This window comes from Hyperolius riggenbachi, chromosome 5, assembly GCF_040937935.1.
Source record: "Hyperolius riggenbachi isolate aHypRig1 chromosome 5, aHypRig1.pri, whole genome shotgun sequence".
Lineage (NCBI taxonomy): Eukaryota > Metazoa > Chordata > Amphibia > Anura > Hyperoliidae > Hyperolius > Hyperolius riggenbachi.
The window spans coordinates 19,431,595-19,546,308 of record NC_090650.1 but is presented as its reverse complement, the minus strand read 5'-3'; the positions used below and the strand labels follow the sequence as shown (position 1 = coordinate 19,546,308).

Sequence of the window (114,714 nt, the reverse complement as noted above, 5' to 3'; positions counted from 1 at the left end):
CACCTCTGCTTACAAATTCACAACAGTGTGGCCAAGTCTATGGGTGCAATCTATTTACCCCTGCCCTGGAGTTCTATAGCCTAGAAACTGCCCTGCCACCAAGTGTCAGCCTGTTCTTGTTCTCAGATCCCCAGCTTTCTGAATGTCACTGTCCAGTCCTTGAAGCGTCGGTGCATTGGAAATATTGAGGAACTTCAGCCTAAACAAACATACTGTCATTAAGTTACATTAGTTATGTTAATTAAAATAGATAGGTAATATAATCTCGTACCCACCTTGTTTTAAAAGGACAGGCAAATGTTTGTGATTGCATGGGGGCAGCCATCTTTTTGGTTGAAAGGAGGTGAAAAGAAGCATGAGACAGTTCCAACTGTCCTGTGTACTGATCACCACTCCCAGTTGCTAGGCAACGTGAACAACAACATAGGAAATCCCATCATGCTTTGCACAGCATCAGGGAAAAAAAGCCCGGGCAGTTTTCTTTGATGGGTGGAGCTTAGCTAAAAATGATGCTTTGGTAAGAAAAACAAAGTTCTGATGCTGTGAAACTGTTAAAGAAACACCAAGTCTTTTCAGTGCTGCTGAGTAGATTTTTAGTACGGAGGTTCACTTTAAGCTACATACACATGCAAGATTAAAATCAGCTGAGGAGGCCAATAACAACCACCTCAGCGGATAATCGGGAATGCGTACAGTAGCTCCCAACCCACAATCGATCTGCCAGTCGGATCAACTTGGCCAATGCCATTGTGTCATACACTCAACTCCCTCCCATAGCAACAAGGACAGTGTATGTAACTGCGGCACAAGCTTGTCTGGGGAATAAGAAACTCTGCCAAGAAGGATCATATTCTGATCCCTAAGCAGGGGCCAAACATCACAGCCATGAGGGGGTGACATTTATCAGGGCTCTGCGGGCAGCTGTGTGCAGATATCCCTGTAAACCCACCCTGTGCGGATACAGATCAGGCATGGACAGAGAGAACCAGACAAAACCTGTAAAATAGGCAGGAAATTCTGTCCCCGCCAACAGAACAAGCATTGCTCTGCTCAGTCCAGCCAATAACACATGCAGTACAGCTAATAAGGTATCTCCTGCTTAAGAGTACCTGTCTCTTATTACAATCACATACTGTACAGCATGATCAGCTGCACAGATATATGGGTATCAGAGGGGGTCACCTCTAGATTTCTGTGTTATGGACATCGCCATGACAGAGACATTTACTGAGGTGACACTGGGGTCCATCTGTATCAGGTTTAGGCAAGATAGCAAGTGTGGCTCCTCCTACTCATCACCGGGCTTTTCTGGTAAGGTGAGATGGTAAAAGGGATCGGAGGAGGGGGCAGCTAGGCAGGCCCTCAGACACCAACCGGGCCCTAGGCACTTCCCTAGCTTGCCTTGTAGGTGACCCATCCTGATCTGTATACCACATCCAAGTCTGGAACCCGGCAGCCTCCAGATAAACATACTCTCACAATCCTATTGCAATAAACTACAAGCTCCAATGCAGAGACTTCCATTGTTGAGGCCTGTGCTTTGGTATCATCGATGATTGAATTCGATTTCAAAGCGATACGCTTGCAAAAAACAGAGAAGCGATTGGCCAATCATAATTGAAAGTGTGTACCAGGTTTTATTTCTGGCAGGAACACTTAGAAGAAATTGCAGACTGCCTGTGACTGATGGCAACAATTAGGGACCATCAGAGAAAAGCACAATATAAAATTTAAAGGACCACTATTACAAAAAATGTAAGCAGCTAAAACCAGTCATAACCGACAGGTTCTGGACTAGTCCAACTCCTCATGGGGGATTCTTCGGGATTTATTTGTTTTCAAAAGCATTTTCTGAACGTCAGTTGCTAAGTCTAACTGACAAATTAGTAAGACAACAGCCAGCCTCCATACTTACTATTTTGGTACTTAGACTTAGCAACCGCCGTTCAGGAAATACTTTTGAAAACAAAGAAAACCCTGAGAAATCACCCATGAGATGATGGACCTGTTGGTTCAGTCAGATTTTAACTGCTTACTTTTTTTGCTGTAGAGGTGGCGAAAGGTGACCAATGGGAGCAGTTTGTAGGGAGAAGAAGGGGCGGCCACAACTTCCACCTCGGTTAGTGACAAGACTATAAGGTCCCCTGCACACTGCATGCAATTCCGATTTTTAATCGCGATTTACATCCGATTCCGATTTTTAATCGTTACTGCATGCTGCATTTTTTTCCTCCGTTATTCTGTTGATTGCATTCAGGGAAAATCAGAATTGAAAATCGGAAACAGAACCGCAAAACGGAATTTGCAGTGTGCAGGGAGCCTAAGGATGTCGGCACTATATAATAATTTGTGAACTAGCAGCATGAGTCACTTGCTTATCACTTTCAGATAAAATAATCAGGAAACAGAGGAATGAAGAGCAAAAGTCTCTTTTGCTGTTGGGTTCCAAACTCTAAGCTATGAATATTTTTAGTTTCGGTACACTTCGATAAATAAACCAGATTTCTAAAATGTCAGATTCACCACATGAAGCATATTAAAGCGGACCTGAACTCAGAGCACCCTCTCTGCTGTAAACGATAAGCAACAACATAATAACCTTTAAAGAGAAACATTAATTTGTTATAGCTGGTATAAATCCTGCAATAAATCTGAGTGTGTATACTTCCTGCTTTCATGGAAGCAGACATAGGGTTAAAATCCTGTGTTTACAAATCAGCTGCTCTGTCGAGGCAGTCCGCTGACACAGCTGAGAAATCAAATTACAGTTGTGATTAGTCACAGGTGGAATTAGGCTAAACTCTCTAAATACATACAAGGTGCATTTCTCTCTGTTTCCTTTCTGTCCTGTGCAAGAGTTCAGGTCCACTTAAAGGGAACCAGAGACGAAGTACCCTCATGTATTTTACCATATATATCAGTGGGAACATTAGAGAAAACACCTACCATGCTTTCTGTTTCATCCTTCACTGCACAGCCTGCTTGTTATCAGCCCTGATAAAATCCCCGACTGAGCATTCAGTCTGGCTTTGCTCAGGAATATTTATAGCTCATGTCTTTTCAAGTCCAAGCCTGCCCCCTGCTGGCTCTGCTCAGTAATCATTATAGCGGAGTCATTATAGCAAAGCCAGACTGAATGCTCAGTCGCTGATTAGAAACAAGCTGTGCAGTGCAGAATGAAACAGAACGCATGGTAGGTGTTTTCTCTAATGTTCCCACTGATCTATATGGTAAAATACATGAGGGTGCTTTAACCATATCAATAAAAACAACCACAGCACATGCTCAAATGTACTTTTTTTATTTTCTCAAAGAATTTTTTTTATAGCTATTTAAAAAGGAGAGAACATTTTTTTTTTTTTTCAAGATTGGCAATAGGCAAGTGTCGTAGTCCGGAATCCTTACACAAGTCTCTTTGTCTACATTGTGCTCTGGACGAAAGATTAGCTTACTAAGAAACTGCTACTGCTATGCGGTTTTCTTCGACCGCGTCTAACGTTATTGTCTTTCCACTCGATAGCACTACAAGACATGGAAACCGCAATGTCCGATAAGTGAGCCAGCAGGAAGCTGCAGACGTAGGCTTACGATATAGTGTGAGAAAAAAAGTCTTCATACAATTGGGAGATATTGACAAAAAGTCTCTTATTTAACAAGTTCTAGTGTTGCCGAGAGTTAACTATCTACAAAAGAAAGAGAGAGGGAGGGAGTGGCATTCCAACCGCCTCCCAGAATGCTTTGCATTCACTTACGTCAAGCGTCCTGGGACCAGCTTTGAAAAGAAAAGATTGCATGGGGAAGTAAAATGTTCTGAAACGTTCTTAGATTGAATCGGCTTTGGATGACTCTTCCATGATCTGAAGACAATTAAGCTGTATAATGACTTCTCAAGTTGGGCGACAAGTGACGGTCAAGTCAGCCCGCAACAGACTTTGAACCAAACAGTCCATGAAGACTCGTCGTGAGTTGATGTACACTGCAATGAGCAGGCCGGATTAATCATGTTGAACAATGTCCATTGTGAGGACCTCCGGTGAAGTGAGAAGAGCAGATTTATTGACCCATACTACCACACAACGTTGGAGGTTATTTTGTGTGTGGCTTGGAAATATTGGGGAAAAACTGGAAATAGAAGATCTCAACCTTCAAACAAAGCTGTGGTACCATTACTGCACAAGCACACACATCCAAGATACAATATTTACATAGGAAATACCAGCATTTCCTCCGAGAAACCCAACTCGGGACACACACATAAAGACACAAAAAGGAGAAATAATATAAAGTTTTTTAAAAAAAAGTTTAAGGCAGTCTCAGTCTCTCCCCCAATAGCTGATAAACCTCCAATAATGGGCAACTTCTAGAAGACAACCACAGTGGACAGGGAAGCATAGGATCAATTCGAGAGCTGAAGAAAATTGATACCAGGATCTGTTCTCTTTTTTTTGTAGCGCTCAACAGGGATAGTCATTGAGATGCCAATTAATTCCAAGATGTGCAAATTTTATGGTCATTTTTTCAAAAATGAGGTGGCTTGAAAATGGATCATCTGCAGCAATCGTTGAATTTACCATTTTCCAGTTGCTTACATTTGCATAAAATTACCACAAACGTAAGAATTACGCTACCAAAAGCTAAGAATTTTATTTCCAGCAGCTAGAGCGTTCCACGGGGTAAACTCCAAGGGAACCCGAGGTGAGAGGGCTATGGAGGCTGACATGTTTATTTTAAACAATGCCAGTTTCCTGGCTGTCCTGCTGATCCACTGTAATACTTTCAGCCATAGACACTGAACAAGCATGCAGCATGTCTATGACAAATCTGACAAGATTGGCTGCATGCTTGTTTCAGGTGAGTGATTTAGACCCTACTGGCCAGAAAGATCAGCAAGACCGCCGGGCAACTGGTATTGTTTAAAAGGAAATAAATATGGCAGCCTCCATAGGCCTCTCACCTGAGGTTCCTTTTAAAATCCTGAGGGGGTCAGTAGATATAGGCCTATTACAATGTTTTTCTAGTCACTAGTGTTAATCGAAAAGTTCTAGCAATGAGCAATTTCTATTTTGACTGGAACTAAAAAAGTGAATGGTATGAGAACTTTTGCTAATTTGGGAAAAGTCGTTTGCCAATTATGACTCGTGCAAAACCGTTCACACTTATGCAAATTCTACATCCAGACAGATGGCCAAGATTTCTACACTCTGGCCATTGCTTTGACCATTACGTCTCACTGCTACTGTATAGGCATGGTCAATGAGATTATGATAATACATAGTTCATGCTAAATTGACAATCATTTTAGGCAAATTCATGTACCTTGGAAATGTTTCCATTCTATTATCCTCACATTCACCATGCCCCTTCTGATGAGGAGCAACTGGGCAGTTGACCATGCCAAATGACATCATTGGCTTACTTTCTGGATGACTGGTCATGATCATCTGTGGAATTCTCCAAAAAGTTGGCTGCAAAGGGAAGACTGAAGGTGGCCACACACAATGAAATAAAATTATCCAATCGATAAATTTTATCAATAAAAATCGAAAGCTTTTTTCTATTCTTTCGAGAAATCTGATCGAATTTCCCATTTTTTTTTCCAGAAAAAGAAGATCGGGAGTGATGGGTTTTTCTGATCAATTTTTTTTTTAATGAAAATTGAATGGTGTAGGATAGATTGTCAATTTCTTGATTTATTGATCTAAGTATTTTTTTCAGTTTTCCATTATTTCTTTTCATAATTAGGCAAAAAAATGAGTACATGTTTAATACATTGGCCAGATTTTTAAAATGTTACAACCAATCAGAATAATTTCTTTGTAATTCTTGAATAGTAAATAAACAAACATTTGTATAGTGTTTGTCCACCTTAAAGGGATACTGTAGTGGGTTCAGAGGAAATGAGTTGAAGTTACTAGGGGCTTCTAATGGTCCCCCTCAGACACCCTGTGCCCGCGCAGCCACTCACCGATGCTCCGGCCCCGCCTCCGGTTCACTTCTGGAATTTCAGACTTTAAAGTCTGAAAATCACTGCGCCTGCGTTGCCGTGTCCTCGCTGCCGCTGATGTCACCAGAAGCATACTGCACAGGCCCAGTATGGTCTGTGTCTGCGCAGTACGCTCCTGGTGACATCAGTGGGATCGAGGACACGGCAACGCAGGCGCAGTGGTTTTCAGACTTTAAAAAGTCTGAAATTCCAGAAGTGAACCGGAGGCGGGGCCGGAGCATCGGTGAGTGGCTGCGCGGGCACAGGATGTCTGCGGGGGACCATTAGAAGCCCTGGGTAAGTTCAACTCATTTTCCCCCGACCCCCCTACAGTATCCCTTTAAGTATTAGAGATTTGTATTAGAGTATTAGAGATCTTACCGGGTGAGACTTGAAGCTGCTTTAAAGTTTTTTGTTGAGAGCTGGGCTGATCAGTAATAAAAAGTAGAAATTTAAAAAAAAATAATAAAAATGTTCTAACCCAAATGGTCTCTTCAAATACAATAGTGCAACTGAGACTAGTGATCATCAACGGAGTGGGATACATCACAACCGAAACCTGATCATTTAGATTTAAAACAAATAAAAATTTAACTATCTTTTGGAGACTACACAGGAAGCTTTCCTATCGCAGTGTGTCTCAGCTCCTCCCACAAGACCACAATGAAGGCGTCAACCAACATACAGGATTCCACGGAAACAGTGGCCCTGATTGCCTATACCAGGGAATATGCAGGTGCCCAAACCTTGGTCGGATTGCTCACACAACCTCTGTGAATACCAGAAAGAAAAAAAGAGGCGAGGCACCACTGGCTGCAAAGATGCGTTGTATTGTGGAACAGATATGTGGCATGTTGCGGACCGAAGTGGTCCTACCTCAGGTATTCGCAACATGTGCTTGCCGCCTCTTCTCTCTACATGGTACACAATGAAGGTGTTACCCTCCCACCAGGACTCCCCACAAACTTTATTCCTGCAGAATAGAGAATTCATTGGGGAGGGAGACCTCCTCGCTTTGCTTTCTGATGGGCACAGCTAAACCTAATGCGGTGGTCAGTGGAGTACAAAGGAGAAAACATCAGCAAGATCATTTGCACCTAAGAAAATCTAAAAAGAATGCATTTTTTCTTATGTAGGCGTGGCTTTTCTTCCAAAACAGAAGAAAATACTTCAATAAAACAAGATGCTATATACCATGAATGCTACATAAACTGGTCAGTAATTTATGAAAAAATGAACTTACCATGTCAGTTTGCAGCTCATTAAAAATTACGGGTAAATTTAAAATGTAACCCCTCTGCAACCATGGCGACAATGCCTGGTCTACAGAACTTCCCAAAATTCCCACCTTCCTGTACCCGGACATTAAGCCGAGATTGGATAAAGATCTGCTTGTGTAAGATTAGTGCAATACGCAGAGGTTGTGGCAAAAATATCTCTGTCGCTTAGCATAGCTTATTTACACTGTCAGTGAAAAAATGTGGGGGCAACCATAGCGGACTTCCTTCCAGAGACCTATGAGTGGTCTGGCTGTCCTGCTGGCTTCCTGCCTGTCACAGAGCTGGAACAGGCGTGCAGATTGGGTGCGCTGATGTTTTACGCAGTCCATGAATATGTAATGATCTTAGTCTAGGAATGGCACATGGGTAACCTGCATTCCCGGGAGAAAGCCATCAATGGCAGCTTCCTTAAAGTGGACCTAAAGGTCTCAATTCACTAAGCAGTTTAGACTAGTCTACAGATGGTTTTTAGTCTACTGATGGTTTGGTGTAATGTTTTAGATCCGTTTTTAGACCTGGTCTGACATTCAGTAATTAATTACACAATTCACAAAAGCAAACAAGGAGTAACCACGCCCACTTTTTCTGACAGATTAGACCAGCTGATTTCCGTAGGTAAAGTAATTCTGTGAGGTATTTTAGATGTGAGGATGGAACCTTTTGAATTAATTATGCAGGAGATTAATTGTATGCAGAGGGGAGCTCATCAGAGAAGGATGTCAGTCATAGCTACTTGTTTGTGAATTGCATTTTTTGATTATTTCCCCTGCTTTACCCACCTAATTACCAAATGGTTTAGACCAGGTCTAAAAACAGGTCTAAAAAATTTGGTAATAGTGAATTCCCCTTTGATGCAACTGACCAAACCATCAGTAGACTAAAAACCATCAGTAGTCTAGTCTAAACTGCTTAGTGAATTGAGGCCAAAGTAGAGACTGTAATACCAATTACGTAAAACGTGTGATAAATATTAGTATTAAGCATAAAAGGTATAATTTTACTTTTCAGATGGCATCATTTTTATGTCTGCTGCCTGGGGGAGTGTACCTCCATATGCTGGTTGGCATGTGTCAGTTGCCAGCCAGCTCCTCCTCCAGCTCCTCCCTCCTGAATATGATTATTAGCTGTGAGTGTGTTCAGCTACATAAGTGTTTGTCTCCCGGTAACCCTGAGCATTAGTATCTTTTATAAGAAAAAAAAGGATCCAGGAGGGGGGCTCCAGGGGGGTGTGTGACTGCCACTGTGAGCTGGAGGTAGAGGCTTATCAGCTCCCAGCATAACTAGCACTGCACTCGGTGCCTTGCCTGGGCAGCATGTAACAGGGGAGGGGCTAAATACATAAGTAAAGGAAAAAGATGCCTTATTACAATTTTTTACATAACTTAATGGACAATTGAAGTGAGAGGGATATGGAGGCTGCCATATTTACTTCCTTTAAATCAATGCACATTGCCCGGCTGTCCTGCTGATCCTCTGCCTCTGATACTTTTAGCCATAGCCCCTGAACAAGCATGCAGCAGATCAGGTGTTTCTGACATTATTGTCAGATCTGACGAGATTAGCTGCATGCTTGTTTCTGGCGTGATTCAGACACTACAACAGCCAAATAGATAAGCAGGGCTGCCAGGCAACTGGTATTAACAGGAAATAAATATGGCAGCCTCCATAGTCTTCATAATTCAGTTGTCCTTTAACACATGGAACAAGTCCAGGGTCTGCTATGGACAGATCAGGAGCTTATGAAAAAGATCTCCCAATTCAGGTGCAGACGGTATACTGCAGGCTTGTTCCAGGGTGATCAGACACGACTGAAGCCAGCAATCAGCATGAAAGTCAAGTGAGAATGGGATACAGATGGCTGCTTCCATATTTGCCTCAGTTGTAAATTCAAAGGACAAAAAAAGGCTCTTACGTCATTCTACCCTAAAAGCTGCTTCAGAAATGTAAACAAAATATGAACCTGGGAGATCAGCTGGTGACATTTAAGGGAGGGTTCCACTTTTGTAAAAGAAATAAAACCCAAAACTGCTATAAAACCTGCAGTGGGTTAATGCACAAGTCTGGTTTTTTTTGTAATTTAGGTTACTGAGGATGAGCTTTCCTATGCGGCTTGCATCCAGCTATGAATTTCCACAGCGGATATGAAGATCAAACTGCACATGCTTGCAACCATGGCAACCATACTGTGTGCTACAGACTGGCCAGAAGCATCCATCTTTACTTACTGCAGCGGACAGCAACCTTAGTTACTCTCTTTGCACACTGGGACTAATCCAATGACTATACTGACACTCCCATCTGCTAGGAACACTGTGTAATGGCTGTACATATTAAAAAAAAACCCAAACAGCAAAAAATAAAAACCTGCAGGACCCGCAATTGCCTTTCATTAGCCTATCGCTTTTGGAATCGCCGGCGATGCCATAACATGGCTGAAAGTGCTCTTGTTAGTCCCAGCCCTTAGTCTGTAACCCGTTGGGATACGCAGGCAAAAGAAAGCTTACTATTCTATTGAAATTATCTGAACGCAGGTAAAAATTAAACTTCATATTGCTGTCCATGAATTTCTGGGACCAGCAACACCCAGTTTCCTTGTAAAAAAACAAACAGGCTGTCTACTGCACTGGTAAAGCACACAGTTTAAAGTGTACTTGCCACATAAAATGAACAATAAAAGGGGATTCTGCATCTAGATTTACTAGCAGTGGCTCAGGAGCTTTCCTTCGAGAATGATTAAAAATAGAAAAAAAATGCTTCATAAAACAATTAGCTGCCAGACACATCAACCTGAAACCTGCTAACCCAGAACCATCTGATACAGCCGCCCTAACTTATACACCATAAACCACTTCACTGACCCCACTAAAAGTACTCAGAGGTCTTCACTGTATTTAAAGGGGAATATAAATTATCATTTAAAATTTGATACAATATATCACAGGCACTTTCACATGATTTCAGTCTTCTTAAAAATGACCAGTTTGGTCTGCAGATTTTCTAGACAAACTGAAATGATTCAAAGTAGCTTCCTTGTAACTATAGCAACAGTACAGAGTCTGCTTCAAAGTAGGCTTCCTTGTAACTATGGCAACAGTACAGAGTTTGTTTCAAAGTAGGCTTCCTTGTAACTATGGCAACAGTACAGTTTGCTTCAAAGTAGGCTTCCTTGTAACTATGGCAACAGTACAGAGTTTGCTTAACATTAGGCCCCCAATTTTTAGTTCACACCTCTAAGCCCCCTTTCGCTCTGGGAGCTGAACTGTGTGATTGTCTGAACAGTTCAGCCTCCGGGCTGCCATTAGGCGGCATTTGTAACCCCCCCCCCCCATGTCATTGTTAGACACGCAGCGTTCCGTATAAATATGGCAGCCTCCATATCTCTCTCGCTTTAGTTGTCCTATAAAGGGAACCCAAGGTGAAGGACATATGGTGGCTGATATATTTGTTTCATTTTAAACAATGCAGATTGCCTGGCTGTCCTGCTGGTCCTCTGCCTCTAATACTATCAGCCATAGACCCTGAACAAGCATGCAGCAGATTAGATGGTTCTGACTGAAGTCCGACTGGATAAGCTGCATTAAATAAATATGGCAGCCTCCATGTCTCTCCTGCTTCAGTTGCCCTTTAAAGAGACTCCGTAACAAAAATTGCATCCTGTTTTTTATCATCCTACAAGTTCCAAAAGCTATTCTAATGTGTTCTGGCTTACTGCAGCACGTTCTACTATCACCATCTCTGTAATAAATAAACTTATCTCTCTCTTGTCAGACTTGTCAGCCTGTGTCTGGAAGGCTGCCAAGTTCTTCAGTGTTGTGGTTCTGTGATGCATCTCCCCCCTCCAGGCCCCTCTCTGCACACTGCCTGTGTATTATTTAGATTAGGACAGCTTCTCTCTTCTCTTTTACAAGCTGGATAAATCCTCCTCTGAGCTGGCTGGGCTTTCACATACTGAGGAATTACATACAGGCAGAGCTGTCTGCACTCTGCAGGAAGAAACAGCCTGACACTTCAGTGGATGATAGCTGCAGAGGGAAAGAAACACACAAATGATCTCTTGAGATTCAAAAGAAAGGCTGTATACAGCCTGCTTGTGTATGAATGTATTTTCTATGTGTGGACATACTGTACATCAACCTACTTCCTGTTTTGGTGGCCATTTTGTTTGTTTATAAACAAACTTTTTAAAACTGTTTTTAACCACTTTTAATGCGGCGAGGAGCGGCGAAATTGTGACAGAGGGTAATAGGAGATGTCCCCTAACGCACTGGTATGTTTACTTTTGTGCGATTTTAACAATACAGATTCTATTTAAGAGGTAAATTCCACTTTCAATTTACCATACTTGAAGATGGGTGCTGCATTGCTGTCTCTTATTGTAACTCATTGTAGTTAAAAATGGCCTTTCCATTTCGATCTGTAACCAGCTAAGAATTTCTAAGCAGGTGGTACAATCGGATTTCAATCGGGTTTGGAGTACTGTTGCCATGAGACTGTCCAGAAACTTCCACTTGGCTGCACTGCAGAAGCAGTTATCTGCACAGAGCAGGAGCCTATGTAACTTGTTTTACCACGGGGACTAACACACTGGCCAGCAGCTAACTTTAATGCTCCTGTTTGCCAGTTTCAGCTAGGAACACCATGGAATGGATGTGTATTAGGTATATTATGTTTGCCATTAACCTAAACTGCAACAATGAGCTTTCTTCAGCAAAAGTGGAGCGTCCCTTTAAACGTGCACAGCTCTTTCCGGCAGAGCCCGCCGAGGCCGATTATACAAGAGGCAAAGAAAACCAAAGCGGTTTCCCACAGCGTCCAAACAGCATTCGCCTGCTGCTTGACGCGAGGGCTACAATTATTTGCATGAGGCCAAGGGATGGAGTTTTTTTCTTTTGCACCCCTTTTGATGGACCAGCTAAATTTAGCCACTCCCACGTAGTGACAACATATACAGGCTCGATACAGTAACACAATAAAAAAAAAAACAACAAAAAAGAACAAACAAAGATGTAACAAAAGCAAAAAGCATATGAAATGTGTAAAAGAAAACAGAGAATGCTGAACCATCTTCGCCACATTCAGACAGACGTCAGGCATATTATGCGTAACGAGAGACTGGAGAGATTCCTTCTATTGTAACCGTAATGAAATGATGAGGACAGACATGAAAAGATGGGGGGGGGGGAACTCTGGTTCAGTAAAGCAGCGCAGATCACTACGCAGAGCTCCGGGAGGTGGGGTAACACTCTGTATACTGTCACTCATTGCCACACAAGTAACATCCTGGACTGTAAATATTTCCTGTTCCTGGTTGTCCACTAGGTGACCCCGATGGTCATGATTTCCTCTGGGCACAGGTGATGGGAGATCTCCAGTCACCCGTGGGGCGGGGCCTCTGATTCCTATAACAAGGCATCCACTAGGGATGGATAGGGAGAGGTTTTTAGTTTTGTATACAGTTTGGGATTTGGCCAATACAAACCGGCAGGAAGGGCATTTGATTGGGCCAAACCCAAGCTGCGTGCGATTGGCATACAAACTAGAAAGATGAGCGTCTCGCTGGCCCCCTCGAGCCTCCGCTGGGCTTCACAGAAACATGCGACATCAGGCCCAGCGTGGGAATGTGTTCACTTATTGCTGCACTGGCGAGACACACAGGCTCGGAAGCCTTCATGCCCTGTCCACAATATTATATATTATATTTCTGCTAATCTAAATGAGGCCAAATCTGCATCGCTTGGGTGTCAAACTTTTCACATACCAACATGCCCAACCGCCCAGCCGACCTTTGCAAATCCCATTTGAGGCACAAGAGTTGCTGGGAGATTTTTTTCTATTAAAACCAAATTTTATTTTAGTTCAGATAAGTGAAAAGGGTTAAAATACCGCCTGTGTGCCCACTAGAAAGCAGTGAGGCTTTAACAAAAAAAACTGGTAATCTTACAGACAGGAAATAGTATTTTAATTCATATCCTGCTCTACACAAGGTTTTGTTGATGCCTCTGTCGCTACTGGAAACATCTCCCCACTTCCTGTGTGTCACTCTTGGAGAGCTTTCCCCACTTCCTGTGTGTCAGTTTTTGGGAGAGATTTTCCTACTTCCTCTCTGTCGCTACTGGAGACATTTCCCCGATTTCTGTCTGTGACTAATTTCCACACTTCCTGTCTGTAACTATTGGAGAGATTGCCCCACTTCCTGTCTATCTCTACTGGAGAGATTTCCCCAATTCCTGCCCGCCACTACTAGAGATATTGCCCTACTTCCTGCCCGTCACTACTAGAGATTTCCCCACTTCCTGCCCATCACTACTAGAGAGATTTCCCCACTTCCTGTCTGTCACTACTGGAGTCATAAGGTCACCATGACAGCCTCCATATCATTGACTATAAGCTCCTTTTAACAACCTCTCTTGAGTTTTTAATGCTGGTGGTTCCCATTGTGGAGACTTCTTCCTCTTCCTCCTCCATGACAGGTGCTCATAGGGACAGGAAGTAAAGGGAATTCTCCCCCACATCTACAAAGACAGCCATAAAGTTTTAACTCTTTCCCATTCTATCTGGGATGAGAAGATGGCTGGAATTTTTTTCTTTTTTTTAAAGGAAATGTATAGAATTTTTTAATTTTAATTTTATTTTTTCAGTCCACTATTAAAAAGGATTTTTCTTTGAAGAAAAATATGAAAGATGAGAAATGTTCTGCCTTTGATGCTCCGCCTGCTAGTTAGGCTGAATGGCTGCATGCAAAAAAAGTTCTTCATTGGTTCATCGCAGCAATTTATCAATACACTGATCCGGGTGCAGTTTTAGCCTTAAGGGCCCATTCACCTAAAATCGCTAACCACTAGCAATTTGCGGTAGCGGTTTCCGTGGGTGATTTTTCTGCGATTTAACGTGGAAAAATCACGGTACAATTCTGCGTTTTTGGAGTGATCGCGATTAGCGTTTCTATATATGCTAATGGCGATCACTCAAAAATCATCGAAAAATGCTGCATGCAACACGTTTTACGATTAGCGATAATTGCGGAACGCCCGCGATTATCGCTAATGTGTGAACACTGTCATAGACTGATATAGCACTAGCGTTTTAAAAAACCGCTAGCGCTTTAGCGATTAGCAGGAATCACACGATTCCCGCATAGGTGTGAAAGGGCCCTTAGGTGGCCACAAACGATACAATAAAATGATCCAATTTTATGGCAATTTGCTAAAAATGATCGGTTGTACGGAACGATTGAAAGCTTTTTTTTCTATTTGTTAAGGTTCCTGTGTATAGTACAATCAAATAGCTTTATCTTCCTGTTTATCTGAACAAAACGATTGACTAGAAAATAATCTTTTTTTGATCGACAAAGCACAATCGATTATTTCGTTTTTTCAATAAAAATCTGAGGCCACCTTTAGGCTGTCCATACACTTATCAATTCTTTGGTCTGATCCCCTGTCGATTTGATCACTTTTATCAAATCTGCCAATCATCTATTGCCCCAATATACTCGATCAATTCCCTTTTATTTGATTCTAAGCAGTTTATTGCTCAAACATGTTGGGTCTATCTCCAAGCAGGACAGAGCAGCCTAGGATTGATTTCCCATAGTGTTGCAATCCATTGAGCTGTACAATGCCGACAGATCAATCGGTGTTGATCGAGAATGCGTTCACCGCATAGGGAGGGAATCAATCGCTATCCGATCAAATTCTAATCAGACCAAATCAATCAGTTTGGCCTGTCGGTTCATAATTGACGTGTATGGCCAGATATAAAGACTTGATGGCTGTGATAGTAAAAAGAGACCCTTTTCAGCTCACCAGACTTTACCATCCTGACCAGCAGGGGGAGCACCAAAACTTATTTTTAATAATTATTGGGAAAGTTCCTAATGAAAAACAAAAAAATATATTTGTTTTGCATTCAATGCCATAAATATAACATTGCTAGAAAAAATTAAATTAAGAAAAAAAATCTATACACTCCCTTTAAAGAGACACTCAAGCGAAAAAAAAAATGATATAATGATTTGTATGTGTAGTACAGCTAAGAAATAAAACATTAGGAGCAGAGACACAAGTCTAATATTGTTTCCAGTACAGGAAGAGTTACGAAACTCCAGTTGTTATCTATGCAAAAGAGTCATTGAGCTCCACAACTTTCAAAGTCGCAGAGAGCTCTGTCTTCTGAAGCTTGTTATCTCAACTGTTAGTCATTGTATTTTCTTTTTCTCTGCAGCGGAGAGGTCAATAGTTCACTGGCCTGCTCTGTAAAATCATTTAGAGTGCTGAGTAGTGTGTAAACTGCAAATATTAGAAAATGATGCAATGTTATAAAAAAACACTATAACTGAAAATAAAAATATGAGAATATTTTCTTTGCTGCTAATGTTCTAGTAATTATTCATAGTACACAACTAATTCATTATATCATCATTTTTTTTTCGCTTCAGTGTCTCTTTAAGGCGCTTACAGCAAAGCAGTGATATACAGTCCACACTCACACAATTCCTCATCAGAGTTGATGGTTTAAAGGAGAACTGTAGTGAAAGGTATATGATGGCTGCCATATTTATTTCCTTTTAAGCAATACCAGTTGCCTGGCTGTCCTGCTGATCCTCTGCCTCTAATACTTTTAGCCATAGCCCCTGAACAAGCATGCAGCAGATCAGGTGTTTCTGACATTTCTGCATGCTAGTTTCTGGTGTGATTCACACTACTGCAGGCAAGTAGCTCAGCAGGGCTGCCAGGCAACTGATATTGCTTAAAAGGAAGTCAATATGGCAGCCTCCATATACCTCTCATTATAAATGAAGGGATTTGGAATGATTTTTCCTCCTAAACATTGATTTTTGGAGGTTTATAATCCTGGATATGTCTTCTATTATCTTTTACTGGGTTGTGTGGAGTTCCCCTTTAAGTGAAATGGGGGAGGGGGTTGTCTGGTATTCTCGTCTGCACATTCTTCTCGCTGCATTAACAAGGTGACTCGGTCAGAGCACAGAGATTAGCAGTGGTTGCTTAGCAACGGTCTCGCAGGATACTCCGACCGCTTCCATCGCCGTGCATCTCCCTGTCTGCGCACATTCCTCAGGTCTACCGCCACCAGGGCTGACTGACCCCGTCATGTCTCATCTGGATGACCGCTACGGGAGGCCTGGGCAATGGAAGCGAAACCGGTGGAGCGACACTTAACACGATCCTTTTCGTGAAGAACACAAAGATGAGGGACGATAGGTGAAAAGGAAGGTTTAACCGTAATAAAAATAGGTGTAAAAAATAAAACATAAGAGCACAGTAAGACAGGCTTGTCCACGCCTTCCTATTCCAACGGTGTGTGCAAATAAGGGTGTCGTCACAAAATGGCCGCCCTTCCGCCTTCCTGCTCGGGCTCCGTGTGACGGGAGGAAGAAGCAGAACGGAACAAGACCTCCATGAAGTGCCACAGTAGTGCCTTGAGGAGAACTTCCATTTGGTCAAGAAAGTCCTGGCTTGGTCTAGTTGTTGTTGATGCGTCCTGCGGGGAAGAGGGGGGGTGGAGGTGGGAGGTGGTGTGGCGGTGGAGGCATGCTAGTAAGCGAGTGTAGGAGGGGCAGAGAGAGGGGATGCTGCGGCAAGGTCGGGGACAGGCCGGGGCTGGATTGGCCCGGAGAGTTGCCGCTTTGCGAAGAGGCAGACAGGCTGGCCATTGTTCCGGGACTGCCGGGAGTAAGGGGGTTGCCTCCCTGGAAGCACTTCTCTCGGTGGGCCTTTAGCATGTTGGAGAAGCGGAAGCGCTGGCCGCAAACGTTGCAGGGGTACGGCTTCTCGCCCGTGTGGGTGCGGCGATGGCGTTTCATGTTAGGCCGACTGGTGAAGCTTTTACCGCAGATCTCACAGATGAAAGGCTTCTCTCCTGCAAAGGTAAGGAATAGATAGGTCATTGGCAAGACTTCAGATACTGCTGTCTTATAAAACAGGTCACGCTAAGGAAAACTTGTAGAGCGAGGATTATGGGAATGGACGCTTTATCTCCTATTACAAAAAATACTTGGTGGTCGGCTAGGCAAGCCGTGGAGGTGCTAGGCCAATTTCTCAAGACTTTACTAGGGCTGTCACCACTCTCTGGAACTCGCTCCCACCAGCCACCAGACACACCCCCACATTTAATACCTTCAAACAAGTCCTCAAGACTCACCTTTTCATGCTCGCATACCCCCCTACACCAGCACCATAATATGTTTTGCTGGGGGACACCCTCTCAACAGATGCACCTATTGTCTCCACCCCCACCCTTTAGATTGTAAGCCTCTGGCAGGGGCCTCCCCCCTACTGTTTCCAGCTTGATTATGCAATCTTACTGCCCTTCCCCCTTCTTGTGGACTAGAAAAGTCTCTATTTTGACCAAAGACACTGAACTACTGTTATCAGAAATTAGCATGGTCTTGTTTTGTTGTGAGCTCCTTGTGTGCCCTTCCTGCGTAATATATTGGTGCTTTATAAATACAATAAATAATAACAAAAGTTAAAATCTATAGGAAATCTGTTTATAGTGTATGGGCAAGTAACAGAACCCTTAAGGGGGCCATACACTGGCTCGATTCGCGGCCGTTTCGACAGCAGATTCGATCCTGGGATCGAATCTGCTGCCAATCGTTCGCGGTAAACGCAGCCGCCAATCCGATTTCCTCCCGAAATCGGATCGGTCCGTCGATCGCGCCGTGCGGGAAATTACCCTCGATCACCCGCAGGTAAAGTGCGCATCGCTAGCGGCGGCCGATCCGATCAAGTATACATTACCTGAGGCTGGCTCCCGGGCGTCTTCTCCACGCTGCACAGCTCTGTTCCGGCTCCATCCATCCCGGCGCTTCCTGTGTCTCTGCAGTGACCAGGAAGTTCAAATAGAGGGCGCTCTATTTGAACTTCCTGGTCACGGAGTAACACAGGAAGCGCCGGGATGGAGCCGGAACAGAGCCGTGCAATGCGGAGAAGATGCCCGGGAGCCAGCCTCAGGTAATGTATACGGGGGGGGGGGACAGGCGGCAGGAGCAGCTCAGCAGATGGTGAATCGGTTTCAGGCTGAAATCGATTCACAATCTGTTTGCAGTAAAGGCAGCCATACGATCCCTCTCTGATCAGATTCGATCAGATAGGGATCTGTCAGCTGGTCGATCTAATGGCACATCGACCAGTGTATGGCCACCTTAAGGCCTGGTTTCCACTCGTGCGTTTTGTGTCAGATTTTTCTCTCAGAAAATTTGCATTGATTTTGCAACAAATGGTAGTGAATGGGGCTTTTTCCATTCAATGCAAATTTTCTTACGCGTGAAAAAAATCTGCGGTCCTGTACCATTTTTTCAGACATCGCGTACGATTCGCGTACAATACTTTGTATGGGCAATGCGAATTTTCGCGTTATTTGCCAGAAAATTCGCATTGGATCCATGGTTACAGGAAGTTGTCAGCAGTCATGACTAAGCTGTTACTAGGCAGATTATGTTATATTTAACTAATGCGAATTTTCACGTACGAAAATCTGCATAAAAACGCCTAAAAATGTAAATGCAAATTTTCACCAATCGGAAAAATCTTATACGATTTTTTGCAGGCGAAAATGTCACGCTACAGTGGAAACGTAGCCTAAGGGCCCATTCACACTAGAAATCGCTAAACGCAAACATTTAGTGATTTTCTGGCATATTCCAGCATTTTTTCCTATCGATTTCACAAGCGATTTTTCACTGTATAGAAAGCGTTTTTCCAGCGTTTTTTTCAACGATTAGCATTTTGCGACTTCTAGTTCAATTAGCCTTCTGTGGGTAATCTGCAAAGATGGCTGGGTAAAATCGCTGGGAAAACGCGATTTTCCAGCGTTCCTATACTTAACATTGAAATGCTAATCGCTCAGTATCGCTCAGAAAACGCTGCAGGCAGCGCGTTTGCGTTTCAGCAAATCGCTTAGAGGAGAACACTTCCATATACTTTCATTGTACACGCGTTTTTCAAACCGCTAGCAATTTTCAGCTGAAATCACTATGAAAACGCACAAGTGTGAATGGGCCCTTAAAGAGACTCTGTAACAAAATTTTCATCCATATTTCTTCTATCCTATAAGTTCCTATACCTGTTCTAATGTGGTCTGGCTAACTGCAGCCTTTCCTACTTGCACAGTGGCTGTTATCTCTGTTATATGATCTAATCTTCTCTCCTCTGTCGGGCTGAGGCAGTCAGGCTGAAATGTGCTGTGCTGCTTGTGATTGGATAGAAGCTATACACACCCTCTCCATGCCCCCTGCAAGCTCTGTGTGACTCACACACTCTGCTTACTTGAGCCTATCACAAGCTTTTAGCAGCCACGTCTTTTGTTTGTAAACACTGCCTAAAACTGGTAATTACAAGCCAGGATTGCAGCAGGGAGTGGCAGAAACAGCACAGAGGGGCCCAGGAGAACATAATGAATAGAATGGTATGCTTTTTTTTGTAAGAATTTTACAGTACAGATTCTCTTTAAAAGGCAGCAGGTGGCCACGAAAAGTAATCAGAGAGATTCTAATAATTCTAGCTGGCATGGAAATATCATGCAAATTGGAATTGGGCCAATTGATATCAGAGGGAAGAATATTTGATTGGCCTAATTCCAGGCTGCAGACAATGACAACTGCAGGCAAGTCAGCCTGGGATAGCCGAGGAGCCGGCAGGCGAATTTCATACTGAAATCTATTGAAAATCTGTGTACAGTGTATGGCCAGCTTTACATGCATACTGAAAATGCTGTCTAAATCCAAACCTTAAAGAGAAACTCCAACCAAGAATTAAACTTTATCCCAATCAGTAGCTGATACCCCCTTTTACATGAGAAATAGAATGATTTTCACAAACAGACCATAAGGGGGCGCTGTGTGACTGATTTTGTGCTGAAACCCCTCCCACAAGAAGCTCTGAGTACCGCGGTACTCCTGGCAAACTGCCACAATGTAACAATGTTCACAGACAGGAAATGGCTGTTTACAGCTGTCTGTTAAAGCCAGAACAGCTAGAAACAGCTAAATCTGCCCACAGTAACAATGTCACCATGTAATACATGTCAGAATGTAAATCGGGGAGAGGAAAGATTTTACAATGAGCAAACACTGCCTAAATCATTTATACATAATTATGGTAAAAACGAAGCACTTTTTTTATTACATTATTTTCACTGGAGTTCCTCTTTAAAGGTAGCCATACATTTATAGATTTGCAGCAGATTCGACCATCAGATAGATTTCTCTCAGATGCCATTTTCTAGCTGCGTAAAATGTGCATAAAAACTTGCATCAACTCTAAGTTATTTGCATCTATTTGACCATCACGATTACCAATCTGTGTGCAGTGTGTGGATGGTGATAGATCCTTCTCTGATCAGATTTAATCACAAGTTGGGTAACAACCAGATAATGTATTGCCTCCTTTCATTGTATTTTTTGACTAAAGACAGAGTCTCAGCACTTGTCCGAAGTTTTCAATGCTGACCACATGAAAAACTAAAAAAGAAAATGACTAACTAAAAATGACAATTATAATTCTGAGCTAATTCCCCGTCTAGTGACATTTTGTAGTATTCCCCTTTAATTAAAGTGACATTTACCACCGTACACAAAGGCATGTTCATCCAGGGAGACTACAGCATAACTGAATAGAGGCCATTAGGATCATATCGCCACATAAAGGTCACCACAATTTCCCCTCCTCCTGTGACAACTCATAGACCTCATTACACAGATGCCGTCATTATACTCCTCTCTGAACAGCCGCTAGACTAGGCTGCACCATCTCACTGCTGTACGTGAGCCCCACAGTCGATTGTTAGCTCTGCAGACAAGCCCAAAGACTTCAAGCCCTAGTACAGTCTCTAGTCTTTTACATGCATAGGGTAGCAGACTTCCATAACTTAGCAGCATACCATCGTTTGTGTTGTAGGTACAGAGAGAATTGCAGCACTGTAAGATGCATTAGTACCTTTAAATCACTATGTAACAGACATCGGGGTATGCAGCGCGGGTGAAGAGAGTCTGCCAGCCATGGGACGCTAAGTAACGCTTCCTCAGCTGCTAATAAATCTGTTTCATGATTATGTCTCATTAGCCTCTGGGGAAGTGTTCCCTAACGTAAAACGGCTGTCAGGCTCTCTTCATATCCGCTGCATACGCCGATGTCTGTTACACTGAAATCAAAGGTAATAATGCATCCTACAGTGCCCTAATTCTCTCTGCACCTACAACACTGAATCTGCATTTCTTTGGGAGCGAGCAAGTTCAATTACAGATCCAGTGCTGCCTTAAGGGACACACACACCATACAATTTTTTTTTAATTTATTTTCAATTCAAGAATTACAATCACTTTTTCTGATTGATTTTAACATTTAAAAAATCTGACCAATGTACCTCACACGTGTCCAATTTTTCCCAATTATGAAAAAAAAAGGATTGAAATGGCTGAAAAAATTGCTTAACCGGTTCAGCACCGCAGTCCGAAAATCTCATGCATCCGAGCAACGTTCACCTCCCATTCATTCGCCTATAACTTTATTGCTACTTATCACAATGAAGTGATCTAGATCTTGTTTTTTCCGCCACTAATTAGGCTTTCTTTGGGTGCTACATTTTGCTAAAAATTATTTTTTTCTAAATCCATTTTAACAGGAAGATTAAGAAAGAAATGAAAAAAATTCATTATTTCTCAGTTTTAGGCCATTATAGTTTGAAATTAATATACGCTACCGTAATTAAAACTCATGTATTTTATATGCCCATCTGTCCCGGTTATTACACCGTTTAAACGATGTCCCTATCACAATTTATGGTGCCGATATTTCATTTAGAAATAAAGGTGCATTTTTTCAATTTGCGTCCATCACTATTTATAAGCTTATAATTTTAAATAATATAATAACATACTCTCTTGACGTGCATATTTAAAAAGTTCAGACCCTTGGGTAACTATTTATGTTTTTTTTTTTTTTAATTGTATTTTTTTTTTAATAAAAAATGTATGTGGGTAATTTTTGGTGTGGGAGGGAAACTATTTGTTTTACATGTAAAATAATAGTTTTCTTTAATTAAAAATGTATGTGGGTGCAGTTTACTATTTGGCCACAAGATGGCCACAGTGAAAAAATTCCTAGATGCGAACGATTTCGCATCTAGGAACTAAAGATCAGAGGAGTTGTTTCCTGGGGGCAGAAATACCGCGCTCTCTGGAGAGAAAGCGTCGGTATTTCTGCGGGGAGGTTAGATCGGTGAATGGGAATTATATTCCCATTCACTGATCGGGGGGCTAGCGGGGGGCGGCGGGTACGCGCGCGGGCCCGATTGCGCGCACCACGCAGGAGAAGATGCAGTGCCTATCTGGACGAGAAAGCTCGTCCAGATAGGCCGAACTGGTTAAAGTGAACCAGAGAAGAAGCACCCTCATGCATTTTACCATATAGATCAGTGGGAACATTAGAGAAAACACCTACCCTGTTCTCTGTTTCATCCTTCAATGCTCAGCCTGCTTCTAATCAGCCCTGATAAAATCCCCGACTGAGCATTCAGCCTGGCTTTGCTCAGGAATCATTATAGCGGAGTCTGTCTTCTCTGATGTCTTTTTAAGCTCAAGCCTGCCCCCTTCTGGCTCTGCTATAATGACTCAGCTATAATGATTCCTGAGCAAAGCCAGACTAAATGCTCAGTAGGGGATTTTATCAGGGCTGATTAGAAGAAAGCTGTGCAGTGAAGAATGAAAAAGAGAGCAGGGTAGGTGTTTTCTCTAATGTTCCCACTGATATATAGTAAAATACATGAGGGTGCTTTGTCTCTGGTTCACTTTAAGTCTATACATTAACCCTTTCGGGACTGGCAGCCTAACCCTCCTTAAGGACTAGGATATTTTACATGCGGGAGTGGTGGTTGTGGGGGGCATGTTTGAACGGGTCAGACAGCCGGATCCCCAGTGTGGCTTGCTGGGAACGGTGTCCCCCCTGTAGCCAGATGCCCCCCCTGTAGCCAGCAGCCTTTACTCACCTCCCAGGCTCCAGTGATAAGCAGCTGTGGACCCCTCCGGCCGGCATCCCCGCTCGTACTGCCACTAAGTTCTGGGTCGCGGCTTGATGACATCATCAAGCCGGGACCCAGCACTTACACCAGAGCGAGCCGGGATGCCAGCCGGAGCGGAGGGGGAGCGCCGATCGCCGGAGGAACGTCAGAAAGGTGAGTGGATCCTCTTCTTTCCCCTAACTGCCGCAGCTCTTACTAGTAAACACTATGATCCACCGGCGATCGTAGTGATCACATGATCAGGAGCCAATCACGATGGCTCCTGATCACTGAGGGGAGATGTGAGCTGTCATCTGACAGCTTAATCTCCCCTCTCGGGTGCGCACGATCGCATCGGGTGTGGAAACGTGAGGCGGCATAAATCCCACACCGCATCAGGCTAGAACAGCCACAAGTGCGGCGTAGGTTTTACTGCACACGGTGCCCAATAGGGTAATAATAATGACAATCTACCACACACCATTCAATTTTCATTCAAATTGTTTAAAAAAATTCCATCGTGTGTCGCCATCTTGAGTGTTTTCCAGCGGCATCTAGTGCAAGTCTCTTTCTCACAAATTTGTTCATACAATCTTTTGTGCACGGCACTCTTTTTGCACTAAATTTTGTACTTTTTGCAATAAATACATTTAAAGCGTACCTGACAGAACATAAAATAAAGAAAATATTAGATACTTACCATATAAACTTGGCTATAAGTCGAGAAATGTAGGATTGACTCAAAGTATGAAAGTGGAGGGGAGGTCTACTTATCCTTCAGTAGTCCTACATTTGTCGCCTTCCAGCCTGTATGGGATGGGGGACTGGTTGGGGGTTACTTACTATCCACCGTCGGACGCAGTGTCCTCACTTCTCCTATCTTCTCCCTCTCTACCTGCTTTAGAGTAGCCCTGCTTCCCGATGTCACATGACTTCGGGAGCGGGAGTTACAGCGCGAGTGGGAGGAGAAGAGAGTGCGCTGCCTCCGGCGGTGGATGGTAACGGTCGGCTGCATCAGTGGGGGAGAGCGGGCATAGAGGTGAACAACTTGCCTTGCGGGATCCCGCAGCTTCTATCTTCTTCCTCTCCCAGGCTTCCCTCGCATTGGTACCAGCGCCCCCTGTGGCGACGTAACCGCAAGTCATCACAGGTGGCGCTGGTACCAACGCGAGGGAAGCCTGGGAGGGGAAGAGGATTGAAGCTGCTGGGATCCCGAAAGGTGAGTAGTTCACCTCTATGCCCGCTCACCCCCACCACTGCGCCCTGTACTGGGGGCAACTATACTGGCTACCAACCTATACTGGGGCCAACTATACTGGCTACTTACCTATACTGGGGGCAACTATACCTGGCTACATATACTGGAGGCACCTACCTGGCTACTTTATACATAGTCTTATACTTGAGTAGTTTAAAAAACCCACCTTAGGAGGGTAAAATATTGGGAAAGACTTATACATGGGGTAGACTTATATTCGAGAATATAGCTCAGTAGGGGTAAGCCTCTGCATGGTCCAGAGGCTTCCCCCGATATTCCAATCTTCAGAATACTTGGCTGACTGGCTTCTGTAGTCTTATTTACCGTTGAAATGCAATTCTATTGAACAGACAGCTATCTAAACTTCTCCCCATCTAATCATTACCCACATGACATAGTCAGGGGGGAGCTGGGAAGGGGCAGCAGCAGGCAGTCTAGCCCTGTGTGCACTGACCATATGACTCCACCCAACTCCCCCTCCCAATCTCCTGGCAAGAAGAAGTTACAGGACCAAGCCAGTGTGGCATTTTAAAGCAGACCCAAACCAAACATATTTTTTTAATTCAAAATACTTAGTTGTACTACTCTGACACATACAAAGATAAATAAACACTCCTTTAAGCCTATGAGCATTTCAGTGTATGCTTTTCACCCTCCTCTTTGCATAACTAGGGTTATACAGGTGGCAGCCATTAGCAATTCCTCCTTTGCTGGACACCATCTACTCCACCAGTCTGCCGGATTCTGTCCCGGCAATATGAAAGGAAGGAAGGGAGGGGTTCCGCCAATAAATGTAAAATATTTTATATTTGTCATCATGCAGCTGAAAAAAGGCTGCTATTTGTTATAATTTAAGTACATTATTTATTATTATAATTTAGAAAATAGATTTTATTTCTGAAATCTTGTATTTTTAATTTGGGTCCACTTTAAACAATGTGACTGCAAAAATATGCAATGCACAATAAACTCATTGCTAATTAATGCAAATTTACTATTATATAAATAAACGGCAGGGCGACTTGTGTCTTAACTAATACGATTAACCGCTTAGTCTCTTAAAAACACATTAGTCCAAAACTTGTCAGATTGTAATTACCTTCTGCAAGTGATATCAAAATAGGAAAAAAGTAATTTTAGTGCATTTTATTCTGAATTGGACACATATGTTATACGTTAGAATGTAAAAATGTTACAGGATAGTGGTCCTTTAAATAAAAATATTACAATAAAATATTTAACCACTTCACAACGGAGGGGTTTCACCCCTGAAGCACCAGCGCGATTTGTACTTTGCAGCGCTGCGTCTATTGATTTTTTTCAGTGATATGATTGGTTATGGGGACCCCAGTCCCCAATAACCAATCATTGCACAGCAGAGCGGGGGTGTGTGCGTGCGCGCGCGGGTCGCGGGGGCGCGCGATCGCGGGCTGCACGTTTGTTTACATTTCATTGTTATCAATGGAGACTGCTTCTGTTTGAAGCAGTCTCCATTGTGTCCGCAATCGGCGCATCTAATTGGATTTAGGAACGCTTGTTCCTAACATCCAATTAGTCACCTGCTGTGCTGGCTGGCTGGAGTGTGCGCGCGAGGTCCCCGCCCACTCCCAGCCAGTAAACAAACAAGTGCGCCTTTCTCCGTCCCTGGGGGTGAAGCGGTGCGCAGAGGGACGGAGAAATTTAGCACTGGGGGGGGGGTGAAGTGGTTAATATTATTGGGAAAAAAATCTGTGACTAACATACACATTTTTTCCCATTTGAAAAAGCTAATTTTTGAAAGCTCACCACATCTGCGCACTCGGATTATTCCATACATGGCTACCGAACAGCTAGGATAGGTATGCAACAACCGCCAAAGAGCTGTGCAGTGTGGGTAAGTGGGGGCGGGTCAGGAGGCGGAGTTCAGGGACTGGTGTGATGCTGGGAAGGGGAGGTGGACTGAGCGGAGCTCTTGTGGTAGGGGGAAAGACAAGATTAAATGAATGTCCTTACTTTCCTTACCGGTATGGGTCTTCATGTGTTCGTCGAAGTATTGCTTCATGTTGAAGTCCTTTCCGCACCACTGGCACATGAACTGCTTGTGGCCGATGTGAATGCTCATGTGCGACCGCAGCTGGTACTTGTACTGAAATCGCTCATGGCAGTTCTAGAGGGAAGAAGCAAATGAACATTACCCTGAAGAGTTCTGCAACCAATAATCTTGGAAAAACACTCGCCAATAGCAACAAAGGTTCATTGTTCTTGCCAATAAAAATCTGGTTGGTGTATAAACCGTAGTTCAACTAACGTCTAAAAGATGAAATGAACAGAACATCTGGTGCTGGCTGGCTGAGCACTGCCCTGCATGTCTTAGTGCTGACTGGCTGAGCACTGCCCTGCATGTCTTAGTGCTGACTAACTGAACACTGCCCTGCATGTCTTAGCGCTGACTGGCTGAGCACTGCCCTGCATGTCTTAGTGCTGACTGGCTGAGCACTGCCCTGCATGTCTTAGTGCTGACTGGCTGAGCACTGCCCTGCATGTCTTAGTGCTGACTGGGTGAGCACTGCCCTGCGTGTCTTAGTGCTGACTAACTGAGCACTGCCCTGCATGTCGTAGTGCTGACTGGCTGAGCACTGCCCTGCATGTCGTAGTGCTGACTGGCTGAGCACTGCCCTGCATGTCTAAGTGCTGACTGGCTGAGCACCGCCCTGCATGTCTTAGTGCAGACTAACTGAACACTGCCCTGCATGTCTTAGTGCTGACTGGCTGAGCACTGCCCTGCATGTCTTAGTGCTGACTAACCGAGCACTGCCCTGCATGTCTTAGTGCTGATTGGCTGAGCACTGCCCTGCATGTCTTAGTGCTGACTAACCGAGCACTGCCCTGCATGTCTTAGTGCTGATTGGCTGAGCACTGCCCTGCATGTCTTAGTGCTGACTGGCTGAGCACTGCCCTGCATGTCTTAGTGCTGACTGGCTGAGCACTGCCCTGCATGTACTTTCCTGACAGTGTAGGATACTTGCAGCCTCCTGCCTTTCCTTGCTGTAGTTGGGGCATGGACCTGGTTTCTGGATGATCAGATTACAGTTTGAGCTCTGACATGAAAGACACAAACACAAAGGCCAGCGAGGGGACATGGGAAGCTGGAGTGCAGCAGCCATTCTCTGCGCTCTCACCTCACACTTGAAGGGCTTCTCTCCGGAGTGCTGCAGGGAATGGACCTTCAGAGACATGCTGCGCTTGAAGGACTTCCCGCATGTCTCACACGTAAATGGCATGTCCTTCGTGTGAGCTGTGATGAAACAAGTCATTAGAGGGAAATCAGAGAAACTTTAGCATGGCAGTAAGGCTCCACACACACATCCAATTTCAATCTGCAGATGATTGGCCAATTTTATCATGGCCATTTAGTATTAGAGCTGACAGATTTTAAATACTATGAACATATTGTGTAGGTAAGCTCTCATACTGCATGGAGGTGGTAAAATTGGTCAGTCATTTGAAGATAAAAATTGGATGTGTATGGACCTTTAGAAGTACTGATGTACCTCACTACAGCCCCAGACCACCACTCCAGGATTTGTCATTTCTCGTAAAGGGGAATAGGGGACTGTCATTAGTCACACACAACGGTCATATTTAAAGTGGAGGGCCGGTTTTAGCAACAATGGGGCCCCAGGGCAAAATAAACCTGGGGGGCCCCCCAACAGATACCCCGGAACAAAAATCGGCATTAAGGGACCTTTTTTTTGCAGTTTGTATAGTCAGGGTGTGAAGCCCCAATCGGTCGGAGCTCCACATTCTGGCTATCCCAGCCTGCATGGGGGACAAGGGGTTAAAATAAATTGCATCGCTTTTAGACCCTACAATCCGGGAGTAATTATCCCACCAGGGAAATTAAAACATTGCTGAACATAAAAACTTTCATAGATCGTTAAAATAATGCTCCATAAAAAGGGAAGCTGTGTCTTTAAGAAACAATCTGTTGGGCCCACCCATTAGCGCCAGCCTTCCTGGGAACCGCCCATTAGACAGACGCGGATACTCACCGACAAGGTGCTTGCGGACGTGCGCCATGGTGTAGAACTTCTTTTCGCAGATGTCACAGGAGAACTTCTTCTCTGCGTAGCCGTGAACGATCTTATTGTGTTCATGAAGTGACCAGAGCTTCTTAAACGTTTTCCCGCAGGTTAAACACTGCAAGAGAGTGAGTAGATGAAGGTTAGAAGACCGCACCGCAGGCAGCACAAGGACCTCTCCCACCTAAAACAAACGTCACTGACCACTGCAGTCTGGTGACTAAAACAATCCAGCCACAAGATTGGTCCATTTCTAAGCACCATAAATTCAGCATAAGATGTGCATCAACTCAGAAAAATTTGCATCTCACTGACTCCCCCTACACGGCAGCATCAGGAAACATTAGCAGTGTTCTCCCCAAACACTACCAGCCGGGCGCTCCGCCCAGCTAATTTTGGTGAGCGCCCGGCTGTCATCGGCTCACATCCTCACTCTCTTCCTATCAGATCGTCCTGCCAATGCTGCAAACCTGAATCATGAAATTCAGGCAGCATCCTCTAGGGAGCAGCAGACACTTTATAAACTGCTGCTGACACACAATAGGGGAGCTGCCAGCGTGTGCGTTCCGCCCCTTATCCTTATTAATATTCACTGAGGTCCTAGCTGGCTCCGCCTTTTCCACATGCTGCAATACAATTCTTTATCCCATCAGTTTATTTTCACTTTAGTTTTGCTTAGTCTTAAATAATACTACAATGGTCCTTTTTCACTACAAGCATTTTACAATCGGATTCTGAGAATCGCAAAACGTCAGAGAAGCTGATGGAAACTGTGGCAAACGTTTCCATTAGTTTGATTTTTCTGCAATTCATGTTTTTTTACAAATGCGTCGCCCCAGTGGCGTAGCTAAGGAGCTGTGGGCCCCGGTGCAAGTTTTACAATGGGGCCCCCCAAGCACTCTATACATAACAATTGATACGGCGCACCGAAACCTGCCAATGGCAACTACAGTGTCAGAGGTGCAAGAAGGGGATGGGGAGCAGCTTGTTAATGATTACCACTGTTCAAAGTATCTATAGAAGTCATTATTATGAGCACAGGACCAATAGAGAGTTAATACTGCAGTTGAGGGAGGGCCCTTCGCGGCCCCTCTGGCCCAAGGGCCCCGATGCGGTAGCAATCTCTGCAACCCCTATTGCTACGCCCCTGCACTGCACACCCGGCGGGTCGCAGCAGAATTATGGTAGAGAAACAATCACATCACAGCGCGATTGTGGTCGCATTTCAAAGTGATAAAGGGCCCTAATGGACGTAGTATGACTAGTTAAAGAGAAACTCCGACCAAGAATTGAACTTTATCCCAATCAGTAGCTGATACCCCCTTTTACATAAGAAATCTATTCCTTTTCACAGACCATCAGGGGGAGCTGTACGGCTGATTTTGTGGTGAAACCCCTCCTACAAAGAAATTCTGAGTACGTCCTCTTAGTAGTGTCCTGCAGTTCAAATCGGACAGAACCAAAAGGTTTTGGACTAGTCCATCTCCTCATGGGGGATTCTCAGGGTTTTATTTGTTTTCAACAGCATTTCCTGAACAGCAGTTGCAAAGTCTAACTGACAAAATAGTGTGCAAGTGAGTAGGGAAGCTGGCTGGTATCTTACTGTTTGGCAGTTAAACTGTTGTTCAGGAAATGCTGTTGAAAACAAAAAAAACCCTGAGAATCCCCCATAAGACTAGCCCAAAACCTGTTGGTTCTGTCAGATTTTAACTGCCTACTTTTTTAGCGATAGTGGTCCTTTACCTAAGGACTGCCTAACGCCAATTGGCGTCAAGTCCTGGGGCGAGGATTTACAGGATCTCTGCTCCGCCATCAGTCTCCCATTGGCGATCGCCGCTAGGAGACTGTTAGATGGCGAAACCGCCGTCTATTTACTCTGCATATCGTTGCGATCAGCAGCAGCGCTGTACTGGGGACAGCCGTGTGACACAGCTGTCCCCCTGGGGGACTCAGGAGCGATCCGCTGTGATAGGCTGACTAGGGGGAGGGAGGGTTTAAAAAAAAACAGGGAAATTTAAATAATATATATATATATATATATATATATATATATTAAAAATAAACAGACAATCCTGGGGGTGATCTGACCCCACCATCAGAGAGCTCTGTTGGGGGAATCACTTGTGTGGACAGCCCTGCAGCGAGGCCTTAAAGCTGCAGTGGCCCAATTAGAAAAAAATGGGGTGGTCACTAGAGGGGTTTAACATCACGGTCCTCAAATGGTTAAAGGACCTCTGTCACGAAAATCTTAAAATGTAAATGATGTAAATATACACAAATAAGAAGTACGTTTCTTCCAGAGTAAAATGAGCCATAAATTACTATTCTTCTATTTTGCTGTCACTTACAATAAGTAGTTGAAATCTGACATTACTGACAGATTTTCGACTAGCCCGTCTTCTCATAAGGGGGGGGGGGGGGGGGGTTTCTCAGGGTTTTCTTTATTTTTAAAATCATTTAGTGAATGGCCAAAAAAGTGTGCAGCGAGCAGGGAGGTTGGCCAGCATTATTGTATAAATCTTTTTCAGGGAGTGTCTCTATAAATAATAAAGGCCATGCTGAGAATCCCCTATGGAGAGATGGACTAACCCAAAACCTGTCGGTAATGTCAGATTTCTACTACCTACTGTAAAGTGACAGCAACATAGGAGAAAAGCCACGTATGGCTCATTTTACACTGAAAGAAACGTACTTCTTATTTGTATGAGTTTTACACGACTGCCTAACGCCGATAGGCGTCGGCGGGTCGTTAGTGGTATAGCATGGAAACCGCCCCTCGATCGAGCGGCCTTTCCATGCCAGTTCACGGAGGGTGTCTCTGTGAACAGCCGGAGAGCCGCCGATCGCAGCTCGCCGGTGAAATGTAAACACGCAAAGAAATCCCTGCTGTTTACATCATACGGCGCTGCTGCGCAGCAGCGCCGTAAGGCAGATCAGCGATCCCCGGCCTCTAATTGGCCGGGGATCGCCGGCATCTGATAGGCCGAAGCCTATCCTAGGATGCGCATTACAGAGCAAGAGGGAGAGGGAGGTAAGGAGAGGGAGGGTGGAAATGGCAGTGGAGGGGGGCTTTGAGGAGCCCCCCCCCCCCCGCTACTCCGTAATAGCCGGCGGCGATCAGACCCCCCCAGCAGGACATCCCCCTAGAGGGGGAAAAAAGGGGGGAAGTCTGATCGCCAGGCCACAATCCTGATCGGTGCTGCGGGCTGTAGAGCCCACGCAGCACCGATCATTAGAAAACCCCCTGGTCCTTAAGTGGTTAAGATTTTCGTGACAGTTCCTCTTTAAAGAGAAACTTAACTGTATGTAACTAAATGAACAACAGAGTAACCAAGCAGTAGTGACCCAAACCACTAGAAATGTATAGGGGGCTAAAAAAGACCGAAAAGCCCTCCTACTAACAAGCAATGCTTGGTGTGATTTGCCTTCTTAAAACAGAAGGAAACTTGCAATAATTCAGCTAGTTGAGCCTTCAGTCGTTTTTCACCTCCCATTCATTTGCCAATAACTTTATCACTAATTATCACAATGAATTGATCTATATCTTGTTTTTTCTGCCACCAATTAGGCTTTCTTTGGGTGGTACATTTTGCTAAGAATTATTTTTTCTAAATGCATTTTAACGGGAATATTAAGAAAAAATGGAAACAATTAATTATTTCTCAGTTTTCGGCCAGTATAGCTTTAAAATAATACATGCTACCATAATTAAAGTCCACGTATTTTATTTGCCCATTTGTCCCGCTTATTACACCATTTAACCACTTAAAGTGAACCTTAAGCCAGAAAAAAAAAATGAGTTTTACTCACCTGGGGCTTCTACCAGCCCCCTGCAGCATTCCTGTGCCCTCGCAGCCACTCACTAATCCTCTGGTCACCTGCTGCCAGCTAGTTTCGTTTTTTGCCGACAGGCCAGTCAGGACTGGCCACGCGTATCTTTTTCCGCATTCCCGACTGTAATTAGCGCTATTGCGGCCGCAACGCGTACAAAAATACGTGTTGCCGCATACCTATGCGTGCGTAATGCGGCAACGCGTATTTTTGTCCGCAATAGCGCTAATTACAGCCGGGAATGCGGAAAAAGATACGCGTGGCCAGTCCTGACGGGCCTGTCGGCAAAAACGAAACTAGCTGGCAGCGGGGGACCAGAGGATTAGTGAGTGGCTGCGAGGGCACAGGACTGCTGCAGGGGGCTGGTAGAAGCCCCAGGTGAGTAAAACTCATTTTTTTTTCTGGCTTAAGTGTCTCTTTAAGCCCACAGGGTTGAGATTTTTTTTGCATCTGAGCAACATTCACCTCCCATTCATTTGCCAATAACTTTATCACTACTCATCACAATGAATTGATCTACATCTTGTTTTTTCCGCCACCAATTAGGCTTTCTTTGGGTGGTACATTTTGCTGAGAATTAATTTATTCTAAATCCATTTTAACAGGAATATTAAGAAAGAAATGGAAAAAAATCATTATTTCTCAGCTTTTGGCCATTATAGTTTGAAATTTATACATGCTACCATAATTAAAACCCATGTATTGTATTTGCCCATTTGTCCGGCTTATTACACCATTTAAATTATGTCCCTATCACAATGTATGGTGCCGATATTTTATTTGGAAATAAAGGTGCATTTTTTCAATTTGCGTCCATCACTATTTAAAAGCCCATAATTTATTAAATCATATTGATATACTCCTTTGACATGAATATGTCAAAGGAGTTAGGCTGTGCGGGAGTGCGCGCAGCCTAACTGGACTATAATTTTCATCCAGTTAGGCTTAAGTGGTTAAATTATGTCCCTATCACAATGTATGGAGTCAATATTTTATTTGGAAATAAAAGGTGCATTTTTTCAATTTTTGCGTCCATCACTATTTACAAGCTCATAATTTAAAAACATATTAATATACCCTGTTGACATGCATATTTGAAAGTTCAGACCCTTAGGTAACTACCAGTATTTATGTTTTGTTTTTTTAAATTGTAATTTTTTTTTTGTTAAAACTTTTATTTGGGTATTTTTTATAGTGTGGGAGGTAAACAGTTAATTTTAAGTGTAATAGTTTGTGATTTTATTTTAAAAAAATGTATGAAGATGTAGTTTTACTATTTTTTCTTCCTGTAAGTGAGCGCTCTCGCTTCGAGGAAGTGTAAGGACGACGTGAAATTTTCTTTCTTTAGAAACATTGCGGCTTTTAATAGAAGCTGTCGGTCTTTCTAACTGCGTTCCCATTCATTGATCTTAGGGCTAACAGGCGGAATGGCAGCGCGTGATCGGCCGCGGGAGTGCGCAGCGGCGCGGCTGCAGCCTTTTGGACGTATCAGATACGTCCAAAAGGCTAAAGTAGTTAAGTGAACATTTGTGGCTACCCACAATGCACCACTACTGAATATGCAAATTATTCAAATCAAACCAAGCATAACTTAAAGTGAACCAGAGACGAAGCACCCTCATGTATTTTACCATATATATCAGTGGGAACATTAAAGAAAACACCTACCCTGCTCTCTGTTTCATCCTTCACTGCTCAGCCTGCTTGTTAACAGCCCTGATAAAATCCCTGACTGAGCATTCAGTCTGGCTTTGCTCAGGAATCATTATAGCAATCTATATAGATACAGGAAGTTTTTCTGGCACTGAAACCAGGAAAATTAAGGACCCTTAATAATTTATGACATCATACTAATGTCACTTTAGTGCTTCTTTGAATCATTAAAAAAAAAAACCAAAACACACATCTCTTCCTGTGGGAGTTTGTACACAACCGCTATATCACAAGCCTTTCTACCAGTCTTACTACGGTATGAAGTAGCCCAGATGAGGGCTGCAGCCTCTTTTTATCCCTGTTTTTTTTTAATGGAGGCTGCCATATTTATTTCTAGTTTTAAAGGGACTCCGAGCAGTGCAGAAACTATGGAAAGATGCATATCATTTTGAAGCTCTCTTTCTCCTCTTTCCAACAACACATAAACCGTCGCCCTACAGTTTTCGATATTTTCGTGAGCAAAATCGCGTTTGCATCGATTTCGATCACGAAAATAGCGAAAACTAAAAGGCGTAGGGCGGCGGTTTATGTGTTGTTGGAAAGAGGAGAAAGAGAGCTTCAAAATGGTATGCATCTTTCCATAGTTTCTGCACTGCTCGGAGTGCCTTTAAGCAATACCAGGATCCTGCTAATACTGTAGCCTTAGCCATAGCCCCTGAACAAGCATGCAGCAGATCAGATGTTTCTGACTGAAGTTTGACAGCATTTGCCACACGCTTGTTTCAGGTGTGTGATTCAGACACTACTGCAGCCAAAGAGATCAGCAGGACTGCCAGGCAACTGGTATTGTTTACAAGACAGCTTTATGGAGAAGTATATGGAGGCTGCCATATTTATTTCTTTAAACTATACTAGTTGCCTGGCAGCCCTGCTGATCTATTTGGCTACAGTAGTGCCTGAATGACACCAGAAACAAGCATGCAGTTAATCTTGTCTGACAATAATATCAGATATCAGAAACACCTAATTTTCTGCATGCTTGTCTATCTATCTAAGCTCACTGCTCATACAATTCTATGGGCCTGATCACAGTACTGCGTTGTAACTGATCACATTATTCTAACTCACTGCATGCAGCCGTTGTATAAAAGTCTATGTCCCACCTCCATTGCAGTCCACAGTCAATATACAATACAATACCATTTCTATAATGCTTTTCTCCCATAGGACTCAAAGCGCTTAGGCTCTCTCAGATTCAGTAATTAGTAGGATGAAGTATTCACACAGCAAAAGTTATATTTCTGCAAATGCCAAACTAAACAGGTGGGTTTTCAGTCTGGATTTAAACATGTCCAGGGATGGAGCTGTCCTGATCTGTTGAGGTAAGGAGTTCCAAAACGTAGGGGCAGCATGACAGAAGGCTCTGGGACCAAAAGTTTCCAAGTGGACTCTGGGTATGACTAGATTATTAGAACCTGTGGATCTGAGAATGCGGGGATTGCTACGCAGCTGTAACATATCTTTCATGTATCCAGGGCCCAGATTATTCAGGGATTTAAATGTCAGTAGGCCGATCTTGAATAGGACCCTCCATTCTATAGGTAGTCAGTGAAGGGAGTGCAGGACTGGCGTTATGTGGCAGTGACGGGGTTGGTTGGTTAGCAGTCTGGCAGCAGTATTCTGTATCAGCTGTAGGCGGTACAAGACCTTTTTTGGAAGGCCAGTGTAGAGAGCATTGCAGTAGTCCAGTCGGGATGTGATGAAGGCGTGGACTTAGGTTGGCAGATCTTCTGGGGGGATGAGGTGCTTGATTTATAATGCATTACAATGTGTGCCTTATGCAATAGACCACTGTAACTGACAACTGTTTAAATATGTATGTCATGAGGGTATATTACTGTTATTTTTTTTGCAAATAACGGCTTGTAATTAGTGACAAATGCAAAACCGTATACACGTTTATTTCCAAATAAAATATTGTCGCCATACATCGTACTAGGGACATATATTAAACGTTGTAATAACCAGGACAAGTGGGCAAATTAAATGTGTGGTTTTTATCCATAATAGCAGGTTTAATTTTAGAACTGACCAAAACTGAGAAATATTGATTTTTTTCCAATATTTTTCTTATTATTCCCATTAAAATGCATTTAGAATAAAATAATACTTAGCAAAATGTAGCACCATCAGGGGAGAGACCCCTCAATGGTGGAGCTGAGCAAAAACAGGAGACAAGCAATCAACAGACATGGTCAATGAGATGCTGAAAAGTTCCAACTTTTGTGCAAATGAAATGCAAATTGTATGCAGGCTGGAATATGGCCAATCAAAATCAACAGAAAGTGGATACAATTTGTATTGCAAGTCAGAATTACTTACGTTGAATTGACCATGACAAATTATTGTATCTGTCTGCTGAAATCCTGCCCAATATCCAATGCCTCCTAGACACTGAGATGCAAATCATTCTGAATGGATGCAGCCAGGATTATGCAAATATATGCAGCTTCAAAATGGACCAATCAAATCGCACCATGGTGGCATTCGATAGAAACCTTTTCAAGCTGCATACAGAATTTGCATGAACTTAGAAATGATTTGCATCTCGTTGACAATTGATACTAGACACACCAGACTCAGCCGAGAAGGATCATGCTGGGCCCCTTCAGCCAAGAATCCTGTCTCTACAGCTGCCCCAGGAGTTCTCTGAATGATACACAAGACCATTGTTTCCTCCCCCCCCCCTCCCCCAAGTCGTAGGACACAGCTCATTCGCTCACCATCCCTCTTATGGCCCATACTCACGGGCTACTTTTGTGGCCTGTCGCTAGCACACGGGAGCGTGTGCGCGACAGGCCGGCGACAGCTCGTCGCCAGGTCCCTCCGCGTACAAACGCGGAAGAGGGATTAGTGCAGCGACGGAAGCTGTGGCCGACGTTCCTCCCCCTCGCCGGAAGCGCCGTGGATTGCCTATTGGTTGCTGTCGCTAGTCCGCAAACACACGCGGACTAGCGACAGTTGCGGCGGCAACTGTCGCCATGTGATTGACAGCAGCGACGAGCGACGGTTCGGGGTGCGCGCCTCATACTCATGGGCGACCTGTCGCCGCAACACGTGCGTGCCACGTGGTTGCGGCGACAATTGTAGCCCGTGAGTATGGGCCATAAGTCTCTACATTAGGCAGAACGTTCTGCACGGCCATAGCCAAACAACGTGTCTGTACAGTGCTTGTTTCCTAGAATGTAATCCTAACGATCGATCAAGGATTGTTAAAGGGCCCCCAATTATCAAAAACTGTCAGGTTTAAAATAGACATATACCGGTACATTTTTCCCCAAGGCCACAATCACCTAAAGTAGAGACTGACAGGTTTTGGACTAATCTATCCCCTGATGGGGGGATTCTCACTATTCCCTTTTTTTTTTTCAAAAGCACTCCCTGGAAATAATCTAAACAAAGATGTCAGGCAGCCTTCCTACTCATTTGCACACAATCGTGGAAGTTGGACTGAGCCTTTCAGTAAGTGGTTCTGAAAAGGAGAGAAAAAATAGAGCATTCCCCATGAGGAGATGGGCTAGTCCAAAACCTGTTAGATTTTTACTATCTAATGTACATGACTGCAGCATAGGGAAAAAGTAATTCATGGTGCATCTTATGTGTGTGTATTTCAGTTTTACAATTTTTCAGTATAGTGGTCCTTGAGGCCTCATTCACACATAAAAATGAAAACGCAAGCGTTTTGCGTGCATTTTCCCCCCTCCCCGCGCTCCACTGCGCACTGCGTTTCTGGTAAAAGCGCTTTTCTAAGCACTTTCCCAGAGCGGTTTTGTAATTCACTCCCTGACTCAAGTCAGGAAGTGAACTCTTTGACCCGGAAAAGAATAAATACAATGTATTTATTCTTAAAAACATGAACGCAATCACTGCACAAAGCGATTTTGTGAGCGTTCGCGTTTTTCCTATACCTTCCATTGCGCAAATTCACCCCAAAAATGGTCCATGCAGCGCTTTTCTGAACTCACAGCGCACTACCCGCACAGATATGAACCTTCTCATAGACTTTCATTGAACAAGCGTTTAGTTGGCGACTTTACAAAATGCCCCAAGTGTGAATAAGCTCTTAGGCCTTGTTCACATTGCGTTCGGCTCGTGTGTCTGTCCACGGTGGGCTTTTTCTCCCATGTTTTTTTAAGCGTTTTCCGGCGATTTTCTTTGCGTTCGCTCATTTTCGTGGGAGTTTTTATAAGCGCTTTTGCAGAGCGCTTCTGTTTTTTGATGCGGGAAAAAATAAATACAATGTATTTTTTTTTTTAAAAAAAACGCTCATGCAGTCGCTTGCCAAATCGATTTTGTGAGCGTTTTGCGTTTTTCCTATACCTTCCATTGAGGCGAATCGCCTCAAAAATGGCCCAAGCACCACTTTTCAAAGCGAATCGCAAACGAACCGCTCAGATATGAACTCTCTCATAGAGAATCATTGCACAAGCCCTTTCAGGGCACCCATGCTTAAAAATTTTACAAAAATGCCAATAAATGTGAACAAGGCCTCTAAGAGTACTTTGTGTGTCTAGAGGTGCGTACACACATGCGACTATAGTCGTTTGTAACGATCGTTCCCCGATCTTTACCAACGACGATCGTTACAAAAAACGAACCACCGACTATTAAGGCAAATGACGAACGAGGCAAATCGCTACAAAAGAAAGTTCTGTCTCGGCGGATTTTAACCAACGACGATCGTTTGCAAAAGTAGTACATCGTTGGAAACGATCGTTCGTACCAGGCTTGACATGCGCATTTCAATATTTCTCCATGGAACTTCTCATTTTTATGCGCAGGCGCAATAGTTGCTTTCTGTGATGTAACGTTCGTTCTAACGATCAGATCGTTACACACATTTTAAAACTACCTTTACTTAGGTCGTTCTTTCATCAATTAAAAGTTCGTTCGTCGTTCTTAATGAACGATCGTTCTCTACAGATTGACAGCCGTCAGCCACGGCAACGCAGACAGGGGTGGCTGAAGAGCTTCCGAAGAATGGCTGCAACTGTCTTCCTGAGGAAGGGCGGGGCTTCACTTGTGTCATAAATTACAGGAGTTATTAAAGTGGACCTGAACTCTTGCCCAGGACAGAAGGAAAACAGAGAAATGCACCCTGTATGTATTTAGAGAGTTTAGCTTGTCTAATTCCCCCTCATCTGCGACTAATCACAAGTTATAATTTGATCTCTCCCCTGTGTCAGCTGAATGCCTCAGCAAAGCAGCTAATTTGTAAACACGGGATGTTAACCCTATGTCTGCTTTTATTTTTGAAGGAAAGAAGAAATGATTTTTTGTAAAAGGCTATCATGCTGTTGCTTATACTTTAGAGCAGAGAGGAAGTTCTGAGTTCAGGTCTAACCCTGAGAGCCCCCAGATCCTGCAGCATTAAGACTGCCTTCCACTGGAAGTACTCTTTAACCTGCCTGGCGCTATGATGATTTCCGGATTTTAGGGTCTAAAATCGGTGCATTTTTTTCTTACCCTTTTAGACCTTAAAAGCAGAAATAAAATCATACCTCCTGAGAACCTGAAGCAGCCCTGCACATTACTCACCTCCCAGGATCCAGCGCTGTAGTTCTCCCTCCGTCCCCCAGGTGGCGCTCAACCCCTATAGTGAGATTGCCATCTGTCGTCATGTGACAAACGGCGATCTCCCCTGAAGGATCGAGAGCCTCCGAGGACTTAAGCCGCATCTACACGTGTAGATGCGGCCGCGATGTGGCTTATCAATCGAGCCGCTGATGCGGCTCGATTAATAAGATCCGACAGGACGGATCTCCTCACCGCTGATTCCCTGCTCGCTCCCCACGAGGGGACAATGGCAGGGAATCGGGCGGAAGATAAGCGGAGCGGAGACGAGCGGGTATCGAATCCGGCGCACGCGCGGGCGAGCGGGGACGCGGAAGAGGCGATCCGGCGGCTAATCTCGCCGCCGGATCGTCGCCTCATCTACCCGTGTAGATGAGGCATAAAAGAAGACTACTGAAGATTACTGCTAACAGCATCTAGCCCTCGAGGCAGGCCCAGGATTACTGCTAACAGCATCTAGCCCCCCGAGGCAAGCTCGGGATTACTGCTAACAGCATCTAGCCCCCGAGGCAGGCACAGGATTACTGCTAACAGCATCTAGCCCCCCGAGGCAGGCATAGGATTACTGCTAACAGCATCTAGCCCCGATTACTGCTAACAACATCTAGCCCTCGAGGCAGGCCCAGGATTACTGCTAACAGCATCTAGCCCCCCGAGGCAAGCTCGGGATTACTGCTAACAGCATCTAGCCCCCGAGGCAGGCACAGGATTACTGCTAACAGCATCTAGCCCCCCGAGGCAAGCTCGGGATTACTGCTAACAGCATCTAGCCCCCGAGGCAGGCACAGGATTACTGCTAACAGCATCTAGCCCCCCGAGGCAGGCATAGGATTACTGCTAACAGCATCTAGCCCCCCGAGGCAGGCATAGGATTACTGCTAACAGCATCTAGCCCCCGAGGCAAGCTCGGGATTACTGCTAACAACATCTAGCCCTCGAGGCAGGCCCAGGATTACTGCTAACAGCATCTAGCCCCCCGAGGCAAGCTCGGGATTACTGCTAACAGCATCTAGCCCCCGAGGCAGGCACAGGATTACTGCTAACAGCATCTAGCCCCCCGAGGCAGGCACAGGATTACTGCTAACAGCATCTAGCCCCTCGAGGCAAGCTCGGGATTACTGCTAACAGCATCTAGCCCCCCGAGGCAGGCTCGGGATTACTGCTAACAGCATCTAGCCCCCGAGGCAGGCTCGGGATTACTGCTAACAGCATCTAGCCCCCGAGGCAGGCACAGGATTACTGCTAACAGCATCTAGCCCCCCGAGGCAAGCTCGGGATTACTGCTAACAGCATCTAGCCCCCGAGGCAGGCACAGGATTACTGCTAACAGCATCTAGCCCCCCAAGGCAGGCTCTGGATTACTGCTAACAGCATCTAGCCCTCGAGGCAGGCACAGGATTACTGCTAACAGCATCTAGCCCCCCGAGGCAAGCTCGGGATTACTGCTAACAACATCTAGCCCCCGAGGCAGGCACAGGATTACTGCTAACAACATCTAGCCCCCCGAGGCAGGCTCTGGATTACTGCTAACAGCATCTAGCCCCCCGAGGCAGGCTCGGGATTACTGCTAACAGCATCTAGCCCCCGAGGCAGGCTCTGGATTACTGCTAACAGCATCTAGCCCCCGAGGCAGGCTTGGGATTACTGCTAACAGGATCTAGCCCCCGGAGGCAGGCTCGGGATTAATGCTAACAGCATCTAGCACCCCGAGGCAGGCTCGGGATTACTGCTAACAGCATCTATCACCCCGAGGCAAGCTCGGGATTACTGCTAACAGCATCTAGCCCTCGAGGCAGGCCCAGGATTACTGCTAACAGCATCTAGCCCCCGAGGCAGGCACAGCATTAGTGCTAACAGCATCTAGCCCCAGAGGCAGGCTCGGGATTACTGCTAACAGAATCTAGCCCCCGAGGCAGGCTCTGGATTACTGCTGACAGCATCTAGCCCCAAGGCAGGCTCGGGATTAATGCTAACAGCATCTAGCCCCCGAGGCAGGCATGGGATTACTGCTAACAGCATCTAGCCCCCGAGGCAGGCTCGGGATTACTGCTAACAGCATCTTGCCCCCCGAGGCAGGCACAGGATTACTGCTAACAGCATCTAGCCCCCCGAGGCAGGCTCTGGATTACTGCTAACAGCATCTTGCCCCCGAGGCAGGCTTGGGATTACCGCTGACAGCTTCCTTCCACCCCGTGCCTGGTTCGGTATTCTGGCCAGGGTGGTTAAGGTTGGCATGAATTTAACACATCTTTAAGGCTTAACGGTGTAAAGCAGCAGAACGGGTAAAGGATCAGGAATAGTGATCATTTATCTGATTTCTCAGCCATACTGTTATCAGCAACATCTAGTGCTATTATTATAAGCAGCAGGGTGAACGGCCTCCAGCTGTATGTGAACAATGTTAAACTGCTGTACCGCATCAGTGAAATGTCTCTGTTTATCTGCAGCGCCTGTCTCTGGCGAGGTCACTGGCAGAGCTTGTGCTGGGAGGACGAGGACGGCCGCCGGAGTACCAGGAGACATACGGAGACAGATGGGGCAGAGCGGACGGCCGCCGGAGCACCAGGAGACATACGGAAACAGATGGGGTAGAGCGGACGGCCGCCGGAGCACCAGGAGACATACGGAGACAGATGGGGCAGAGCGGACGGCCGCCGGAGTACCAGGAGATATACGGAGACAGATGGGGCAGAGCGGACGGCCGCCGGAGTACCAGGAGACATATGGAGACAGATGGGGCAGAGCGGATGGCCGCCGGAGTACCATTAGACATACGGAGACAGATGGGGCAGAGCGGACGGCCGCCGGAGTACCATTAGACATACGGAGACAGATGGGGCAGAGCGGATGGCCGCCGGAGTACCAGGAGACATACGAAGACAGATGGGGCAGAGCGGACGGCCGCCGGAGCACCAGGAGACATACGGAAACAGATGAGGCAGAGCGGACGGCCGCCGGAGCACCAGGAGACATACGGAGACAGATGGGGCAGAGCGGACGGCCGCCGGAGTACCAGGAGATATACGGAGACAGATGGGGCAGAGCGGACGGCCGCCGGAGCACCAGGAGACATACGGAGACAGATGGGGCAGAGCGGACGGCCGCCGGAGTACCAGGAGACAGATGGGGCAGAGCGGACGGCCGCCGGAGTACCAGGAGATATACGGAGACAGATGGGGCAGAGCGGACGGCCGCCGGAGTACCAGGAGATATACGGAGACAGATGGGGCAGAGCGGACGGCCGCCGGAGCACCAGGAGACATATGGAAACAGATGGGGCAGAGCGGACGGCCGCCGGAGTACCAGGAGATATACGGAGACAGATGGGGCAGAGCGGACGGCCGCCGGAGTACCAGGAGACATATGGAAACAGATGGGGCAGAGCGGACGGCCGCCAGAGCACCAGGAGACATACGGAGACAGATGGGGCAGAGCGGACGGCCGCCGGAGTACCAGGAGACATACGGAAACAGATGGGGCAGAGCGGACGGCCGCCGGAGTACCAGGAGACATACGGAAACAGATGGGGCAGAGCGGACTCTTCATGGGACATTACACATCCCTCAGCAGGACGACGCTGCTCAATGAGGCAGGAAAGACGGGCGGCAGATTGACACCCGAAACAGAACGCTGTCCCTGCATACCGCTCACGTCCTTGCAGGCCGCAGCAACTGACAGATCAAAGAACAACAGACCTGAGAGGGATATGGAGGCTGCTATATTTATTTCCTTATAAAAAATACCGGTTGCCTGGCAGTCCTGCTGCTATTCCCTGCATCGATAGTGTCTGAATTACATACCTGAAAAAAGCATGCAGCTAATCCAGTCAGCCTTCAGTCAGCTCTGACATGCATGCTTGCTTAGGGTCTATGGCTAAAAGTATTAAAGGCAGGGGCTCAGCAGGACAGCCAGGCAATCTGCATTGTTAATGAATATGGCAGCGTCCATATCCCTCTCACTACAGATGGGCTTTGAAGTTAGGCTATGGTTACTCTGCATAGGGGGGCCACGCACATATTATAGCCCCTGCGGAGCTTGCCTGCACTGGGCATATGCAGAAAGCTCCCCCTCGAGCTTGTTGGAAGAAGCTGCGTTTGTTCGCCTTTGTACTAGTGTAGGCGAGTTCTGACAACAAGCCCTTGCGGGGGTCTCAGCGCTGCAACAGCGATAAGGAGGGTGATGGGAAAAGCCGCTGGAGGATCCAGAGACTTCCCTTTCTCGCGGTTAGTACCGACACTGGGCACTTTTTCTCCTTAACTTAAAGACCGCTCCATGCCAATTGGCGTGGATGCGGCGGCAGCCCCAGGACCACCTAACGCCAATAGGCGTGAAGTCCTGGGGCCGTGTTTTGCAGGCGATCGCACGTACCGTTGCGCGCGCATCTCAGCTTGAATTCAGTCCCCCAGCGGCGATGGCCGCCAGGTGACTGTTAGATAGCGATACGCCATCTATTTACACTGTACAGCGCTGCGATCTATGGCAGCGATGTACTGGGACAGCCGTGTCACTCGCCTGTCCCCCTGGGAGACACAAGAGCGATAGGCTGATCACTGTGATTGGCTGGTGGGGGGAGGGCTGAATATAAAATGAAAATAAAATAGCGAAATGTATCCTAAAAATAAAAACATAAATAAAGAAACAAACAGGCGAAAGAAATCACTTGCGTGCTGAGTTGTACGGCCTGCAGCGAAGCCTTAAAGGGAAGGTTCAAGCAAAATTAAAAAATGAGTTTCACTTACCTGGGGCTTCTACCAGCCCCATGCAGCCATCCTGTGCCCTCGTAGTCACTCACTGCTGCTCCAGTCCCCCGCCACCAGCTAGTTCTGCTTCTACCAGCCCCATGCAGCCATCCTCTGCCCACGTAGTCACTCACTGCTGCTCCAGTCCCCCGCTGGCAGCTTGCCGACCTCGGAGGTCGGCAGGACGCATTGCGTACATTTTTACGCATTCCCGCTAGTGCAGGAACATTAACGAATACATTTTTACGCATTACTGGTTCAATGCGTAAATTTTTACGCATTGAACCAGTAATGCGTAAAAATGTATGTGTTAATGTTCCTGCACTAGCGGAAATGCGTAAAAATGTACGCAATGAGTCCCGCCGACCTCCGAGGTCGGCAAGCTGCCAGCGGGGGACTGGAGCAGCAGTGAGTGACTACGAGGGCACAGGATGGCTGCATGGGGCTGGTAGAAGCAGAACTAGCTGGTGGCGGGGGACTGGAGCAGCAGTGAGTGACTACGAGGGCACAGGGTGGCTGCATGGGGCTGGTAGAAGCAGAACTAGCTGGTGGCGGGGGACTGGAGCAGCAGTGAGTGACTACGAGGGCACAGGATGGCTGCATGGGGCTGGTAGAAGCAGAACTAGCTGGTGGCGGGGGACTGGAGCAGCAGTGAGTGACTACGAGGGCACAGGATGGCTGCATGGGGCTGGTAGAAGCCCCAGGTAAGTGAAACTCATTTTTTAATTTTGCTTGAACCTTCCCTTTAAGGCTGCAGTGGCCTATTTTGCAAAAAATAGCCTCATCACTCGGGGGGGGGGGGGGGGGGGGGGGGGGGTGGAGTAAGCCTGTGGTCTTTAAGTGGTTAAAGGACACCCGAGGTGAATATAAACTGACGAGATAAACAATAGTCTCTATCCTCCTCCTCCTAAATATGTAATTTTTAGATATCCCAAAGTTTTATTTTATATTTAAATCTACTTCTTTAAGTTTTTACTGCTTCATTGTCTCTGCTTAATGACACCTTCATTTACGTATTCCAGACCTCAAATCTATGAACAATGGACCCTTTTATCCCTTTCCTGCTCTCAGAAGCCATTTTCTACAAGGAAAGTGTTTTATGGCAGTAATTCCTTATCAGTGAGGGTTATGCTATAGTCTGGCCCAGTCCGACCAGGACAGAAACTGTCACTTGCATACCTGATTTTTACCTTTTTCAGGCAGATAAAGAAAAAAGGAGCACAGCATAGTTATTTGTGTGCTTGGCACTGTACATACACATGTCTATCTCATCATGTCACATGTCACCTCGGTTGTCCTTTAAGGTTTACTTTAAAAAAAAAACAAGAAAAACCCCAAAACATATTTCCAATGTTAAAGCGGACCTGAACTCAGAACTTCCTCTCTGCTCTAAAAGACACGTAACAGCAAAATACCCTTTAGGGCTCTTACACAGTGGGACGTTGCGTTGCAGGGGACGTTAAGGTCGCTTAACGTTCCCCTAACGCAACGCATGGTGGTGCTAAAGGTGGACGCTACATAGAGCCACAGTATGCAGCGCTTGGTGCACAGTATTCGTTTGATAGAACCGAGAATGATTCATATGAATCATTGCTTGCAGGCAGAGAAAGATGATTCATATGAATCATTGCTAGCAGGCAGAGAACCGAGAATGATTCATATGAATCATTGCTAGCAGACAGAGAACCGAGAATGATTCATATGAATCATTGCTAGCAGGCAGAGAATGATGATTCATATGAATCATTGCTAGCAGGCAGAGAACCGAGAATGATTCATATGAATCATTGCTAGCAGGCAGAGAATGATGATTCATATGAATCATTGCTAGCAAGCACAGAACCGAGAATGATTCATATGAATCATTGCTAGCAGGCAGAGAACCGAGAATGATTCATATGAATCATTGCTAGCAGGCAGATAACCAAGAATGATTCATATGAATCATTGCTAGCAGGCAGAGAATGATGATTCATATGAATCATTGCTAGCAAGCAGAGAACCGAGAATGATTCATATGAATCATTGCTAGCAGGCAGAGAACCGAGAATGATTCATATGAATCATTGCTAGCAGGCAGAGAACCGAGAATGATTCATATGAATCAGTGCTAGCAGGCAGAGAACCGAGAATGATTCATATGAATCAGTGCTAGCAGGCTGAGAATGATTCATATGAATCATTGCTAGCAGGCCGAGAATGATTCATATGAATCATTGCTAACAGGCCGAGAATGATTCATATGAATCATTGCTAGCAGGCCGAGAATGATTCATATGAATCATTGCTAGCAGGCAGAGAATGATTCATAGGAATCATTGCTAGCAGGCAGAGAATGATTCATATGAATCAGCAGGCAGAGAATGATTCATATGAATCATTGCTAGCAGGAAGAGAACTGGCATTGCAGTGCAGTGAATATTAATTAGCCATGTGGCTAGGCAAAATAGCGGACTCTCCCCTCCTCCTCTCCTGCACACAAAAAATAAAACAACATTACTGAGCATGTGCAAACAGTCTAACGAGGCTAAAACCGCGTATAACACACAGCATGCTGCACTTTCATAGAACGTCCAGCGTTACACTGTAACGCAACTTGGGCACTGTGAACAGCCCATTGATTTATCATTACTGTGAGTTGGGCTGCGTTACAGGCTGCTCTAACCTGCGCCTGTAACGTCCCACTGTGAAAGCAGCCTCAAAGAAAAACATGTATTTGGCCTGGGGCACACCAGAGGAGTTTTTCTGAGCGTTTTGAGTTTTTAAATCTGCTGCTAATGTTATCCTATGTGTCTGTGCACACTGGAGCAATGAGGTTTTGTAAAAAACCCCATAGCATTACATTGGGAAGAGCTTTTAGAGGTTTCAAAATGGTGAGCTTCTATGAGGAACTGATGGTGAGGTAAGTATGTAATATACACTCACCTAAAGGATTATTAGGAACACCTGCTCAATTTCTCATTAATGCAGTTATCTCTAATCAACCAATCACAAGGCAGTTGCTGCAATGCATTTAGGGGTGTGGTCCTGGTCAAGACAATCTCCTGAACTCCAAACTGAATGTCAGAATGGGAAAGAAAGGTGATTAAGCAATTTTGAGCGTGGCATGGTTGTTGGTGCCAGGCGGGCCGGGCTGAGTATTTCACAATCTACTCCAGTTACTGGGATTTTCACGCACAACCATTTCGAGGGTTTACAAAGAATGGTGTGAAAAGGGAAAAACATCCAGTGTGCGGCAGTCCTGTGGGCGAAAATGCTTTGTTGATGCTAGAGGTCAGAGGAGAATGGGCCGACTGATTCAAGCTGAAAGAAGAGCAACGTTGACTGAAATAACCACTCGTTACAACCGAGGTATGCAGCAAATCATTTGTGAAGCCACAACATGCACAACCTTGAGGCGGATGGGCTACAACAGCAGAAGACCCCACCGGGTACCACTCATCGCCACTACAAATAGGAAAGAGAGGCTACAATTTGCACAAGCTTGCCAAAATTGGACAGCTGAAGACTGGAAAAATGTTGCCTGGTCTGATGAGTCTCGATAGAGTCAGAATTTGGTGTAAACAGAATGAGAACATGGATCCATCATGCCTTGTTGCCACTGTGCAGGCTGGTGGTGGTGGTGTAATGGTGTAGGGGATGTTTTTTTGGCACACTTTTGGCCCCTTAGTGTCAATTGGGCATTGTTGAAATGCCACGGGCTACCTGAGCATCATTTCTGACCATGTCCATCCCTTCATGACCACCATATACCCTCCTCTGATGGCTACTTCCAGCAGGATAATGCACCATGTCACAAAGCTTGAATCATTGCAAATTGGTTTCTTGAACATGACAATGAGTTCACTGTACTAAAATGGCCCCACAGTTACCAGATCTCAACCCAATAGAGCACCTTTGGGATGTGACGGAACGGGAGCTTCGTGCCCTGGATGTGCATCCCACAAATCTCCATCAACTGCAAGATGCTATCCTATCAATGTGGGCCAACATTTCTAAACAATGCTTTCAGCACCTTGTTGAATCAATGCCACATAGAATTAAGGCAGTTCTGAAGGCGAAAGGGGGTCAAACCCCGTATTAGTATGGTGTTCCTAATAATCCTTTAGGTGAGTGAATGAGCTGATGTTTGGAAGAGGATGTTTACAATCAGGGCAGTGGATCTTCCTGGCAATGCGCGGTGCGATTGTCAGCGGCGCAGCAATGACTGACTCGCCCGAGCGGCTTGCGGTGGAAGGTTTTTGGCTCTCACATCTCCGCATCACGGAAGAGAAGCGACACGGAGCTGGAAAATGAAAGATGTTTTTCTTTTCTCCAAACACGACTTTAATCTTTTTGCCAAAACGAGCTTCGCACTTCTGTGTATAATTGAAAGAAAATCCAATCTCGCTGAGATCCGACAAGCGACGCTGAAAATGAATGCCGCTTTGTAATGCCAATTTTCTACATGATTATCTCGAGGGCTTCCGTTTTCCCGGCTCGCTCTACGAGAGGACTCATTACCTCCAGCGCAGTTATTTGCCTTATATTATCATGCAGAGGATAGGGCTCCCTGATGACACTCCATATTATCAAATTACACCTCGCTACTTTATACAGGACTCCTTCTTAAAGGGATACTGTAGGGGGGGTCGGGGGAAAATGAGTTGAAGTTACCCGGGGCTTCTAATGGTCCCCTGCAGACATCCTGTGTTGGCGCAGCCACTCACCGATGCTCCGGCCCCGCCTCTGGTTCACTTCTGGAATTTCAGACTTTAAAGTGCAAACCCCTGCGCCTGCGTTGCCGTGTCCTCGCTCCCCCTGATGTCACCAGGAGTGTATTGCGCAGTCCCAGTATGGTCTGTGCCTGCGCCGTGCGCTCCTGGTGACATCAGGGAAAGCGAGGACACGGCAACGCAGGCGCAGGGGTTTTCAGACTTTAAAGTCAGAAATAACAGAAGTGAACCGGAGGCGGGGCCGGAGCATCAGTGAGTGGCTGCGCGGGCACAGGATGTCTGCGGGGGACCATTAGAAGCCCCGGGTAACTTCAACTCATTTCCCCCCGACCCTCCCCCCCCCCTTTTACAGTATCCCTTTAAAGAGAAACTGTGACCAAGAATTAAACTTCATCCCAATCAGTAGCGGATACCCCCTTTCCCATGAGAAATCTTTTCCTTTTCACAAACGGATCATCAGGGGGCGCTGTATGACTGATGTTGTGGTGAAACCCCTCCCACAAGAAACTCTAAGGACCATGGTCCTGGCAGTTTCCTGTCTGTGAACCTTGTTGCATTGTGGGAAATGCTGTTTACAGCTGTTTCCAACTGCCAAAACAGCAAGCAGCAGCTACAACACATGCCAGCAGTAAAAATGTCACCATGTGATAAATGTCAGACTGTAAATCAGGGAGAGGAAAGATTTTACAATGGGCAAACACTGACTAAATCATTTATACCTAATTATTGTAAAAATGAAGCACTTTTTTTATTACATTATTTTCACTGGAGTTCCTCTTTAACTATTTCCTGCCTGTACTGTATAATAGGATAACAAAAAACTACTGCTCACAAAAGGGCCCAAGAAAAAGCACGGAAAATAAAACAAAGTGAAATATTACTTATAAACTGTGTCCGTTAAAGGACAACTAAGGTGAGTGTAATATGGAGGCTGCCATATTTATTTCCTGTTAAACAATACCAGTTGTCTGGCAGCCCTGCTGATCTATTTGGCTGCAGCAGTGTCTGAACCACACCAGAAACAAGCATGTAGATAATAATGTCAGAAACACCCGATCTGCTGCATGCTTGTTCAGGGTCTATGGCTAAACGTATAAGAGGCAGAGGATGAGCAGGACAGCCAGGCAATCTGCATGGTTTAACCACTTTACCCCCGCGCGTACGTATTTCTCCGCCCCTTTTTCCATCCTTTAAAAACCAGGGACGGAGAAACACGTACTTTCCGCGTTCCCGACGCTGCCCGCGCTCCCGCTCGTAAACACGCCGCCCGCCGCTAGTAAAACCGCCGCCGCCCGCTCGCCCGGAGATCAATGAACGGGAAAATCCATTCCCGTTCGTTGATCTAAGCCCCACAATGACCCGCTGCTCTCCTATGGGCAGCGCGATCATTGTGAGAAGAAACTCACGTGTCCAGCCTCCTTATTCTTCCTCCAAGCTTCCGGAAGGAGGCTTGGAGGTCGCAATAAAGCAAAAAGTTACTGTGGCCATCTTGTGGCCAAATAGTAAACTACACCCTACACATTTTTCACATACAAATAAATGACTTTTACACAAAAAATTAACTCATTACCTCCCACACTCCCCATTTTTTTTTTTTTTGTAATTAAAAAAAAATTCAAAAATTTACAATTAAAAAAAATACATAATTAGTTACCTTAGGGACTGAACTTTTTAAATATTTAAGTCAAGAAGGTATAACACTGTTACTTTATAAACTATGGGCTTGTAATTAGGGATGGACGCAAAACTGAAAAAAATGCACCTTTATTTCCAAATGAAATATTGGCGCCAAACATTGTGATAGGGACATAATTTAAACGGTTTTATAACCGGGACAAAAGGGCACATAAATTTCATGGGTTTTAATTACAGTAGCATGCATTATTTAAAAACTATAATGGCCGAAAACTGAAAAATAATTTTTTTTTTCCCCACATTTTTCCTATTTTCCCATTAAAACACATTTAGAAAAAAATAATTCTTGGCATAATGTCCCACCTAAAGAAAGCCTAATTGGTGGCGGAAAAAACAAGATATAGTTCATTTCATTGCGATAAGTAATGATAAAGTTATAGACGAATGAATGGAAGGAGCGCTGAAAGGTGAAAATTGCTCTGGTGGTCAGGGGGTAAAACCCCTCAGTGGTGAAGTGGTTAAATTTAAATAAACATGGCAGCCACTATATCCTTTTTACTTCAGGTTCCCTTAAAGGATACCCGAAGTGACATGTGCCATGATGAGATAGACATGTGTACAGTGCCTAGCACACACATAACTATGCTGTGTTCCTTTTTTTCTTTCTCTGCCTGAAAGAGTTAAATATCCGGTATATAAGTGGCTGACTCATTCCTGACTCAGACAGGAAGTGACTACAGTGTGACCCTCACTGATAACAAATTACAACTATAAAACACTTTCCTAGAAGAAAAGGGCTTATAAGAGCAGGGAAGAGATAAAAAGGATCAATAGTTCATAGATTTTAGCTCTGGCATACTTCAATGAATGTGCCATTGAGCAAAAACAATAAAACAGTTAAAACTTAAAAAAGTAGATTCAAATGTAAAATAAAACTGTGGAATATCTTGAAAAGTCATTTAGGAGAAGGAAGATAGATACAATTGTTTATTTCATTTGTTTATTTTCGCCTCGGGTGTCCTTTAAAGTGGACCTAAATAAAGTAATAGCTAAGGTAAGCAGAGTAAGTTCATGCTGAATCCACACACCTCAGTGCTTTGTCCGTTCCTCTCCTCATTCGCACTGGTTCCCGCATCCACGCCTTGAAATATCTGACTTTTGGCCAAAGCCATATTTTCAGACGAGAGGCGGGCTTCCCTCCTATCACCCTCCCATCTCCTTTTCTTAAAAAGAACTCGAGGTGGGTTTTAAGAATGCAATTAGCACACAGAGGCTGGTTCTGCATATAATCACCAGCCACTGTGTCTGTACTGTGCCCCCCCAGCCCCCCCCCCCTCTGCTGGCCCCCATAAATAAAACCGCCATGCTAGCGGCATGCAGCGTGTCACCAGCCGACTGTTTACAATTGCCTATCAATCTCTGCCACTCCCCCGCCTCCTCCATAGCTCCGGTCCCCGCCCGCATCCCTTCCCTCCCCGCTGATTGGAGGGAAGGGACGCGGGCGGGGACCGGAGCTATGGAGGAGGCGGGGGAGCGACAGAGATTGATAGGCAATTGTAAACAGTTGGCTGGTGACATGCTGCGTGTCGACAGCGCGGCTGTGATTTATGGGGGGCAGAGCAGAGCGCAAGGGGGCCCTGGAGGGACGATATATAGCAACAGAGGCTGGTGATTATATGCACAGCCAGCCTCTGTCTGCTATTAGGATTCTTAGAACCCACCTCGGGTTCTCTTTAACCTCTTGACAACCAGCTAACGCCGATTGGCGTAAACTGGTCGTCTGCAGGTTACCATGGAAACGGCCGCTCGAGCGGCCTTTCCATGTCAGTTCACGGAGGGTGTCTCCGTGAACAGCCGGAGAGCCGCCGATCGCGGCTCTCCGGCAAAATGTAAACAGGCGGGGAAGAAATCCCCGCTGTTTATATCATACGCCGCTGCTGCGCAGCAGCGCCGTAAGGCAGATCGGCGATCCCCGGCCTCTGGTTGGCCGGGGATCGCCGGCATATGATAGGCTGAAGCCTATCCTTCAATGCGCAGGACGGAACTCCGTCCTGCGCATTACGGAGAGAGGGAGGGAGGGAGGTAAGGAGGCAGAGGGCGGAAATGGCTGCGGAGGGGGGCTTTGAGAAGCCCCCCCCCGCAAAACGCAGATGGCCGGCGGCGATCAGACCCCCCCAGCAGGACATCCCCCTAGTGGGGAAAAAAGGGGGGTAGTCTGATCGCCCTGCTGCACTCCTGATCGGTGCTGTGGGCTGTAGAGCCCCCGCAGCACCGATCAGTGAAAAATCCCCTGGTCGGCAAGTGGTTAAGAGTACTTTGGGACTCTGGCGATCGCTGGACCTCGAATTACACCTGTCTCCGAGTTGGGATGACTCGGGGGGGGGGGGGGGGGGAAGTATTTAACGCCGCTGGGGAGTGTAGTGGCAGCAGGGAGAGCCGTCATTCGTCTCTACAGGTGCCCAAACTCATCGACGGCGTACTAACACGTACACAGTATGGATGTGCCCATTTTTGGAACCGCTCAGGGATGCGAGTGCTTCCAAGACTCCCAAAGGCAGCAAATGTGTAAGAACAGCGGGAAGACTCTATGGGACCCAGAACCTTCCTTTTACATAGGCGAGCATCTAACTTTTCAGCCCCGGTAACAGGTTCAGTCACGTCAGTCCGGGTCTATTGCGCATACGCTGAGGTCTGCGCATGCGCAGAAGACCCAGACTGACGTGACTGAGCCTGTAAAGGGGCTGATCGCGGCTGAACTGCAGACCGTGGGAGGAGAGCGTGGGACTCAGATGAGCTTATGGGGCTGGAGGAAGCCGCGGGTGAGTATCAAATCTTTAGTTATGTTGATCTCTGGTACACTTTAAAGCGGACCCAAACCAAACATTTTTTGAATTCAAAATATTTAGTTGCAGCACTCTGACACATACAAAGATAAATAAACACTCCTTCAAGCCTATGAGCATTTCAGTGCATGCTTTTCACCCTTCTCTTTTCATAGCTAGGGTTATACAGGTGGCAGCCATCACTTCTAAGCTTAGTACCGTGTTTCCCTGAAAATAAGACACTGTCTTTTATTAATTTTTGCTCCAAAAAGTGTGCTAGGGCTTATTTTCAGGGGATGTCTTATATTGGCACTGCATGATATGTCCCATGCTGGCCCCCTTTTATTGCTGCTCAGTGTAATGTCACAGTGTTAATCAGGCACCTGTCATGTCATCCCTGCACACAGATGATAAACCTGCTGTGTGCAAGGATGACATGACAAGTGCCTGATCGGCACTGCACGATGTGTCCCCTTCTGTTCTCAGTGTGGCTGCTCCAGCCCCTTAGCCTGTGTCTTTGCTACCCTGCATTGTGTCCCCCTCCCGACCCATGTAGCCGCACTGTACAGCCCCCTAGCCTCTGTCTCTGCTCCCCTGCATTATGTCCCCCTCCCTTCCAACCCCTGTGGCCACTCTGTCCCGCCTCCTTGTCTGGGTCTCTGCTTCCCGTGCATTGTGTCCCCCCTCCCTTCCGACCCGTGTGGCCGCTCTGTCCCGCCTCCTTGTCTGGGTCTCTGCTCCCCTGCATTATGTCCCCCTCCCTTCCGACCCCTGTGGCCGCTCTGTCCCGCCCCCTTGTCGGTGTCCCCCGCTCCCCGTGCATGCTAAATGTAATGGCAGCCAGCGTGTCTTACTGTAGCCATGCTGCCCGGAGATCTCTGGCGTCCTGTCTTCTTGCCTCTAGTAACCGGCGCTTGTGTAGATGACGTCATCTGCACAAGCGCCGGTTATTAGCGGGAGAAGTGAGGACGCCAGCGATCTCCGGGCAGCATGGCTACAGTAAGACACGCTGGCTGCCATTACATTTAGCATGCACAGGGAGCTGAGGACATCGACAAGGGGGCGGGGCAGAGCGGCCACAGGGGTCGGAAGGGGGGAGGACACTTAAAACAGGGGAGCAGAGACAGTCTGGGGGGCGGGATATGATGTGTTCCGTGGCTGGGGATGTGTGGCTTTGGGGCTAGGTCTTATATTCGGAGGATGCCTTATATTCAGAGAAGGAATGAAATTGCAGCTAGGCCTTATAATCAGAGGATGTTTTACTTCAGGGAAAAGATGGCAGGAGGTTTTAGATCATGGGTGTGTTTGTCATCAGCTACACTCCCTCACAGGGGCGTCGTCTATGTGAAATCTCACACAAGCTGAGATCACCTCCCCTGTGACATCATCAGTAGCAGCCTGTGTTTTGTTTTTTATCTCCTCCACCAGTCTGCCGGATTTTGTCCCGGCAATATGAAAGGAAGGGAGGGGTTCCTCCAATAAATGTAAAATATTTTATATTTGTCATCATGCAGCTGAAAAAAGGCTGCTGTTTATTATTAGAAGTTAAAAAATAGATTTTATTTCTGAAATCTTGTATTTTTAATTTGGGTCCACTTAAAGCTCAGAGATTCTTTGCTTTGGAAAATCACCAGGATAAAAAAAAAAACAATTCCCAATGAGAGGACACACAATCGTAACAAGTTGAAGATTAAAGAGGAACTGTAAGCACATAATAGTCTCATTGCCATCATGAAGCCAGTGTCCACATTATGGGGGAAAACCCAGTCTTTTCAGGGAGAAGAAGCAAAAAAATCACATTTATTACAGCTTTAATGCATAAGCCCCGCCCACTTTAAAAACTGATCCGCGGCTGCATATTAATTAGCCTTTGAAAGTACAGCCTTCTGGGTAGTGACAGTTGTTAGAGGGGGAAAAAAAAAAGCTTCCGTCATCACTGCAGGACAGGTCCTCGTGCAGAGGGAAACGTACAGAGACAGCACGAGCTGCCTATGATCCTTGGAGACCTCTTCGTGCTCGGATGGTGAGCAGGAATTTCTCTGTGAGCCATAGGGTCTCCTCCTCTCCCAGCCTTCTCCTGAAGGCTGCATTATCTGTCTCCCTCCTGCTTGCAGAGCGCCCTGTATACTCTGTGTATACCTTGCCCAGTGCTGTGCGTCTCCACTCTGCTCCATACTTCAGCTGTCATCAGAGGTGCTGAACTAATGTGCGGCTTCAGTGTTAAGGGGCATACAGACATGCGACTAAAGTCGTTGGTAACGAACGACTAACGATCGTTTATAACGACGATCGTTACAAAATAACCGCTAACGATCGTTAAGGGTAACGATCAGCGACTGAAGTCGTTGCAAACTGGAAATCCGTCCTGGCGGATTTTTTGTAACGACGATCATTAGCAAAAGTACGTGTGTATGCTGATCGTTACAAAAACGATCGTTCGTTAAGTACCGTACATGCGCAGACAGAGAGAGAGAGACAGAGAGATGTATATAGATATATGTATATAGATATATATATATGTATATATAGATGTAGATAGATGTATAGAGATATATATGTATATATATATATATATATATATGTATCTATAGATGTACATAGATGTGTATATATATATATATATATATATATATATATATATATATATATATATATGTAGATAGATGTATATAGATATATAGATATATGTTGACATAGATAGAGATATATCTATCTATATCTCTCTCTCTCTGTGTATATATATATATATATATAGATCTGTACGCAACTTCCTCTTTCCTACTGGCCATTAACAATGACGTTTGTTCCGGGTTCATTGATCTGAATAACGTTTAGCATAATAGATGCGCTGCATCATACGTTCGTCACTTCTGCATCGTTCGTTCGGAAACGATCTGATCGTTTGCCACTTTCAACACCTCTTTACTAACGACCTTTTCATTTCTCTCCTTAATTGATCGTTCGTCGTTGCTTACGAACGATCGTTATCGCATGTCTGTACGTAGCTTAAGTCACATGGTGCACAATAGTTAATTACACCGAGCAGCTCTGATGACAGCTGCAGAGTGAAGTAAGGCACAGCACTGGGCAAGGTATACACGGAGTATACAGTATTACACTCTGCAAGCAGGATGGGGACAAGTGCTGCAGCCTTCAGGGGGAGAGGGGGGTTTGTATTTGCTGGCATGAGCTCATTGCTTCCATCAGCAGACAAGGTGGGTGCATAACCCACTTACTGACTTTTGCGGTCAGACTTTAGGTTTAAGTCTTGAATCAAATTGTTAAACCGAATACACTTTTGGCTGTTCGATATTGAGGGAACGGAATTTTGATTTCTGTTTCAGCCCATGGGGATTGACGTCCATTGCAACTCTGAGTGACTAAAAGACGTATTTAATCAATCATTTGGTCAAAATCTGCCCGATATCACTACTAGCATGTGGGGCTTTGATTAATTTGTTTTTTATTGACGTAATATTGTTTGACTACTTTTTAAAAAAAAAATTGCTTGATCTATCAATCGATCACAACTCATATGTATAGTGACCTAAAACTTCCCCATGCGTTTAAAGGGAAGTTTCGCGCATGTTATCAAAAACAAATGGCACTTACCTGGGGCTTCTTCCAGCTCCTGGCAGTCGATCGGTGCCCTCGCCGCAGCTCCTGCATCTCCCGGTGTCCAGCAGTGAAGAAGCCGACCTCGCCAAGTCGACTTCATGTGCGCTCCACGGCGGGGGGTCACATGGTGCAGGGACATCATCGGGTCTCTACGCATTAGAGACCAGATGATGTTACGTACCCCACGTGACCCGCGCCGTGGAGCGCACATGAAGCCGACCCGGAAGCCGACCTGGCGAGGTCAGCTTCTTCACCGCTGGACGCCGGGAGGGAGAGGAGCTGCGGCGCGGGCACCGATCGACTGCCAGGAGCTGGAAGAAGCCCCAGGTGAGTGCAGTTTGTTTTTTATAAGATGCGCGGATCTTCCCTTTAACCATCACATATGAGCGGGTGGTATAAATCTATTTTGCACTAACACAGCCAGGCCTGGATTTACATCACAGGAGCCTATAGGCACAGATGTCCTGGCACCTTAGACTTCCCCCTCCATGAAACCTATAAACCCCACCAAACTGCACTGCAAGTGTGCTGGCTGTCCCAGCTGTCACTTCTCCCTTACTTCCCTTGCCTGTCACAGGTAGCTACAAGTCTTCCTAATGGTGCCCATACACGGTACAATACAAAACCTTCAATTTTTCTGTTCATTCGACCTAAATGATCGAATCGAAAGTAGACCATTTTTTTTTTCAATCAAGAAAAACAAACAATTATCACGTTTTTTTTCTATAAAAATCCGATCAGTTATGTTGGAAAAATCTTTATATTCGATCTAATGGAATAATCTAATGAAATTATCTAATCGTAAAAAAAATTGTACCATGTGTGGGCATTTTCGGTAACTAGAGATACCCTCAGTTATTAAGTAGCTAGTGGTTTCCCCAACTGAAGGGAGATCTGGTCAGTGGAATACCGAGAGCTACATGAGTAACCTCTCATTTACACTGTACTCTGCACTCTGCCCAGGGAGTAAAGGAAGCACTCGGGGAGGGGAGTGAGCCGCCTTTCCATTTTCAAGCCTACAGTGCCTTATGGTAAATCCTGCCATGAACACAGCGTATGAAGGCTGCCATATTTATTTCCTTTTAAGCAATCCTCTGCCTCTAATACATTTTCCCCTATGGACCCTGAGGCCATAAACCTACTAGGAGAGCTTTTCTGAGCGCTTTGTGATTTGATCCCACTTGAGTGATGTGATTTTATAAAAGCCCCCCATAGTATTACATTAGCATGACCTTTAGCAAATCACTGGTGCTTAGAAAGCGCTCCTAGTGGGTTTCTGGCCTGAACAAGCATGCAGATTAGATGCTCTGACTGAAGTGTGACTGCATGCTTGTTTCATGTGTGTGATTCAGACACTACTGCAGTCAAAGAGATCAGCAGAGCTGCCAGGGAACTGGTATTGTTTAACAGGGAATAAATATGGCAGCCTCCATATCCCTCTCACTTCAGGTGTCCGTTAAGCGCCAACAGTTCACTCTTCTCCCAGAAAACGAAGAGTGCGCGCCCGGGTCTCAGGACAGAAGTTCATACACTGACAGTATAGGATTTCTCTCAATTTTGTTTCTGGGGTCACATCAGCAGAAATTCACAGCTAAACTGCAAGTTACTAGCCGGGCAGACGGTATCTGACCTGTGACCTGCCTAATCTCAGGACAGGCCTAAAGCCTCATACACACAAGGCACAAATGCTGGAGACAAGTTACAAAAAAAAAAAAAGCAGCGACAGTTCGTCGCCAGGTCCCTCTGTGCGGCAGCTGTACACACCTTGCACAGAGGGACAGAGATGCGGCGGAAGCTGTCGCCGAAAGTTTCCTCCCCCCGCCAGAAGCTCCCTTCTGGCCGTGGGTAGCTGTTGCTAGCCCGCATACACACACAGTACGCGTGGCGGACTAGCGACGGTTGATGCGACAGCTGTTGCCAGCGATTGGCCGCGTCAATCGCCTGGCGACAGCTCTCAGCGACAGTTCGGGGGGGGGGGCGCGCCTCATACACACGGGGGACCTGTCGTCGCAACATGCACGTGCCACGTGTTTGTGGCGACAGTTGTAGCCCGTGTGTATGGGCCATTACACTGCAGTGGCTCAGGTCAGCAGAGAGTATGGCGGATAAACCATTTAGAGAGGGGGAGTGTATTAGGAGTAATCGCAGTCACATGACATGCAGCATTTTGAGCGCATTTGGTCTCAATTAAAAGTATACAGTATAAGCACTGCATAAATCGCTTATCAAAGCAATTATGCAGCGCTTTGGGGGCTGAGCGATCGTGCTTTAAATAATTACCGTTGTCTTGATTTCCTTCTTCCGTTCGTAGCTCCTCACCCTAAAGGAAGAGTTCACGGGCACTTCTCTGTTTGATCCTAAAGAAGCACCTATCACCTCTTCCTTTAGGGGGATGGGGCTACGGATAGAAGAAGGATGCCTGGTAAGTATAATAATGTTTTATAAAAAAAAAAAAAAAAAGCGAATCGTAAGCACTGTACATATTAATGTACAGCACTTCCAAACGTCAGGTAATCGCAGCCGCAAATGCCCTAGGAGTCGTACTCAGCGCTGCAGCGATTCCTAGTGGGTTCCAGGCCTAATAGTCACCAATGCAAACTAGTGATAATCTGTGCCAAGGCACTGATGGTGATTATTATTATTTATTTAGAGCCATCTTCCGCAGTGCTTTACTGTGCAGAGTATATTGTCTTGTCGCTAACTGTGCCTCAGAAGGGCTCACAATCTAATCCCTACCATAGTCTTCTGTCTCTGTATGTATCGTGTATTGTATGTATCGTAGTCTAGGGCCAATTAAGGGGAAGCCTATTAACTTATCAATGTTTTTGGGGTGTGGGTGGAAACTGTAATGCCCGGAGGAAACCCATGCAGACACCAGGAAAACTTACAAACTCCATGTAGATAGTGCCCTGACTGGGATTTAAATCGGGCACCCAGCGCTGCAAGGCGAGAATGCTAACCACTACACAACCATGCTAGTCACAATTTCTACACTACAATTTCCTGCATGTCTGATCTGTTTCAAATTAAGACAGTGGTCAATTTGCGCAGTACAGGTTTTAATAATGATCCAGTTCTCGACTGAAAGCAGATCAGACAGTTTGGAAATTAAGGAATAGTGTGGAATCTCCTGTTGATCTGAATGATAAATCGTATTGTGTGTACCAGAAAGGTGCACTAAGGCTACTTACACACCAGGACGTTGCGTTTAGGGGACGTTATAGGGCACATAACGTGCCCCTAACGCAACGCCTGGTGCTCTCTGATGTGGACGTCAGAGTGAGCCGCGTTGTGCAGCTCACTCTGGCGTCCGTGATGCGTACTCTTGGACGCATGCGGCATCACGTGGTCCCGCCCGGCCAATCGCCGCACAGAGCGGCCGCTCCAGGAAGTAAACACTGCACGTCACACCGTGCATTGAATATTAATTAGCCATGTGCCTGGCCGCTCCCCACTCCTCCCTAACACTACTGAGCATGTGCGCACAGTCTAATGCGGCTTAGCCGCGCATAACGCACAGCATGCAGCATGGATGTGCTGCGTTACAATGTAACATAACGTGTGCAGTGTGAATGGGCTGATTGATTTTTCATTACTGTGCGGTGGGGCTGCGTTACAGGCTGCACTAACGTGCGCCTGTAACGTCTTAGTGTGTAAGCAGCCTTAAGGTGGGCATTAACGATTCAATCCCCCTGATAATCGATTGTTCGATTCATTTATTATGATCTATTGGAATCGATCATTTTAAGGTAGCCATACACTGGTCGATTTGCCATTAGATCGACCAACAGACAGATTCCTCTCTGATCGAATCTGATCAGATAGGGATCGTATGGCTGCCTTTACTGCAAACAGATTGTGAATCGATTTCAGCCTGAAACCGATTCACAATCTGCTGAGCTGCTGCTGCCGCCGTTCCCCCCGCCCGGCATACATTACCTGAGGCTGGCTCCCGGGCGTGATGTCCCCGTCATGTGGCGGCTCCGGCATCCGCATAGAACTTACGCTATCACACCAGTGACAGCGGAAGTTCAAATAGAGCGCCCTCTAGTTGTACTTCTGCTGTCACTGGCATGACAGCGGCAGTTATACGAGGATGCCGGAGGTGCCTTGACGGGAGCAGTGACGGACGGGATGCCCGGGAGCCAGCCTCAGGTAATGTATACCTGCGTCGAAATGTGCTGAATCGTACGCCGCAAGCGACGCGCTCCCTACCCGCGGGCGATCGACGGTAATTTCCCGCACGGCGTGATCGACGGACCGATTGATATCAGGAGGAAATCAATCGGTCCGATGCGATTAGCGCGAACTATTTGACAGCAGATTCGATCCCAGAGATCGAATCTGCTGTCGATCGGCGGGAAATCGGGCCAGTGTATGGCCAGCTTAAGTCTTCTAAATTAGGTGATTTTAATCAATAATCAGATAATTTAATCAATCTGATCAGATTAATGGAATTGATCTGTTTTTAAGTTAGATTCCATAATTCTGATCAAATTGGTTAATGTTTATTCACCCGTTAAGTGTTCTCGTTTTTTTTTCAGCTAGATAATAAATAATGAATGTAACAGACAGCAACTACAGATGGCCATATACTCATCGATTTTCCCTTTGATTTCTTGCAGATTCAATTCATATGCTGAGAATTCATTACCCAAAATAACATATCAACCAATTTTTGATCGATTTTGTCTAAAACTCGATTGAAAATATGGATCAGACAGAACAGAAAATGTAAAACACTCGTAGGTGGGGTAAGAGCATTGGCAGATTGGTGGCCTAGAGCTTTTCACTGCATCAGACAGTGCAACTTTGCAGTTCGATCAATTTTCAATAGATTCCCTATTGGAAATTGATGTCTAATGTATGGTAACAATAAATTCCTTTAGAAATTGAATATTTTCACACTGGGTGGAAATCTATAAGTATGTATATGTATGGCCAGCTTTACTCTATGCAACATCTAGGCTGAAACTTGATACTTACTGTATGGTCCAGAAACAGAGCCAATCTGATTTTACTCTGCTCCTCTATTCCCCGTTTACAATATACCACCCTTTTTCTATTCATTTACCCTGCTGCAATTATTGAACTGCTTTACAACTATTCAATTTTGTTTGTCTATAGAAACCACTTTTAGCCTCCTTCAGCTAGATCTCTAACTGAACTTCTCTCCACACAAGCATTGGGCGCCTTCAGATGACATCAGTCAGTAAAAAAAAAGTGGTTACAGCCTTCACTGTAAAACAGTTAAAACTGCTGGAATGAAGAAAAAAAAAACTGTTACTCTGCCAGGAGTAAAGATGATTCTCCCCATGCTAAGTTAGGCATTTTTACTGTGAATCGCTGAGAGGACAAGAAGCGCTATTTTTAACCTTCTCTTATCTCTTTGTCCTTTAATCATAAATCACTCTGCAGGGTCCATTTTGATTTTCTCTTTACAGTTCCTCTTTAACTTTGGGTTAAGTCCCTGAGAGATGCAAACCAATAAATGATAACTCTGAGCCCTGTTATTAAAGGACACCCGAGGCGAAAATAAACTAATGAAATAAACGATTGTATTTATCTTTCTTCTCCTAAAAATGACTTTTTAAGATATTCCACAGTTTTATTTTATGTTTAAATCTACTTTTTAAGTTTTAACTGTTTTATTGTTTTTGCTCAATGACACATTCATTGAAGTATGCCAGAGCTAAAAATCTATGAACTAGTGACCCTTTTTACCTCTTTCCTGCTCTCAGAAGTTAGGAAAGTGTTTTATAGTTGGAATTTCTTATCAGTGAGGGTCACACAGTAGTTACTTCCTGTCTGAGTCAGGACTGAGTCAGCCACTTACATACCTGATATTTAACTCTTTCAGACAAAGAAAGAAAAAAAGGAACACAGCATAGTTATTTGTGTGCAGGCAGCGTTCATACATATGTTTATCTCATCATGTCACATGCAACCTCGGGTATCCTTTAAGCTAACACTGGAATAAGCTAACACTGGAATAATGGCTCTGGATGGACTACAGATTAAACTGAATGTAAACCGAAATAAAAAAAACAAAACCACAGATACTCACCTCAGGAGAGGGAAGGCTCTGGGTCATATAGTCCTTCCCGCTCCTCTCACGACCGATCGGTCGAATACCGCTCTGTGCCGACACGGGGAGACTTCGGAAGTCTTCGGGAGCCCGAGTGCTCCTGGACAGGAGCGGCTCTGTACTGGGCCCTATCTTGCAAGCGATGTGTGCGCAGTACGGAGCCACCCACCTTCAGGAGGACTCGGCTCCTGAAGCCTCCCATGACGGCAGATTGGAATGGTGCTGATGGCACTGGAGTGAGCGGACAGCGAGAGGAAATATCTGTTTGTTTGTCTTTTATCAATTTACATCGGCTTTAAAGTAAACCTGAGAGGGAGCACAAAAAACAAAACAAACAAACAAAAAATATATATATACACATACATGAGGCTTCCTCCAGCCTGATTGCTCCCTCATCGCCCTCCTCCACCTGGATCATCCGCAATTGGCCCTGGAAATTCCTCCATTCTGGGGCCAACTGCGCATGCACGTCCCGGGAGCCTTTTGCACCTGCACAGCATTACTGCGCAGGCGCAGAATGCTCCCGGCGTGTGCGGCCGGCCTGCGCCGACTGAAATACTTCCCGGTGCCACTTGCGGACAATCCAGGCGGCGGAGAAGCGCAGCAAGGGAGAGAACAGGCTGGAGGAAGCCCTAGCTATGCATATTTTTTTTTCCTGCCCCATCTCAGGTACTCTATAACTCAACCATGGTCAAGGTGGACAGCAGAAACTCTCTGATCCTTTTAGCATGAGAAACTAGTCAGGCCTGTAGGCCAGGAGATGAATATAAACTTACCTTTGACCAAAAGACTCGGTGTCACACATGTACATTCTACATCCTCTGCATGACTAAGCCTAAGCAGCATGTGGGCTTCCAGCCTGGAGACACTTACTTGTATATTCTTTTCACAGTCTGTTTGGTGGTGGAGCATAAGCTCGCTCTCCAGAAGGAACCTTTTGCCGCACTTGTCACAAATCCTCATGCGGCTGTGGGTGACGTTCATGTGCTTTTCCAGATACCACCTATTGTTGAACACCCTAGGACACTTTTTACAAGGAAAGTTCTGCTTCTCCTCAAATTTGGCTTTCTGTCCCAAACCATCCTGGCCTTTCTTTTTCCGCTTACCACCGCTAACTCGACTTTGGGATTCTTTCCCGCTTTTTGCTAGCTTGGCGGTATTGTTATTACTGGGCGACTTGCTCCCCTCTCCGATAGTATTTTCGTCTTTGGCCATCTCTGCTGACTCATCGTTGTCTTTCTCCTCCTCATCTTCCTCTTCTTCCTCCTCCTCCTCTTCTTCTTCTTCTTCTTCTTCCTCCTCACGAGGCTCTCCCATATCTTCCTCTTCACTTGGAAGGATCTCATCGTCTTCATCTTCCAACATGTCAAGAAAGTCCTCCTCTTCCTCTATCCCACCCTCTTCCTCATTCTCATCATCTCCGTCTTCTTCTGATCCCTGATCATCCCCATCAGAACGGTCTAAAATAGTCACTGGATCATTAGAACCCTTCCCCTCGGTCCCTTTGGAAACGTTTAGTGTCTGGTTATTAAGATTGACCTCTACAATGATCTGTTCTTGGTTGTAGGACTCTTGGCCTTCCATGTCTTCTTCGGAGTCCTCTCCCTCAATTTTACAGACCCTCCCCGTGCTAGTTTGCTCATTTTTATAATACTGCTTAGGTGATGTGGCGTTAGGTAGGTGTCCTTTCCTCACACTGTCCTCTACTCGAACAGAGTAGGGGTCGTTCCCCTCCCTGGCGTATATCTTTGTCGCAGGAGCATCAACTTCCTGTTTGATCTCCCTATAAAACTGAGGCTGCATAACAGCGGGAGTATCGGTCCTTGTATCCTCCGCGTCCAAGATGTCGTTGGCTGTGGACAGGTTCAAAGACCTGCTGTGAATTAATTCCTGGCATGACGTCACAATCTCGTTCATCTGCAAGACGGCGGCGGCATTTAAAACGTCCTGCACGTTGCAGCCGTTGACTAAAAGCTTGGAGGTGTAGATAAAGTTCAGTATCTGCTGGAAGCCTCGGGACGTCAAGGCCTCCAAGGACAGTTCCACCCTTTGTAGTTGCTTATTCTGGGTGAAGAGGGAATGGAAGAATTGGCTGTAGGCAGCGAGGACACCCTTGTGTGCGGGGAAGGTGCTCTTCTGCTGGACCAGCACGATGTCCACATCGCAGAGGTCCGGCTGGAACAGGCGCTGCTCGTTGAGCCTGTCCATGAGGCAGGTGAAGTGGAGCGCCACATCTTCCACCAGGGAATACTCCGTGGAGGGGTAATCCGTTGTCTTCTCAACGATCAACTGCAAGAAGACAGAGAAGAACGTGAGTATCCAGGAAAGAAGAACGATAATTTAAAGTGACACTGAAACAAAAAACAAAACATAAAAAAAACCTCATGATATAATGAACTAGTTGTGTAGTACGGATAATTAATAGAACATAAGCAGCAGATAAAATACTGTCATATTTTTATTTTCATATATATAGCTTTTTTATATAACATTGCATCATTCTCTAATAATTGCAGTTTCCACTATACACTCAGCATTTTAAATGATTTCACAGAGCAGGCTAATGACTCTTTGAATTTTTCTCTGCAGAAAAACTATAAAACAAAGAAGAAACAATGAGAGATAGTTGAGAGAAGTGCTGTCTCTTTGTAAAGTGCTGTCCACGACTTTACAAAGTCACAGAGCTCAGAGAAGCTCTTTTGCATAGATAAGAACTGACGTTTCTTAACTCCTCCTGTACTGGAAACAATATGAGACTCATATCTGTGCTAATAATGTTCTACTTCTTAGCTGTACTACACATACAAATCATTATAGCATAAGTTTATTTTTACTTCAGATTCCCTTTAACACTTGTTTGTACATCACAATACAAAATTCAGCGCAGCAGCCAGGAAAATCTTTTAGTGAGAACCTAAATAATAATAAGAGTTACAGACTACCCAGCGAGCTCATGGTGAACCAGAACTACTAGGAGTGTGTAAGGGGCTAAAAAGGACCAAAAAGCCCTCTTACTAAAATGCTATTCAAAACAGAAGTCTGCCTTCCTAAAACAGAAGGTATTTGCTATAATTCAGGTTGGAGTGAGCACATGATGTCTGCCACAATGCATCACTGCTGAATATGCGAATCATCCTTTGTTGTCCCTGTAAGCTAGCTACGCCTCCAGAACCGCTGGAATGCAATGATGTGTCAGCTTGTTACTTGTACAGAGCCACAATAATCCAACATGCATACAGACTGTTTTGGATTGCTTGATCCTCATCAGTGCAGGGCATGGATTAATGTGGCTCTATGGCGTAGGACGTGAAACACCCACTGAAAGGGCGGAGCAACGTACCAATTTAAAGCAATATTTAGATAAAAGGAAGTGTTTCTGATGTTGAAACCAGAAGAATTACTTAGAAAAGTTAAAGAGGACCTGTCTTGCAGATAAGCCGCCCCCCATTATTAAAGAGGTTCTTTCGCGAAAAAAGTAGGCAGTTAAAAATGTGACAGATGACAGGTTTTGGGCCAGTCCATCTTTTTAAGGGGGATTCTCGGGGCTTTCTTTGTTTTCAACAGCATTTCCTGAACAGCAGTTTAACTGCCAAAATAGCAAGATACCAGCCGGCCTCCCTAATCACTAATGCTGGGTACACACGATGAGATTTCCCGTTCGATTTGCGGATCGATTCGATTATTTTAAACATGTTCGATTGGATTTCGATCGTTTTTTCCGTCGATTTTGCATACCTATCATGAAAAAAACGATCGAAATCCAATCGAACATGTTTGAAATAATCGAATCGATCCGCAAATCGAACAGGAAATCTCATCGTGTGTACCCAGCATTACACACTATTATCTCAGTAATATTATTGTTCAGGAAATGCTGTTGAAAACGAATTGAACTTCATCCCAATCAGTAGCGGATACCCCCTTTCCCATGAGAAATATTTTCCTTTTCACAAACAGACCATCAGGGGGCGCTGTATGGCTGATATTGTGGTGAAACCCCACCCACAGTGTGATGTCAGGACCATGGTGCTGACATCACACTGGGAGCCTTGTTGCATTGTGGGAAATAACAGCTGTTTCCAACTGCCAAAAAAGCAAGCAGCATCTCCTTCCAGTGACATCACCTGCCAGCAGTAAAAATTTGTCACCATGTGATAAATGTCAGAATGTAAATCAGGGAGAGGAAAGATTTTACAATGGGAAAACACTGACTAAATCCAATAACAATACAATACAATAACATTTGTAAAGCGCTTTTCTCCCATAGGACTCAAAGCGCATAGCTGTGTCTCAGATTAATACAGGGTTGCAGGCTGGGTTGTGTTACAGAGGAGATAGTCAGATGTTCATGAATGCCAGACTGAAGAGGTAGGTTTTCAGTTTAGACTTAAATGCTTCCAGGGATGGAGCTGTCCTGATTGGGTGTGGCAGGGAGTTCCAAAGTGTAGGGGCAGCATGACAAAAGGCTCTGTCTTAAATCATTTATACATAATTATTGTAAAAAATGAAGCACTTTTATATTACATTATTTTCACTGGAGTTCCTCTTTAAAGTGAATCTCAACCTTGGTTGATGAATGAACAGTCCCTTTGGGTCACCTCCGTACAATGCTAGAATTCATGCCAAACATTATGTCAAACTGCGCACCTTGATTCTGGGCACACCATCCCCCAGCCCCTCTGCCATGATGCTAACACAGTCTGTCAGGCGGCGAACGTCCATGCGGCTGCTAATTCCCCCGTCAGCGCGGTTGTAGCGAACGTCTATACAAGGCCTCCTGCTTTGTGCGGATAATTAAGCGCAGGTTGGGTTTACAGGTGGTTTTGGCAATTAGCTGCGAATTAAAATGGAAAAGTAATTTTTAGTCACATTAAATTACATTAAAATGGTTAAGCAAGACTGGAATTTCACTTTATACTTGTTCACATGTTTAAAAACTAAAGTACATTTGCAAATACCTACATACGGTAAAAGGTTCCTACAGAGTAAAAAATTTCACATTTGATATACAAAAAAACAAACAAAAAAATAGGCACCAAAGTGGGTAGGTAGGCTTATATTTGAGTCAGATGGTCGGGACACTATATACAATGTTACACATCGGAAGCATGCTTGTATCTATAGGTTCACGAAGAAAACAGGCACCAAAGTGGGTAGGGTTGGCTTATATTCGAGTCAGATGGTCGGGACACCATATACAGTGTTACACATCGGAAGCATGCTTGTATCTATAGCTGCACGAAGAAAACAGGCGCCAAAAAAGTAAAGAGTAGCTAAAATGTTTAAAAATTGCTGAGACGGCAGAGGTGGACTTCCCTTCTTTAAAGGATACCCGAGGTGACATGTGACATGATGAGATAGACATGTGTATGTACAGTGCCTAGCACACAAATAACTAGGCTGTCTTCCTTTTTTTCTTTCTCTGCCTGAAAGAGTTAAATCAGGTATGTGAGTGGCTGACTCAGTCCAGGAAGTGACTACAGTGTGACCCTCACTGATAAGAAATTCCAACTATAAAACACTTTCCTAGCAGAAAATGGCTTCTCAGAGCAGGAAAGAGTTAAAAGGGTCAATAGCTCATAGATTTTAGCTCTGGCATACTTCAATGAATGTGTCATTGAGCAAAAACAATAAAAACAGTTAAAACTTAAAAAGTAGACCTAAAAAAATAAAACCGTGGAATCTTAAAAATTCATTTTTAGGAGAAGGAAGATAGATACAATTGTTTATTTCATTAGTTTATTGACCTTTAAAGAAACACTAAAGCCTCTTAAAATCCCACTTTTTATTCAACATTTAAACTTCAGCACTATAAGCCAAGCTAAAACGCTGCATCCCGCGGCAGAAAGCGGTTTAGAAACCCCCTAAATACCGGAGGAAAAATCCACAACTTTCTTGGTCATGGATTTTGCTGCCCGGGGGAGGCAGAGCTTAGCATTGTAACTGTCTCCATTAGCATCAATCTCCGCCTCTCCCCGTCCCTCTCAGTGAAGGCAGACTGAGAGGGGCGGGGAGAGGCGGCGATCAGCCGGGATTGATGCGAGTAGAGGCAGAGCTACTGCACAAAACTCTGCTTCTACTAGGAAGCGATCCCCGCATTTAGTCCAGGGGATTTGGGGGGTTTCTAAACGGCTTTCTGCCGCCGGGATGCGGTGTTTTAGCTTGGCTTATAGTGCTGAGGTTAAATGTTGAATAAAAAGTGGGATTTTAGGAGACTTCAGAGTCTCTTTAACAAGACAAAAAAAATCACAGAAATGTATTTACTCCAAAAAAAAGTGCAACGCGTTTCACAGGTCTGACCCTGCTTCATCAGGCAGTAATATACAGAGTAAACAACAGCAATATGTCTAGATAACGCCAGGCTTCACAGAGGCGCCTGGTGATATCGAGACATATTGCTGTTATTTACTCCGTATATTACTGCCTGATGAAGCAGGGTCATACCTGTGAAATGCGTTGCACTTTCTTTGGAGTATATCAATACATTTCTGTGATGTTGAATTGCACTTTTTGTGAACCATAGACGAAGCACCCTCAAGTATTTTACCATATATATCAGTGGGAACATTAGATAAAACACCTATCCTGCTCTCTGTTTCATCCTTCACTGCTCAGCTTGCTTCTTATCAGCCCTGATAAAATCCCCGACTGAGCATTCAGTCTGGCTTTGTTTAGGAATCATTATAGCCGAGTCTGTCTTCTCTGATGTCTTTTCAAGCCCAAGCCTGCCCCCTTCTGGCTCTGCTATAATGACTCAGCTATAATGATTCCTGAGCAAAGCCAGACTGAGTGTTCAGTCGGGGATTTTAGCAGGGCTGATAACAAGCAGGCTGAGCAGTGCAGAATGAAACAGAGAGCAGGGTAGGTGTGTTCTCTAATGTCCCCACTGATCTATATGGTAAAATACATGAGGGTGCTTCGTCTCTGGTTCACTTTAAAGAAGGTAAGACCACCACTGCCTTTTTTTTAAACAAAATTTTTAGCTTATTTCAGCTACTTTTTACTCTTTTGGCGCCTCTGTTTACTTCCTGCTATACTAGAGTCCACCCTTGGTGGAGGGGCGTTACCCATTTTTCTTCTGATCTACGGAGAGCGACTTCTTAATCTTGAGTGGGGGCAGATCTAATCTCCCCGCCTGCATCTACAGTGGTTGCCTTTTGGTAACCCTGGTTTGTGAGTATAATTTAGTTACCTTACACAACCCATCTCGATTCCAGTACTTACTACACTATAGTGGGCTCTTGGTGTCCCCCTCCTCTTGTATTGTATCTATCGTTCCAGGCAGCCATCTTCCCGTCTCCCGTGCTGCTCTGTACTCACCACTATAGGTCCTTGAGGTCCAGGCATCACTGCGGTCACATGACACTGAAGTCTGGACCTCTACAGGGCGACAAAGACAGAAAAATGGCTGCCGGGAATAGGGCTGCACGGTTTTTCGGTTTAAAACCGAAACCGCGGTTCGTGGCAAGACGATCTGCTGATCGTCAGTACCTTCGGTTTTTCGGTCCGCTGTCTGTAATACATTGCTTCTGGCGCTGTATGCTCTGTACAGCTCCACCTACCACTGCCGTCATTCCATCGCTAGCCAGTGATTGGTAATGCTGTATGTGCCCGGCCGCTCGCTCGAGTGGATCCGCCCCCCGCTCATTAACACTCATACATATTCACTGCTTCTGGCCAATCGCGCACAGAGTGTTAATGAGCGGGGGGCGGATCCACTCGAGCAAGCGGCCGGGCACATACAGCAGCATTACCAATCACTGGCTAGCGATGGAATGACGGCAGTGGTAGGCGGAGCTGTACAGAGCATACAGCTCCACCTACTGCCGTTGTCATTCCATCGCTAGCCAGTTATTGGTAATGCTGTATGTGCCCGGCACATTAACACATGCATTTTACGCGTTAGTGGTTTAATGCGTACAAATTTACGCATGGCACCACTAAACGCGTAAAAATTTATGTGTTACTGTTCCTGCACTAGCGGGAATGCGTAAAAATGTACGCAATGTGTCCCGCCGACCTCCGAGGTCGGCAAGCTGCCAGCGGGGGACTGGAGCAGCAGTGAGTGACTACGAGGGCACAGGATGGCTGCATGGGGCCGGTGGAGGCCCCAGGTAAGTGAAACTCATTTTTTTATTTTGCTTGGACATTCCCTTTAAGGCTGGATTCACAGTGGTCAGCATAATGCATGCGTTTTAATGACAGTGAACTGCAATGGAGACTGGAAAGGGACCTTAGGGCTCGTTTCCATGCAGAGTAGAGCCCCGTGGCTGTGCTGAGCGTTACACCAAGTGGGGGGCGGGGCTTGCTATCCCATTCATTATACTGAGTGGGATTGCGGGCTGAAGCACCCCGAAATGCAGAAAACCATGCGCAGCGATTCAGCTGTGAATCGCCGTGCATGACTGGAAACGGCACACAGTGCAGTCTATGCCCTGCTGTCCTTGCGATCGCGTTTTCATACGCGTGCATAAAAGCGCGCTATATGGAAACGAGCCCTTAATACAAAGCCTGCATGCAGCGAGTTAGAATAATGAGATCAGTTACAACACATGTACTGTGAACAGGCCAATAGACTTGTATGGGCAGCGACTGCTGACATTAAAATCCCTGCACAATGTGGGCCCTGGATACATGAAGGACTTGCTGAAGCTGCACCACACCTCTCACAACCTCAGATCAGCAAGTTCTATAAACTTGGTCACTCCCACAGTGCACCTCAGAAAATTTGGAGACAGAGCCTTCTGTCATGCTGCCCCTACTATTTGGAACTCCCTACCACACCCAGTAAAGACACCACCATCCCTGGAGCTATTCAAATACAGACTGAAAAGCCACCAGTTTAGCCCGGCATTTCCGGACTTATAAAATTCTTCCTCTGTACCACGATGGTCTGAGCCATGCTTATGCGCTTTGAGTCCCACGGGAGAAAAGCGCTTTACAAATGTTATTTGTTGTTATTGTTGAGTTGGTAGGCAGAATTATTCTGCAATGCAACTGAGCATTGTGAACTGGTCCTTACACTTGAAAATGTGATTTAGAGTACACTGCAGTACAACCGGCGGTCTGCTATCCCTCCAGCGGTGCAGAGCCCCTCCCCCCTACAGTAAGGAGCCCTCAGGCCGGTCTAATGAGCTCCTCTCCCAGGTTCCCGGTCATCAGGTCAGGAATACAAGAGGAGACTATTAATCACGCCTTTCACCAGAGGATGAACCAGACCCCAGCAAAGCCTGCTGGGAATCCACATCCGCTTCTCCACACAGAAACGTTCACATGTGGGCTTGTAATCTGCAGCTAACTGAACAGAAGTGAGGGCTTAAAGGGGAACGAAACTCAGAACATCCTCTCTGCTCTAATTGATTAGCCTGGACATGAGGGGAAAAATCTTCATTACAATTAGGAAATCCTAAAAAAGAAAAGTTTTTTTTTCTTGGTTTCACTTTTGCAGAAAGCACTAAAAGGGTTAAATCAAAACTAGACTCAGAACAGGGCAAGGCAAATTCTAACAGCAATCAGGATAATAAGCTAATATAAACAGTGCACAGAAGCACTGGAGGTCTACGGAGCTAAAAAAAAAAGACACATTTGTAAAAAAGGTTTTACTTTATGAGTGGCGTTATCCTTTGAAGGGTTCCGGATATGTATATGAACATGATTCCCAATGGGAAACGGTTTCTTTAACCACTTCTCTACCACAGGTTTTTTCCCCCCTTCAAAAGCTGTTCCCATTCATCCGGTAATAACTTTATCACTAATTATCACACTGAAATGATCTATACATTATTTTTTTGCGGGAAAAACTAGACTTTCTTTGGGCAGTCCTTTATGCTAAGAATTATATTATTTTATATGCATTTGACAGGGAAGAAGAAGAAAAAAAAAATCACAATTTCTCAGCTTTCAGCCATTGTAGTTTAAAAATAAAATGTGCTATTGTAGATAAAACAGACATTTTATTTGCCCAATTGTCCCGGTTATTACAATGTTTAAATTGTGTCCCTAGTACAATGTATGGCGAGAATATTTTATTTTGGGTTAGGGGTAAAGGAGTTTCAAAAATAATGAAAAATTAAATTAAATTTTTCTATGGTAAGTGAATAATGGTGTATTTGGAAGTAGTTTTACTTGTTGGCCACAAGATGATGCTATACGTATTTCTAAAATAGAAAACAGAACCAAATATTTACATGTGTTTCTAGGTGTTTGTAAACAAAGACGGAGAAAAGCGTGGCAGATTTAATCTCGTCAGATCTGACAATAATGTCAGAAACACCCGATCTGCTGCATGCTTGTTCAGGGGCTATGGCTAAAAGTATTAGAGGCAGAGAGTCAGCAGGACAGCCAGGCAACTGGTATTGCTTAAAGTGAACCTAAAGTCACCCCAAAATAATGAGATGAACTCACCTGGGGCTTCCCTCAGCCCCCTGCAGACGATCGGTGCCCTCGCCGCTCCGCTCCGATGTCCCACTACCCGCCGGCGAGCAATAGCAGCATAGGGGGCGATATACAGGCTGGGAACGCGAACAATCACTCGCGTTCCCATGCCTGTCGGCCGGTGACGGCCAAACCGGAAGTGCTCGCCGGCGGGTCCTGGGACATCGGAGCGGAGCTGCAAGGGCACCGATCGTCTGCAGGGGGCTGAGGGAAGCCCCAGGTGAGTTCATCTCATTTTTTTGGGGTGACTTTAGGTTCACTTTAACACGAAATAAATATGGCAGCCCCCATATACCTTTCATTACAGTTGTCCTTTAATGTGAAATTTTATTTAAAGTGACACTGAAGGGAAAAAAAAAACCTCATGATATAATGAATTGGTTATGTAATACGGATAATAACTAGAACATTAGTAGCAAAGAAAATAGTGTCATAATTTTAATTTCAGGCCTATAGCTTATTTTTATAAAATTGCATCATTCTCTAATAATTGCAGTTTCCACAATACACTCAGCATTCTAAATGATTTCACAGAGAAGGCTAAAGACCCTTTGAACTTTTCTCTGCAGAAAAAAACATAAACAAAGAAGAAACAATGCGAGACAGTTGAGATAAGTGCTTCAAAAGACAGTGCTGTCCATGACTTTATAAAGTTGTCGCAGAGCTCAAAGTAGCTCTTTTGCATAGATAATTGAAGTTTCTTAACTCTTCCTGTACTGGAAACAATATGAGACTTATATCTGTTCTACTAATGTTTTATTTCTTAGCTGTACTACACATACAAATCATTATAAGTTTATTTTCACTTCAGATTCCCTTTAATCCCCTTGTATGTGTCAGTTCAGACACACACAGATGAGAGGTGAGTGCTGTGCAGTCAGCATTTGGCTCTGGGCTCTATAAAGGCCCGCAGTAGACACCATAGTGCTGTTTGCTAAAAATAAAGCAATATTGTGTATCAGGTGACGGCTAGGTGTGAGCAAGGTCATCTGCAGGAGATTGCAGGCTGCTCGCACGTGCACTGCATTATATCACTGCACCTAACGCTGATGCTGTGTACTACATGACAGGCAATGCTAAGCCACCCAATCAGCATTACTGCTATCCTGTCATCAGCACAAATACATTAAAGAGGAACTCCGGTTTCCTCCCACACCCCAAACACATACAGATAAATTAATTGGCTTATCTCAAAATTGGCCCTTGACTACAATACGTACACTACACAATATATACATAGACCTATGACTATGGTAGGTATTAGATTGTGAGCCTCTCTGAGGGACAGTTAAGTAACCGTATACTCTGTACAGCGCTGCAGAAGATGTCAGTGCTATATAAATACTAAATAATAATAATAATAATACAGTAAAATCCCTTTATAGCCCACTTCAAGAGACCTGGCCAAGTAGTTTATTATACTGTACCAGAATTTATCAGAATTTGTTATAGGTTGTATATAAGTGAACACAGGTGCATTTGCTGGGACATAGGAAAGAGTTTACTATAGCCAGAGGTTTACTATACCAGAGTTTACTATAGCAAGATTCTACTGTAATAACTGGAGTGAAAAGGACATAATGAATAAAATTGCTCGTTTTTGTACAATATTAATTTATAAATTATTTGGTTAAATATTGCTTGTTGTAAAAAAACAAAAAAAACCCTTTCCTCACCCCGATTTATACTCAGGTGGTGACATCTATAGTCAGGTGACCTCTGTAGAATGTTTACTGAGGGTTCCAAAGCCAGTAGAAAATATAGCTGGTCGCCCAGAATACTCTGGGAGTAGAATTCAGCATAGCTAAAAGGCTTAGGCTAAGCAGCATCGGGAGGAAGTAAAAGTGGGTGTCCTAAATAATCTACTACACTTTTTAGACAGCCTCCGTAGAAGCGCGTATCTAGCGCAAAACGGCCGTAAGGCTCCCCTGGCCCAGCACCCACCACCACCGCACGGCCTTTGTACATGGTATGTCTACCTTTGATACACTTTATTGATATGATGTGTCACCACCCTTTGGAATAAATGGAAGTTTACAGCAAGTGCCAACTTATCCACTCTGTCCTTAGCTTTTTAGACAGCAGAGGGAGGTGGCAGCGCTTCCCAAGACAGGCTGCATCTGAATGACTACCAGCATAGGTGTGCAGAGCCTAATCATAGGCAGGGTATACATCTTGCATTCAAAACAGATGCACCAAATTAACATTAATGGAGGATATTCGCTTCCAAAAACAGTTTTCATGCAGAGTGTTCCGTACTGGACTCTTCCACCGTGATGAGGTCATGTTTCTGGAAGGGACCCTAATCTTTAACTAATTACAAGACATAGTGGGAACCTGGGAGCAGCTGGGCATAAAATGGTTTACACCTATTTTGTAAACAGGGTAGAAATGGCAACGTATCCTAAGACCAGACTGCATCTGAATGACTACCAACAGAGGCGTGCAGAGCCCCCTAAAGGTAGCATACACACATTGTATTCAAAGCAGGTGCTACAATTATGTGTGTAAGTGCTGAGTGCGAGATCGATGTGTATCAGTGCAACCCCCCCCCCCCCCACGGCTTACCTTTACGCTACCTATCCCACACCTGACATTAACCGTCCCCGCCGCCTCTGTGACATGACTTTTATCCCAAGCACACACCCCCAGCATAGTAATATGTACTGCATGGGGAATCAAGGGACAGTGGCATGATAACTCCCCACCCCCTCGACTTGGTCTAATTTTTTTAAATTTTGACCTACTGTCTATTTGTTTGGGCTTAGGATTTATCACAGCTCTGCTCCGCCTCCTTTGCGCAGACGAAAAGGCACATGCTTAAGTTCGATTTTGCAGAAAATCGTGAATCGAATTGAAATCGCAATTTCTGACAGAAATCGTGCAATTCAATCTTTTCCTAAAATCGTGCAGGCCTAATTCTGTCCATACAAATTATTTGTGCAGCCATACAAGAAATATCTGTATCACTTCCGGGAATTCTGTACATACAAGGAATGTGTGCGTCACTTCCGGGCATTCTGTACATACAAGGAATGTGTGCGTCACTTCCGGGCATTTCTGTACATACAAGGAATATGTGCATCCCTTTCAGGCATTCTGTCAATAGAAATATGGAGAACACTACTGGGTGTTCTCTCCATAAAAGAAATACCGCATGACTTCTAGGTGTTCTCTCCATACAAGAAATACTGCATCACTTTCTTGTGTTCCATCCATACGAGAAATACCGCATCACTTCTGGGTGATCTCTCCATACGAGAAAAACTGCATCACTTTCACGTGTTCCCTCCATAAAAGAAATACCACATCACTTCTGGGTATTATCTCCATATGAGAAATACTGCATGACTTCCGGGTGTTCTCTCCATACGAGAAATACTGCATCACTTCCGGGTGTTCTCTCCATACAAGAAATACCACATCACTTCTGGGTGTTCTCTCCATACAAGAAATACTGCATCACTTCCGGGTGTTCTCTCCATATGAGAAATACTGCATGACTTCCGGATGTTCTCTCCATATGAGAAATACCGCATTACTTCCGGGTATTCCCTCCATACGAGAAATACTGCATCACTTCCGTGTGTTCTCTCCATACGAAAAATACCGCATCACTTCCTGGTGTTCTCTCCATACGAGTAATACCGTATAACTTCCGAGTGTTCTCTCCATAAGAGAAATGCCGCATCAGTTCTGTGTGTTCTCTCCATACAAGAAATACCGCATCACTTCCGGGTATTCTCTCCATACAAGAAATACTGCATCACTTCAGGATATTCTCTCCATACAAGAAATACTGCATCACTTCCGGGTATTCTCTCCATGCAATAAATACTGCATCGCTTCTGGGTATTCTCTCCACGCAAGAAATACTGCATCACTTCCGGGTATTCTCACCATGTAAGAAATACCACATCACTTCCGGGTATTCTCACCATGTAAGAAATACCACATCACTTCCGGGTATTCTCACCATGTAAGAAATACCACATCACTTCTGGGTATTCTCTCCATAAAAGAAATACCGCATGACTTCTAGGTGTTTTCTCCATACAAGAAATACTGCATCACTTTTGTGTGTTCCATCCATACGAGAAATACCGCATCACTTCTGGGTGATCTCTCCATACGAGAAAAACTGCATCACTTTCACGTGTTCCCTCCATAAAAGAAATACCACATCACTTCCGGGTATTCTCTGCATATGAGAAATACTGCATGACTTCCGGGTGTTCCCTCCATACGAGAAATACTGCATCACTTCCGTGTGTTCTCTCCATACGAAAAATACCGCATCACTTCCGGGTATTCTCTCCATACGAGTAATACCGTATAACTTCCGAGTGTTCTCTCCATAAGAGAAATGCCGCATCAGTTCTGTGTGTTCTCTCCATACAAGAAATACTGCATCACTTCCGGGTATTCTCTCCATACAAGAAATACTGCATCACTTCCGGGTATTCTCGCCATACAAGAAATACCGTATCGCTTCTGGGTATTCTCTCCATACAAGAAATACTGCATCACTTCCGAGTATTCTCTCCATGCAAGAAATACTGCATCACTTCCAGGTATTCTCTTCATGCAAGAAATACCGCATCACTTCCGGGTATTCTCTCCAAGCAAGAAACACCGCATCACTTCCGAGTATTCTCTCCATAAGAGAAATGCCGCATCAGTTCTGTGTGTTCTCTCCATACAAGAAATACCGCATCACTTCCGGGTATTCTCTCCATACAAGAAATACCGCATCACTTCAGGGTATTCTCTCCATACAAGAAATACTGCATCACTTCCGGGTATTCTCTCCATGCAAGAAATACTGCATCGCTTCTGGGTATTCTCTCCACGCAAGAAATACTGCATCACTTCCGGGTATTCTCTCCATGCAAGAAATACCGCATCACTTCCGAGTATTCTCTCCATGCAAGAAATACTGCATCACTTCCGGGTGTTCTCTCCACACAAGAAATACTGCATCACTTCCGGGTGTTCTCTCCACACAAGAAATACTGCATCACTTCCGGGTGTTCTCTCCACACAAGAAATACTGCATCACTTCTGGGTGTTCTCTCCATACGAGAAATACTGCATGACTTCCGGGTGTTCTCTCCATACGAGAAATACTGCATCACTTCCGGGTGTTCTCTCCATACGAGAAATACCGCATCACTTCCGGGTATTCTCTCCATGTAAGAAATACCACATCACTTCCGGGTATTCTCATCATGTAAGAAATACCACATCACTTCCGGGTATTCTCACCATGTAAGAAATACCAGATCACTTCCGGGTATTCTCACCATGTAAGAAATACCAGATCACTTCCGGGTATTCTCACCATGTAAGAAATACCACATCACTTCCGGGTATTCTCACCATGTAAGAAATACCACATCACTTCCGGGTATTCTCACCATGTAAGAAATACCACATCACTTCTGGGTATTCTCATCATGTAAGAAATACAGCATCACTTCCGGGTGTTCTTTCCACACGAGAATTACCACACTGCTTCTGGGCATTCTGTCTAGACAGTTGGTGTGCGATCTTTTGATCTTGTTGGCATCCATTTATTGGTCTTCCATCTCTGGTTGTCACATTTAATTGACCTATGCATCAGCTGAATCCAGAGAAGAGAGGTACGTGCACTACAGTTATGTGCAGGATTTTGTTTGTTCTAAACGCTGCTTGTAGTAACATTTTTATCCCGATTGCTGTTAGAATTTTCCGTGTTCAGTTCTGGGTTTAGCTGCTCTGTAAATCCGGGGAGATGATAGAAGAGCAGAGCTCTCTGCTCGGAAAGGTGCTGCCGCCTCTCCACAAAGCTGTTTAATCAGTCAGAAACATTCCTCACGAGAAGTCCTTGACCGCGCGGGTCATTCCGCATTGCTGCTCCGGTTACTCGTAATGATGGGAGACAAAGAGCGCGCAGCGCTTCCCAAACAAGCGGGGCGGCAGCAGCAGCAGAGAGGGATCAGCCGCCGCGCAGATGGAGTACAGTGAAAACGCCGTCTGGGAGGATTCTGGGAGGAGGCCGGAGCATCCCTCGGGGCTCCCAGAAATTAAACGCCGGGCGAATGAGCCCCTTTAAAAAAAATAAAAAATAGGTAAGGGGAATCCTTCACTAAAATGCCAAAGGTGGCGTAGTGGTTCGCACTCTCGCCTTGCAGCGCTGGGTCCCTGGTTAAACTCTCAGCCAGGGCACTATCTGCACAGAGTTTGTATGTTCTCCCTGTGTATGTGTGGGTTTCCTCCGGGCACTCTGATTTTCTCCCATATCCCAAAAACATACAGATAAGTTAATTGGCTTCCCCCTAAATTGGCCCTAGACTACAATACATACACTACACCATATATACATAGACATATGACTATGGTAAGGATTAGATTGTGAGCTCCTCTGAGGGATAGTCAGTGACAAGACAATATACTCTGTACAGCGCTGCGGAAGATGTTGGTGCTATATACTATAAATATAAATAATAATAATAATAATAATAAAGGTGTCAGGGAAAAAAATTCAAAATAATAAAAAAAAAAAAAAAAGTTCTTGAAAGCTCAGACACCCATCTCTGGGCCCAAATGTGCTCCAAGTCCAACGGCAGAGCTGGCGTTAGGGCCCATTTACACTTAATCAGTTGGTGTGCGCTAGTAGCCGTTAGTGTGCCTTTTTTCCATAGCAGTGCATTGTGAAAAATATTTCAGTTACAATGCGTTAAGTGTGAACTGTGCCATAGGGAAACATGGGCACTACTTTGAAAAGTTTTCTTTCAGTTATAACTGAGCAGCTGATTAACCTCCTGATCGTTACGCCGCTCAGGAGGTTTTGTTCGTTTTTGCCCGCATAATGAAATACTGGCTGTATGGCCCTGTTCACATTAGCAAATGCGGACAGCCGTGCGTTCGGAATGCATCCCATACGAATGCACGCGTTTCTATGCGTTGCGTGGCTGATCCCATTCACTGAAGTGAATGGGTCAGCCGCGAGTTTCTGGAAAAAAATGTGTGCAGCATGCGTTCCCGGAACGCACTGGTCCAGAACGCATGCAGTGTGAACATCAGATAGTGCAGTCTATGCACTGTCTGATGCTGTGCGTGTCAGCCTCCCGCACGCGTTCCTGAAACGTGTGCAGTGTGAACGGGGTCTAAACCCCTTAGCTAGCACTAGGCTAGCTAGTACAAGTGTCCGGGCCCCCCCCCCCCCCCCCCCGATTATACATTACCCAGCCTGGATCCAGCGATCGGCGCAGCCTCCCCGGACAGCTCCGGTCTTCACTACGGGGAGGATTGCACATGACGTCATGCGCAAACCCGATCCTCCCCAGAGAGACTGGAGCTGTCCGGGGAGGCAGTGCAATCACTGGATCCAGGCTGGGTAATGTATAATCGGGGGGAATCGCAGGGGATCCGGGGGTGCCGAATACCTTTACTAGCTAGCATAGTGCTAGCTACAGGGTTTACAGCCATGTGAGCAAAGTCTTTCATTATGGGGGACTCCTGGGGCCAGAGAGCGGTATGCCTCACACAGTGTTGGGCATACCGCTAAGAAGGTTTAGTGTAAAAGGGGCCTTAATCTGATCTAACAGTGGTGGGAGAAAAAAATGTGAAGAACCAGGTCAGGAGTCTGGGCAGTCCGAATGAGATGCTAATAGTTTAGAGATGATGCAAATTTTATGCACATTAATTTAGCGTGGAATATGATGATTCGGGTGCAGCAGCTGTTGAAGGAAATAAATATGGCAGCCTCCACATCCTATAATCTCTGGAGAGACCACCACTATGACCGGTTGCTATAGCTTGTGATGGGAATAGGGATCACACATGCACATCAGGTCAGCCCCATTTCTTACACAAAGAGGGAGCCTACGACTATCAGCATCCAATCGCTCACTAGGATTGCATGTGATCAACGTCCAGACACAAGTGACCAGAATCAGCATACCAGACAGATGCTGCGTCAAGGCGTTTCAGCGTAACGTCCGTCACTGGGCGCAAGTGCTCCATTCATCTGAATGGGGAACTGAACACAACCGAATCAAAATGAGCTCAGCATCACATCGGCGAGCATGGAGATTACGCAGTAAATGTCGCCTGCTGAACTTCTGCATTAGGCGGTGGTGGTGGGGGAGGGGCGAATTGCACCTTACAACTCCCAGGTTGAGCGTCAGCAAGTTGTCAAGCAGTAAATGCGGCCTCAGCGGCCCGTGGTAAATAGGGATGATCACATATCTGGAAATTGTTCCGCGTTGATGCAAATGTATGCAAAATTTTATGCAAATGTATGCAGCTAGAAAATGCACCAATCTATTTAAACCTGGTTTAAACTGATTGGTCCATTTTCAAACTGCGTACATTTGCATAAAATTAGCATAATTTTAGAACAATTTGCATCTCATTGATCCTTCCTAGTGGTAAAGGAGCCTAACTTAGAGAGTTAAAGGGAACCCGAGCCTAGAGGAATATGGAGGCTGCCATATTTATTTCCTTTTAAAGGGGAACTGAAGAGAGAGGTATATGGAGGCTGTCATGTTTATTTCCTTTTAATCAATACCAGTTGCCTGGCAGCCCTGCTGGTCTATTTCTCTGCAGTAGTATCTGATTAAAACCAGAAACAAGCATGCAGCTAGTCTTGTCAAATCAGACTTATAAGTCTGAACCACTGAAACACCTGATCTGCTGCATGCTTGTTCAGGGGCTATGGCTAATAGTATTAGAGGCAGAGGATCAGCAGGGCTGCCAGGCAACTGGTATTGTCTAAAAGGAAATAAACATGACAGCCTCCATATACCTCTCTCTTCAGTTCCCCTTTAAGCAATACCAGTTGCCTGGCTGTCCTGCTGATATCTCTGCCTCTAATACTTTTAGCCATAGACCCTGAACAAGCATGTAGCAGATCAGGTACTATGACTCAGCTTTTACTGGATTACTCATTATGCTTGTTCCAGGGTATTGATTACTTATGCCAGAAGATCAATAGGGCTGTCAGGCAACTGGTATTGTTTACAAGTAAATATATATGGCAGTCTCCATATCCCTCTCACTTCCGGTTCCCTTTAAAGGGGGTCCAGGAAGATTAAAAAAACAAAATCCACTTACCTGGGGCTTCCTCCAGCCCCTGGCAGCTGTCCTGTGCCCTCGCCGCAGCTCGGGAGGCTCCCGGTGTCCTGCGTTGCAGAAGCCGACCTCGCCAGATCAGCTTCCTGTGCGTTCCACGGCGCGGGTTACGTGGTCTGGCGAGGGCACAGGACAGCTGCCAGGGGCTGGAGGAAGCCCCAGGTAAGCGGATTTTGTTTTTTTAATATGCCTGGATGATCCTCCAAAGCACACCTGCAGGAAGAGGGATATGGAAGTGGACGTTAATTTCCTTTTAAACAATACCAGTTGCCTGGCAGCCCTGCTGATCTATTTGGCTGCAGTAGTGTCTGAATCCCACCAGAAACAAGCATGCTGCTAATCTTGCTAGATCTGACAATAATGTCAGAAACATCTGATCTGCTGCATGCTTGTTCAGGGGCTGTGGCTAATAGTATTAGAGGCAGAGGATCAGCAGGGCTGCCAGGCAACCAGGGCTGTAGAGTCGGAGTTGGAGTCTAAGCAAATTTTGGGTACCTGGAGTTGGAGTCGGTGGTTTCATAAACTGAGGAGTCAGATGATTTTTGTACGGACTCCACAGTCCTGCAGGCAACTGGTATTGCTAAAGTGGAGCCAAGATAAAAAAAACTAACTATAACAGGAAACTGGTCTATATATCTTATCTGAAGTTTAGATAGTGTACACAGCAAATCTAGCTGCAAACAGCTTGAACAGTATATGATTATTTCTTCTTGTGATACAATGAGAGCAGCCATATTCTGCTTGTCATCATTACACAGGCAAGCTGCTCTGCATCTCCACCCCTCAGCCTGTGAAAACGCCACTCCCCTCTCCTCCCAGCCCCCTTGCTTCTAAAACCTCTGGCTGGTAACACATCCTCCTTTGGGAAAAGCCTCCTCCTCCCCAGACTGAGCTCCCATGAGCACTTGCTACATGGGACTCAGAGTGCCTAGGCGCTGCAGGAGCTGTGGGCGAGGCTTGTTGAGTTTATAGGGAATTAGGGTATTAAAATAAACAAAAAAGTATTTGGCTTGAGGAATGCCCTATAAACTATATGTAAGGGGCACAATTATGCAATAAGTAAACGTTTATCTTGGAATAAAAATGGCAGCCTCCATATCCTTCACACTACAGTTGTCCTTCTCTGACAAGGAGACTGAGAATTCAGAGTGCAGTATAATTTGGGGGGGTTGCCAGAGCTGTGATCACAGACGCTACAGCTGAACTCGCTGGCTGCTGGACTCGGCTGTGTTACGTAATATTCCTAAGACAAAGCGCTGCTATGGAACACACAGTTATCAGCGGACAGCTTCGGAGGCGCTCCAGTGACAGGAGAGGCCGGAACGCCGCTGCCTGCGGAGGGACCATCCGGCGATAGGCTGCCGACATTTTCCTGGGGGAGAATTGGTAGAGCTCTGCTAGAGTTCATTTATAATGCATGGACAGTCTCCAGGATTCGGCCCGGTTCACATTAGTGGCTTTTCCGGAACGTATACTGTACAAACGGAACGAATGTGAATGGATCCAATGTTAACCTATGGATTCATCAACATGCATCCTTTGGTACGGGTACGTTCCGGCCCCCGGATCCCAAAAATGCAGCAGGCCCTAATTTTCCGGACCTTTCAGCCCTGCGGAACGGAGCCGTAAAAAAAATGCTGCAGCATTGAGGGCAATGGGAAAACGGAATGCGATCGTGGGTGAGGGGAGGGTGCAGTAGCCGGGCGGGTGGGCTAGGGAGGCTTTATACCTACCTAATCGTGCGCAGCAGCCGGCAGAAGAGGCTTCCGTCTTCTTCCGGGTCATGTGACTACATGACATGTCATGTGACTAGTCACATGACGCGCTGCTCTGTAATCACAGCGGAAGAAGAGGAACCCTCTACCGCCGCCTGCTGCGAAGATTAGGTATGTATTTGCTGAGTGAAAACGGATCCGCTCAATCATTGATCAGATCCGTTTTCACTAATGTGAACGGGCACGGACTGGGCCATCCAGATCCGGTGATGCGGACACCGGATCCGCTCACCGGATCCGGTTTGACCCAAAATGCAGATGTGAACCGAGCCGAACAGATGGTAGATGCTTCAAGCTTACATGTATGTTTAAAAAGTACCTGCATGGGAAAAAAATGCAGATACTTACCCAAGTAGGGGAATAGCCCAGAGGCTTCCCCTTTCTCCTCCACCTCTCCGTTCCAGCACTGGGACCCCCGAGCTTCATGGACAGAGGTTTGTGGACAGAGTATGGCCGCACTGCGCGGAGGGTTTGCACTGGGCTCCATGCTAATGTGCAGGCGTGAGCCTTCCTGCAGCTGCGTAGTGCGTCTGTGCGCGTTGACGTACGGAAGCACGGCCGCCAGCTTCCAGCAGGTCACGGCGAGATACCTGGTCAGGAGGAGAACCCAGAGGCCTTCCTCTACTGAGTTAAGTACCTACATTTTGCCTCCATTAAAGTCACAGATTTGCTTTAAGGGGCACAGCATGCGGTTCCAAAGGGGTTAAAGAGAACTTTACTGAACTTTATTAAAAATGTTTAGTTCACAATATTCATTAATAAATTATTTAGTCAGTGTTTGCCCACTGTAAAATCTCACCCTGACTTAGGTGGTGTCTTCTTAGGTACTGGCAGGTGCATCACTGTGGAATGTTTGACCTCTGGGTCACGACGCTGGAAGGAGGGAGAGATCTTTCTCTCCCAGCATACAGGGAGGGGGAGCAACAGGGGGTGTGGCCAGGGAGAGAGAGCTGCCCAATGGCAACTCTGAAAACCCTGCAGGAACGCATTTTGAACAAGGAATCCCTTTCCTCTATTTACCCTCCGAGATGGCGACAAATATTGTCACTAATTTCGGGGGGCTATAGCGCGGCGTTGGGTGGAGGGTGGGAGGGTCAGAGAGCGGCGGTGTGGGGACACAGAGGCATGTCTTGAAGCAGAGAACCCATCTGCCTCCCAAAGAGCTGCCTCGGTTCTCTTTAAGGGACAGGAGGGGTTAATGGCTGCAATACTGTATGCAGTGCAGTCATTAACCCCTCCTGGGCTCCAAGTGCAGCCATTAACTTTGCTGGGTAGACTTATACTTGAGTCAATAAAAAATTCCAGCTGAAGAGGGTTGAATATTGGATTCGACTTATACACGAGGTCGACCTATATTCAAGTATTTTTTTAAAGAGACTCTGAAGTCTCCTAAAAATGAGATTTTTACTTTAAAAACCTCTTCAACATAATTGCCCCTCCTAAAACGCCGCATCCCCGCAGCTAAAAACGCCATAAATCACCCTTAATTCCCCTGGCAAAATCCACAACTTTCTTGGTCGTGGATTTTGCTGCTCATGGAGGCAGAGCTTTGGGCTGTAGCTCTGCCTCCATGTGCGTCAATCAGCGCTGATCGCCGCCTCTCCCCGCCCCTCTCAGTGAAGGAAGATTGAGAGGGGCGGAGAGAGGCGGCGATCAGCACTGATGGACATGTGCAGAGGCAGAGCTACAGCCAAAAGCTCTGCCTCCTTAGGGCAGCAAAACCCACAACCAAGAAAAATCGTGGATTTTGCCAGGGGAATTAAGGGTGATTTATGGAGTTTTTAGCTGCGTTTTAGGAGGGGCAATTATGTTAGAGAGAAGTAAAAACCTCATTTTTAGCAGACTTCAGAGTCTCTTTAAAGAGAATCTGTATTGTTAAAATCGCACAAAAGTAAACATACCAGTGCGTTAGGGGACATCTCCTATTACCCTCTGTCACAATTTCGCCGCTCCTCGCCGCATTAAAAGTGGTTAAAAACAGTTTTAAAAAGTTTGTTTATAAACAAACAAAATGGCCACCAAAACAGGAAGTAGGTTGATGTATAGTATGTCCACACATAGAAAATACATCCATACACAAGCAGGCTGTATACAGCATTCCTTTTGTATCTCAAGAGATCATTTGTGTGTTTCTTTCCCCCTGCAGCTATCTTCCACTGAAGTGTCAGGTTGTTTCTTCCTGCAGAGTGCAGACAGCTCTGCCTGTATGTAATTCCTCAGTATGTGAAAGCCCAGCCAGCTCAGAGGAGGATTTATCCAGCTTGTAAAAGATAAGAGAGAAGAGAGAAGCTGCCCTAATCTAAATAACACACAGGCAGTGTGCAGAGAGGGGGCTGGAGGGGGGAGATGCATCACAGAACCACAACACTGAAGAACTTGGCAGCCTTCCAGACACAGGCTGACAAGTCTGACAAGAGAGAGATAAGTTGATTTATTACAGAGATGGTGATAGTAGAACGTGCTGCAGTAAGCCAGAACACATTAGAATAGCTTTTGGAACTTGTAGGATGATAAAAAACAGGATGCAATTTTTGTTACGGAGTCTCTTTAAGGGGACAAATTTATACTTGGCTAAACAGTTTAGCCAATACTAAACAAAAAATGCAAAAGAAAAAAAGTTTATAAAACTGCCAGGGTCACTCTTAATGCCCAATTGAATGTTGCTCTGTAGAGTTCTCAGGAAAACGGAGGAGTAAGAAAGGAAAAATAAATGCCTGTTTGGTGATGTATTCACGTCCCGCCGAGGGTTCTGAACGCCGTCTTCTGCTCATAAGATTGAGTTACGTCCGTCTCTGAGCGACCTGCTTTCTGCTGGCCGACGACCAACATCGCGGAATTCTGTGTTTTTCTAACTGGATGCGCCACACTGATAATCAAAAATAGCCCCGGCGGATTTACACGGGACTCGCTAGAAAGCCAAACGCGCTCGATCTCATGAATTATACACCACGTCATTCTTCTGTACAACTTCACTGAGCGGCAAAAACTTGGCAAAGCACGGCATTCCACGAGCTGGAGAGACTGGCAACCGCCGAGGACTAACTTCACCGAAAGCCAGCGGACGGAAGGGCTGTAGCACGCAGTGACACCCGAAGTGAGAGGGATATGGAAGCGGACATATTTACTTCCTTTTAAATAATACCAGTTGCCTGGCAGCCCTGCTGATCTCTTTGGCTGCAGTAGTGTCTGAATAACACCAGAAACAAGCATGCAGCTAATTCAGTCACACTTAAAGAGAAACTCCGACCAAGAATTGAACGTTATCCCAATCAGTAGCTGATACCCCCTTTTACGTGAGAAATCTATTCCTTTTCACAAACAGACCATCAGGGGGCGCTGTATGGCTGATATTGTGGTGAAACCCCTCCCACAAGAAACTCTGAGGACCGTGGTACTCCTGGCAGTTTCCTGTCTGTGAACCTTGCTGCATTGTGGGAAATAGCTGTTTACAGCTGTTTCCAACTGCCAAAAAAGCATGCAGCAGCTACATCACCTGCCAACAGTAAAAATGTCACCATGTAATAAATGTCAGAATGTAAATCAGGAATCTAAAAGAATGGGCAAACACTGACTAAATCATTTATACATAATTATTGTAAAAATGAAGCACTTTTATATTACATTATTTTCACTGGAGTTCCTCTTTAACGAGACTCTGAAGTCTCTCAAAATACAGGTTTTTATTTAAAAAATCTCTTTAACATCAATGCCCTAACTGGAACGCTGCATCCCCGCGGCTGAACACTAACTAAATCAACCCCAAACTCCCCAGCAAAAATCCACGACTTTCTTGGACGTGGATTTTGCTGCCCGGGGGAGGCAGAGCTTTCAGCTGCAGCTCTGCCTCCATGCGCGCCAATGGCCGCACGTATCTCCGCCTCTCTCAGTGAAAGAAGACTAAGAGGGGCGGGGAGAGGCAGCGATCCGCGCTGATGGAGGCGTGTAGAGGCAGAGATACAGCCAGAAGCTCTGCCTCTCACGGAAGCACTCCGGGGATGCTGTGTTTCAATTAGGGCATTTATATTAAAGAGATTTTACAAGAAAAACCTGTACTTTCAGAGACTTCCGTCTCTCTTTAAAGTACTCCTCTACTTATGTTTATACTTTCTAGACCTGCAAAAAAAAAAGAAAAAAAAAAAAAAGCACCACCACACAACACACCAACTCCTGGATCCCTTCGCTGCCTTCTCCAGCCCTGTCACCTTCCCCAGTTCTCCCGGCATCTTCACCGCTGTGCGCTGACCCGGAAATAACCCGAAAGTACTTCCAGGTCACTGCCATAGCAGTGTAGATGTTGGAAGCGATTCATCCTCAATGTAAAGTAACAGCAAAGTCCCTGTTATCAGGAACTCAGGAAACTGGAAGTCTCACCTAACTGGCATGCCTGAGGGATAATGAGGACCTCTGTTGGGGGGCTCTCTGTGGGTGCTGGCAGGCAGAGAAATACTTGCGGAGGCTTCAGAGATGCATAGAAGCCTCCCTCTATCTCCCTGCGGGCTCTGAGCAGCTTCTGGCATCTGCGTACGGAAGAAGGAGTGTCACATGACACGATGTCACATGACACGATGCAGGTCAGCTGACACTCCAGCAATGGGGGAGCCAGAAAGCCGCTTGGAGCCTGCGGGGAGATAGAGGGAGACTGCCAGGCATCGCTGGAGCCTCGGTAAGTATGTCGGGGGAGGTTTGTGCTATTTCAGCCGGTTGCTTAAGCAACTGGCAAGCACATGTATGGGGACTTTGCCGTATAGAAAGACGGTGAAATTGCTTTAACATTCGCTGAACCACAAGATTTTCAAAGCGTTTTTTTTTTTGCCAAAAGCTGTTTACTTCCACAAAAACGCAAACAAAAATCGTTAAAGATAAATAGAAAATAGCTGAACAAGCCGGGAATCGCTTTTACAAATTTGCAATAAAAAGCACTAATGGTCTGAGATTCCGCTCAGGTGGGAACTAGACCATGCAAGCATTTCATCCCTGCCGAAGCACAGATCGTAGTCTATGGTACTTTTGTGTAACAAGAGGACACAAGGGGGACAGAGGAGGACACCAGGGGGACAAAACAGGTACAGGGGGGATATAATAATTTGGGGAGAGAACATCCAAACGACACCCCTCAATAATGGACGCACCAAGTTTAGTATATTTTTTTTCCCATTTTTGTCCTCTAAGGCTGCTTTCACAGTGGGACGTTACAGGCGCACATTAGAGCAGCCTGTAACGCACCCCACCGCACAGCAATGAAAAATGGGCTGTTCACAGTGCCCAGGTTGTGTTACATTGTAACGCTGCGCCACCAGACAACGTACTGCATGCAGTACTTTGTAAGCGGCAGAGCCACGTTAGACTGCTTGCACATGCTCAGTAACGTTGGGGAGGAGCGGAGAGTGGCCAGGCACATGGCTAATCACTGCACTCAGTGACGTGCAGTGTTTACTTCCTGGAGCGGCCGCTCTGTGCGGCGATTGGCCGGCGGGACCACGTGATGCCGCATGCGTCCAAGAGTACGCATCACGGACGCCAGAGTGAGCTGCATAACGCGGCTCACTCTGACGTCCAAAGCAGGGAGCACCAGGCGTTGCATTAGGCGCACGTTATGCGACCATAACGTCCCCTAAAACGCAACGTCCTGGTGTGAAACCAGCCTTAACCTAGGTGCGTCAGGAGCTTCTTATAGTCCGAAAATTACAGTCTATTAATTAGATTTGCATACACCACCAAGAAATCAATAGGTTATATACAGAAATGGTTTCTCAAAATACGTCTGTCAAGAAGATTTAAATGACAGTATCACCAGATAAGATACACCTCACCAGCCCAAACTCAGGGAACCCACGTAAACGCTCCCTATAATATCTAAGAGGGGTGTGTGGCCACTTTATGAAAACATTACACTATGTATGTACAGCCTGGGTCTTTATACGTCAGTATATTGTCCTGGAAATTGAGAAAAGTTGCAACAACCAATACAAGCCAAATATAAAACACTGACCCTTAACAGCACCTTTCCCTACTATTGCTTTGCAGCAATGTCCACGTTTTCCATCCTTTCCTTGCTTAAAGGGAAGGTTCACGCAGGAGCTTAAAAAAATAAAAATACAAATCCACTTACCTGGGGCTTCCTCCAGCCCGTGGCAGGCAGGAAGTGCCCTCGCCGCGGCTCCGCGGGCTCCCGGTGGTCTCCGGTGGCGCACCCGACCTGGCCAGGCCAACGGCCAGGTCGGGCTTCTTCTGCGCTCCAACGTGCGTGTCACTGGTGCGCGCTGACGTCATCGGACGTCCTCCGGGCTGTACTGCGCAGGCGCAGTAGTTCTGTGCCTGCGCAGTACAGCCCGGAGGACGTCCGATGACGTCAGCGCGCCCGCGTGAAGCGCATTTTCGAGCGCAGAAGAAGCCCGACCTGGCAGCCGGCCTGGCCAGGTCGGGTGCGCCACCGGAGAAGACAGGGAGCCGCGGCGAGGGCACTTCCTGCCTGCCACGGGCTGGAGGAAGCCCCAGGTAAGTGGATTTGTATTTTTATTTTTTTAAGCTCCTGCGTGAACCTTCCCTTTAACAGAACTACAGTAACTGTTGTACATAATAATTCTATAAATCAGAATAAGTCTGTGGTGCCCCCTCTAACAGGTTTTACCCTAAGCATCTGCCTGGTTGCCTATGCCTAAAAACAGCCATGTTTTACACTGAAATTATCCTTTACGACCCGCTCTCAAAAACTCATTTTTTAAGTCCATCACTCTTTCACTGCCTACCCATCAGCCTTTCTACCCCTTACTCACTATCCGTTCACTTCTTGCTTCAAGCGGGAACAGTCACTGGAGCATAGAGACGGAATGTCCCTACTTTCAGCGCTGCTCTAGTTTAGGGGACCCCGCAGAAAGCCTCATGAGAAAATTCCCCTAACGCGATTGGGTGACAGCACCCTCACAAACTTTAAAGCGATCCTTAAGTCAAAAAAAAAAAAAAAAAGACTTTTACTCACCTGGGGCTTCCAATAGCCTTCTGCAGCTGTCCGGTGCCCTCGCCGTGTCCCTCCGATCCTCGTGTCCCCGCCGGCAGCCACTTTCGGTTTCGCTGTCAGGAGCCGACAGGCTATGCTATAGCAGCATAGAGGGCGCAATTGTGGCTGGGAACGCGAAGAATCACTCGCGTTCCCAGCCTGTCGGCTCCTGACGGCAAAACCGGAAGTGGCTGCCGGCGGGGCCAGAAGGATCGGAGGGACACGGCGAGGGCACCGGACAGCTGCAGGGGGCTATTGGAAGCCCCAGGTGATTAAAACACTTTTTTTTTTTTTTTTTTTTTTTACTTTAGGATCACTTTAAAGGACAACTGAGGTGAGAAGAATATGAAGGCTGCCATATTTATTTCACTTTAAGCAATACCAGTAGCCTGGCAGTCATGCTGTCATATGTGGCTGCAGAAGTGTCTGAGCCACGCCAGAAACAAGCATGCAGCTAATCTTGTCAGATCTGACAATAATGCTACAAACATCTGATATGCTGCATGCTTGTTCAGGGGGTTTGGCTGAAAGTATTAGAGGCAGATGATCAGCAGGATAACCAGGAAACTGGTATTGCTTAAAGGATACCTGAAGTGACATGTGACATGATGAGATAAACATGGGTATTTACAGTGCCTAGCACACAAATAACTATGCTGTGTTCCTTTTTTTCTTTCTCTGCCTGAAAGAGTTAAATATCAGGTATGTAAGTGGCTGACTCAGTCCTGACTCAGACAGGAAGTGACTACAGTGTGACCCTCACTGATAAGAAATTCCCCTTTTTATCTCTTTCTTGCTCTCAGAAGCTATTTTCTGCTAGGAAAGTGTTTTATAGTTGGAATTTCATATCAGTGAGGGTCACATTGTAGTCACTTCCTGTCTGAGTCAGCCATTTACATACCTAATATTTAACTCTTTCAGGCAGAGAAAGACTAAAAGGAACCCAGCCTAGTTATTTGTGTGCTAGGCACTGTACATACACATGTCTATCTCATGTCACTTCAGGTATCATTTAAAAGGAAACAAATATGGCAGCCCCCATATCCCTCTCACTTCAGATGTCCTTTAAGGCTTCAGATAGGCTGTAGTATTAATATGCCCTAACTATTCAGCCAATCACAGCAATGCTTTGTGCTGTAGAGGGTGCTGTGATTCGAGAACTGTTCCCTATGAGGATTAGTGCTGGGTCCCCTAAACTAGTGCCAGACTTTCACATTACAATGGAAACTGCGGCATTGTGTTTTGGTTGGAAGGTGCGACTGGGCGAGTTAGGGTTGGCTCACACCTGGGCGATTCTTCTGCGCTTTGCTGTTCGCCGGCGATCAGCAAAGCGCTGCTACAATGTATCCCTATGGATACATTCACACTGCAGCGGTTGCGATGTCGATTAATCGCAAACGCGCTGCATGCTCTGTGATTCTCATTCTATAGAACGGGAATCACAAGCGCAAAATCGCGAGATTTTAGTTAAAATTGCGATTGCGAAACCGAACGCAATCGCGGGCTAGCAGCACTCCAAGCTCTGAGTGTAAACTAGCCCTTAAACTTATTATGGCCCGCCCACAACTCTGCAAGGAGGGAGGAGAGGCATGCAGGCCGCTGGAGGAATGCAGCCTGCAGCAAAAAACGTTGCTTTCGTCCATGCTTCCCTGTTATCAGTTTTCTATTGAGAGCACACACTGCCAAGCAGCTTGTCTGTGCAGCGCTCCATGTAACCCTAATGATCATCAAAGCACACCTGAAGCAAGACGGATATGGAGGCTGCCGTATGTCTTTCCTTTTAACCAATACCAGTTGCCTGGCAGCCCTGCTGATCTGTCTGGTCAGTAGGGTCTCAATCAAACACCTAAAACAAGCATGCAGCTAATCTTGTCAGATTTGCCATAGACATCTGATCTGCATGCTTGTTCAGGGTCTATGGCTTAAAGCATTAGAGGCAGAGGATCAGCAGGGCAGCCAGGCAACTGGTATTATTTAAAGCAGACCTGAACTCAGAACTCCTCTCTGCTCTAAAAGATACGCAACAGCATAATAACATTTAAACAAAAAAAATGTCTTTGTTACAGCTGATACAAATCCTAAAATAAATATGAAGTTTCTACTTCCTGATTCATGGAAGCAGACATATTGCTCTACAGCCTGTGCTTTCAAATGGGCTTATCTGCCATCTTTGCCGTGGCAGTCATGTGACACAGGGGAGAGATCAAATTACAGTAGTAATTAGACACAAATGAGGGGGAATTAAACAGGATAAACTCTCTAAATACACACAGGGTGCATTTCTGTTATGTTTTCCTTCTGTCCTGTGCAAGAGGTTAGGTCCACTTTAGAAGGAAACAAACATGTCGGCCTCCATTACCCTCTCAACTTCCAGCTGACTGTTGTGCCGGAAAGGACGCGCAATCGTGTCCCATGTATGGGAGCTGGAGGCGTTAAAACTAAGCTGCATCAGACTTAGGCAGCCAGAATGCGTAACTTTACGCATTCCCGAATCAAAGGACACATTAACTAAACGCAGCACTAGCCGGTGGGTGGCTACTGCGCACGCGCCATTTGCGGTCAAACGCCCATAAGCTGAAGCATTCTGCGCAGACCTGTATGGAGATGACAGCAGAATGAATGAATGACAGCAGACCTGCGGCTGAGGGACACAGAGACCTCTAGTGGCTGGAAGAACCGCCAGGTAAAACTTTATATGCTGCATTCAGCGAACGTATCCTGTGATCCGGGTAAAGCTGGTCACTAACGGTCCAATTTCTAGCGAAAAATCGTTCGAGCGACCAGAAATTCTGATCGGACGAAAAATCGTTCACTACACCATCAACTAACCAATCATTGCTTCCCATCTATCACGACCACCAAGAACATCCAAATTTTCGTTCGACGAAAATTCATTCGGGCGACATTTTTTTTCACTCGTTCATAATCGATTGTGTCCACCAATGGAGATTATTTACAACCAATCCGATCAGAATTTCTGATCGCTCAAACGATTTTTTGCTAGAAATTGGACCATTAGTGGCCAGCTTAAGGTGCATGATGGGAGGTCCTTCTGGACAAGGGGAAAGGTTTGCATGCTATTACTTTCTGTTGGTAAGCAGGCAGAACCTGGCATTATACAAGCAGCAACGATTCTATGGAAAAATATGCCGTTTTCTTTTTTTTTTTGCAGAATTGGAATTCCTTTGGAAGCCCCCCTGAGACTGATGATCCTGTTATTTCCTTAAAGAAACAGCATCCTGCAAACTTCACCATCAGGATATCCTGAAGCCACCAGACATACATAATGATGATAACCGGTAATAATGATGCAGAGGATGGGGATGATGGGTAAGGCTGATAATCTGTAACAATGATGCTGAGGATAAGGGTGATGGGCAAGGCTGGACATCCTTCAGACAGGAATGCATAATGATGATAATCAGTAAAAATGATGCTGAGGATGGGGATGATGCTGATTATCAGTAATGAGGTTGCTGAAGATCAGGGAGATGATCAGTAATGAGGATGCTGAGGATCAGGGATGATAGTGGAAGCTGCACACCCTGCAGACAGACATGCTGATGATCAGTAATAATGATGATTCTGAGGATGATGATGCTGAGGATAGGGGTGATGTGGGAGGCTGGAATACCATACCTGCAGATAAGCATGCTGGGGAGGGGGTGGTGATCAGTAATAAGGATGCGGATGATGATCAGTAATAAGGATGATGATGCTGAGGATGATGGGTAAGGCTGGGCATCCTGCAGATAGGCATGCTGATTATCAGAAGCTGAGGATGGGGATGGTGATCAGTAATGAGGATGATGCTGCTGAGGATGTGGATGATGATCAGTAATGATGATGATGATGCTGAGGATGTGGATGATGATCAGTAATGATGCTGAGGATGTGGATGATGATCAGCAATGAGGATGATGATGCTGAGGATGTGGATGATGATCAGTAACTATGATGATGCTGAGGATGTGGATGATGATCAGTAATGATGATTCTGAGGATGGGGATGATGGTAAGGCTGGGCATCCTGCAGACAGGCATGCATGATGATGATTAGTAATTATGATGCTGAGGACGGGGATGATCAGTAATGTGGATGCTGCTGCTGAGGATGGTGATCAGTGATGGGGATGATGATCAGTAATGAGGATGATGATGCTGAGGATGGGGATAATGGGTAAGGCTGGGCATCCTGCAGACAGGCATGCATAGTGATGATCAGTAATGATGATGCTAAGGATGTGGATGATGATCAGTGATGATGATGATGCTGAGGATGGTGATGATGATCAGTAATGATGAGGCTGCTGAGGATGGGGATGATGATGCTGAGGATGGGGATGATGATCAGCAGTGATAGGTCAGGCTGACACGTCCGCACACACGCATAGCTATCATCACAGCGCAGGACGTCCCCGGCCTGTCACCCCTCCCGGCAGACAAAGGCCCAGCTGCAGCCCCGGTGCCCCGCCCCTCCCCCGCAGCCCCTCCCCCTCCTGTGCTTACCATGGTGCGGGCGGCGGGAAGGAGAGCTGCTGATGCTGCTGCGGGCGGGGGTCCCCCTGTACGGCTGCGCCTCTCATTGTCCCACATACGGGGCTCCCGGCCGTCCCTCCGCCACCGCCATCTTCCATCCCCGCCTCTGCCCGCCACCCGCCAACCACTGGCCGCTCCGCCTCACGTGACCGCCGCCCGGCGCCGCCCCCTCTGCCTGACCAGACAAAACCGCCGGGGAGGCGGGGCCGAGAGAGAGAGGGGATTGTGGGGAGGAGAACAGAGGAGATGAGGGGGTGAGAGGGATAGAGGAGGAGGACACACAGAGTGGTGGAGAGAGAGGGACACGGGGAGGAGAGGGGAGACAGAAAGGGGGAGCTGAAGAGAGGAGCAGCAGAGGGGGGATACTGAGAGATAAGGGGTGCACAGAGAGGGGGGGTACAGGGAGCACAGAGAGGGGGGGTTGCACAGTGGATACAGAGAGGAGAGGGTACACATAGAGAGGGGGATACAGAGAGGTGAGGGGGGCACAGGGGACACTGAGAGGAGAGGGGGACACAGGCGAAGGGACACTGAGAGGAGAGGAGGGCACAGGGGACACTGAGAGGAGAGGGGGGCACAGGGGACACTGTCACTGAGAGGAGAGGGGGGCACAGGGGACACTGAGAGGAGAGGGGGGCACAGGGGACACAGAGGAGAGGGGGGATACAGAGAGGTGAGGGGGGCACAGGGGACACTGAGAGGAGAGGGGGCACAGAGAGGCGAGGGGGCACAGGGGACACTGAGAGGAGAGGGGGGCACAGGGGACACGGAGAGCGGGACTCAGAGAGATGGGGGGGGGGGGGCACAGGGAGGAGGAGGACACGGAGAGGAGGGGGACAGTGGAGTAGGGTTTGCGATGAAGGAAATAGTGAAGAGAGAATAGAAAAGAAAATAGTAGCTATGGTGGCACCTGTGAGCCATGGCAGGGAGGCCTCGGACACAGGAGACAGAGAGACACATGGAGGGGGATATCAGAGAGGGCGGCAGTGCCTGCAGTAGTATCAGGGAGAAGAATGATAGAGGGAGTGACTGGAAGAAATTAGAATCAGCTTTAATCACCCAGTATGACAGTTGTCACACTAGAATTATTTGTGGTACACACGGCATTGGCAATGGTGCAATCTGCAGACAGACAATAATTAACCAACATGGATAGGCAGACATAGATATTCAGTGATGCAGAGGTTACTCGGAGAAACAGATGTGGGAGGCGAGGGGATTTTACTGATGTGGGGTTGAGTTCAGGAGAATTGCCTGGGGGAAGAAGGTGTTCCTGTGCCTGGAGGTTTTTGTAGGGATGGTTCTGAAACAACAACCTGATGCAGGGCTGTGGAGTCAAGAGTCGAGGAGTTGGAGCAATTTTTGGGTACCTGGAGTCGGAGTTTGAGTCTGAGGTTTCATAAACTGAGAAATCGGATGGTTTTTGTTCCAACTCCACAGCCCTGGTAAATATTAGGCTAAGGCAGTGGTCCTCAAACTAAGGCCCGCGGGCCGAATTCGGCCGCCTGAGGCTTTTTTACCGGCTCCACACACACACAAAATGTATTCCCTATAGATGCGGTCTGCTGCATCTTTAAATATTGGGGGCCTGCATATAGAATAGCAGTTCTGGCACCACCCTTCCACATGGAAGCCAGAAAGCAGTCATTTGCTGGCTTCTCGGTTGTACTGCAGGCTTTTGCAGGCCACTGGTTGACATTATGGCTCATATATGACTTGCTATGTTAGGGTCACAATATCTGAACTGTATTGGTGGCATAAAAGCTACACATGCTTTGTTATAGGCATACTATCTGCACATCCTGTGGTGGAGTGCATACTATCTGCACATGCTGTGGTGGAGGGCATACTATCGGCACATGCTGTGGTGGAGGGCATACTATCTGCACATGCTGTGGTGGAGGGCATACTATCTGCACATGCTGTGGTGGAGGGCATACTATCTGCACATGCTGTGGTGGAGGGCATACTATCTGCACATGCTGTGGTGGAGGGCATACTATCTGCACATGCTGTGTTGGAGGACATACTATCTGCATATGCTGTGTTGGAGGACATACTATCTGCACATGCTGTGGTGGAGGGCATACTATCTGCACATGCTGTGGTGGAGGGCATACTATCTGCACATGCTGTGTTGGGGGCATACTATCTGCACATGCTGTGTTGGAGGGCATACTATCTGCACATCATGTGGTGGAGTGCATACTATCTGCACATCCTGTGGTGGAGTGCATACTATCTGCACACATCCTGTGGTGGAGTGCATACTATCTGCACATAATGTGGTGGAGTGCATACTATCTGCACACATGCTGTAGTGGATTGCATACTATGCACATGCTGTGTTGGAGGGCATACTATCTGCACATGCTGTGGTGGATGGCATACTCTCTGCACATGCTGTGGTGGAGTGCATATTCTCTGCACATGCTGTGGTGGAGTGCATACTATCTGCACATGCTGTGGTGGAGTGCATACTATCTGCACATGCTGTGTTGGGGGGCATACTATCTGCACATGCTGTGGTGGAGTGTATACTATCTGCACATGCTGTGTTGGAGGGCATACTATCTGCACATTCTGTGGTGGAGTGCATACTATGCACATGCTGTGGTGGAGTGCATACTATCTGCACATGCTGTGTTGGAGGACATACTATCTGCACATGCTGTGTTGGGGAGCATACTATCTGCACATGCTGTGATGGAGGGCATACTATCTGCACATGCTGTGGTGGAGGGCATACTATCTGCACATGCTGTGATGGAGGGCATACTATCTGCACATGCTGTGGTGGAGGGCATACTATCTGCACATGCTGTGGTGGAGGGCATACTATCTGCACATGCTGTGGTGGAGGGCATACTATCTGCACATGCTGTGGTGGAGGGCATACTATCTGCACATGCTGTGTTGGAGGACATACTATCTGCACATGCTGTGGTGGAGGACATACTATCTGCACATGCTGTGTTGGAGGACATACTATCTGCATATGCTGTGTTGGAGGACATACTATCTGCACATGCTGTGGTGGAGGGCATACTATCTGCACATGCTGTGGTGGAGGGCATACTATCTGCACATGCTGTGGTGGAGGGCATACTATCTGCACATGCTGTGGTGGAGGGCATACTATCTGCACATGCTGTGGTGGAGGGCATACTATCTGCACATGCTGTGGTGGAGGGCATAACATCTTCTCTGGTTAAAAAGGAGACATGAGGGCTGCCCATGTTAATAGGCGTTGTCTACAATACCTAGGCTCAGTGTTATGTTTTTCTACATCATTTCATGTATACTCCAGCCCTATATCAGTCTGAAGTATGTTGACCCAACCCTTGACCAAAAAAGTATGCGGACCCCTGGGCTAAGGAGTCAAAATCAGAGCAATTTTAGGTACCTGGATTCGGAGGTTTTATAAAATAAGGAGTCGGATGATTTTAGTACCGACTACACAGCCCTGACCTGATGGTAGAAGGTTGAAGTAGCGAATGCCTGGCTGGGAAAGTCCTGAGTTATCCTGTTGTCCTTGGACCTCAACTTAGATGATTGGAGTAGGTCCAGTGATGGCAGGGGTGACCCGATGACCTTCTCCACGGTGTTGACTACTGTTTGAACTATGTGCCTGTCGCCTGCGGTTGGAGCCTGCTGACCAAACAATAAGGAAGGAGCAGAGGTTAGATTCGATGGTGGCAGTGTAGAAGTTGGTCAACAGCTCCAGCGGCAATCCAAATTTGTTCAGTCGTTGCAGGAAGAACAACCATTGCTGAGCCTTCTTCTGGGTGTTTTCCTTTCATCTCAGATTGTTGGTTATGGTGGTGCCTAGGAACCAAACGCTTGGTACCCTGGTGACCTCAACGCTTTCAATGGAGACTGGGTTGAGAGTGGGTAGGTGCCTTCTGAAGTCCACAGTCAGTTCAACTGTTTCTTTTTGTTTGTTTTTTAGGTCTTTGGCCCGGTGATGTAGGTTATACTGCCTCATCCCACAAGGAGGGTTACTGTCAACATCACAGCTCCAGCCCTGGCAATCTAGGACATAGGGCAAGCCAACGGCTGGAGTTAATCTAATGGGTGGAGCTGGGAGTTAACCCCACCCACTCACCACTTCTTGCTTGGTAGGCAGAAACCGTACCCCTGCACATTCTCACCTGGCTAGTTCAACTGTTTTTGCCGCATTTAGGACAAGCGTATGTTTGCACCAGTAGAAGCTTCAACAGCTCTCTGCAGTGTAAATAAACACACAGGGAATACTTGGGAATGCTTTCAAATGTTTTTATGTAACTAAGAGTAGTTACTGAGATTTCAGTTTTTAGAATATAATCCCACTCTAAAGCGAACACGTCCGATACAGCGCAGGGGATTTGGATACACGGCTATAGCAGCGCAAAGTTGGTAACTTCAGCGCTGTCAGAAGACCTTAAAGTGAACCTCCAGACTAAAAATCTACTCAGCAGCACTGAAAACGCCTGATGTTTCTTTAACAGTTTCACAGCATCAGAACTTTGTTTTTCTTACCCAAGCCTCATTTTTAGCGGCACAGAAGAAAACTGCCCGGGCATTTTTTTTTGGAATTTGAGATTTGAAGCCTAGCGTGCGCAGCTGGGAGGGGTGATCAGGATACAGGACAGTTGGAACTGTGTCTCCTGCTCCCTGTCACCTCCTTTCAACCAAAAAGATGGCTGCCCCCACGAAATCAAACATTTGCCTGTTCTTTTAAAACAGGGTGGGTAAGAGATTATATTACCTATCAATTTTAATTAACTAATGTAACTTAATGACAGTATGTTTGTTTAGGCTGACGTTCCCCTTTAAGTTACTTTTAAAACACTGTAATTTAGCCGCCAGCAATAGCTGGCAGCCAAATTACATCATTCCCCCATCCCCACCATCTACGTGGACCTGGAGGGGGAATAGTATTTAACACTGCCGGGACTTGTGCAGAAGCAGGGTAAGCCATGCATCGGCTGTATCCTGCGCCCAAGGGCATAGTCATACGTACGCCTCTAAGAAAAAAGGCCGTGTAGTGATATATAGTAGAATGCAGTAAATTACTTAGGATACCCACTTTTATGGTAAGAAACACTTCTTATATATTAATGTATATTGTTCTGGTTATCTATGCGGAATCCCCCCTACCCCCACCATTCTTTTCGGCTTCGGATTTCTTATAAATATTCCGCAGAGCTGCGCCTGACAGGACCAAAGATGTTGACACCCGTAGATACATTCCAGAATTTAAATCGGGGTGAAGAAAGATTTTTACAATGGGCAAACACGCTCTAAATTTATACATTTTATTGTAAAAAAAACAAACAAAACTATTTTATTCATTGTTATTTGCACTACAGTTCCTCTTTAAATTCTTCATAGTTCTCCAACATCAGTAAAACAAACCCATGTGTGTCTGTGAGACCGTCCTGCTGTGGCCGGTCCATTCCATTGTGTCTCGGGAACGACAGTCCTGCTGTTACCGGTCCATTCCATTAGTGTTGTCCGGAACATGAACGATTCGGATCTTTGATCCAAATCTCTTTTGTGAGTCGAATCATCCGGATCATCAAAATACAATACAATACAATACAATAACATTTGTAAAGCGCTTTTCTCCCATAGGACTCAAAGCGCATAGTTGTGTCTCAGATTAATACAGGGTTGCAGGCTGGGTTGTGTTACAGAGGAGATAGTCAGATGTTCATGAATGCCAGACTGAAAAGGTAGGTTTTCAGTTTAGACTTAAATGATTCCAGGGATGGAGCTGTCCTGATTGGGTGTGGCAGGGAGTTCCAAAGTGTAGGGGCAGCATGACAAAAGGCTCTGTCTCCAAAGGTTTTGAGGTGGACTCTGGGGGTGACCATGGTGTTGCGTCCTTTTGATCTAAGATTGTGGGGGGTGTGATGCAGTTGCAACAAGTCCTATAGGTATCCAGGGCCCAGATTGTGCAAGGATTTGAATGTCAGTAAGCCAATCTTAAACAGAATTCTCCATTTTATCGGTAGCCAGTGAAGTGAGCTCAGGGTTGGTGTTATGTGGCAATGGCGGGGTTGGCTCGTTAACAGCCTTGCGGCGGCATTCTGTACTAATTGCAGGCGGCGTAAGTCTTTCTTATGCAGGCGTGTGTAGAGGACGTTGCAGTAGTCTAACCTTGATGTGACGAAGGCATGAACTAGGGTTGGAAGATCCTCTGAAGGAATTAGGTGTTTAATCTTTGCAATATTCCTTAGATGAAAGAAGGAATGTTTCACAACAGCTGAGATTTGATTCCTGAAGCTTAATTTCCCATCAATCAGTACTCCCAGGCTGCGCACACAGTCTGAGTTGTTCAGGTCTGAGCTCCCTATCCTTAGCGGTGTTGGTTGAGACTGGAGCTGCTTTGCTGTTGAGCCCTGGCCCTCGATAACAAGTACCTCAGTTTTGTCAGCATTAAGTTTTAGCCAATTCATATTCATCCACTCCTGAAGCTCAGCTAAGCATGAGTTTATTTGTAGAGTAGGGTCTGTGATGCCAGGTTTGAATGACAAATATAGCTGGGTGTCATCAGCATAGCAATGATATGTCAGGCCATGTTTTTGTATGATTTCTCCCAAGTGGCAGCATGTATATGGTGAAAAGTAAAGGGGATAATATTGCACCCTGAGGTACACCGTATTTTAGTGGTACAGGGTTGGAGAGGAAGGGCCCTAAGGCTACCCTTTGTGTTCTGCCAGCCAGGAAGGAGTTGAACCACCGGAGAACAATGCCATCTATGCCACAGTACTCTTGTAGCCTGTTGAGCAAGATTCCATGATCGACTGTGTCAAAAGCCGCTGAGAGGTCGAGCAAAATCAGGATGGAACATTGACCCTTGTCTCTTGCAATGAGCAGATCATTGCAAATCTGGGTGAGGGCTGTTTCACAGCTGTGATATTTCCTGAAGCCAGATTGAAGAGGGTCAAGGATGTTGTTTCTGGAGAGCCTGGGCCATATGCAATTCACTTTTTCACCTGAGTTTTCTCCAAGGTGATATTTTTACAACTTAAAATAAAATGCCTTTTAAGGCACTAGCAAAGAAACAAATACTCAAAATAATTTTTACAGTGATTTTTTACCTACTTGTTAGTACTTTTTCCATTGCAAAGTGCTAAAAAGTTGTTTGAAATTGAAGATGAAAAATTATTTCCTAGGAGAAAACTCAGGTGAAAAAGTGAATTGCATATGGGCCCCTGTCTTCAAGTTGGAGGTAGACAGCCTTTTCAATAACTTTTCCCAGAAAGGGGAGGTTAGAGACAGGTCTGTAGCTGTTTAGAGCATCTGGGTCTAAGGATGGTTTCTTGAGTAGTGGCCTGACGGTTGCTTCTTTCAGAGTAGAGGGAAACCACCCTTCTTGTAAGGAACCGTTGACTATTTTGTGGAATGCCGGTGTAAAAAGTTCAGGGCATTTCAATGAACGATTCGGTTCACAAAGGGGGTGGAGCCAGGAGCGGCACACCCGCCTCTCAGCGGGCAAGGGGGTCCTGGAAGCAGAGCAGAGATGGATCGCTCTGTTGGAGGGGACTCAGGGGAGCCAGCCTTGCAGGGACAGGTAGATGAAAGAGGGGACATGGGTGCCACTGCCAGATATGTGTAGAGCACACGTACTGGCTGTAATGTGCTGCTCATTTTAGGCTGTCTGTTCCGTAGTTGTGCAAAGTGAACAAATGGGAAATTTTGGCTCAGAAGCACAGCTCAGTAACTTTTCAGACAGCGTGCTGGGCTAGAATGACAGGGCAGGCACTGTGATTGCAGTGCAATATGATCCTCCTGCACTCTGCTCTAAACAGTTGCACTTCTCCCTAAATTTATGATGAGTGTTGGAGGTGAGAAAAGGACACATTTTGGAATGCTTTCTTTCACTGTGAGACGTTTGCATTCAATCACATAACGACCGCCTAACGCCGATAGGCTGCAGCTGGTCGTTTGTGGTTTTACATGGAAATGGCCGCTCGTTCCATGTCAGTTCACGGAGGGTGTCTCCGTGAACAGCCTGCGAGCCTCCGATCGCGGCTAATTGTAAACACGCGGGGAAGAAATCCCTGCTGTTTACATCATACGCAGCAGCGCCGTAAAGGAGATCGGCGATCCCTGTCCTCTGATTGGCCGGGGGTCTCCGGCACGGCATCTGATAGGCTGAAGGCTATCAGAGGTGGCGCAGGACGGATCGCAGTCCTGCGCCGCCCATGGAGCGAAGGGGAGGGAGGAATAGCGCTGTGGAGGGGGGGCTTTGAGCAGCCCCCCCCCCCGCTTGGCCACACGGAGCGGTGGCGATCAGACCCCCCCCCCCCCCAGCAGGTCATCCCCCTAGTGGGGAAAGAAGGGGGGGAAGTCTGGTCGCCCTGCCTCACTGCTGATCTGTGCTGTGGGCTGGAAAGCCCACGCAGCACAGATCGTGAAAAAACAGCCCGGTCCTTAAGTGGTTAATTAAAGTATACGGATGCACATATAGGTGAAATATATTTAAAGAATATGATTGCAACATGTGGGTAATGTGTGCAAAAAACATTTCTGCTCATCCCTTCTCTGTCCACTCCCTGCCCTTCTCTGTCCACTCCCTGCCCTTCTCTGTCCACCATCTCCCCTTCTCTGTCCACTGCAGGGGAAGTCCTGTCCTGCTAGTCATTTCACCCCCAGAATGCTTCCCTAGTAAAATGATTCAAAGATTCAGATCTTTTCAATGATCCGCTTCGAATGATCCAAATCCTTGAAAAGATCCAGACTTCCCATCTCTACATTCCATTGTGTCTGGGGAACTGGTGCACAGAGATGAGGAGGAGGAGCACGTGTTGTTGAGGCGCTGTCACCACAATGCTTTTATTCTTTGGGTTGAGGTCTTCTGCAGATGAGCAGCCGAGTGAACCTACTGACACCTTCTGGAGACTGCGGGTATGACACACTGCTAGTCTGCTAACAAATGCCTTTCATGCTAGCTCATAATGCACTAATCTTTTTAAAGGGAGCTAAGCACTCTTTTTTCCCCCTGGAATTTCTCCTGGTTTCTAAAAGCTATAGAAGCTAGCATGTTCTCCCCTCCCCTTCTAGCAGTCCATATTTAAAGGGAACCTAAACTGAGAAGGATATGGATTTTTCCTTTTAAAATAATACCAGTTGCCTGACTCTCCTGCTGATCCTGTATCTCTAATACCTTTAGCCACAGCCCCTGAACAAGCATGCAGATCAGGTGCTCTGACTGAAGTCAGACTGGATTAGCTGCATGCTTGTTTCAGGGTGTGATTCAGCCACTATTGCAGTCACAGAGATCAGCTGGACTGCCAGGCAACTGGTATTGTTTAACAGGAAACATCCATATCACTCTCAGTTAAGGTTCCCTTTAAGTCACAGATGCGATCTTCACACCTTCTCTCTGGACAAACTCTTTGAAGCAGTTGGCCTAATTACCCACCCTCATCTGTTGATAAAAGGTATTGTTTACTTCTTGCTAATGTGTGCAATAAAACAATTATTAGTCCGTAGCTGCCTGAAACCTCTGCGTCCCGGGCAGGCCTTTCCCTGCCAAGCACGTACTAGGTACGTTATGACTGGAAAAAGCTCCTACTGCCAACTTCTGTACATACCTAGTATGTCATTTAGAGGTGGGTGACATCATACCTCCTCCGCTCCACATGGGCTTCCCTCCTCTTCCTCCATTTACAGCTGGAACATCGGTCGGTGTGTAATTACTCACCCGATCGTTGGCTCAATGCGGTGTCCCCGCCGACAGCAGTCTCCTCTTTACTTCCTGTATGACGCCTGGTTACTACGCGTCATACAGAGATCGGGAGAGGAGCCTGCTGCCAGAGGGGATACTGCATGGAGCCAGCGATCGGGTGAGTTAATTACACCGACCGCTGCACTCCAGCTCTGCAGAGGGCCATGTGGCGGGAAGATGATGTAAGCCCCCGTCCCCACAGTGGCACCTATACCTGCTACTTATACTAGCTGCACCTATTCCTGGCCACCTATACTGGCTGCACCTATACCTGGCTATCTGTACTGGCTGCACCTATTCCAAGCTACCTATATCTGGCTACCTGTACTGGCGCACCAATTCCAGGACAGGAAAAGTGGGATACCAATACATATCTGGTATCATTGGATTCAGCAGAACAGTAACATTTTTTTGTCAACAAAATGTAATTCTTTGAAAAATTGTTTTCTTTTTTAATTACACTAACATATTTCACTCAAAAATGTTATGTCTCCAGAAAAAGTACAACATTTTGTTTCAGTGTTCAAGCCCAATTCATTATGGAAAAAAATATATAATATGTCCGTTTTCTTGTCAAAATTCTAGGTAAACCTAATGAGTGCAAAATGTCTAAAAACTGCTTGGCAGTAGATGTTCGCGACAAATCGCCTGGCAGGGAAAGGGTTAAGTAGGCTTAATATAACCTCTGCTAACATTTAAATGTAAAAATGATAAAATTGAAGTTTTTTTTTTTTTTTTAACCATTTAAGTCTTTTGACATACAAAAGGCTGCTGCGCACTCCAGTGGCCGATCGGGCACGTTACCGTGCCGCTGCCCGGTAGCCCAGAGATCAAAGAATGGGAACGCTAGAAAGACCTATGAGAAGCCGTGCTCATTCTAAATTCTACGTCCCCCCTGCACTTCCTGTAAGTGTACGTTACGCTTGCAGGACATATAAAAAAAAATGACGAGGCAAAATAGTAAAACTACATCTACATACTTTTTTAAAAAAAAAACAGACACACAATTACATTTAAAATGAACTGTTTACCTACCACACTCTCCAAAAATACCCAAATAAATGTTTTATTTAAAAAAAAAAGTCAATAAAAAAAACAAATAGTTACCTAAGGGTCTGAACTTTTTTTTAATAAGCATGTCAAGAGAGTAGATTACAATTATTTTTTAAATTATAAGCTTGTAAATAGTGATGGACGCAAACTGAAAAAAATGCACCTTTGTTTCCAAATTATATATTGGCATTACATACTTTAAATGGTGTAATAACCGGGACAAATAGGCAAATAAAATACATGGGTTTTAATTATGGTAGCATGTATTACTTTAAAGCTATAATGGCTGAAAACTGAGATAAAATGTTTTTTTTTTCTAAATCCGGTTTAGAAAAAAATTATTCTTAGCAAAATGTACCACCCAAAGAAAGCCTAATTGGTGGTGGAAAGAAAACAAGATATAGATCATTTCATTGTGATAAACAGTGATAAAGTTATTGACAAATGAATGGGAGGTGAAAATTGCTTGGATGCATAAGGTGAAAAAACACTGAAGGCTGAAGTGGTTAATTATGAGACACATTGTTGGTATGCATTTTTAATGTGCTATTGAGATGCTCTGGGTGCTAAAAAATGGTGCACGGTTCACTTTAAAGGGAACTTGATGTGAGAGGGATATGGTGGCTGCCATATACAGTATATTTCCTTTTAAAAAGGACCTGAACGCAGAACTTCCTCTCTGCTCTAAAAGATACGCACCAGCATAATGACCAATTTTTTGTTACAGCCGAAACAAAGTGTGTCTACTTCCATGTAAGCAGACATAGGGTTAACATCCTGTGTTTACAAATTAGCAGCTGAGGGCAGGCAGAGGAGATTCCTGAGCTGACAACTGAAGAGATCAAATTACAGTGGGGTTTAGTCACAGATGAGGGGGAATTTCTCTGTTTTCCTTCTGACTTGTGCAAGAGTTCAGGTCCACTTTAACCCATTCGCGTTCCGTCGTTTTCACTTGAGAAATGTTCACCTCCCATTCATTAGCCTATAACTTTATCACTACTTATCACAATGAACTGATCTATATCTTGTTTTTTCCGCCACCAATTAGGCTTTCTTTGGGGGGTACATTTTGCTAAGAGCCACTTTACTGTAAATGTATTTTAACAGGAAAAAATACGAAAAAAACGGAAAAAATTCATTATTTCTCAGTTTTCAGCCATTATAGTTTTAAAATAATACCTGCCTCCATAATTAAGAAGTTTTAAATCAGGATGATACCATTTATTGGCTAACTAAAAATGAATAAAATAAGCAAGCTTTCGGCCTTGCAGCCTTCGTCTGGCTTATATCCTGTTAGTTTGCAAACTGGTGGTACAGACAGCTTATATACATGCAACATCAAAAGGGAAAACAGATATTTTTTTCAAGCATAAATACATGTCATTAAGATGCCTTAATTCACACAGAACATCGACCTGGGGTTAGAGGTTGTAAGCCAAGATAATAATCCTTGTTTACTCCCTGCTCACATACCTGGGAGTTGGACTGACCCAGAGGTATCGTAAATTCTTAGTTCACAAGTTCAGCTATAATGGCTGAGAAAAGTTCAAATGTCATCAGTCTCATACCAATATAGAAAGTTGTTGTCCTTATTCAGACCCTTCTGCACAGCCTTGAACCAATTTATAAATTTTGTTTCTGCTATTAATCGGTCATTTGACGTTTTGAAGCCACCCTTCAGGGCAGTGACACGAAGATCATCCATGCTGTGTCTGTTGGACCGAAAGTGTGTAGCAACTGGGAGCCCAGATTTGGTATCTTTAATAGTGTGCCTGTGTCCATTCATACGTTTGCGCAGAGTTTGTCCAGTTTCTCCCACGTACATAACATTGGGGCATTTAGCACACATGATCAGATACACCAGATTGGTGGAACCACAGGAAAATGTACCTTGTACTCTGTACTCCTGTTGTGAACCTGGTATCGTTACCCTGTCAGTGGAGTAAATGTGTCTGCAGGTCCCACATAATTTTTGTCGGCAGGGTGATGTTCCGTTTTGTTGAGGCCTATTCAAAGAGCTCCTGACAATCATCTGTTTTAGATTGTGTGGTTGCCGATATGACAAGAGTGGAGGTTTAGGGAATATCGTTCTCAGTCTGTGATCCTAGTGTAAAATGGGATGAAGTTCCTTAGCAATCCTCCTTAAGATTTCCAGGTGTGGGTTGTAGGTGACAACCAAAGGGACACGTTCCTCTTTCTGGTTTTGCTTATATTTCAGGAGTTCAGTCCTGGGGATGTTGCTGGCTTCCCTGATTTGGGCCTCAGCCATAGGAGGACTGTAACCTTGTTTAATGAAAGTGTTCTTAAGGTGATCCAGGTGCTTGTCTCTGTCCATCCTGTCAGAACAAATCCGGTTGTACCTTATAGCTTGGCTGTAAATTATAGAGTTCTTAATGTGCTTAGGATGAAAACTGTCATATCTTAGGTATGTGGGATGGTCTGTAGGTTTGCGATACACAGAGGTTTGTAGGTTGTTACCCCTGATGTATATGGTGGTGTCCAGAAAGTTAATCTCTGTGTGAGAGTAGGTAAGTTTCAATTTGATTGTAGGATGGAAGGCATTAAAGTTCCTGTGGAACTGGAGAAGATCATCCTCACTTGCGGACCAGATGATTAAAATATCATCAATGAAGCGGAAGTAGGCCATGGGTTTTATGCCACATGTATTGAAGTATTCCTCTTCGATTTTGGCCATGAAGAGATTTGCATACTGTGGAGCGAATCGCGAACCCATTGCCACGCCCATCTGCTGTAAATAGAGGTCCTGTCCAAAAGTGAAATAATTATGAGTGAGAATGAATTTGATCAGTCCAGCAATAGGCTTTACAGGTATGCCCTGACCCTGAAGATATTTACGGCAGGCCGCAATACCATCATCATGGGGAATGTTCGTGTACAGGGACTCCACATCCATCGTGGCCAGTATGGTTCCCTCAGGTACTGGGCCGATGGCTGTCAGTTTGTTCAGGAGGTGGGTGGTATCCTGTATGTAGCTGGGTCTTTTACAGACAAGAGCTTTTAAGATGTTTTCCAGCCACCCTGAGATGTTCTCTGTAAAAGTTCCGCTCCCTGAGATTATGGGCCTGCCTGGGTTTCCACATTTACTCCACTGACAGGGTAACGATACCAGGTTCACAACAGGAGTACAGAGTACAAGGTACATTTTCCTGTGGTTCCACCAATCTGGTGTATCTGATCATGTGTGCTAAATGCCCCAATGTTATGTACATGGGAGAAACTGGACAAACTCTGCGCAAACGTATGAATGGACACAGGCACACTATTAAAGATACCAAATCTGGACTCCCAGTTGCTACACACTTTCGGTCCAACGGACACAGCATGGATGATCTTCGTGTCACTGCCCTGAAGGGCGGCTTCAAAACGTCAAATGATCGATTAATAGCAGAAACAAAATTTATAAATTGGTTCAAGGCTGTGCAGAAGGGTCTGAATAAGGACAACAACTTTCTATATTGGTATGAGACTGATGACATTTGAACTTTTCTCAGCCATTATAGCTGAACTTGTGAACTAAGAATTTACGATACCTCTGGGTCAGTCCAACTCCCAGGTATGTGAGCAGGGAGTAAACAAGGATTATTATCTTGGCTTACAACCTCTAACCCCAGGTCGATGGTCTGTGTGAATTAAGGCATCTTAATGACATGTATTTATGCTTGAAAAAAATATCTGTTTTCCCTTTTGATGTTGCATGTATATAAGCTGTCTGCACCACCAGTTTGCAAACTAACAGGATATAAGCCAGACGAAGGCTGCAAGGCCGAAAGCTTGCTTATTTTATTCATTTTTAGTTAGCCAATAAATGGTATCATCCTGATTTAAAACTTCTTGCTTTTACTGATGGCTAACACGGTACAATACCCTACTGCTACTCCATAATTAAAATTTACCAGGGGCGTAGCGATAGGGGGTGCAGAGGTAGCGACCGCATCGGGGCCCTTGGGCCAGAGGGGCCCTGAAGGGCTCTCCCTCATCTACATTATTACCTCTCTATTGGTCCTGTGCTCATAATAATCATTTCTATAGATGCTGTGAATAGTAGTAATCACTAACAAACTGTTTCCCAGCCTCTTCTTGCACCTCTGACACTGTAGTTGCCATTGGCAGGTTTTGGCATGCCGTATCAATTGTTATGTATAGAGTGCTTGGGGGGCCCCATGTAAAACTTGCATCGGGGCCCACAGCTCCTTAGCTACGCCACTGAAACTCACGTATTGTATTTGCCCATATGTCCCAGTTATTACACCGTTAAAATTATGTCCCTATTACAATGTATGGCGACAATATTTTATTTGGAAATAAAGGTGCATTTTTTCCATTTGCATCTATCACTATTTACAAGTTTAAAATAAAAAAAATATATAGAAGTATTTCATCTTTACATTGATATTTAAAAAGTTTAGACCCTTAGGTAAATATTTACATGTTTGTTTTTATTGTAATTTTTTTTTTTTTTATATTAAACGTTTTATTTGGGTAGTTTTGGGAGGGTGGGATGTAAACAAATGATTTATAATGTAAAATGTGTGTTTGAATTTTAATTTTTTTTACTTTTAGTTGTAGTTTTACTTTTTGGCCACAAGATGGCGGCCATGAGTTTGTTTACATGACGTCACTCTAAGCGTAACACACGCTTAGAGTGACGCATCGGGGAGGGTACAGCCAGAAAAGGCGAAGCTTCCGAGAGAAGCTGTCGCTTTTTCAGCGGGGAGAGGAATCAGTGATCGGGCACCATAGCCCGATTCACTGATTGCCTGGCTAACGAACCGCAGGCCGGGAGCGCGCGTGCACGCAGGGTAGCGCACATGGTTCCTGGACGTAGTTTCTACGTCCAGGAACCAAAATAGGTTAAACAATACCAGTTCCCTGGCTGTCTTGCTGATCCTCTGCCTCTTGTACTTTTAGCCAAAGACCCAGAACAAGATGTTTCTGACCAAACTGTCAAGATTTTAACCCTCCTGGCGGTCTATTGAAATCCGCCAGGGGGCAGCGCAGCAGTCTTTATTTATTTTTTTAAATCATGTAGCGAGCCCAAGGCTCGCTACATGATAGCCGCTGTGCAGCGGCATCCCCCCGCCCTCGTCGATCGCCTCCGGCGATCTCGGATCAGGAAATCCCGTTCAAAGAACGGGATTTCCTGGAGGGCTTCCCCTGTCGCCATGGCGACGGGCAGGATGACTTCGTCATTGGGAGTCCCGATCCACCCCTCAGTGCTGCCTGGCACTGATTGGACAGGCAGCGCGCAGGAGGGGGCGGCGCGGCGGATAGCGGCGATCGAGCGCGGAGCGGCCACGATCGGTGTGCTCACGCAGCTAGCAAAGTGCTAGCTGCGTGCAGCAAAAAAAAACAATTATGCAAATCGGCCCAGCAGGGCCTGAGAAAACCTCCTGCGCGGCTTACCCTGAACTAGGTTCGGGGTTACCGCCAGGAAGGTTAAACATGCTTGTTTCAGGTATGTGATTCAGACTGAAGCCAAAGATCAGCAGGAATGCCAGGCAACTTTTAGTTTTAAAGGAAATAAATATGGCAGCCTCCACATCCCTCTCACTTCCCGTTAAAAGGAACCTAAACTGAGGATATGGATTTTTCCTTAAAATAATACCAGTTGCCTGACTCTCCTACTGATCCTGGGTCTCTAATACTTTCAGCCACAGCCCCTGAACAAGCATGCAGATCAGGTGCTCTGACTGAGGTCAAACTGGATTAGCTGCATGCTTGTTTCAGGTCTGTGAGTCAACCACTGCTGCAGCCAAAGAGATCAGCAGGACTGCCAGGCAACTGGTATGGTTTAAAAGGAAACATCCATATCCCTCTCAGTTAAGTTCTCTTTAAAGTGGATCCAAGATAAACTTTTACTCATTACATAATTGTGTTCCTTTCATATAGTTTATAAGGCATTCTTCAAGCCAAATACTTTTTTTTTTGTTTTGTTTTAATACTCTAATTCCCTATAAACTAAACAAGCATCGCCCACAGCTTTTTAGAGTTCCTTGGCACTGTAGCAAGGGCTTATGGGAGCTCAGTCTGGGCAGGAGGAGGTTACTTGCCATTGATTTCAGAGGGAGAGGGGACTGAATTTACACACAGGCAAGCTGATAGCATCTCCGGCCCTCAGCCTGTGACAAACAGAACATGGCTGCCCTCCTTGCATCACAGGAATAAATAATCATAAACTTTTGAAGCTGTTTGCAGATAGATATGCTGTGTAAACCATCTAAACTTTAGATAAGATATATAGACAAGTTACTTGTTATAGTTAGTTTTTCATCTTGGATCCGCTTAACGAAATATCAAGCTGAAAATAAACTGTTGAGCTAAACAATAGTATCCATCCCTCCTACTCCTAAAAATGAGATATCCTACAGTTTTGTTTCAATGTACATTTAAGCTGTCACTTGTTTACCTGAATTTTAACTCTTTCAGGCAAAGAAAGATTAAAAAGGAACGCAGCCTAGTTATCTGTAGGCTTGGCACTGTACATCCACGTCTATCTTCAGGTCACCTCCGTATTCCTTTAAGAAGTTACACAGATATATACAGCAGCTAGGACATGAAAGAAAAATAGTCACTCTATGGGGGGCACAGTAACAGCTTTCCGATCGAGCTCAGGCAGAAATAGCTGAGCCTGATCGGGTCCGCTTTACTGCGCAGAGGACTAACGTCTGCGGAGTAGAGTGGACCCAATTGGGCTCAGCTATTTCCGCTTGAGTCTAATCGGAGAGCTGCTACTGTACCTGCGCTGGATCATGGTAGGTAAATATTTACCTTCCCGTGTGTTGGAGGGGACAGAGGAGGTTGTGGGAAGCCTCATTAGGATCTAGAGGCTTCCCCCTCCCAAGTACCCCCCCCCCCCCCCCCCGAAGCGTTTTTCCCTTACAGATCCTCTTTAAATGGGCACTATGGCGAAAATTGTAAAATGTAAAATATGTGCAAACATAGACAAATAAGTAGTATGTTTTTTGCAGAGTAAAATGAGCCATAAATTACTTTTCTCCTATGTTGCTGTCACTTACAGTAGGTAGTAGAAATCTGACAGAAGCGACAGGTGTTGGACTAGTCCATCTCTTCATGGGGGATTCTTAGGGATTTATTTATTTTCAAAAGCACTTAGTGAATGGCAGTTGCTCTGTCCAAAAAAGCAGGGAGGCTGGCCAGCATCATTGTTTAAATCCATTTTTCGGGAATATCTTTATCTATATATATAATAGAGTAAGTGCCTCAACTTTCAAGCAAGAAGAAGAAGTACTTTGCATAAGAAAATTTATGCGTGCTCAAACACCAAGTTTAAGGCCTCTTTTCCACGGACTGTTGAGCTGTGTGCTCAGTGAGCAGTTACTAGGCAGCAGCAAGCAGTTACCAGGCAGCAGCAAGCAGTTACCAGGCAGCAGTGAGCAGTTGTGAGAGTTTGAGAGGCATTTCACTGCCTATCAACAGTCCATGGAAAAGAGGCCTTACCCTAGCAAGTCTGGCTTTGCAAATCTGGCCTAATTGGCTATTCATGAGGCAATGCTCATGCAAATGCATGCACAAATCAATACCTCAAAGCAGTCACCCTGCTACATGCGACATTAGCACTATCTAGGAGCGCCACAGGGAGGATTCCCAATGCCCCCTTTTTATACAACCGGGGGGACCACAGGTTCCCAGGCTCTCTCACTGCCTGGGAACTACAGCGGCACCCCGGAGGGGGAGGCTGGGTGGTGCAGACGACCCCCCC

General features: G+C 45.6%; 1 protein-coding gene across 3 annotated transcripts; it reads right to left on the bottom strand.

The window, feature by feature from the left end:
• Nucleotides 1-16,485: 16,485 nt before the first annotated feature.
• On the bottom strand, nt 16,486-96,335 carry ZBTB47 (zinc finger and BTB domain containing 47). 3 transcript variants are annotated; one of them, XM_068235129.1, is made up of 7 exons: nt 96,167-96,257; nt 67,982-68,168; nt 64,208-65,623; nt 28,570-28,717; nt 27,697-27,812; nt 26,531-26,684; nt 16,486-17,142 (listed from the first exon to the last, which is right to left on the bottom strand). In XM_068235129.1, exons 2-7 carry the CDS (start codon nt 68,054-68,056, stop codon nt 16,745-16,747), a joined length of 2,307 nt encoding a protein of 768 aa, XP_068091230.1. In that variant the 5' UTR covers nt 68,057-68,168; nt 96,167-96,257; the 3' UTR covers nt 16,486-16,744. The 3 variants fall into 3 exon arrangements, with proteins under 3 accessions (XP_068091230.1, XP_068091228.1, XP_068091229.1); XM_068235127.1 differs by lacking the exon at nt 67,982-68,168 and having other exon boundaries at nt 96,167-96,335; XM_068235128.1 differs by lacking the exon at nt 67,982-68,168 and having other exon boundaries at nt 26,540-26,684; nt 96,167-96,335.
• Nucleotides 96,336-114,714: the final 18,379 nt, after the last annotated feature.

What these genes read in the sequence shown, in the direction of transcription:
- ZBTB47 (XM_068235127.1), bottom strand. Translation starts at nt 96,253, where the DNA reads ATGTGGGACAATGAGAGGCGCAGCCGTACAGGGGGACCCCCGCCCGCA. An exon ending in CGTCCGCAAGCACCTTGTCG is followed by an intron (nt 27,813 to 28,569) that starts GTGAGTATCCGC and finishes GTTTCATCACAG; the next exon opens with CTCACACGAAGGACATGCCA. An exon ending in AGAAGCCCTTCAAGTGTGAG is followed by an intron (nt 26,685 to 27,696) that starts GTGAGAGCGCAG and finishes TCTTCCCTCTAG; the next exon opens with AACTGCCATGAGCGATTTCA.